The following is a 144,179-nucleotide window of genomic DNA, read 5'->3' as shown; positions in this document are numbered from 1 at the left end:
GCTTGGGATGAAGACCACGTTGACGGTAGGGGGATAGCTCTCTACGATATTTTAAACGAAAAAAACGCAATCTTACTGAACAACAAAGCCCCAACCTACATCCCCGTGGAGCTAGCTAAAAAAACCTCTACACTACATCTAGTTATCTGTTCTGTATCGCAGTTTCGAGAGACTGAGATGATGATCCTGGACTACGGCAGTAGACATCTTCCGTTGAGCATCACAATCCAAAAAGAAACATTCGCAAACCAAAAGTGGTTCGTGAATAAGCGAAAGGTGCTAGAGGGACTAAAGGCGATGAAAGCTGAGGAAATAACGAATATAAATGACCTGCAAAGAAGAGCCAAAAGGATAGTTAAAGAAGCAAAGCAAAAAGGTAAATATGAGCCAAAATGTTGGTGGACCGAGGAGATAGAAGCAGCATGGAAAGTAAAAAACATAGCAAGAGGGACATTTAACAAAATAAGTAACTTAGAAAATCTGTTACAGCTTATAAAAAGAGAATGCATCTTCCAGAAGAAGCAAAAATCAAGAAATTTAGAGAATTTGCGGAAGAAATAGATCCCAAAACAAGTAATAAATAAATATGGAAAAAGATTATTAAGGCCATTACATATATTTAAAAAAGTTTTTGTCCCTCTGGTGTTGGGTCACTGAAAGGGGGGGGGCGAAAAAAACCAAGGAGAATTTTTCAATCGAGCAAAAAAAAATGGATTTTAGGCATTTTTACTTAAAGTTTAACCGTGAAAACCTACTCTATTCTTACTTTCTATAAATACGTTGTTATTTTTCATGCAAAAATCTACGAACAAAAAGACAAAAACGAAAGAAATTTTTTTTGGCCGAGTTTCGGAAATTCCACTGTTTGAACTTCCATTCCTAGTTTGTGCTACAAGCATTAACTCAACTCGTACATTCATTTCTCAAGTTTTTCAGGTTGTAGAGCCCAGACAATTGGTTTTATAAAAAAAAATTAACTCATATCCCAGAAATTATTTTTTTGCCCCCCGATTTTTCAAGCCAATTTCCAAGGGGGAGGGGGGCGAAAATGCTTTGCAATGGCCTAACCTAACAGGAAAAAAAATCAGAGGGGTTGTGCACAAGACACGTCCGCATATGTGACGTAGGACCACGTAAGTCTCTTTTTAGCGATAGTAGGATGTATATCCATGTATGTAATAATAAATACGACTCTTCATGTTTACAAGCTGCATACGTAACGTTTATCAAAATAGTAACATTATATACGTTCAATCCTTAACCGATTTTGGAGTTATATCCATGAATTGATTGAATCTATTTTATTAATACGAAACCAAGTCAGTAACCAAACTAAACAGTAAATAAATTTTTATGATCTGTTTCTACGTTGAATAGTGTTTTTTCTCAGTTAATCGGTAGACGGTACACGAGAGTTGAAAAACTCAAAAAGTTGAAAATTTTGCGCAACTTTTCTGCGACTTACAAAAGAACACTGATAATAAAACATTTACAATGCAGACGTTTTGGAAGTCGCAGAAAATGTCGCCCGTGACTAGAAAACTTATTTTCGTCATTTGTTGGTCGTACGCAATGGCGAAAAATTCAACTTCTACCTCGTTGCCTGTGCTATTATGGTATTAATTGGGCAAGAAAATATAATAAACTTTTCAATCGTTGTGTGCCCTTAAAAGGACCGATTGTTTAATTATCATAACTCCAGCTTGCAATAAACTACCGCACTTAACGTAATGCTCTGTTCGGTAAATTAGAGTACCGATAACCGTAAACCAGGCACGGCTTGTTGCAACGGACCAGCCTCAGCCAGCTATGCGATCAACGAAGCCCAAGTGGTTCCTCAGCAGCCGATGAACACGACCGACCGGGAACTGCAAACGTGCACGAGTCGAGCGTGACTTTCGTTTGCCCTGGCAAACGACGTTGGCCGGCTTACCTCGTGTTATGTATCAGAGTAAAATAAGTTCCAAGTTTCCTAGGTTTCATCAATTACCGAAAACCATTCTTTGAAGAACGAATTTGTTCATATGAAGGTGCAAAAGATGTTACTAAAACTATTTCATTTTATTAAATCCATGGTTTTATGCATTTTGAGCTTGACCGAACACATTTACTTGAAGCTGGTATATTTGTTGGCTGTTTTGGTACCTTCCGAGACGACTAACTCAACCAGCAGCAACAAGCGAACAGAAGCGCGAGAGGTAATCGGTTAAAATTATTTGATAAGAAGCGAACAATTAAAATCAACCGAATTAAAATCAGTGAACGAAAATTCCTCAAATCTTCATGCACATTATGTATCGTCCCTCAAAGAGCATTTGCCGACGTGATATGTTGAAAATTAAGCCTCAAACCTTGTTTTCCGTCTTCTTAGGCAGCAACAAAACAGCTTGCATGTTCGGAAAGACACTTCTCTGAGCAGTGGTGACACCGGACAGCAATTTGTTCAACTCTTCGTCGTTGCGGATGGCCAGCTGCAAGTGACGATAATTCGAACGAACGAAAACCGCTGACCGACTGACGAGTGACGACGCGCACCGTAAGGCAAAGGCAAACAATGTTTCAAATACAACCTCTAAAATTATGCCACGGATGTGACCCGAAAGATGCCTGTCCGATGTGTCGCAAACTAGCTGCTTGCCGATGTGTCGCCAACGAAAACCGCTGACCGACTGACGATGCGCAGTAAAAGGCATAGCAGCCAAAACCATATCGCTCACTGGCGGATGAGTCGAAGGATTCTTCGGCTTGTTGGCGTCTCAGTTGGTGAATTTGGATATCTTCGTTGCCTTATCCGGGCAAGCAGCAACGGCTGAAGCTCAACAATTTTCGATCGGATACTCTAGGGCGTAAATTGAATACAATCATAAGGAAGCTTAACCCCATAGCTCATATCGTATATATTTCTGTCATCCGTGCTAAGGAAGCACTGACGAGGGAAGGCAAAAATATGAAAATAATTCAATAGTTTTCTATATTTTCAATATTTTCCAAATCGATTTTCCGATCAATTGGTGTAAATATCTTGGAAATCTATTGAAAATTGACTGAATTATAAGCCGAAGCGTGAAACCCCATTTCCACTTTGATGACGTCATTTCCAACGACCAACCACGAAGCGAGAATTCTGGTGAAACATTGGTTTATTATTTTCAATTTTTCAATAGTTCGACATTAAGAATCCATACTTTTCTTCATTTGGGCCAATTTTTAGAAGATTTTCTAATCTATTAGTGTAAGAATATTGAAAATTGATCGGGAAACCACTAAGCTATTAGCGTTCTAAACCTGGCCACTTTTCGACAAAGATTTTTTGGAATTACCCCCTATACCAGCTACCTTCCTGAAAGACGTAGTCCTACATCAAAATAATAGAAAGTATGTCCGAAAACACTCTTCCTTGTTCCAATTTCAGCATATCACTGAAGATATGCTTTTCATCGCTAGAATGGATATCATAATAAAAGGTCTATAAGTAAACAGGGTTTGTCTGGCATCGTCCGATAATCAACCGTTATCTAGAAGTGTCAGCAAATAACCACGTATAGGCGACAGATGACAGAGCAGTTTCAATTTTTCAAAAGTCATCCATTTCGATAGATAACGAGGTGAACGATACAGTTACCTATTCACATTTTTCCACTATGAATAAGCTACTACCGTGAAAAGAACTGCGAATATCTTTCAGTTGTTGGGAACTGAATAATCTCAATACCACTCTGTTTGACGGTATTTGTATTCGATCGGTTTTGAAATTTCAATTGCGTCCAGCGCGAGACACGCGTTGATACGAGAGAATCGTCCAAAGGGTGTCTATGCTTATTTTCGCCTACGAAATACACGAGACAATCGCGAAATAAGATATGATAACAAAACCGCTGCTCGGCGCGCCAGTCGTTGCGTTGATTTAAATCTACGAACGAGCCGCTCGCTTATGTTAGTACCTCACCGTCGCTTTGCCACTGAAGATCTCGCGCGTCGAGTTCAAGGTCATTTTCATCAGCTAGCTGCGCAATGGACGCTCTTTCCGAGGCGCTGCAACCTTACAAGGAACTGGTCGGTAATGTGGCCGGTATCGTCACCGTGTTGCAGATGTTCAGTGGATGTTTCGTGTGCAACGACATCCGGTTAAAGGGCAGCTCAGACGGATTCTCACCGATGCCATTCATCGGCGGCTGTGGGCTGTAAGTATAGCGTAACTCATACCTGACAACATGACTTGCATTCTGTGACGACACGCGCGGAACGCGCAGAACCGTTCTCTTTCTGCAGCACGCCCTGCTGATGGGTGACCCGGCCATGACGCGGGCAAACTTGGTGGGGTTTGCGATCAGCTGCGTTTATACTGCATATTTCTACCTCTACACACCGAAAGCCAGCCGAGGCGAGTTCTGGAAGCAGGTGGGAATGTCCGGTGCGATGGTTGCGTCGCTGATGGTTTATGCCCGGTGGGAAGACCCCGCTCTGGTCGAGGATCGATTCGGTTTGATCATCACCGGACTGATGTTGATGCTGATTGCGCAACCACTGTTTGGACTTGTGAGATTATTGTGTTACATTGATATAATGACCAGTTAAATGAAGGTGATCTTTTTTTTTAGCCGGAAATTATGCGTAAGAAAAGCACCGAGGGGCTACCATTCGCAATGATTCTATCCGGTACCGTAGTCGGATCGATGTGGCTTCTGTATGGAATTATATTGAACAACACATTTGTGATTGTAAGTTAAAATCACAGTTTGTTAAATGATGCAGAGTAAATTTCCTACTTTGATTACAGCTGCAAAACCTTACGGCACTTGCACTGAGTGCAGTGCAATTGGCATTGTTTGTGATTTACCCATCGAAGGACTCGAAGAAAAAGGCGCAGTGACACTTTGGTTTCCAATGGCAACCATCTTCAAATAAAACATTATTTTGTACATTAGTTAGTATTTATATTAGAATATGTTTCACATTAGTACAGGTTGTGAATAGATTTTTTGAAAAAATCTGTATTCTTTTTCACACTTCTAGTTCTGCAGTATGCTGGCAAAATTAAAATTCTTATCTTCGATATTACGGGTTAGGTTATTCGGATTTGAACTTCCAGTGTAACGAATTTAAAATTTCCGGATCCACATAGAGGAAGGATTATTATGATGCCACATAATTAGTTAGGGTAGTTGATCCAATAGTTGTGGTAGTACCAATAGTTGCGCTACTATTCATTATTAATGCATATTTTCGTCACCGTAACATTTTAGCTAAAACAATTACGTTCATCATATAAAACAGGTTCTTAGAAGTATTGGTAGTTAGACTACACCATTTAAAATTAGCATTATTTGCTAAAATGCCAATTTTCCAAAATCTAACGCAACTATATGCGCTGTTGGAGCGCATAGTTTTGGTACGATGTTTTTTCACTTAGCAACCTAGCAATGTATATGGAATAACACAATTAAAGGAACACCAAAATTAAATAAGGAAACGTTAGCGCAACTGTTGGTACAATATAATTGAATCGGAAAATTCATTTTTTCTTTACAAACCCTCTCGTACCACGAAAGCAATTGTCTTGCCTTTGTCACAAGGCACCTTGTATTTGATAAATTTATATCCCTCAAGCATTAATTGAGGCATATACCTCAATAAACAAGAAAAATGAAGTTATCTCGTGCTTAGTGGCGCAACTAATGGATCAACTACCCTACAAACAGATAGAATCACTGAAGCAGCTGCAAAATATGTTCACATTACATGGTCATAGCTTTTCGTGGAAAAATATGCGATTTTATGAAAACGCTTGAATAGCCAAATCGTTGAACAGTGCCACAACCGTTTTGTCCACCTCAGATTTTTCTTCACATGATGTTAGTATTGGTCAAAACAATTAATTTGGAGAAGGTCTTGAAATATTCTATCTTGAGTTTTTTACAAAATTCAATTTTCAAGGTTATATAGGTAGAGGTAGAAACGGACCCGATGCCCCGATTGCGTAACTATCGTACGCGAGTCATCGTGAGGATGATCCGAAACGTTTCCATCGCAGACGAATGCGGGTTTTACTCAATCAATAGAAATTCTTTGTTGTTTACCGGCAATTGATACATCCACATATTTGGTCCCTCGGGCAATAACTTTGTATGGTCCCTCATAAGGCCTCTGCAACGAAGGTTTCACTGTGTCAATACGGACGAAAACGTGTGTGCACGTTTCGAGGTCCTTGTGCACAAACACGGATGGTCTAGCATGACGAGTCGTTGTGGGGACGCGCAGTTTAGCCAGAGCACGTTGTAAGTCATGTAAAAAGTCCGTGCGGTCTACGTTAACTGGAGGAGGATCGAAAAACTCTCCCGGTATACGGAGGGCCTGACCGTATACAAGCTCTGCAGAAGAACACTTGAGATCCTCGCGATGTGCAGCCCTTAGTCCAAGCAAGACAACACATTTTTGCACATTAAAGATGCTTTTAAGGTACGGTGGAATCGTTCAACGATTCCATTGGCTTGTGGATGATACGCAGTTGTATGAATGTGGTGTGATCCCAAGATGTATGTCAACTCCCGGAATAGCCCGGACTCGAACTGACGACCTTGGTCGGAAGTGATTGTCTCGGGCGTTCCGAATCTTGCAATCCAATTAAAAGTGATAGCTCGAACGACAGTTGACGCCGTCATATCTGGAAGCGGAACAACTTCCGACCAACGTGTAAACCGGTCAACAATTGTTAGCAAGTAACGTTGGTCGTTAGATGGTGGTAAGGGCCCAACCAGATCAATATGTATGTGCCGGAATCTGGCTTTCGGAGGGTCAAACGAACCCAGGGGTGAAATTGTGTGTCGCGTTACCTTAGAAAGCTGGCAATTCGTGCACGTTTTAACGATTGATATCCTTTTTCACCGCCGGCCAGACAAATCTATCCCAGATAAGCCTTCTTGTTGTCCGGGTTCCAGGATGTGCCATACCGTGAAGCTGTTGCATTATAGTTTTACGATGTTTTTCTGGAACGAAAGGACGAAAACGGTTTGGAATAGAAACATCGCAGTAAATTGGACGGGAAGTATTTATGACTCGCTTCGGCACGATTTTTATAGATGTTGACTTCATCAGGTTTACGAGCTCTACAGTAACATTTCAGAAGCAAAAAGCTTTGAAATAAGTGTTTCTCAAGGCGTTGTCACCGAATTTCTCCTTAAAAGCGTGAAAAAATTGGTTGCTTTTGTCCTTGCAATTTCATTTTAAATGTATCGTGTTGGGTGTTGTATTAGTATTTGAAAACTGCACGAATTCATATATCACGCATAGCACACAAAGTCACTGCGTGCGACAAACATGGTAAACTTAATGTGTTTGTCCAGAACGTTTCTGAAAACTCTCGTTTTATTGTTTTTAACGAGGCTCCGAGGAGAGCAGCATCAGCAAGTGGCGCCGGCGATTGATTGATATGAAATCTGCGACACAGCTTCACGTATCACACTAGAACAGTGGCCAAATCTGCTCTCTTCATAAATCTACGCGCCGCAATGATATCTATGCGACCGTAGCTTTCATTTCCCAAGAGTCCCCACAACATTATACCGGAAAACATTCAGCTGCACAAAATGCTCGAGACGTCACGACATCACGCTCACTTAGTCAATAAGAACCTTATTCGTAAAGCGTCGCGCCGTGGCACATAGGAGTATTTGAGCCATCATATTGTTAATCATTTTTATTAGAGTAAACAACCGGTAATGGGTGCAAAATAGTATGATTAGTTCTATGAAGTAATTTTTTATGGAATTATGTTCGTATCTACCTAGTAGTACAGCACAACTTTTCTGCAATCGCTTTTACTGTAGTTGAAGAATGGAAACTTTTATAAAAATTGTGTGAGTAAAAGGAGAGAGAGGTAAGATACAAGAGGTGAGAGAGAGAGGTGTGAGAGAAGTGTGTGTAAGAGAGACAGGTGTGTGGAGAAAGAGAGAGAGAGAGTTAGAGTGAGAGAAAGAGTGAGAGAGAACGAGCGAGAGAGAAAGAGTGACAGAAAGAGTGTGTGTGTGAGAGAGAGAGAAGTGCGATCTTATCGACGCTCATCGAATGAATTGCGTAATGAAGAGACTAAAAGCATGCGCAAATTTGTTAAAAAGTAAAGGAATTTTGCGAATTTTTCTTAAAATACCTGAAATTTCATGTTCAATTAGTTTATAGAGCATTCCTCTGGTGTCTCAAAAGTACAATGACATAAAATTTTTTTTTCAAATGCTTGAAATTTCATGATAGTATAATTGATCATAAGAAAAATGCTGCGAAATTGAGTATTTTATCATTTAGTAAAAAGTTTTTATTTCATAAAATTGCAAAAAGTTGCAAAAATTTCACTCACAACCCTCTTCCTGGGATTCTAAGCTATGAAATGGCATCAAAGATTGTGATGAGAAATGGTGAGAACATAAACAAATATCACTTTAAAGAAGCAACATATTTATGGTATTTTGCTATAACAAATACTGCTCGCTTGTCATCATTATATTCATTGAAATTTAAAGTCTGTATCAACAAATAATTGTAAAATCTTTGAGTTTAAAAAGCCTTTTTACAGCTGGTCGATAGGATATATATAGCCTTAGAAATGTGAAAGACAACATCCTTACCTATATGAGCGAAAATATATGGCCCATTTTTACTCGAAGTTTGACAGCTCTATACAAGATGTAAACAAAACAAATGGTTTCTAAATTACCGTTACATTGTGTGATAGGTATCTGGAAAGACAGCGAGGTTTAATTAGAAGGGATTGAACGAGTTTTAATATTCCTCATTTTGGCCAGCTTTTTGGTCCAAATACTCCTCTGTGCGTAAGTATATAGTATGTTCGAAGTAAATTTGTTATTTTAACTTCCGCATTTTTTGGTGTATATGACATTAGGGTGACCATCATAGTAAGCGAGTGCAAAATATAAACTTTTTTATGGCTTAAGTTAGCTATGACTTAACTATGACGCACTATGATGGTCCCCGTAATGTCATATACACCAAAAAATGCGGAAGTTAAACTAACAAATTTATTCCGAACATACTATATACCTTGAAGGGGTATGAGGAATAAAAAAGACCGTAATTAATTTCACTACCGACCAGACGGGTCGGCGTGTCAAAACCGAATCACTTAATTTATTCAACTTATTTTACAAAGTTCTTTCTTACTTGCTAGAAAAGGTTCTCTGCCCTAAGGAAACTCCTCCTTTTTGAGGTAGTTCCGTCCTATTCTGCCTAGCGGCAGACCTCACGCTGTCCGTCGAGCTTCCCTCTCGCGCATACATGTTGGCCCCTTTTGGCGCGGGGACTTTATTTTGTCAACTCGAACAGTTCCGCGCTTCGTTGTTTCCCAACAAACACCGAAGCTGAATTAAAATGCTACTGATTTGGTCACAGCTGATTTAACTCTGAATACAGGTGGTAGACGCTGAATAAATTTAAGCAAAGACCTCTGTATTCTATAAGTGATTAAGCAGCCAACGAATGCGCTGTTAATCAGCTGCTTCACATAATAGTGTCACAAGCAGATTAGGCGCATCTTCAACCTCTCCACAACCCGTCAATATTCTCAATAATTGTGCTATACTAGCTGAATAAACGATTTGTCATCTTAATAAACAGCCCTCCCACGAAACATTTATGCGCTGATTAAATATTTTAGCATCCATTATTATTCAACCATAGCTGAATATGCATCGAATAAAATTTATGTAAACAATTCTACAGTACTTATTCAGCCGCAATTGGAGAACTTATACAACCTATTTCGCTTGAGGTAGAAAAACACTTGTTAAGCAATTATATCGCCCTTTATATAACCTCTGTGCGCCTTGTTTCCAGCTTTGCGTAAATTGGTTTTTTAAAAATGCGTAAAAGCCTCTTTTAAGCTACATTACAGCTTCAAAGCAGCTATTAGCAAGCCCGAAGCTTGACTTAGATGTTTAAGAGCTGAAAAAAGGTTTTTATTTCTAAAACTAAACCATAGTTCAGCCACAGGTAGAATAAATTCAGCTATAAAAGCGTTTGATTAGCCTGAAATTGTTACTTGGGTAGCTGCTTTCAAAGCTGCAATCGAGTATAATAGAGGCTTTTGCGTGTTTTGAAATAACCAATTTGCGCAATGCTGTCAATCCTATTTTTAGGACGAGAAATAGTTTTGCAATGCTCTTTCAGTCGCTTAATCAACGTCTCATCAACCTTTATGCAGCCAAAAAATAATCTATTTCAAAAATGGAACGCGTCATATTTATTTTGCTTTGGTGTCATAAGCTATATTTTAAATTTCGAATAACTTGAATTTGTATATGCAAGCTAAATAAAAATGCATGTCGTCATCTTTCGGGAACAGCAAGAGCAATTGTTGTTTACGAATTGGTTTGAGGCGATCCAAGCTACATAAAGTAAGCACGCAAAATGGTGTTTGACCAAGCGATCTTTAAGCTACTTTAAGTTTTTCCAAACCAGCTTTCCTCCAAAGCTGATAAACAAGCTTAATAGCGGATTTTTCTGCTAAACAATCCGCTTCTAAACAGCCATAAACATAGAAACGTTTTACGGTTGCTTAAAGGTGTTAAAGTGGCTTTATAAACCAGTAGACGCTTTCATTAGGCTCACACCTTTCAAACTACTTTAAAGCTGCTTAAGGGTGTTAAAGTGGCTTTACAAACTAATACTAAGCTTTCATTCGGTTCACAGCACACAAATTGTCAGATCATAGAGTTTCGCAATTCGACTGGCAGCAAAAATATATGTCAGTTATCGACATTATCGACTGCTTCAAGTGTAAAGATATTTTCACTGCCTGTTCTGCAGATGCAGATGGGGCGGATCATACGATGAGTGCCTATGGATCAGAAGATGGCGGTTCAATTCCCGAAAGATGACGACATGCAGTTTTAATTAGCTTGTATATACGAATTCAAAAACATAGCATACATAGCATAGAAAATTTAAAACATAGCATACGACGCCAAAGCAAAATAAATATGACGCGTTCTATTCTTTTTTAAAATTAAAAATAGATTATTTTTTGGATGCATAAAGGTTGATAAGACGTTGATTAAGCGACTCAAAAAGTATTGCAAAACTGTTTCACGTTCTAAAAATAGAATTGACAGAATTGCGCAAATTAGTTATTTAAAAACACGCAAAAGCCTCTATTAAGCTCCATTTCAGCTTTGAAAGCAGCTGCCCAAGTAACAATTCCAGGCTGATCAAACGTTTTTTAGCTGAATTTATTTAACCTGTGGCTGAACTATGGTTTAGTATTAGAAATAAAAACCTTTTTTCAGCTCTTAAACATCTAAGTCAAGCTTCGGGCTTGCTAATAGCTGCTTTGAAGCTGGAATGTAGTTTAATAGAGGCTTTTGCGCGTTTTTAAATAACCAATTTGCGCAAAGCTGGAAACAAGGCGCACAGAGGCGATATAACTGCTTAACAAGTGTTTTTCCGCCTCGAAAAAATAGGTTGTATAAGTTCTCCAATTTCGGCTGAATAAGTATTGTACAGTTGTTTATATAAATTTTATTCGTTAGATTTTCAGCTATGGCTGAATAATTGTGGCTGCTAAAATGTTTATTCAGCGCATAAATGTTTCTTGGGTTACCTTAGTCGGCAAAATGCAAAGGCGCATTTGTTTTGGAAACTGTTCGTTGCCGCACGTTAAGAAACTTGCGCGTTCGTTCACCTAGAATGTGGTGCAAACGCGATTTCTCCGCGATTCATTTTTTCATTTAAGTATTTTGCCCTACCGGTGCCGTCGCACGATCGAGTCACCGACCGGCGCGGGTAGTCGAATTAAATGTTAAATTTATGTTCTGAGCCGACCGAGGTTGATTCATCCGGGTTCAGCCAGATGAAAATGCGTGCATGTAATGTTACAGAAGGAAATGAGGGTCGCTTCAACCTAGGACTAACGGGTTTAGCGTAATTACTTTTGTCCACCTAGATTTAGGTTTCATCCCACGGTGCGTCGCAGAAAAATATTCTTTGACAGAAATATAAATAAATAACTGTCCTTAAAAATCTATTATTATACTTACTCTTCGTTTTTTTCTTTTTCGTCAACTCATTAACTAACACCCTTTTGCGAAAATTCACGAAATTCTGAATTCATTCGGCCTAAATCGATACGTTTATTTTGAAAAGTCCTGTGCCGGAAACCAACATTGACGGTAAAGCAAGAGTACAGGAAAATTATGGGGCTAGTACAAAGATCCTATTAACTCTGTAGCGGCACCGCCCAGTCGAGATCCGAACATATGACGACTGGCATGTTAGGCCAGCATCGTACCACGGAGCTAACTGGGCATCGACGGTCAAGTATAGAAATAATCATTCTTGGTTTTAAACACAGAGAAATTTCCGTTAGATTGAGACGATTCCAATATTTTTTCTTGTTAGGTATAAAAAATTCAGTGCTTTGTTGAATATTGTTTCCCATGCAAAGGTATTAGAAAGTCCACCAAATATTTTCATCATTTTATCGCAAGGTGAACACGAACGCGCACACGAAGTCAGCTGCTTTATGAGGGATTAACGACACAGGAAGTGCACGACGACGACGCTATCAAAAAAGCCAGTTCGCATTTTAAAATAAACACCTGACCTGATTTACGGTTCATGTATTTCCTCCATGCAATATCAAAAGTTTTACCATCATCCACGTCCGTCGAAATCGCTTGTTTGCATTTCCTCTCGGCTCGTCATGCTGCGACGGAAACTAGCGTCTGATGGTGGTTGTTCGATTAAAACTTCGTTCTCAATTCTATCAGCCGTCCACTGGTCGTCGCGTAACCGGTGCTTTGCAGGAGATTACCCTGTTATCATTGTGTTTATTCTGTTTTGGTTGCTTTTCCACTTTTGGTCGCTGGATAAATCACGAACAGAGATAGTTGAAGAGTGCATAAGCCAAGAGCAATCACTTTTTGAATCTGTCGAGCAGAAGTTTGTGTGTTATAGTTCGTTAGCAAGCAAGTGCCAAAAATTGTTTCACTACAATACTTACAATGATGAAGTAGTTTTGCAAAATAATTCCGTACAAAAGCCACAGAACGGAAGCCCCCGTACTGGCCAGAATAACCGGCAGGGGAAGTCCTTTGCAACTTTTGCATCTGACAACCTCACCCTATAACGATAGAATCACAGTCTCTCGGTTGATCACTTTACTTCAACTCATCATACCAGTCTCATCAACGGAAGTCCAATGTAGGCAAGAGTCAGTACGGTAACTAGCAATCCGAAACGATACCTAATTTTGTCAGGACTCTCCAAGCCAGCATAGAGCAGCACGGCACTCAAAACAGCAACGGTCTGCAGCACTAACTTCCAAAACGCACCTCGTTTGCTGCTTGGAGTGTACACGAAAAACCAAACCGAATAAACCACGCAGATTGCAAACGAATAGGCACTGGTGAGAATCATCGTTTTCACTCCAAGCAGTTGAGAGTATTTCAGCTGCAGTGCAGTCCTGGAGAACGGTAAACATCAGACTTCCAATCCAATTCAGTTCAATTATGTTCGTAAGATGTCACTCACAATGCACCACCAAGGACAAACTGCAACGGTGAGAAGCCTTCCGAAGTGCCTTTCAGACGAATCTGATTGCACGCGAAACATCCGCTGAGGAATTGTGCCACCGTTAGGATTCCCGCCACATTACCTATCACATCCCGGAAGGGTAGCAAACCACGTGCTAGGGACTCCATCTAGTGCGAACTGTGCAGCCGACGACGGACGGATACTCAATGTCCGGCAGAAAGCTCGTTCTCCCGAAAACGTCGCCTTGACCAGCCAGCACAGCAGCGCGGGGAGATTATAGACCGCGATTAGAGAGGCTTAGTCAGTGGCTGTGGCAGCGTGTGATGGTTTAGCGCCTTGTTAGCACCTCGTCACCAACCACGAGATCTGTGTTAGCGTTTTTTTTGTGTGAAGTTTAGTGTGACGTACTGACTCTTACTGGCTGGTTTTGCGATCACCGAAAACTATAATAAATTGCCAACAACGTAGTGACCAACATTGGACTAGCCATTGGCGGCTTACATATGTTCGAGTAGATAATCTGAGGTGAATGCTCGGTCAGTTTTGTTTGGTACAGATAAGCGGTCTATACGGGCCTAGATGAAAATCGCGCGAATCTGTTAGTGCAGTACGAAACGAAACATCGGAACGAAAATGAAATATGAAATGTAATACACAATGACAACAAAAGTTTTGTAGAAAGTCTATTTCATTTAGAATTTTGCCGTGCAAAATTTCCAATTCTTCGCTTTTTTTCTGATAAACTTTTGAAGTTTTCGCTGAATACCTCCCACCATTCTCTGGTCCCATTCGTCCATCAAGTGGTTTCGAAGATCGTTTTTGTTAGAAATCTGATGGTTTCTAACGTTTTTGTCGAAATATTACAAATGGTTTTCAATGGGATTGAGGTCTGGAGATTTTGTGGTGGAGTATCAATAAGTTTTGAGCAGTTGTAAAGTAACCATGTGCGTTTCTTAAGTGCTTTATGCTTTGGGTCGTTGTCTGGGTAAAACTTGAACCTCTGACTAAATCCCATTTTGTTGGCAGTTGGCTTCAAATTTTGCTTCAAAATATCCGAATAGACATTTTAATCCATTATGACATCGATAAAGACTAAATTGCCAATTTTTGGCAGGCATACAACCTTATACCATCACTGCACCCCCGTCATGTTTATTCGTTGCTTTCAGATTTTTTACAATTAGTTCATCGTTTGGATTAGTTCATCCATCTGAGCCAAAGATGTTAAATTTGGACTCAAATTTAATAGATGAGTTCAAATTTAATTTTGGCTCAGATGGTCGTCGTTTTGTATTGAGAACGCCAAATAGAAGTCCACCGAAAATAGAAGAATTCATGTTCCGTGAATTTACAATTGTAATTCGTGAATCGTATTCACGAAACAATTTGCAATTACCAACAAGTTAAATGATTGCCGATTGTTTTTTAAAAAATGTAACAAAAATCTGCTATTCAACATTGCGCTTGAAGGTGTTATAAGGCGAGCGGCGATCGAAATGCGGGGCACGATTTTCAATAAATCCAGTCAATTTATCTGCTTTGCTGACGACGTGGATGCTGTCGGCAGAACATTTGAGGCGGTGGAAGATCAGTACACCAGACTGAAACGCGAAGCAGAGAAGATTGGATTGCAGATAAATACGTCTAAAACGAAGTATATGATGGCGGGCGGGACCGAGCGCGACAGGGCTCGCTTGGGCAGCACCGTGGTAATCGACGGGGATGAGTTCGAGGTAGTCGACGAGTTCGTATACCTTGGCTCGCTGGCAACAGAGGACAACAATACCAGCCGTGAGATTAAAAGACGTATTATCAGCGGAAGTCGGGCCTACTACGGACTCCACAAACACTTGCGGTCGAACAATCTGAGCCCCCGTACAAAGTGCACACTGTACAAAACGCTAATTAGACCGGTTGTCCTCTACGGGCACGAAACGTGGACATTGCTAGAAGAGGACCTACGAGCACTCGGAGTTTTCGAACGGCGGGTGCTAAGAACCATCTTTGGCGGAGTGCAAGAGAACGGTGTATGGAGGCGAAGAATAAACCACGAGCTCGCGCGTCTCTACGGCGAACCAAGTATTCAGAAAGTGGTTAAAGCTGGACGGATACGTTGGGCAGGACATGTTGCTAGAATGCCGGACAACTATCCTGCAAAAATGGTTTTCGCATCAAATCCGGTAGGAACAAGACGAAGAGGGGCACAGCGAGCGAGGTGGCAAGACCAGGTGGAGCGAGATCTGGCGAGCACTGGGTGCCCGCGGAACGGGAGATCAGTTGCCATGGACCGAAGTAGATGGAGAAATTATACTGCGCAGGCCTTGTCATAAGACGTTAGGCCAATTAAGTAAGTAAGTAAGCTAAATTTGACACTATGGATTACGAATCCTTAACCTCGGTAAGTATGTCAGAGTTACTCGAAAATGGTGCAGCTAAAGAACTATTTACAATCTACGTGAGGAATGTCGAGCTACTCCCAAATGTATTGAGAAATAAATGAATGGTCTCTAAGTTACCCCGTTCTTCATACTCAAAAAACTAAACCGTGTAAAAAAAGTACTTGAGTGTAAGTGAAATATTTTGCAGAGTGGTAGACGTATGTCTGTTCTTTCTGAAAATATAACACTTGTTTATATTACAAGCGTTCAGCGTAAAATGGCGTCAAAAGAAGAGCAGGTGCGAAAAGCAATTGTGTGCGGTCGCAATGAAAATGCGGATCTCTCGTTAAGAAAACTTGCCAAAAAGCTTGGATTTCCGCCAAGCACTGTTCACAGTGTACAGTGTACTCGCTTGACAACAGCTTGGAAGAAGGGAAGTGGAATAAAAACGGATCTGAGGAACCACCACAAGGATGCGAAGGTAAAACCAATATTACGGAGGAGACCAGATCTTTCTGTACATACCATTACTAGTAAAATAAAAATGTCGCCAACATTCGTGCACACTTCTAAGCAACGACAAGGCATGAAGTCTTTCAAGGTGAGGACTGTGCCAAACCGTAGTGATAAGCAAAATGCGACGGCCAACACACGCGCTTGTAAGCAATATCGCGAATATTTAACAAAGTTTCATGCGTTATAATGGACGATGAAACGTATGTCCTAGAAGACTTTAAACAGCTTCCTGGTATGTCTTTTTACACTGCCATGAAACGGAATGGCGTTGCAGAGCATTTTAGGACAAAGAAGAAAGCCAAGTTCCCCAAAAAATAGTTAGTATGGCGGGTCATATGCAGCTGTGGTCGAGCAAGCAAAAGTTACATCACTACGGAAACGCTTAACAGGGAAATATACCGTGAAGAATGCCTGCAGAAACGATTGTTACCGTTCCTACACAGCCATGATGTACCCTCGCTGTTTTGGCCTGATTTGGCATCCTGTCACTACGCCAAAGATGTTTTGGAATGGTATGATGCTAATGGAGTCCATATTGTACCGAAGGAGGCGAATCCACCTAACTGTTCAGAGTTACGCACCATCGAGCGGTATTGGGCTTTGGTGAAGAGAGAGCTGTCCGAGCACAAACAACAAGCAACAACTATAGATGAGGGGGTGAGAAGGAAAGGGGTGTAAGTGACAAAATTGAAAAAATCGAGATAATGGTAGGAAACGATACTTTGAGCATGGTTTTATGCATGCTAGAAAATTCACGTCAAAATTTTACCGTTTGATGACTTTTTTAGAATCATGAAAAAAAACAGCAAAATAAAAGTTGGTTTTCACTTGGAAGGAAAGGGGTGTAAGTGCACTATATGAGCAATGCCAGCTCAACTAACAAAACGGTTTATCTTGAATATTTTATATTGGGATGAAATTTTGCTGATATGTTGGATGCTACGCAAGGATTCATTTTCCATAAAACATAATTATTTTCGTCTGGAGTAACTTTTCAAAAAGGCGTATTTATAAACAAAACTTTTTTTTTCAAAATATATCTTGAAAACTATTTTATTTGTTAAAAATGACGTCAACGGGGGTTGAAAGAAATTAAGCGTATTTTCGAGAAAAAATACGCTGAAAGAAAAACTTGTCCCCTCAGATTCGTCTCATCTTTATTAATGATAAGTTAAAACATGTTCTAAAATCTGGAGAAGAGCTACTAATGGGTACTCTATCGGATTTTTTGTTTGATTCTGACAATTTTTCAAAAATTTTCAAATATTACTTATTTTCGTAAAATTAAAAAAAAGATCAAATTCTTCGCATAACAAATTGAACAAGGGTCAGTCCCGGCGTAGTGGTTAGCATTCACGCCTCTCACGCCGAGGATCCGGGTTCAAATCCCAAACCCGCAGAAGTCACGAATGACATAAACTGTTAAAGTGACTATAATCTAACAAAAAAAAAAAAAAAAAAAAAATTGAACAAATTAGAGTGCTCTGAGCACACTACTACTATAGCCGAGAATAATTGAACAAATTACGTCATATAAACTTATTTCTTAGGTTCAGCCGTTCTGAAGTTAGGCCATTACAAATATTTTATGAAGATTATGATTTTAAGATATCATGCCACTGAAGGGGATGGGGGGGGGGGGGGGGGGCGAGAAACAAACAATGAGATTTTTTTAATCAGGCAAATCAGTGATTACATACAATTAGAATTCTAGGAAAATCGATGACTAACGATGTTTCCATTTCCGAAAAAAGCGATTTCTTAGATTACTAAGATCATGAGCCATGAGTAGTGTAAGATACAGCTTTCACAAGTACATTACATGTACGCTGTCGCCACGCAGTGAGACACTTATGTACTATTTTCCCTACTATTAGCAAGGCTGCTATACTAAAACCGTTTTCCCGAAGAAAGCCATATTTTTAGTTACTCATATCATGATATATAACGTATACGCATACACGCTAGTCCCACCGATGACAAAATTCTGAACTAGTTTTCATACCATCTTGAAGGTGACAATCACTTGTATAAACTTCTCGAAGACCACTACTTTCTAGGTAATCAGTAGCGTAAGTTACAGCGTATACTGTAATATTACATATACGGTAGCGCCACGTAGTGAGGCAATTCTGCACTATTTTCTATACCATCTGCAAGGCTGCTATTACTCAAACAACTTTGCCTAAGAAAGTAATACCTTAGGTTACATGAATAATAAGCTATAGCAAATAAAACGAGTTCGCAAATACACTAGCGCTGCACGTTGAGAATATTCTGAACTATTTTAATTTAATTTAATTTCCGAGATGACAGTCATTTGAACAACCTTCCCGAAGACTGCAACTTTCTTAATAGTCAGTAGCGTAGGATACAGCCTATACAAGAATATTACATCTGCACTAGCGCCACGTAGCGAGAAAATCCTGAACTACTGCTGCCTACCCGCTAACCTACCTTTCAATGCAGACGATTGTAATATGATTCCCACTTGCACCCTTTTCACTCCAAGTAGTAATTCCCTATAATAGCTTGGAATGAAAGGGGTACAAGTGCATAACTGAGAAGGAAAGGGGTGTAAGTGCAAATAACATTTTCAAAACTATCTTATAAATCCCGAAAATCAAAGTGGTTTTCCAAGATTTCAATAGAATTTAATAAAGTAAAGAAAACACAACCATAGTGCGTCATTAGTTTTCTATTATATAATCTAAAGAATTTTCTAGACGATGTTAACTTTGGATCTGATTTTCTCGAAATTTACTTTTTGTCACTTACACCCCTTTCCTTCTGACCCACTCAGATAAGTTTCGAAAATCTTGGACAAACGCAGCTAAATTGGTTGCCAGCAATTCTGCACTGACCCTCATGGCAAGGGTAAACTCCAAAGTTCGCCAATTTTTCATGCAGACCAAATAAGTAATGTTAATTTGTTTGATAATTATTAACGATACACACATAAATGATATAAAATTGTTTCATGGATTAAACTTCTAGCAAATTTGTTTTATTGCAAAATTAAGGTGTTCAGATTTTGTTGCGAACAAGCCTTAGCAACGGAAACTGATAATGTTTTGTGTTGCATTTCAGTGTGTCTGGAAGAACTCGGCAAAAAAGGAAGAGCTGAGGAATTGTGAGCTGAAATATCCAATATTTAATAAAATGGCAGTAATTAGACTGAAAGGTTACAAAAACGATGGATTTCACTCCCACATCTACCTGATAAATGCAATAGCAGCAACAAGTCCATACCCGAAAATACTCAAACGTGATTGGCTGGAAGCTTATGTAAATTCACTTAAATTGTTTGACTTTATGTAAAAATTATGTAAAAAACCACAGAATAGGCACACCTTTTTGTGAATCGATTGGTATATGTTCCAGCAAAATCCGTTCAGAATTGACTGAGCTATTTCCGTTGAAAATCGAAATCACGGGTTGCTTGCCTACACCTAGCTATCTTTGAATTGACGTTATTTTGATCAAATAAGTATACTCTTATGATTTAATATGGTTTTAAAAAATAGGTATCATATTTAACTCTCTAACGGGCAATATCTGAAAAACGGTGCGATAAAGCTAATGATTATTTTAAATAGTCTAAATAGTTTTTACTGTAATAAAGATATACTTTTGGCAAAAATCCAGATTCTCTTTAACTTTTCTTCCTACTGCACAAGAGCCACTTATTTAGATTAAATCTATGTATGAGTAATTCCAGGCGAAATTAACAGCCCAAATGTGTTTTCTCGATGAAATATTTTTGTTCTATGATTAGAAAAATCGACATCTAATTTTTTATTTCGATGTTACTGTTTGAAATCGCCAGATATCATTTTTATAGCACTGTAATCCGAAAACATCATTATTTTTAAAATACTGATTGTAAACATAGTGTGTAATGTAAAAAATACTTTCTACGGGATATGTTCACTATTCCACAAGCTTTCAAAATTGGAGGATATGAAATGAGGAAGGCAAAAATCAAACCACCTAACATAATAGCTCTTGCCATCTCAAACCCCTACCTAGTGCCTCCACGCGGCCATACCCGGTAATGCTCTCTTGAGTATCTACGCTAGGAGATGCGATACTGCGTGGTTCAAGGCTGCTTGATCTTAAAACTATTTGGACGGTAACGGCTGAGCCACACAGCCTTGTTAGCAGGTAAGCCTAATATGTTATTTTAATTATTTGTTTCGTTTTAGCTCATCAAGCACCTCGTTCTGTACAATGAAAACTTTGGCCGTAACAAGTTTAAACAATGCCACATGGATATCAGCAGGAAAAAGTAAATTCATTTTTGGATATTAGATGCACTGATGGAAACTCAAATGACACAATTATATTTCATTCGAAGGATTGCTGGTGAGATTGTTCTACTTTTTAAATAGCTTTCTAAGACCTAACCTGATAAAAAAGATTTTCTTATTCTTCTTATTCTGATTAATTCACAGCCACAATAAAGGATTCCTGGAAATAATTTTAATTATTTCTAATCAAAGAAATAATTCAAATTATTTTCTTGTCTGTATTAACATTTGCAGAATATCGGAGATATATTGCAAATCTTTAATCGGCCAGGCCAACTGTGAAGTATTGCCGCAAAGACGATTATACGAAATAAATCTTGTTTGAATAATTTATTCATACAAAGATGCATTTCAAATGCAGCAGGGGAAGAAAGAACGGGGACGTCTCGTACCAACCGTTTCTGATTAACTGTAACTTTGTTTTCGTTGGGAGTATCTTTGCTAATAAAGGTTAAATGATACTCCGGACCCTCGGGGATGAACTTTTGGCCTTTAGACCAAAAGCCCGGCAGCTATTAGCCAAGGTTATAGCGCCTAATTAATCTCACCAACTACCAAAAATATTTGTTCCAATTTCAAAAAAACGATATTGAGAGAAATTCATCAAAAATAAAATGCTTTCACTCATCTGCGTGGCAATTCAGATCCCTCTACTATTGGTGAAAAGATATTCTCTGAATCACTTCACACAATACACGTAGATCATTCGGCGTGGTACTAAACTAACCTGATAAAAAACTACAAGGTATACAGCCCTAAGGGTTGTACGAAAGGGTGACGTAGGACTGTGTCATATAATACTCATTAAATAATATGTCAAACTAGATAATCTGTCTTACACAATTATTAATAACTGCTTGATAGAAGCTCAGCCAGGTGTATCTGGGACTGGACAATAAAATCGGTGCATTTCTTGAGTCATGAGGATACAAGCAGTTCACTTCCCTAGTATTCCCTAGCAATTTAGCAGTAAATAGAGTAAATAGAGCAGAGATAGTTTGAACATTGTTTCACGATCCACTATGTAATTTAAGTATTCACCAGATTTTCACAACTAATTTAAATTGAAATTTTAGATTCAATTTTAGATTCACGAATAAACAAACATTTGTTGCCATCAATGCACTGAGTTGTAGTGTATTTTTGTAATTTCGCTACGAAATTTATTATGAACTTCTTTCTAAACAGCTCAAATAGCATGCGATAATTTTCTATAAATATGCTTACCTGTCATTTCATGTGACGGAATTATAACGGTATGCGATGGATTGATATCTGCGGGCGATGCCTCTTCGTGCGACAAACTTGCAACTTCACCTGCCGAACTAGAAGCACTCTCACGCTTTCGTTTGCGTGATAATCTAGTACGCTCTGCTCCTGTTAAGGATATCCTTGGTTCAGTTACTACACCCGCCACTTGTTCACGAATACGTTTACGGTGGTTACGTAAATATAACGCCTGCAACCATTTAGACATAGCGAATTCTTTAACAAATCACTACTGTATTTCACAAAGGTTGAAATAGCAATGAATGGCCAGCCCACAGATCATTGTAATAAATATGTTATGCGTAGTTTGATATTTGAACCAACTTCCTTCAAATAGTTTCTGGCCGTTGGTTACAAATAATAATCAAAACCATTTTGCACATTTGAGATAAATTCTGATTATGCTTCATTTAATTAGTTTGCGGCCCTTAAAAGGGCCATTGGTTACAAGTAACATCAACCTCTTCAGTGCAGTCAACAATCGGTGTTGCCACCAATAACCGGTCTTGCCGCTAAATGCCGTTGGTTTCGCCACCAATAGCTGTCGATGGTAAATGCTGACCGTCCGTCAGTGCGATTGTGCGATGAATGTGCAGACGGCGAACCAAGAGTACCATTTTATAGTCACTGGCACTGCCGCTGCTGCTTGTAAGCTAGTGAGGTGGTGGGGGAAACCAGATCAATTGCTGCTGCTGCTCGAATGATTATCCGACGCTGAATGAGCAAGCATTTTCCATGGAACGTTGAAACGTTAACCATTTAGAAAAGTGAAGAAAATTCTTTTGATTCTTCAATTACTCTAGTTCTTATAAGAACTGTTTAAGACCACAACGGCCTACTGCTGAATTTGCTGCTGCCCGTCAGTCGATTTGCTTCCATTTGCTGTTGGTTTGCGAAAATAACCGCCAAAATGCTATTGGGTGCCTCGAATTGTCATCGAAAATGACATTAGATGCCGCAAAGGTCCTTGGATTTGCCTCCAATAGCCGCCAAAAATGCTATCGTTACCTCCCGATTGCTATCGTTGTTGGCTCCGATCGCTGGTGTTTGCCGCCAAATGCCGTTGCTTTCGCCACCAACAGCTGTCGATGGTAAATGCTGACCGTCCGTCAGTGCGATTGTGCGATGAATGTGCAGACGGCGAACCAAGAGTACCATTTTATAGTCACTGGCACTGCCGCTGCTGCTTGTAAGCTAGTGAGGTGGTGGGGGAAACCAGATCAATTGCTGCTGCTGCTCGAATGATTATCCGACGCTGAATGAGCAAGCATTTTCCATGGAACGTTGAAACGTTAACCATTTAGAAAAGTGAAGAAAATTCTTTTGATTCTTCAATTACTCTAGTTCTTATAAGAACTGTTTAAGACCACAACGGCCTACTGCTGAATTTGCTGCTGCCCGTCAGTCGATTTGCTTCCATTTGCTGTTGGTTTGCGAAAATAACCGCCAAAATGCTATTGGGTGCCTCGAATTGTCATCGAAAATGACATTAGATGCCGCAAAGGTCCTTGGATTTGCCTCCAATAGCCGCCAAAAATGCTATCGTTACCTCCCGATTGCTATCGTTGTTGGCTCCGATCGCTGGTGTTTGCCGCCAAATGCCGTTGCTTTCGCCACCAATAGATGTCGATGGTAAATGCTGACCGTCCGTCAGTGCGATTGTGCGATGAATGTGCAGACGGCGAACCAAGAGTACCATTTTATAGTCACTGGCACTGCCGCTGCTGCTTGTAAGCTAGTGTAGGTGGTGGGGGAAACCATATCGGCTGCTGCTGCTTAAATGATTGTCCGACACTGATTGAGCAAGCTATCGAACAATTTCGCATGTCTGCGATGGGGATAATGCAAAATGTAATGTTAAGTGCATCGTGTGGGATTCACGTTGGCCATTGCCCTCTGATTTTGCTTGTCTTTGGGACCGGTGTTGCCGTCAATAGCCATCGATGTTGCCGATTGGATTGGAAAAGGGGTGTGGCTTACAAAGTGGTCTCAAGGTTATCATTTGGATCCAAATCCTTTGGTGTATCTAATTGTCGTCCGTGCCTGTGAAGCTAGGCGATAACAAGGGAAATGTATGGAAAAATTCGACCTTGAATCTTTACACACATTTTCACTATTTAGCGTATAAAAAATTATTATTAGTATGTTACTATAAAATTGCTGGACATTTTATCTATCCAACGACATATTAACTGTTATGTTTCGTTCAGTAGTATAGTAGCTATTAGCGTTTGAAATATTTCATTCAAACGTTACACTTCTATTTCTCGTTTTTACAAGGTGCTACCCAGTCCCAGTATAGTAAACAAAGACGTAGTCCTACGTCAAAAGATTTTTACATTTAACTCGGTTTGGGCTGCGCAATCATATCATTATCATATTGCTAGCATCATATAATTTAAACTGATCATTTTACTAGAAAATTTTTATGTGCAAACAGATTAATTTAAATTTTGTATATTCACATCATAAATAGGATACGTCAACACATTTTCTTTCAATAAAAATGAAAACAAAATGACAGCAAAGTCTGACACATCACCAATTCCACTTGGACTCGGGCACCAAATATGATTTCTAGTTGATATCAACAGCAGAATATGTAATAATTTTGACATACTTTTGTTGTCAAATCTTGTTTGGGTAGTCTATTCGACCGCAATTTGTGAAGTGCACAGTAAGCACGTCATTGTTCGCCGTCCGTCATCAGGTCCGTCATGGTAAACCAAGTCAGCTACCTCGAACTCATAGCCGGCTATCGTTAAACTACTGTCCAAGTGAGGTTGGTTAGGCTCTGTTCCGCCAGCCAGTATGCACTTTGTTTTGGACGTATTTATTTTCAACCCTCTGCGTTTTAATCTGTTTAGCCACCACCAGAGTTGTGTTCTACAGACTATACACAAGCAACCAAAAGTTCGAATTTCACTTAAGGAACGAACTTAGAATGTTCAAATTTGGTTCAAATTTAGTTCCACAGAACTTTCTTTCTGAACAACCTGTAATATTTATAAGCAATAGAATGAGTTGTTTTGGGCTGTAAACATCCATATCCAATGATTGATATTTTTTCTCTTCTGCTGGGCTTACGATTAAACGTGCCGTGTCGAGTTTTGTCGAAAGGCAGAAGAAGAAGTTAGTTCGTTCATGTGCTTTAAATACTCACAAATTTCTTCTAGGTTATAGAATAACGACATTCAGTTAGGTATATTTTTTGTGGTAACTTTTTCAAAGCTTGCATCATAATATTTAAAAAGTGGAATTCATAGATTGACGTAGATATATCGAATTGTAGCATGCACTTCGACCTGGTAATTTCGGAATATGAAATCTACAGAGTGGTCCGTAGTATCAACAAAAAAGGGAGGGACTACAGGTGTATACATCCGTAGTCCTACGCCAAGCCTACGTTCGTGTGCTGAGATATAGACTCTTCTACTTTTTTGAGTGCTTCTTCGGCTATCAGCCACGATAGCTCTCCGTTTGGCTCGGCTGCAGATAAACAAAATCATTAAACCACATAAGCTCTAAAGAACACTGCATTTGGTTTATTTATAGTAAAAGTGCAAGATACAAAATACTTCCAATATTGTAAATTTATTCCAACACATCTGCTGTGTTTTAGTGACCCAACCACCAACAGGTAACAATGGCCATGTTTCATATAATTGCGCCAGATATATTCCAAACGTCATCCAAACTTGTTTATCGTTCCTTTTTTCATCGTAAACGATGTGTGCTTTAGACAGATACGTAGATGTACAAGATATAAAATCCGGTAACGACAAATACTAGCAGGGCAGATTACACAGTATTCTCTCGTCTCACCAAATGATAACAGTTCAGTTCTGTGGCACAGTAAGTAAGTAAGTATGATAAGATAACGGAATGGTCTGCTTCGGTACGACGAAGCATTACCTTATTCCAGTCTGTTTTTCGAAAACTTATGCAAAGTTTTCTGGTCTTCTTGGTAGATTTATTAGAAACCATTCCACCCGTTTTCAATAATAGCAGTCAATAGTGGGTCTAATCATAGTCTTTTATTGTTTGAACATTCTTTTCAACTGCAGTACCTCATCTGTCCTTATTTTGTCTGTGGCCAGCCCACCGCCCCCGGATCCGAACAGCTGGTAAGCTGGAACCGCGAACGCTTATACCTACACGTTTATCACTGCGCGCGCTATCAGCCGGCCGTCTGCTCGATTGGGTGGTTGGTTGAGCGGTGGTGGAGGGTGGCATGCCAGCGAGAGCCGCCAAAGGCTCACTCGCTCACTGACTCACTCGCTCACTCATCATGGCTCGCTGGCTTGGTCGATTGGCTGCCAGCGATGTGGCTCCAACTAGTGGAAATCCGTATCCCAAACGGAAAGGACCTAACAGTGTTCGGGCTGCGGCCAAATAGACTTACGAGGAAACGTCACCGTTAGCGGAAGCACGGAAAGCTTGAAGACGTCGACCGACGACGTCATAACCATATCCAGCCGGCGGTTTTTCCTTTAGCTGCTCAGTCAGCCAGTCAGTCAGTCAGCCAGTCGGTCGTTAGTTCGTTAGCGTGTCAGTTGCACCGGTGCAGTCGTACAATCAGCTTTCGTCGTGGAACGGAAAAGCGGAAATAGTGCAAGCGAGTTCTCATAGGCTGAATATCCGGTATGAAATGAGCGAAAATATTCGTCTTTTTTTTCCTTTCCTTCCTGCGTACAATCCAATCCAGCGAACGATTGAATTACAATCGAGCGGGAAAGTGAAAACGAATGCAAGGATGGGAAAAATGGTGCGAGTGGGAAAAAGGGAAACGATTGAACGGATGAATGGACGTCGAACGGGCTGGACTTTGCTGTGCGAAGAAGAATAAGCTAGCTAGGATAGCGTATGTCTGTGGTGGCACATCCAATAACGGCAGGAAAGAGTGCAATCAAATAAGAGTGGCTAAATTCTTCATCGGCAGTGACAGTGATTGGGAAAAAACGGCACACGATAGTGTCCCGGTCGTGGTGAAATTCGATTTAATAAGTACGTGCCCAATTATCGCGCTTGCCAGTGTAATATGTTGGATGGTTGGTTGGTTGGTTGATGCTGACGGAGAACCCCAGTTGTCGTTGTTTCGGCAAAGCCGGAACCTGTTGAGGCGAAGGCATGGATACCGAGAAGCCTAGTGGGTGGGGGCTGTTAAGGGGAAATTTATATTAGCCGGCTCATCGACGGGGCTGTTGCTCTCGCCAGGAGGTCACAGAAACGAGATGGAGGAATTATTTATCCTGGCATGGTTCGATCGAGTGAGCGTGCGGAAGTTTTGCCGAACGTTGATGAAAATTTTAACTGCCGTAATTATTGGCATTTCTGGTGCTGCTGTCTATAGTTGACGTGGCAGGAATTGTTTTGACGTGGTATGAATATTCATGGCAGATTTGGTAGATAACCAGATCGCTGTTCGCTCGGAAAAAGGGAGCAATGGCAAACATATTGTTTTACCACTCACGAGAAAGTTTAGTAATTTGAATCATCGGCTCATTGAATGCGAATTGAGTTTTCGGAAAAAGTTGGTTATTTTGAAGAGTTTTTACTGTACAGTTTGCTTTAAAAAAATTAAAGCAAATCAAGGGATTAGTTTTGAAATTATAGGCAATAATCTGCTTTCAAAGCCTATCGAAAAAAAAACTAGATTACATTTAAACGTGCCACCAACATAGAATCTGGTAATCGGGAAAACTTTTCCCTGGCATGACACGCTTAGTAATTAGCAAATGAATGTGTAGGTATTGTTGCGTGCAGAGCAGGTTATGGTGTTCCACTGACATGCTGCTCAGGAAAACTTAAGCTTATAGTAACGGAGAAAACTAAAAGGAAACTTTCACCCGCATGAGCTGTTGCGAACAAACCGGTGGGATTCCGTCTGTATATTCTGCAGATGGAAGTCATGTTTAAAGGGGCACTATCCTGCTCCTGCATCGGACCTGCATTTCTGCATTTCTTGCCATTTCGAAAATGAACGTGTTTATTTTACGGTGGAAAGTCAAATACTTGAATGTGGTGATTCCTTTAACAACAAAAATTCCGACGGCTAAGAACCGGGAAACCTGAAATTATCAGGAAATTTAAATTTCTCCAATTTTTTTTTTGAAAACTCAGGAAATTTGTGTGTGTTTTACATAACATGCAACCTAAGAGAAGAGACAGGTGATAACCGTCTTGTACCAGGGCTGAGCACAGTGGATGATTTAAGTGGCCTCAGTATCTCGCTGTTCATCTGTAAAAATACGTACCTGGGCATCCGGTGGTACTAGGAAACGGAACAGGCGGGCGACTGTCTTCAGGCAATCGGATGGAGTGAATCCTACTGGTGATGACTGGCGTTCGGATGGTCTTTGACCACTTTTCTGTGGAAGTCGACAATGACCAGAAAATACTGCGCATTGAAAGAGCCAGTATAATCCACTTGCAGCCGTTGCTTGTGAGCATGACAAGTGTAACGATTTCGATGAAGCTTTAACCAGGCTTTGCGCAGGCGCCACACGATGAAATGAAATTTTCCACATCCAGCTTCACGGTAGGCTAACATTCATGGCTTCTTGTGATAGACACCATCCGTTCTTGACCAGAGCATTCTTTGAATAATGTTACGGATTACACATTTTGCAGGACGCTTTGGCAGTTAGCATGAGCGAACCTCGCACTGTAGAAAGTGCTTCCTTGCGAGCGTAGAATGGACGTCAACGTTGAAACAACTTGTCCTTGACTAAGTTTGTTGAGCGTCTGAAAATAAAGAAAACGGAAAAGTTTTCTATTAGTTCGCACTGTTTATTTAATTATTCCGACAGACCTATAGGTTTCATTAAGGTCTGTTTCGAATTTTTGGGGAGCCCATTACTGATGGGAGCTAGAAGGCGTTTGTAAGTGACCAGCATGTCAGTAAATGTTGCCTCAATCTACTGACTTCTTCAACCTGAAGAACAGACATGCCTTCTTGAAAACCTCTGGTAAAAGTATGTTATATCAAAATAAAATATTTAATATTCCTTTTTCCTAACATTATTTGACTTTTCGTATCTAGAATCTCAAATTAGAGATAGTTTGTGAATGATTCGTTGAAAATAGACCACCGCCAAATGATTTCTCGTGATTTTTACGTAAGCAAAGTCACTTTTTACTACACCCTTGAAAACAGGGACAACAAAAAGTTCCCTTTTTAACGGTCGCTTTTACCAATCGTCAATCGAGGTCCAATTAGGGCTGTCGGTATTGGGCACTTTTGGTAAAAACCGGTATTTCGGTATTGGCGTAGAAAATACCGGTAATACCGGTAAAATACCGGTATTGGCAGATTATTCGAAATCAATAGAAATATTGATGTTTTTTAGTAAATCTTTTTATTTTGAAACATTAGCATCAGTATTGTTGCTTAGCAAAATAGAATTGAAGCAGATACAATACACTTAGCGATTTAATTCCCTTACTATAGAACGAATTTTATTGCCAACACTTCCAACAATTGAAAAAACTTCCGCTTTCATTGATGTCTAGCAAACGGCTCTAAGCACATCACGAACTTTCCTTTCATTTCTTCAAATTTGTAGTAGGGAGACCCGCCTTTAATTATTTACAAAATATCTTGTATTGTTGCTTCCAGCATAATTAATGCCCCGGTCTCCTACAGCCTCTCAACAATTTTTCTCCATCCCCAAACTGGAACTCCTGCATAATGTCATCCTCTTCATCATCGTTCATAAATACCTTCTCTTCTCTGTTATCAACCCCACTATTCCAAGATAGTGGGATGCAGATTTCATCTCCTTGTGTAATCAATGTATCACTCGAAAGACTTCAAAAATATTCCAAATTCTTTCCTGGCAAATCCTTTATTGGCAAGAATGCTTAAAACGCGCAAAGATCCCCGTATTCTGATCAGAGCCCTGCATCGTCGAAACAAATAAATGAAGCTAACTTTCCCTTACATTCGCTTCATATATGAAGTGACTTGTTTCATTTGTTGAACAGAACGTTTCGAGCAAGCTTCAGCTAAAGCTACTGACTGTGTCAAATGATGACGATTGACAGTCATGCTCGATTTGTCGATGTTGAGTAGATTAATGTAGGAAATGTTACTCAAAATCAATTCAATTGCATTTAAAGTCTAGGCTGACCTTTTTCTGAATATTTGATAGAGAAATACAAATGAAACTTTAAAACCGGTCGTCATGATGAAGTGAAAATCGTTTCAATGACGCTGATTGAAGCCAGTTTTGAAACGAAGCGGCGTTGCTTCTGTTAAAACTGAAGCTTCATTACTTCATTGTTGAATAACAATTTACTATTGTTGGGTACCGCTAATTCGCTAACCGAGCAATCGCGAAACGTTAATTAGACTTCCTAATTTATACTCAGACGGTCAGACTAGCCGAATTGTTGCTGTTCCGTAATACCAAATGAAGTGCCGCTATTAATTTTGAAATTAATAAACTGTAGAGCATTTTATCCATTATTATAGGGTTTGATCTTAGTTTTATTAAGAAAGTAATAATTTGTACAGTGACAGATTACAATGCAAGTTGTTGTGATATGATCAAAAATAAACTGTGACTGTTAATTTGCAGTTTGCGATTAGTGATTAGCGAAATTTCCTCGATTATCGAGCAAATTGAATTAGTAAACGAATTAGCGAATTAGCGGTGCCCAGCACTGCAATTTACTATTGTAAGTGTTGTTTCTGGGCCCTGATCTTGTTTCCTAAATTCGTTATTTGAGAGATTCGCATAATTTGGTGGCTTTTGAATATCAAGTTGTTCCAAAATAAATTGAAACGCGACGTCTGGCTTATACAATGAAACATTTTTACAGCAAAGTTACTCTACTGTGCCTTAAGGTTCAAACACAGGCAATTATTTTTTATGATGATCATGATTACCGCTGAGTGTGTACATACGCATACGATGCACACACCAGGGGGGATCTATTGCTGTCACATTCCATACATGTGTGCGTTACCGCAGATGGTGTTTGGTCCATGACGTTTGTACTGTCATGGACCAAACGGCGTGTGATGGATTTCGAGCCAAGGGACTCGCAACTCTATTTTTGTCTGCTGCAGTTGACAGAAACTCAAACCCAAACACGCAGCGCAATTGTCGTTTGTATTATTTTGATCCCGATAATGCATTTATTTGCTTTTTAGCGTAAATAAAACAAACTAAGAAACTTTTCGAAAACTACATATACAGGCAAGAGCAGCAAATTGGTAAGAAAAAAAGTAGCAAGAGCGGCATTAAAAATTATGGTCACCTGCCTGCCCCTTTACATGTGAGTTTCACAATTCCTTACCGATAGATCCCCCCTGGCACACACCACTAAAGCACTTTTTCTTCCCGTTTTTGAATAGCCCTACCGTAATTTCTACAACTTGTTTCTGAAAAAAGAAACAGTTTATACAGCATATATACCCCACTTTTGTTGAAAAATATCTTGTATCTTCCAATAATCCTCACAATAAAAAACAGTAGTGAAAATTAAAAAGCTTGCTGTACACCGGGATTGTGTTGTTTACATATACACGAATACGTTGTACTCTTTCTACTACTACTTGAGCGGAATTATCATTAAACCAGCGATGCCAACTTTAGAGCCAATACTTTTGTGACAGTTTTTATCAAATCGCTGTTTTTTCGAATTACTCTCCATTTGAGTAATTACAATCTAATATTTTACTACTGAAAAATCATAAAATCAAAATTGATTTAAAAATCCATGCAAAACACAATCATTAAACCGTTATTTTTTTGATCCAAAATAAATGTGGATGTATAAAAGCCATAAACTTGGCTGCAATGTTGGATTGGTTTCTCCCTGAGAGAGATTCGCGCAGCCAGTACGATCTGTCAAATGCAACCAACCGTTATTGTTGGTCTAAAATGGAAAAGTATTGATAACTCATAGAAGTTTTCTGTTGGTGATTTTTGAAAAACACACATTTAAAATTGATTTAGACTTGTTTTTTCCACTGGAAATTGACTTTTTTCACGGAGAATAAAAATGTAGTTTCAACCATATTTATGGTTGTTTTACGCACAAACAAAAATTTCGTTTTGTTTCAAACTGAAATATATGATTGAAATGAAAATATTTATTGTTATATCAATCTTAACTTCAAATTTGAAAATACTTTACTTTTAATTCAAAACTGTTATTTTCTTGATTCAATCAGAATCTCGTTTTGAAACAACAATATTTTCAGGTTGTTATAAAAATATTTTATTGAGGCTTAAAGCAACAATCATTTTGTTTGAAACAAACTGGAGCTTTTTCGCTCCGTGTTGTAAAATGTGAAATACCCATGGACCAACTAGCACCAAAATATATCATTCTTAAACACACAGTTTACATGCACAATGAGGATTCCACGCACAAGTTTGATTTGTCGACTCGAAAATGAAACCAACCGCAATAGTAAGAAGAAGAACAGCCAAAGCATGAGAAAAAGAGGGCCGTCTTCGCAACTCTCTCTCAGGATTTTCTCGCAAGAGTAAGCTACACAGAAAGAAATTTCATGGTAGGGTATACTATATTAGAACGTAAAAATGAAAGGACGCATGTCATGTTGCTTATTCAAGAATCATAGTAAATCTAATAAGCTTTTTCATGGTACTTTCAATAGCAAACGTCTTCAGAAAAACGGTACGAGTTACCATCGTTCTCGTTTCAAGGTTGCGATGCTATTGTATGAGTCTGTTGAAGCATTTTTAACTGACGTTTTTGAAACTTTGACGACGCGGTATAGCGTAGGCGGAAAGCTAAGGCTAAAGGCCCAGACACAATGCATACGGATTTTACTACGTTGCGGCAATTTAATAGTTTTTCCATGGGTTTTCTGTCAAATATCCGCAACGTAGTAAAATTCGTACGCATTGTGTCTGGGCCTTAAAGCTTTACTACGAGTGCTAAATAAACGCCTCAAGTAAGCGGATCTGGGAATTGAATTGATATCCGCTAACCGGTAGAGATGATTGTAAAGAAATTATGAAATAAGGTTTACGAAAGCGATGTGAGGAAAGTTGATAAAATTTATCGGGATCGCACGTACACCGGTTAGTATGAGTGCAAGCTACCAATAGTTCAAGTGAAAAAAGCGAAGCTCTGAGCTTAACCGGACTTTCTAAGACTTGACCCTTTTTTATCGACATGCTTCACAGCCTGCTATTGATGCATAGAACAGTTACGGGGCTAGTGCAACAATACTACTGACTCTATCTATCAGCACGGCCTAGCTTTGCATGTAATATCCACGTAAATCCAACCGATTAGTTGGTTTCGAGGTATTATGCCGGTTTAACAAGCCAGTCGTCGTATTTTCGAATCTCATCTAGGCGGTGCTGCTAGATAGAGTCAGTAGAATTGTTGCACTAGCCCCGTAACTGTCTTGTACTCTACTAGCTGGCTGTAAAGTCTGTCGATAAATAAGAGTCAAGTCTTAGAAAAGACGTTTAAGCCCAAGGCTTTTCGCCTAGCTGAGATTCGAAAATACGACGAATGGCTTGTTAGGCCATCATTGTACTTCGAAACCAACTAAACGGTTGAGTTCACGTGAATGTTACATGAAAAGTGCGGCGGATGAGAATTTCTTATGGTTTCACGTAAACTGGACGTGACGATTTTTTTGAGTGTAGGGAGTATTGCTGGTCGCGCGTCGTTTTCAAACCTGAAATTTGGCTGTGCAAACCTCACATATACTATTACCAGCTTTCACAAATACAACCAAAGAGTACTGATTCTTTTGGAATCAAAAATAATAACAACAAACTTTTATGATGACCCGTGTTTGAACCTTAAACGGGTTCAAGAGCTAGAATAATTTGACCCACAATTTCACTCCCTTCATTGTTAGTAGTCGAATCTCGTCGGCATTAACACCAAGTTGTTTTTCCAAGAGTTTTATAATCTTTTATCAAATTTAGTTCTTATTCGAATAAGGAGTTAGAAAAAACAAGCAGATTAGAAAATACCGGAAATACCGGTTTTTTGCCTTTCTAAAACCGGTATTTCGGTATCCAAAAATTGACCGGTATTACCGGTTTCGGTACTACCGGTACTACCGGTTAGACAGCCCTAGGTCCAATCGATTCAGTTTAAAAAAAAGCATTGCATATAGGGTGAGTCGCGGATTACCTACGAATAATGGTCGAAACACAAATGACCGAATCACAAATAATCGAAACTCAAATGGATGTAATAACAGATGGCATAGTCGATCTAAAGGCCGATTCATAAATAGCCGAAACCCCGAAACACGAACGGCCGAATCAGAAATCCGAAACCGAAACTGAATCATCTTGGAAACGCCTTGCTACTGACACGGTAAATAGGTCTCGCATCTTATAATGAACCTAGTTCATTCATGTCTCGTGATCGGAGTTGCAGGCTTGTTGGAAAACCATGCTCAAGCACAATACGCCACGACTCATTTCGTTTAACCGAATCGTACGCCGCCTTGAAGCCTCTAGACAAATGGAGAGCCTGCAAGTTGCATTCCCGGAAATCACACTGGTAAAAATCACACTGGTATTCCCTCTCGGAAATCACACTGGTATTCGCCAACAAAGGTTTCCTGCAATGGCCTCAGTCTGAAAAACAGGATGCGGCAGAGAATTTTATATGCAAAATTGAGGAGAGCAATGTTTCGATAATTGTTGTATTTGAGTCGGTGGCCCTGATAAATAGGGCATATATGAGACCTTCCTAGGTACCTACCTACCTTCCGTAGGTAGTCCGGTTCCAGATTCCGTTGACCGTTTTAAAGAAGCTGCTCGTATCGCGTTTCCCGAAGCAATTTTCCGTCTCCGCAGAATGCGATCCCAGTGCTAGCATTTCTTACGATGGTATCTCTCTTTGATACTGATACAGATCGCATTGTGGATGTGCTTCCACTTAGGGGCGGACTGGCCCACCGGGCAACCGGGCATATGCTCGGTGGCCCCCCAATAAAAACTTCGTCGTTTCACAAAATGAGATTTTCCAAAATTTTCATTTCAGTGAAACTCTTTCTACGACTCACGAATGTTCAATTGCCGGGGCCGCATGATTCATGAAATCAATCGATTTGATGATTAAAAATTCAAATGTAATTTCTCATATATAAATTCAATTCTCTTTGCAACTTTAATTTGGACTTGTGATCCCAAACTCCGAAAAATACTTGTAAGAGTCTGCAAATTTAAAACCAAAGTTTCTAAGTTAATGATAAACAAATGTCATATAGCTTGAATGCCTACAAATAGAATTGCCCAAATTGCTCAAATGCCACGAATAGAAGATCTCAATCTGCAATCAGGTATAACAAAAAAAATTATATTAACTTTTTGGGCCCCAAACTTTATAGAATATTATATGAGCAGGTTGAATACTTGCAAATTTAGGTCAAATTACTATTTCAGTCGAACTCTTTCTACTGCTTATAAATACAGTGGTTTACCGATTTTATCTACCTATCAGAAAATTTTTGGTAGACATATTTGGAAAGTAGACAAATTTGGGGAAAAATAAATTGCTCCAAAATAATTTAAATGAACAAAAAATATTGTTATTATTAATCTTTTTTTTCAATTATGTATTATTTCAGCGTAATTGTACGTATAGGGCTCATTTTATTCATATCAACCATTAGCCATAATGCATGTCAACTCAGCAATATTATGAAAAAAGTCATATCGAAATTCAAAATTGCTCCGATTTTATTCCAATTTTGGGTACTTATTCCTTTGCAGTAAATTTTAGATCCGTATTTTTATTTGGCACTTAGGGTTCTCTTTTCTGAGTCAGTGTGGTCCCAAAAGTTGCCATTTTTTCCACCTTTCTTTCTTTAAAAATTCATAACTTTTGATCCATTGAACCGATTTAAATTATGTTAATACCAAATGGAAAGTATTTTAATGAGCTTTTCAGAAAAAATATATTAGACTGAAGCCCAAACTTTCTTTTATTATCGCAAAAACATCGAATAGATTCACTTTTTTTTATTTCCATGGTGTGTAGACCAAAGAAACTCTAAGTTTTCATAAAGCGTCGAGAATACAATGGAGACGCATGGTTTTTGTTTTTGCTTGTAATAAAAGGGGTTTTTGACAAAGAAATGTGTCTCATATAAAACGCCATGCGAGTCCATTGCATTTACGCATCTTTATTCCTTAAAAAAAAGAATATCTCAAAAACTGAAAATGTTACAGGTCTATTTTTTGATCGTATGTAAACAACTAGCTTTCCATATAATGAAAAAATAAAAAACGAACATATTAAATGTTTTAAGTGATTTTAAGATGCTCCTACAAAAAATGTTTTTGCAATCATAAAAAATTTTGAACGTCAGTTTATTGTTTTTTTCTGTAAAGCTCATTAAAATACCTTTTATTTGGTAATAAAATTATTAAAATCGGTTCAATGGATCAAAAATTATGAATTTAAAAAAAAAGATAATCTTTTGATTAGAATTTTTAAAGAAAGAAAGGTGACAGCCATAGTTTCTAGCGGAGACGGGGTGTGCCCGTTAACGTTACGGTATAGAAAAATCTCACAAAGGATCATAATGAAATGTTAAAAATATGCGTTACAGAATAAATGGAAGTTACTTTGCGTATTTGACTTCAGCATTATTATACCCATTCTGTGTATAATTACATACCAGAAATGCCATAGTAAGCTATAAAATATAAATAAGTATTCTCTGCTATGCATAAACTCATGAAATCATTCAAATTTTCATGCCTCATGTTTGAACTGACAATTTAAAAAAAAGGTAGATAAAACCGGGTCTAAATGGTAGATAAAATCGGGGGTACCTAAAATCGGGTGTAGATTAAACCAGGTGTAGATATAATCGGAATACCACTGTATTCAATTGTTAGGACCCCGTAATTTAATACATCATTTAAGTTGAACTGTTGAGGTTCAAGCTCCGAAAATACTTATATATAAGCAGCTTCAATTCTGAGAATTTAAAAGTAGAATTTGTATTTCATCCGCAGTCATTTTACTACTCATAAATATTGAACTGTCAGCTAAGTAAACTAAGTCCCATACTTAGTTTACTTCAGTGGCGACGCACAGTAGTCCAAAAGAACGAAATGTGGAACTCTTTTCCTAGTGTCTTTTGTTTTCATTTTATCATTTATGGTCTTTAGCACTTCTGTTCGTGTGAATATATCCTTAAATCTAAAACTGTCAAAAGTAAGCCATTGCCTACTGTAATGAAAACAAAAAAATAACTTTTTTGTGTTGGAAATGTGTGGAAATATAGACATAGTTTCTTTGGCAAAGTTGTAAACAATATAAAAACAAGTAACTTTGCTGAAGAAATAAAATTTCTATCTTCCTCGAGTGCTGGACTATAGGGCATATTCTTTAAAACTTCTTTAAAAATTGGTTTTTCATACTTAGCTTTTCTTAGTTGCATTTTACAAGAATACAGTGTTCTAGACAATTATCGAAGCTCTCGAAACACAGTTTTTTGCAGAAGACCGCAAATCTTTTGGACCTTGATTATTCTCACATTAACGCCACCTAGCGAGCAAATCCTGTAAAATGCCACAGGTACCTTTGAAGATCTCGTGTACGCGCACATTTTTGTAGAAGGAACTGTCGCTCTAGGTGTTAAGGATTTCGTGATATAAACGTCAGAAATCTGATAAAATCCGATTTTTCCGACTTTTCTCTACTAAAACCTCTCCTTGTAAAAGGTTGCCCACGCCAAGTCACCATTTAAAATTTTATCATTTAATCCATTAAATTACCTTTCTGAATCATCTAAAAATTCTAAAAATTGACCCCAATGTACAGACAACGTAAGTTTTTCAATAAAATTGTCGCAAAACGTAAGTTTTGGAAATTTTTTGATCTAATAACTTCTATAATAAAAGATCTCTGGTAGACACACCTAGTCGAGGAAAAAGTAGATTAATTCATTGAAAAACAAAAAAGTTACAGCTTCTCAAAGTGGCCTGGGGTCAAATTGACCCCAGTGTACAGACAAAGGGTTAAGCTTTATTTTTCCTTAACTTCACGAACCAAAAGCTTTGATAACTTTGTTAGGGAAGATCCTAGCGGTTTGCAATCTTCTACAAAAACATGTATTTCGAGTCCTTCAATAATCGTCTAGAACCATATATTCTTGTAAAATGCAACCAACACGCAATCCGAGTGTCCGAAAACCGACACAGATGAAGCCTGCAAGCCGTAGGCGAAATACGTATCTGTCGCGGATTAATAAAAATTGTAGAATTTAATACATATAGTAAAAGTTTTCTTTTACTTAATTTCAAACAAAAGTTTAAACTATTTCGCAAGCCTTGTGGCTCGGAGAACGAAAATTAAACATTCAAACATTTCCGCGTAGTTTGGAGAAAAACACCACGGCGGGTTCTAGTGTTAGCTGTAATGGGTGCTAAAGAATTTGGTGCTGCGAGAACACAGCGCTCAGTGGTAAGCGATGAAAGTGCGAGTGATGCTCTCCGCTTAACCAACTTAGTTTATCAATTTTTCGCCCACCGCTTGCGCTTCACCTTGCGAATGAACCAGCGCGGGAAAAATGATGACTCCCCAAGTAACATTTTGGTTTTTATTACACTCTTATGATAGCATCTAAGACCAAAATTAGTCATGAATACCGCCAGGGCTGTCATTCGCTCACACTATGCGCCCAATGTTCCAATATTATGCCTTGTCGCGCAGAGCGATTCGGCAACACACCTCTACAGCTAATATGCACACAGCGTACGAGCGAAAGCGGAGTGGGAGCGAACGACAGCACTCGGTGAAAATCGCCCAGTGAGTGACAAACAGCACTTGGTGCTGCCCTTTGCCACACTCCGTGCGGAATTGCGCAAAAAAATTGTTTTGTATTTACAAATTTTCTGCCCTTTTAAAAGTGAAAATACACGCTGCACTGAACAACTAATATGGTCTATATTAAGTTAGTACGGATCAGGCACTGCAACAGTAAAAATGTTTTTTTCAATCACACCACTTCAACTGACCCAGCGCAGGGTGTACAATCCAGCCGCGCAGAGTGCGGCTCTTGGTGTGATAAAGCACGCAGCAAATTTATCACTCTGCGTTTGCGACTGCCTTTTGTTGGTGCGCGTAAAACACGAAAGAGCGTGTTTAGCAAAAGAGACACTGAAGGGAATTTGTGGGCGAACACACACCGCATGGCGAGTGTTGTGTTGTTTAAGAATGTGTGTCTTTTGGTCTGCGCTGCGGTTTATGCCACCTCTGAATACCGCCATAAGAGTACATTACAGTACAGTACATTATTGCATGAGTCAGATGAAGAGCTCACGCGCGGGATGTAATTTGCTGGTCGGCAGAATAGTAGGAAGCGATTCTCGCGTGAAGATCTCGCCTAGGGAAATAGAGTAGGTGGGGAAATTTCCCCGTTTTCGTATAAGGCCCGCTGTATAGAGAAAATAAACGAGAGTTGACAAGTCCATCCAAATGGTTAGCATACGGAGAAAATGCTTCTTTCTTATTCGCGGCCGTTCCCCATGCTTTTAGTAATTAGGTCGCTCGGTAGTTTTGGGTTGCTCTTTAATAGCAAAGCAAAGCCTAGGTTCGTCAGAAGTTTTAAGGAAAGTATAGATTCGTTAATTTTATTTACTTGAAAAAAATATGAAAGTGAATCAAAATATAAATGATCTTAATTTGGAATGAATTTGGAGGAATTGGAGTATTGATGGTAAGCGGTGTGGCTCTGTTTATTACCAGAAAACCAAAGAGCGTGAATGGGGTCTGTTTCATCGATTAGATTACAATATAGTTCGACAGTATTTATTCGATAGTAGTTGGTGGAAACTGAAGTTTTGATCACCAGAAATCATAATATGTTTAATTTTTTGATCATTGGCATATTAAAAATTAATATATTAAAATATCTTAAAACTATTTGCCCCAAATGTTTCTTGAATAACATAGCTTAAACATTATATGGGCAGCCTGGAATTTTTCCTCCAATCCTGGAAAAACCTAGAAAACTCAGGAAATTCTTTTTTCGAAAACTAAGTAGACACGCTGACACCATTTGTTAGGACTGTTAGTTGGTTCAACTCCGTTTCAGAAAAAGAAGTGTAGAAGTGACGGAAATTATATTGGCTATTATCTTGCGCCCGAATCAATTTGATGTCCTAAAAGTAAACCGAAGTCTTGAAAGAAAACGTGAGCTTCGACGTGTATTTTGGAGTAATGTTTAAATTGGTTAAACAACACGCTCAACTAGAGATTGGGAGCTGTGAGTTCGACTCTCACCTTCGCTAAGTCTATATTTTTGGCCTAATATCAAGAATTTTCAGTTTGCCTGAATCTTCATTTCTCGCATTAAGCATTTATTCTTCCCCAACAGAAAAGTAAAAAGCCGACTGCTATACGTCGTTGAAAAGAAAAGAAAAAAGTAATGTTTAAAGTTAAGAACTCCTCTCAATGATCAGCACCGGTTATGCACCGTCATTCGTTGTTAAGTTTTTCAGTCAAAAATTCAGGAGCGAAATATAATACAAAAGTGATAGATACTGCTTCAGATTGACTCCAATAAACGTAACAGCTGACATAATATGATCGCAACAATTCACAACAAACGCAAACAGATGCGGATGCTACTGGCAATCCAAACAATTCGGTACAATTTCGTTGCAGCAACGCAAGCAACACCGTACGAAACCATTTTACATGAACTCAATTAAAATCTGCGAAATTGCGCTGTTCCCTCTCAGCGTCAACAAAGAGTCATAAATACACATGTGACTCGCGTTTTATCTGGACCTATCGAACTGTGTGCCGTGCCGGGTGTTGAGGTATCGAAACAAACATCAATGCACCGTTATTTTTTGCTTATTTTTTTGTTATCAGCATGCACGATTCATTTCCCAATTCTTTCGCTTCGAGCGATAAAATCGATTCGCTTCTGTGACCTCGGTAGGGCAGGCGGTTCGTGTGTGACATAGTTTGATCCATGCAAGGCAGAATTGTTCACACTTTTCACCGAATATCGGAATCATGAAACAAAACGACTGTAATATATGCGCGGGGGAGTGTGAATAGTAAATACAAGAAGTGCGAGAAGTGCGAGAAGTGAGTGAAGCTAGCAAGCAAGCAACAACAAAAAATAATTAAAACCAGCCACCCACCCCCCAGTGCTTGCTCCAGTTCCAGTTCGGGAAAAGCAAATTTCAAAGCAACACAACAGTTTATGCGCCATTTAGTCACGCATTGCGCCCCGGACCTGAGAGCGGTGGAAATTTCGTTCCGAGCAAAGGCTGCCGACGGGTTCGACAGGGAAACCGACATAAAAGGAATCACCTCATCAGCGAAATCGCGCTGAAACCACGATGTATCCCTACTACGAGACGGAGTGGAGCATTCTGCCTCCGGAGCACAATCGAAGGTAGGTACCCAATATGCTATATGCATGCATAGTGATGTTTCTTTACGACTTTGCACATTTCGCAAGAGCTGTACCCTGGTACGTGTGACTTGGGCGGGAATTATGGATGGGGGCTTTTAAATGCCAGATGAACGGGTTCACTGGAGCGTTTTATCTTGCGACCGGGGAGCTCACTCCGGGCTCACCCACCCGGGGCACAAGCAGCCAGCAGTGAGTTGTACAATGTCGGTTCGGTAGATGTGTGTGGTAATGTTAGTTCAATTGACACAGCACCAGCCCCAGCCGCAAGATAAGCAATCCGAGCGTTATCGATAGCGATAATGGCTTTATGTGTATTCTTCACCGCCGACAACGACGACGGCGACGTATGGTTTTGCCAAGGTTTAATCTGAATGTTTTGGGGTGAAACGATCTGGGGTGAGCTACTCTGAGATGTTACGTTACAGTTTACGTAGCTCATCTCAGTGGGTGCGCACTTACAGTTAGTTGGGTTTGCTCTACAAATTGGAAATGGTTTGCATACTGTTCGCTGAACCGGAAGCGAACTGAATATTAGCGTCCTTACTCGATCAAAATGATCTGGTAAAGCTGTTGTACAATCAGAGATTTAATACGCCAATTCATTGACATGCCTAGAATGAGGCACAGTGTGGCACGTACACAATAATGTTGCGGATGATGTCCTGCGTTAAATTATTTTAAACTGAAATTAAAGGAATCTAACATGAATTTTCAAAACTTATATAAAATACACTTCGTGTGCAGTTCTGCGTAAACTATTAACCTACTGTTTGTTACGTAATGCAGGATATAATTGCTGTATCCAATCCTCGCGACTCCTGATTTATGATTAATCTTGCTTTAATGGCTCGAAAATACGCTTATGGTCTGTTTATTCTACCGCACACAAGATGATAGAGCTGCCAGTGAAACTATGCTAAATAGTCACGCTAGAGCAACCGTGAAGCCTTATTTTTTTCACTTTCAAATGCAAGTTAGATTAATTAGATCTCGACTGAGTGTTCCCACATGCAATTGACATCGCTTATGCATGTGATATAACTGCTATATCTATATTTGCTCCATCATAAGCAATGGCAATAGACTTCTTCTGTAGTCCTTTTGAGTTTGTCTTCCTCAATCTACAACCAGATTCTAGCAGGGTGCTCATAGAAAGAACATTAAAGAAAATACCAAAATAACTGACTGATGCAAAAATAACGCATAAAAAACAAAAACGGCGCACAAGTGTCATATAAATGACCTAATTCTAGTACAAAAATACCATATAGGTCATTCCATGCCATAGTGACCGAGAAAAAGTTCAAACTTGTAATCGACCTTCACGGATTTGAACCAAATTTTGCCAGATTGTTCGTTTTCGGTCAGAAAGTAAAAATCCAATCGGATCCATTTTTAAGGAAAATACCCGATTTTGTCAAAACTTGTTTTTTCTTTTGCTTATATCTCCGGAAATATTAATAATAGACGGCTTAGTGGTGTAATTGGTTAAACAACACGCTCAACTAGAGGTTGGGAGCTGTGAGTTCGACTCTCACCTTCCCTAAGTCTATATTTTTGGCCTAATACCAAGAATTTTCAGTTTGCCTGGATCTACATTTCTCGCATTAAGCATTTATTCTTCCCCAACGGAAATATTAAGTTTAGAAAGACACTATGCCAAACATTTTTAAACACAATTTGAAAACTAACTTTACATTTTTTTTTCAATGAAGACAATTTTATTTCAAAAATTTCAACTTCATCATGCTCCGAAGATTTTTTTTACATGAGAATCACTCATCGCCCTGAGGTATTTTTTGCCGATCCCGAGATACAGCATTTTAAAGGAAGCAATTCTCCATTTTTAATGTAAAACTAAGAGCAAAATAACTTTTTTTAAAGCACTAATTCTCTACGCAATGTTAAAATACTTTGGCATGTCGGAAAAGCATTTATACAGTATATAACAAGGTTTTACTTAACAGTGTTGCCAACTTTTCAGTTTCCCGCATGATTAGTTACATTAATTAAGGGAATATTAGTCTCCTAGCAACAATAAACACAATAAACAAGGAAGGTAAGAGCTCATGTCTATTAGCGAGATTAAAAACAGTTTACAAGGCTATGATCAAACAACTGACGTATATTTTACGCCTTTTTGAAGTAACATTTCCTCATCTGCTATAAATCAAACGAAAAACTGAAAAGCTGGCAATACTGTTAAGAAAAACTTTGCTATATATTGTATAAATGCTTTCCCGATATGGCAAAGTAGTTTTACATTGCGTAGAGAATCACTGCTTGAAAAAAAAGTTATTTTGCTTATACATTTTGCTTTTACATAAAAAATGGAGAATTGCTTGCTTTAAAATGCTGTATCTCGGGATCGGCAAAGAACACCTCGGGGCGATGAGTGATTCTTACGTAAAAAAATCAGCAAAACACGATGAAGTTGGAATTTTTGAGATCAAATTGTCTTCATTGAGAGGAAAATAAAAATTTAGTTTTCAAATTGAGTTTAAAAACATTTAGCAGCACTGGTGCTTAAAAATAATATTTTTTTCTAGTGCCTTGGGTAATTTCCTTTAAAAATATGAAAATAGTGTCTTTCTAAACCCAATAATTTCGGAGAAATAAGCAAAAGAAAATAAGAGGTTTTGACAAAAAAGGGTATTTTCCTTAAAAAATGGAGGTGCTCCCATTAATCGAGGGAATGTCCGAACGGCACCAAATTTTCGATTTTTGCTTTCTGACCGAAAACGAACAATCTGGCGAAATTTGGTTCAAATTCCTGAAGGTCGATTACACGGGGCTCGGACACTTGGTTGGAATGACCCATATCTATACCTATAAAAATGGATTTCTGTCTGTCTGTCTGTCTGTCTGTCTGTCCGTATGTTCCCTATAGAATCGAAAACTACTAAACCGATCGGCGTGGAAATTGGGGTTTTGGGGCCGGGGATGGTTCTTATGGTGGTTAGAGACTTCTCCCCCCACTAAGAGGAGGGGTTCCCATGCAAATGAAATACAAATTTCTGCATAACTTGAGAATTAATCAAGCAAATGGAACCAAACTTGGCATGTAGGTGTTTTAGGAGACAAGAATTTTTTCTATGGTGCTTTTAGACCCCTCCCCTCTTTTGGAGGGGAATTATGACCCCTCCCCCTTTAGAAGGGGGGCTCCCATACAAATGAAACACAAATTTCCTCATAACTCGAGAACTAATCAATCAAATGGAACGATATTTGGCATGTGGGTGTTTTCAAAGACAAGAATTTTTTCTATGATGAATTGGGACCCCTTACCTTTTTAGGAGGGGGGGCTCTCATACAAATGAAATACAAATTTGCTCATAACTCCAGAAATAATCAAGCAAATAGAACCAAATTTAGCATGTGGGTGTTTTTGCAGGCAAATTTTTTTTCTATGGTGAATTGAGACCCCTTCCCTCTTTAGGAGGAGAATTATGACCCCTCTCCCATTTAACAGGGGAGGCTTCCATACAAATGAAATACAAATTTCTTCATAACTAGAGAACTAATCAAACAAATGTAACCAAGTTTGGCATGTGAAAGTTTTTGGAGGCAAGAACCCTCCTCACTTTAAGAGGCGGGGCTTCTATACAAATGAAAAACAAATCTTTTCATAACTCGAGAACTAATCAATCAAATGGAACTAAATTTGGCATGTGAAAGTTTTTGTAAGCAAGAATTTTTTCTATGATGAATTAGGACCCCTCCTCTTTTCAGGAAGGGGGCTCCCATACAAATGTAATACAAATTTCCGCATAACTTTAGAACTAATCAAGCAAATGAAACTAAACTTGGCATGTGGGTGTTTTGGGAGGCAAATTCTTTTTCTATGGTGCAGGAGTTGGCGCTCCTTTTGATAATTTTTTTTGCCTGAAAATCAAGACTGGAGCTTCTTTTGCATAGTTTCCTGAAAAAATAGCCATTGCACAGTGATATTGCGCCGAAACGTGAAGTTTTTCACATGTAGTGTCTTTAGGAACATTTCTTGGTATAACAAGCCCCTTGTGAAAGAAATCTTTGGTTGATTAATTCCTTTAAAAGTGAGATACGAAATTTATTTTCTCGTATATTCAAGATGCAGGTTTGGTACTTTCGAAAAAGTTGTAGTAAATATCAATACAAACAACTTTGTGGAAGACACCATACTTGTATCTCTTCATGGAAATTATCTATGAAGCGTTATTCTTTCCTGCTTTGGACCACAGTGCATTGTTTTGATCGCATCGTTTTTACGATGTTGTCCATTAGAGTGTCAAGAAACGGGATGAGATCAAAGAAACAGTACAAAAGTAGCGCCATAAACATGCTTAAGAATGGCAAAAATAAAAAACCAGCGCTAGTATATTTTGATGGCACAAGCGATCCAATATGCGCAAAATTTGTTTGAAATTTGTATAAATTTATATAGGAAAATACATTTATTAGCATTTTTAATCTTATACACCACTATACCTATATGCTTAAAGCAACCGATTTTCTTCGCTTTTCTGCTTTTCTTGTTCGATCGTGAATTACAGCTAGTGATGAAAATGACAAATGAAATATTTCTCAAATGTATTTCAATGCAAATTGAAAAAATGTACACACATACATAGACACATACACACACGCATACATACGTACAATGTTAAAAAAAATGTTACAATGTTACAAAAATTTGTTATAAATGCAGTAGGAAGGCCAGGTCACTCCGCTAGGTGGATTAATTCGGGTTTTTTCATATTTCTTTATGTAACTTTTAAATCACCAGCCTAATTATCATGAGAATTGAAGGTTACAGCTCCTAAAAGGTCTCCTTGCATTTGCAATCAATTTTGTTCAAATCCGTTGAGGGACCGCTAAGAAAATAAAGTCATTATTTGTATTTTTATACATAACTTTCGAATTAAAATTCCGATCATTATGAAATTAAATAGCGACCTATCAGGCAACTAAACCTTTCATTTGATACTAAGATCATCAAAATCGGTTCAGCCATCTCCGAGAAAAGTTAATATGATTGAAAAGCGTGACATACGCACATACACACACACATTCACACACAGTAAATGCTCAGTTTTCGAAACTGAGTCGAATGGTACCTGACTTTCGTCCCGCAGGACCTTCTTTTCATTTCCGGGCTTTCAAGTGATTCCTACATACCTTAAGGTATATATTTATATAGTAGAAAGGCGAAAAGATATGCGAAGAAGAATTAAAAGAAAAACTACAAGGTATACAGCCCTAAGGGTTGTACGAAAGGGTGACGTAGGACTTTATTATCAGATCATGAGATGAAAGACTATTGTAATCTACATTTCTGGCATATGCTTATAAAAATCTGTGAGTGCCATTGTTTAGGTGAATATAGGAATGAGAAGAGTGAAACATTCAGATTCAATTCTTTATTGAATACAATGGTGGCTTTGAAAATACTTGGACGGGAGTTCATAAGTACAACGCCTACAACAATAGAGACATAGAGATTTCTTATAAAAATCACTTATGTGCATCAGCAAGGTTGAAATAGTAATGAATGATCAGCCCACAGATTATTGTATAAAATATGATTACGCGTAGCGTGACATGTTTCAATAACCTTACTTTAACTCGCTTGTGGCCTTCAAAAGGGCCATTGGTTACGAATAACATTAAAGCCAAAGCACGTTCATCGCAAATATGACGTGCCACTCGAATGTCCTTCTCTTTTGACATGAATGGCAACAGGCCCGTAAGTTAGCGGCGTCGATTCACTGTCTCTTGCTCCGAGAAGGTTTTACTTTACATTGACAGCTTACCGGTTGTTACATAGCAGAAAATATGGCACATTCGCAAAAATTTCTGTTTTATTTGTATGAGAGTCATTATCCTGGTTTGAAGGGTCTCAAACCATCATAAAATAAATTCATGCCTCCAAAAACCCCCACTTGCCAAATTGGGTTCCATTTGCTTAATTAGTTCTCGAGTTTTGAGGAAATTTATTTTTCATTTGTATAGGAGCCCCCCCTCCCCCTTTACGCCTTCCGTGAAATTGCTCTCTTACCCCCTCCATAAAATTGCTGGTCATTTTATCTATCCAACGACATCTAAATTGTTCAGTTTCGTTTTCACGAAGTGCTACCCAGTCCCAGTATAGTAAACAAAGACGTAGTCCTACGTGAAAATAGAGAAAAAGAAATGGAAAGATATGGACCGGTAAAACCATAGACGGATAAAACTGCTTGATACGACCAGAGATAATTAAAATGGTTTAAAATGGTCGTTGTGAAACGGATGGCTTTATGCGGTGTGAATCAAGTACCAGATTATATGCATAAGTAGTTATACAGGTTTGAGCTATTTATTTATTAGGATTTTTGGCACTTAAAATGGTACTAAAGCTGGAAAACTCGATAGTATCATTTTGGCAAAGTCCCCAAGCAAAAAAATCCTGTTTGTCCAGAAAGACACAACAAAGCAGGTGGGGTCAAGAATAATTTACTTCACAGACTAAAGGGAAGGATAATTTTCCACATTTCCGAAAAGGTTTTTGTCTGCAATTATGTGAAGTCAAAGTTGCTCTTAGGCTTACCCTACAAGTCGAATCATCTTCAGTGCGGAAAGAATCAGACACTTGTGTTCTCTCAGAGAAAAGTCAATGATATGGGGAGATAATGCTAAGATAATCCATCTGTTTGCATCCGGTAACTCCATGTACCAGTAAATCGTGTTCTTAATGGTGTTGATTTGAAACGAATTTTGGAATTGCTAAGCATTTGAACAATACAAGTGCTGGTAGTTATACCAAACTGTTGCACCTTTTGGGTGATCAGTTAAAGGGATTACCCTTTTACCCTAAGTTTATTGCGCTCACTCACAATTTCATTGAAAAGAGTTATTTTCACGATTGCGTTTGCTTGGAATATACCAGTTGAATACAAGCTCACAACTTCACACTTTGTTATGCTTATAATAAGTCAATTCAGTCTGCATCATTCAGCAAATTTTGCAAGCAGCGGCAGTCGTTTTCATTCCCTATCGTAGCAAATAGTTTCAGGTCATCATCGTAACTAACTTGCAGCTGCGTTACTGCAGAATCGCAACAGAACAGAACAGAACAATAAGAGAAGCAAAGGCCCCAAGTTGCTTCCTTGAGGAACTCCAGAGATGTTGCTAAACAATGACGATGTACTGGGTCCTATTTTCACATGTAGTACTCTATCCCTAAGATATGAATGAAGCCAATCAATCATTTGATTTAAAAAGATATATGTTCACCATGTGGAAGTATCTATTTGATATTTCACGCAAATTTTTTAATTATTTATTTATTTATAAAATCCAAAACCGAAACAATAGAAAACGGGTGCATAATGAAGGTTACTAAGGAGAATAAGCAAACTACCACTACTATAGGAACATTTAACATTATAATAGGAACATTGCCACAACTATACAATCAATTTTATCGTTAAGAAAACAATAAGTATTTCGATTAAATTAACAATAAGTTTGGAGAAAAAACACCAAATTGTAAGGCACTATTAATAAGATTTCAACAAATATTAATTTTATTAACCGTTATGTGTGCGACAAAAAAACACCTTTAGCAGGGCGACAAGGGTACCCGGGTACCCAAAATTGATATTGTTATAACATCAACAATTTTAAACCGATTTTTATGAAATAGGTGTCATTTGATTCGTTAATTAATCTAGTTTTGAATTACTTGGCCATTTGGCCATTAAAAGACATACGGGGCCCGAAAATCCGGAATTCCGGCAGAGTGTCCGCTGTGAGGTAGAGAACTGATTGTATTGCAGGAAAATCAGTCATGCGGATATAAAAACTCTAAAAATTCATACAATGAACTATTTCATATAATGAGATGAATCAGGTTGGCCATTCCGGAGTAGGTTCCTATGGGGTTATGGGTGGCCAGTCTAGGATTGGAGGTAAAACCAGGCAATATGGGTATCAAAGTTCTTGGAATTAGTTCGGTAGGTGATATTTTTTACATTTCGATATATTTTGATTGATTATTTCGAAAATGGTTTCTACGGGGTCACAGATGATACCGCAGAATTCAAGATAATGCATTTTCAGAACAGTTTAAAACGTAGAACCATCCGTTATACATTTGGAACCAGTTCCAAAATTATTAATCAGTACTAAACTGGCCATATCGGTTCAAAACGTCTAATAGATCCGCTAAACCAATTCTAATATTGGATTAGGCACCCAACTGGCCATCTGTAACCCTACAGAAACCCAATTCTGGAATGGCCAATGCAATCTAAAGTCACCAATTTATATAATAAGATGAAAAAAGAGTCCACAATGTCAAGTTCAAAACTAATAGCTTTACTGAAGGCTGATATTCTTTCAAAACAAGCGGCTTCCCTCGTTTTACCGGACGTTGCTCCGGGATTGCCGATTCCCGGGAAGTATATGTCATTTGATAGCCAAATGCTTTATTTAATCAAAACTAGACAAATGTACGAATCAAATGCCACTGGTTTCATTCAAATCGGTTCAAGATAGCCAAAGTTATGTACATAGCAAATCATGGGTACCCGGGTATCCTTGTCGCCCTCCTACGTCCCCTCCTCAAGTGCCTCTCATGGCTAATCCCCTTTATGGATATGCACCAAAAATACCTCAATTACTTAAGATCAACGAGTTTTACGATGTCGCAAAATTTCAATGACGTATGTTTTAAACTGAATGAGTTATAACTATTTTAAAACTGAAAAGGTACCCGGGTACCCTGTTGCACACATAACGGTTAACCAAATCCAAAGCTCGACCAAATCGACTTCGAACAATTTTGATATGTATCTATAGTTAACATATTGAATCACCATGTTATCGTATATTCATATTGAAAATCGATAAATTGTGCATTGAAAGTAATTACTCTATTTATTTTCTGCTGCAGCATAACTCCACAATAAGATCATTACAAATTAGTTTTAAAGTTTTTGTTACCAGTCTTAAAGTGTTTGTTAAACAGGACGACTCGAGCCGTTTACATATCGTTTTCATTAACAAGACCATGAACTATGTTCATATGCAAAATATCATGAAATTCTGAGACCTTCCGTACAAATCTGTACGATAATTCTGAAAAATTCCCACAAGAGTAAAAACATTTTATATAAAATTCAAAGAACTCGAAAATGACATGCCAACGAGCCTAATTTCCGCTCTGCATTATACTCTCAGTGACGATTCTTCAATTTATTAGCATCATGCACGTACAAACTTTCCAAGTAACAATTCCAAGTTTTATTGCGTTCCTCTAGTGATTTTCATGATAAAACTATGAGCTCCACCAGAACTTCCTGATGACTGCTATACAATTGCCGACCAAGTGCCCCCAATCTTCAAACAGTATTTATAACCTCTTTAAGAACCAGGTGATACGCTCCAGTAGTCTTACCAAACTCTGCAGAAAGCAGCAAGAAAACCGCTTATGCTTTTCACTGCTTGACAGCTACCGCCATAATTTATTGAAGTTTTTCGCTACGAAGCTTTAAAGCATACAGCTTTGAGCGCTATATTCCAACAACTGTTTGAATTTTATTGCCGCAAATGACGGACCTCATGAAGTCGATGAACGAGATTTCTAAGAATTAACAAACTCAAGACCTATTAGGTAACATCTGTCAGCCTCGAGAATTAGACTTGAAATTCTAGAGCTGCCCATTTTGGAGGGCTTTCGGAGGCCAAAGTTAGTAGGGTAAAATCAAGCCTACAAAGTACGGAAAACAACATCATTGGCCTTTGAAAAGTTCACACATTACTTTTACCCAAATCGAGGCAGTACCTTTGCTCTCCGTCGAATGATCGGAACTCACATGAAAAGATCTTTTTTTGTGGCAGAATAACATAAATTTTCTCACAGCAGAATCCAGAGTTGTGGGCTTTTACACCACTTTATTTTTAGAAAAACATGGTAAGTTTTCCTTTTTTGGTTAAAACTACTAGAAAAAAACTGTACAGTAAACAAATACCACATCATCGAAATTCTCATAAAAATATCTTTCTTTTGACATCAAAAGACTAAGCCAAGCTCAGCAGCATATCCCCACAGTGCTGTAGTTTGCATTAAATCATAATTGGGTTTGATGATGAAGATAAATAATAGCACAGGGTTTTCGCAGTCAAATCAATCAAATTCATACTGGCAGAGGTAGATTTATCATTTTCAACCGAAAAAAAAAACAAACGCTCGAAGTCATTCACATTCACGTATCACTTTCAGAACCCATTTCAGGTTCAGAAACAGTATTTGAACTAGGTAATAAACAGATAAATCGATCCAGGCGTGCGGATCCCGGAACGATTCCAATTTTTTTTCCTTTCATTCCTATTTTCCTACGTCTAAGCCCTTTAATACCGTGTGAAAATAAGCCAACCGTACCGACATCGGATGGACGTGAAAAAATGTTCAGCTATGCGAAATCCCATCGAGAAAAGGGTCGGCCTACGCTTTGCTTGAACTAGTCGGGACAGCACGGGGTTTTCGAATTTCGATTTGGTTTGAACTTTGCATCGTAACTGCTTTTTTCCTAATTGTAAATTAGATTGTTTTCGAATACTTCAATTATGATTTTCCTACGATATATACACATTTTCATGACCAAACAAGCAATTTTTCCCATTATAAAAAGTTATTTTACTACTTGTCGACATATTTCGAACCTGCGTTCTTGCGTTTGTACATCAGAAAGTCAAACTTCAACAGAACGACTGCTTGTTACTGCTTGTTACTGCTATCAACAATTTATGAACTCTTTGTGGTCCATTTGCGGGCGTGCTAAATAATGAAAATTAAATAATTTAAAATTTATGAAAAATGTTACTTGGGGTGTTTCTTGAAACTAACATTAGAGAACAAAGTTTTTATGACAAGCAACAACCAAGGGTTGAAGGCAAAAGCAACAAATAAAGTAGGTATGTATATAAATCGATCGAAATCACCGCTTGCCGCTGGCAGTAGAACATACAGACTAGCGGACTTGCTCCACGTTTTCAATAAAACCGCAATTTTCCCGCTCAACCGATATGATTTTCATTCATCAACAAAAATAAAAATGTAGTTCTCGCTCGATTGAGTGAGTGAGTGCATGGTTTTGATACGACGACGAGATTCCTTAACGGTGTTGCACCGTGGCAAGGGAGGAATGCCCGCCGGGTGTCCATATATGTATGTGTGTACCCACCCCCATCTACGCTATTGTTTATTATCGTGAGTTCGTTTTTATCACCGTTCTGCTCACTAGAACCGTTACCGGTTACGTGCCCGTGGGGTTGGTTGGTTGGTTGGTGGCTGGTGCTTCGCTTTTGCCAGCCAAGAACGAAACGTGCCAGACCGGAAAAAGGTGCTTTGGGCGGGCGGACGACGATGCGAAGCCGGATATGGAAGCACTAAATGGCGACACTAGACGACGCAAGAAGTGAAATAAAAGCGAAAGGACATTTTGTCACTGTCGTTCGAAATGATCGTTGTTTCTTCTTCTGTTTCGATGCCTTCGGGTATGGAGGAATACTCTTTTAAACTGCGTCGAAGTTGGCTCGAAACACAGGTAAGCAAGCCGGCAGTCCGCTTTCCGCGCGTTATTCTAGTGGGACGCTCGCCGTCTTTGGGTAATCCTTACGGAAACTCGAGCACGAGGATAACAGGTGATTGTAGATTGTGCGGGCAGAGGTGGGGAACTTTTCACGTATCCCGCGGCGACGGTGGCAACTGATGATGCGGAATAAATTGCTACTTTGAAATTGATATATGCACGCACTGGCGGTAATAGAAGTCAAGTGTGGATTAGCGAAAAATGGAAGTTTATTGGAGGTTGTTTGAGATGGAGAGCAGTTTTCGAATAAATATAATTTTCGATCGAGCTAGCTTTTTGGATAATCATTTCTCGCATTGTCAAAATATTGAATAGCGATTTTAACAATTTTGCTTACAGGTATTTATCAGCCCTTGCGTGCCTAGACGTAAACAAAAGGTGCGGCACCCGACCTTTCAGAAGAAGGTTTTGACTTGGAAAATTCAAGTAATCGTAGAACGGTGAATCTACTAGAAATCTACCAGTTGAAATTTGATTAGTATTTAGATTTGGAGTTGGACTGGAAATTAGAGTTGTCATTGGGCTTTTTTTCCTCTTGTTGGGTGCTCTTACGCGAGACAGGTGCCAATCAGGAATGACTTGTTTTATGAACCTTGTTAACCTTGTTGATCGGCGACGCAAACCAGATCTCCTTAGGCTCTTATAGGCCCTTTTTAAGATACTGCAGTCTGCGTCCTATTAGTACTCCACAATTGTAGAGCAAGTGTTCCGAGGTTTCGCTCTCGGCAATACACAGGCGACAAATATCATCTTGTAGAAACCGATATTCCGAAGATGATATTTACTCTGATAATGGCCTGTCACAAGACCGGTAAGCATGCTCTCTTATTGAAACTCAGCAACTTTTAAGTAATCTTAATACTTGATAATAATCTTGAGCGATTGGACGGCCATCCAATCGGACATGACTGTTCGGCTCTGCCATTAGGCCATATGAATAAAACAGTTTACTTTGCTTTTCCCGTTTAAATCGTATGGGAACATTTGCTCTATATCTTTTATTCATACGACCTATTGTTTCAGCTCACCCTTCAGCACACAGTCAGAGATTCGGCAGAGTGAATTTGGACCCGTGCATGGAGAGTTAGAGCCACATCCTCGTCTGTCGACTCACTACGAGCCGGCGTGTTGAGGATAGACGAGGAACAGGACTGAACTTCTGCTAGCGCATCATTCAGGTCCTGTTCCTCCTCTATTCTCGTCTCCGCCCCTTCGTTTCCATGTTTTCCGGCAGAGAGAGGCTGCTAGAATCCCTTACCGATCAGTGACCGACTCAATGCAGTAAGGGCAAATTACTGTAGAGGGCACCCTGGCACTGGTATTAGGGGTTTATCCATTCATGTCTATACGTAATAGCCATGGATAACAGCTACTAAAACCATTCTTTTAATGATTTGGAAAATGGTTTAGGGGCTTTGGACCCTCTGCTCTGGTTCTCAGTAGCTTCGGGTTCGTTCGAACATGCCTCTACAGAGATCCGTCACTTGCAGGCGGAGTTTGACATTGGACTTGATATAGGTCATTTAATTGGACTTGAGTTTCGTTTAATCTAGGTTTGAAGCTATACTTCAAATTGAACTGGAAATTGGATTTGATATCAGTCTTAAACTTAAACTTAAAACTCGAATAGAAACTGCACTTGAAATTAGACATAAATTGGACTTGAGATTAGACCTGAATTACATTTGAAATAAGACTTGAAATTGGAATTCAAATTGGACTGGTAATCAGGCCTTAAATTTGACTTCTTTTACCGAGCGCACAGGGCGCTCCCAAATCCCTCCCAAGTGAGGAGCAGCATTACGATTGAAGCTCCACTTCGTCTTCGTATTATCCCCGCACTCGTCTCCGATACTACTAACGAATTCCACTAACTCTTTGCTGGCTCCCCGCAGATTAGTTCCGTTGTCCGAGAAGAAGTCGCCCGGCCAGCCTCGCTGACCGATGAATCGATGAATAGCCAACAACCACGACTGAGTGCACCGGCAACTGCCGCGTGCGGAATGCAATACAGCTGCCTCAGCTCATTCTTCACTGCTTGACGATAACCGTGTGCGCTCTTTTCATGGTATTGTTGAACATTCAGTCTAGTTATTCGGTGGTCACTTGGTAAAATCACTGGAAATCGCAATTTGATCGGCACAACAGCCTTAAAATTGAAAAAAAACTTGACGTTGGTCATTATATTAGTTCTAAATTCAAACTTTAATTTTTGTTTCAAACCGGACAGGGAAACGAAATAAGACACAAAGTTATACTTGAAATTAAGATTCAAATTTTTTTCTTTTGCAGTACCGTTTTTCTACTATTTGTTCTTTTTCTATACCGTTTTCTTGGCTTTCATTCTCACTTGTCGTCTTCTTCTTCTTTTCGTTTTTTTTTTCTCTTTTTCTATTGTATTTCTTCTTTCCTAATCGCATGTTTTCTGTTTCATTGTACAATTTTTTTCGTTTCTGGTCCTATTTTTTTCTAATATTCAACTCTGTTTTCCCTTTTGTTTTCCACTCATTTTTGTTACTTACTCTCCAGTTTTCGGTCTTTTCTATTGGTTTTTTCTTTTTATCATTTCCAGTTTTGCCTTTTTCTAATTCTTTTTATCTCCTTTCCCTAGCCTGTTTCGTTTTTGTTTGTTCCGTTCTCCCTCCTTTGAATGCCTCGTTTTTCTTTCTCATCTGATAGGTTTATTTTGTTTTAGGCTTTCTTTTTCTCTTTTGTTCTTCGGTTTTCTGTTTGCTCTTCCATTTATCGTCTTTTTCTCACCTTTCTACTTTTTTAGTCCATTTTTTTTGTCCCATTTTTCCGTTTCAAGTCTCAGCGCTCTTCTTTTATGTCTCGTTTGTCCTCTTGTTTCCATTTCCCTCGCTATTCTTGTTTTCCTTTCCGATTTCTTATGCTGTCTGTCTTTTGGTTCTTGTCTAATTTTTCCTCCTTTTCTGTCTCGTTCTTCTTTTTTCTGTCCGTATATTTTTATTTCTCGGTTTTGTTCTCCTTTTCAGGTCCGTTTTTTCTTCTCTTTTCTATTCTGTTTTTTGTTTACGTCTGTTCCTTTCTTTCTCTTATAATTATAAAGGAAAGAGTGTCCCTTTTCTGTAGCCATTTATTTGTCTTTTCCATTTTATCCCTTTTGTCTTCTCTATTTCCTCCTATTACAGGGATACCTCGATATAAGACAATTTATAATTTAAAAAAGTTGTATCGAAATTGTCTTATATCGAAACATGATTTTTTTCACAAAAAATTCGGCATTAGCAGTCACCAATTTTACTCTGTGTTGTGTGTTTATGTTTTTGAACTATTTAATATTGTTTGAGCTATTAGTTTTTTACAATTTTTAGGGTTATTTTAAAATAATGATAATCTTCATGGCGCCAATTTTGGAATGGAAAATTAGCTCTGGTAGCGTTACCAGCTATGACAAAGGGATTCGTCTTATATCGAGGTAAAAATTGTCTTATATCGAATTGTCTTATATCGAGGTTTTTTTTATAACGAGGTTGTCTTATATCGAGGTATCCCTGTATTCCTTTTCTGTCATGTACCCATCCCTGTTCTTTTCCTCTGTTTCTGTCCATTTTCCTGCTACCGTATTTTCTCTCGTTTTTGTTCCGTCTTTTTTTCTGTCCAGTTTGTCCTCATTTTCATTTTCGTTTTACTCGTTTGTTTATCGTTTGGGAAAACGATCTTTCCTCTCGTTTTTTCTTTTCTCTTCGGTTCTCCCTTTTCTTCTCTCCCGTTTTCTTGTTCTCTTTCTCGCGTATTTCCTCTTTTCTATCCCGTTTGTTCAATTTCTGTCACGTTTTCCCATGCCCTTCCGCGTTTTGTCCGTTTTCTGAAAAACAACTTTCAATTCCTCAATTATCCTCAATTGGAAATGGACAGCGCTTCGTTAAAGAACACTAAACTAAGCCAAACTACACGTATTATTCTGTCTTTACCCAAACAAGTTCCCTGAGCCCGTTCCAATTATTAAGCAACGCGTGTTGGCCGGTTGCGCGGATGACGACCGTCCCTTTGAACACATTCAGCTTCCTAATCTGTCATTTGTGACAACTCGGCAGTTGATTCAAGTAGTTCTGAGACGACTCCGCTTTGAAAGTATTGACGCAGTTCAAGTATGCATACGTAGGCCGTGGAATCGCTGTTAATTCGCGCTTGATTAACATATGGCTGCTTAGTCCCCCAAAGCCTTCCGAAACGGGTAACTCGGGAAGCTTGGGTTACGTGGTTTTCTGAAAGATTTTCGACATCTGTTGCTCGTTGCCTATTGGGTCAGCCTTAACGACAAGGTCGTCAGAGTCCACTTATGGCACTCAGTATGGCACCGAATATCACCCTTCCCTTCCCTTCTTCAATGTACCAGCATGCTCCCATAGACTCGGGAAACCATCACAAAAAATAAAATTAGTTCAACTAACCTGCTAGCGGTAATTAGATCTTGCAACTCGTAGCACTAAACATTGCATTCTATAGGTTCTATTACTTTTTTGGGAATAAATTACACTTAATACTGATATTTCTGCCCAATTAAAATTCATCTCTATATTTTCACTTTTTCGTCGTCAAGTTTTCATTAATTTTTTTCGGCCATTCCATTCGTCACGTCACTTGCGAAACTTAACTTGAGACAGAGGAAACTTTAACTTACCACCCGAACAGTTATTTGGTAAGATATTATAATGATTTTGCCCAAACTGTTCACTTGAATTGATATGAAAAACTTTACTTCGTTTCGATTGCAATTCGGAATCCACGACCGTCGTAGCTGTACGTTACCAAGGGAACGGACGTATATATGAAGTGATGCCAACGTAAGCATTTGAGCATGAAATTGACCAATTATTTTCGCTATTAAATTAAGGGTCGTATAGTGTCGATAATATACTTATAAAATTCTCTGATAATAAAATTCACCGCAAACAACATTTTATATATTAGAATTACTGTCGGATCTAGTTCAACAGCAAAAATAGAAACGCGATTCTTACGTTTCATAATTGTTCATATTCAATTCAACATATTATTAACTAATATTTTTTTTTTAAACGATGGTTCTACAATTGATGAAGGGACGGTAGGGGAAAGAAATGAAAAATGTTTGGTGAAGGTGGGGAAGAGCGGAAAGGAAGGGGGGGGGGTATTGGTAGCTATGCTTGACAAGTAGTCATTTTGACTCCTACCTTTTGTCCAATGCTGGAGGGTGCATGAGTCGAACCAAGCTGTAACAAACAGCATTGGACAAAAGGTAGGAGTCAAAATGACTACTTGTCAAGCATAGCTACCAATACCCCCCCCCCCTTCCTTTCCGCTCTTCCCCACCTTCACCAAACATTTTTCATTTCTTCACTACTAGCCCTGTTCTCCTGAAAAAAGTGCCATAGCATAAACAAAACGATAGTGGCAACAAGTACTGAAATCAGTAAAAAAGCAGCTGGACTCTGACGACCTTCACGTTAAGACATGTTGCATAATTCCTAGTAATTTGTCTTGACGGAGGACACTGAGTTTAAAAATCAGAAAACGTTACCGAATTGCCACTATTAGACCCAACTGTTCAATTCGAAGACTTTTTTCTTGAATCGTCCCATTTTTACAATGGCGTGGCATTTTTTGGCACCGGAAATATATAAACCAGCCAAATACTATTTTCGGTAAAGTCAACAATGTCTCAAATAAATAACAGCATTCCCAATTATTACCGATTTTGTAAGCGTTAATCCATTAATTAACAACATGAAAGAGCTATTGCATTTTGATGTCATTATCTTATTTAGAGGCTAGTTTTCAATTGAAATTTACAAACCTCAAATGTAAAACGAAAATCAACACTATAGAAGTACTTAATCGTCTGTTGATGATGAGTAGTTTCCAACCAATAGAATAGAAAATAAGCTGCAAAGAGATGGGTTACAGACGTTTTGAAGCGATTATCGTCACATCCTCAGCACACAGCTTATTAAGTCGTCATGTAGGGACCTAAAACGTAGGTAAATGGAAGCTACCTACTTACGTTCAGCGCTTTTCACGACGATTGAAGCCAAAAGACCGTTGCGGTGAAGATTTTCCTATTCGCAAAGGATGTAGCTTAAAAGGTACCTGCCATTCACTTATAGTGAATAAAAAACACAGAACCTCGCAGGAGCTGATTCCAGTAAAACATCATCGCTCTTGTAGAATTCTGCGCGAAAACCATACTATGTAGGTACATTTTTTGCTGCTTCTATCCATATTTGCCGTGCACTTCCATTCAAACCATGTATGCGGTGAATGCAAACGAACTGGGACGACATTTTCCGGTTGCAATAGGAACGAACGAACGAGCGAACGAAAAAAAAACATAGATTCACTTAAGCCTACTATGACCTACTACTGTCGCTTTTTACAGTCCACTTGCGGGGAAAAAAAACCTTTCCCTGCTACCAGATCTAGGTATGACAGTTTGCCCGATTCATACCGAGCAAGCAAACTGATGTTTAATAAAATAATAAAAACCTTTTGGAGCCCTTTTCTATGTATGTCACAACAAAGCTTGCATCTCTTTGAAGCAATGGTCGATACTATTGGTTGTGCTGACCAATAAAATGAAAAAATAATGAAAAACCAAATTTTCTCCGCCCAGGAACCATACTACAGACAGATGGGTCTGCTAGATAAATATCATATGTGGGGACCTGAAATATAGGGCACGAAATTTGATTCAGTCATTCATAACAATCAAGATGAAATTAAGGGCAATTATGTAGATATAAAACCGACACAAGAGACTCATAAAAAATTACCAGCACTTTCCGGTAGGAAAAATCGACACAAGCTTATTGTTTGAAAAGGTAAAATTAAAAAAAAGCAAGCAAAAGAAAATTGTTCCCATTTCACTGTATAATAGAACATCATCTACAGTTTGCAAAAATAATGCCTTCACACGAGCACGTTTCTCTTCGCCGACCGTGATAATGGCAATCTCGACTCCCGATCCTGGCCAGTCCCGAATCCGAATCCGAGCGATAAAATTTGATCTTCTCTACCCGTACACGCCGGAAATCAACCGGGTTATTTCGGTGCTTCCCCTTTCGGCTTTGTCGTTACGGTATCGGGACAAGACAAATAGGCTCAACGTTTCTTTTTTTTCTCCAAGTGTTGGTTTACATTAAATATTCACGCCCGCATTTGATAGAGAAGCGCTTTTCCTTCCTGGGCTGCTGTTGGGGTAGCAAATGGAAACTACATTCCTATTTGCCTTCTGTCGACCATGACCACCCGACGACCGCCAGGCAAGGAAGAGTGCTCCGCAATAATCCACCTAGTATTGTATCGATCTTTTAACGGCAATTAAACGTAATTGTTAGAAGGCATTACGTTTATAAATAGATTGTGAGTTGTTATGAACTTATGGAAGTGAAAAGTCATATCGAGACCTCCCTATTTGTGATTGGCCATTGACTTTTACATCAATCAATCATATGTGGTCCACGATTAATAGTTGAGGTTGGCCAAAGAACCATTGCTGGATTAGTAGTGTAATTCCGTTCACCGTCGCAATGTTCCTGACTATGATTCAAAATTCGTCTGCGAGGCCTAGAAGTTGACTAAACTTACTTACTTACTTATGTGTCCATGTCCGCCGGTCCGGCAGAACAAAGAGATGAAATCAGAGATCTCCACTGCTGACGGTTACCCGCCATGGCTTTTACCTGTCGCCAGGACAGGTTCTCGTCTACAGCCCGGATGTCGTTGGCTAAGCTCCGTCTCCATGAGCCTCTGGGTCTGCCTCTTCTACGCTGACTAAACCCTTGGTAAAAATCATACCTCTCGTATCGATGCCGGTTCGTCGGAATACCCCCACAAGAGCGATGCCGTCATCTAGTCACAACCCTCACCGCGGCTCGATTCGGGGAGAACGTCCACAAAACAAAAACACAAAACACATCACTCGAATGTCACGAATGTAGCTCTAACCACTGATCAACCGCGTCAGTTTGTCCGGAAAAGCGTGTTCGTGCATTGTCTGCCATTGAGCTGGTTTCAATCGATCGTATCGTATGCTACTTTGAAGTCAATAATGGTGTGCCGGGTGGGTACGTTGTACTTCCGTCATTTCTGGCAGAACTGTCGGATGATAAAGATTCGGTCCGCGGTGGTGCGAGGATTATCTAATATAGAGAGTCGTGTACTGATAGTTTAATTGTTAAAACACTTGAACGCAAACCGAGAGAGTGTGGCTTAGAGTCCCACTTAGTAGTTGAACTACGCAATACATTTTTGGCTCCATATCATCCAGTCTACCATTCTTCCACACCAAACGCTTCTCCACCATTAACAAAGAATGATTTACGTTGGACCGTGATAGACTCAAAGACAAGTAAAGCAGAAAAACCAGATAATGTTTGTGTTAACCAAGACAGCAGCTCTCGGAGAGTCACGCTTGTCATCATAGAGTAACTTACATGTTCTTGTTTGAACACCTTGTATTCTTGCTTTGTAGATCTATCAGGTCTCTTGAATCAGGGCCAGGTCCACACCGTCTTTGATAAACCTCCCGGAAAGTACACCCGATGCCGCTTCCGCATGATGGAGGTCTATCTGCAGAACCCTAGTGCACTGCATTTTTGTGAATTTTCCGCTCACTGGCATTTGGGAGCTTTAGGCCTCATGGAGGCCGCAGTTTTCTTACTACCAGTACCCAAACTTACTATTTTGGTTCCACTCGGCCCTTACACCGCCAGACTGTCAAGATCCATGGGCATAGGAGACTCATCTCGATGAGTTTTGAGACTCAGTGCCAGCGGACTTCGATAGTACTGACCTCAGAAATTTCTGCCTCGATTGGCCGGTTTGTGATTTGACGTTGCCTCGAATTTACTCTCCTCAGCTGAGTTTCGCCAAAACCAAAAGTTTATGAAAAAATTTCTACTTGCTAGCTGACGCATAGAAACTTCGTCTATTATGAGTGACCACCCAGCTAGCATTTTCATATGTATAAAAAAGGTAAAAATCAGCATTACGTACAGATATAAATGCTAAATGAATCGTATTTCATGCGCAAAATTGGCATATCCGTACTATTTTGGAGGCGATATACGTGATTACGAATAATTTTGAGCGTTACGACTATATAAGTATTTATATACGATAATATCCGATTAAGCGCGAGTCGCTCCGTACTACTCTACGATTTTGTGCTGAAAATCGTATGTATGTCAGTCATTATCATTATATACGACAGAAAATCAACTTGATCCCACTTTATCCAGCATGAGCTACGATTTTGAGTTTGTTAGGAGATATTTACGATAGTTTTCGTACATTGATATACGAGTTGGTGCTAGCTGGGCAATCCGCATGTATTTCATTCGGATTCGTTCGCTACAGAATTTGTCGGTAACGAGATTCTCATTTTAACTCTCTATTAGTCTTCTGAGTATCTCGTCATCGAATGACGCGCAAATGAAAACATGAAGAATTTCTGGATGCGGAATATTCTTTGCGGGAGGATCTCAACTCTAATCTGACCTAGAGCCTCCCTGTAGGAGACACCAATAGTGGAGCCCATGGAAAGCTTGGGGGCTTCACCGGTAGACTCTCTACTCTAGTTCCTCCCCTACGAACGGAATGGGTGGTTTGCTTTCGCACGTCCTGCCCCACTCGCTCTCGCGGGCACAGATTCCTGTTCTGTTTTTTGGGGATCGGCTTTTCTCCACTGCTAGGCAACTCCAATCCAATCGTACTCTATTACCTGACACAAAATCAGATTGAGTCAATACTTGCTCCCGTGCTTCCTTCGCTGTTTAGTTTTTCTTTTTTGTGCTTTAGTCAGGTTACATCTCCATGGAATGTCACTCTCAGCTGGACCTTCCACTTTAGGTCCAGATATAATTGTGACATTTCCATCATTTTCATCGTCTGTCGACTCACAACGAGTCGGCGTGTTGAGAATAGACGAGGAACAGGACTAAAGCTCTGCTAGTGCACCATTCAGGTCCTATTCCTCTCCTACACTCATTTCCTCCTTCTTCATGTCTTTGTTTTCCGGCAGAGATTTACAGATTATGGAGCATATTCACACCAACAAAGACACTAAAACAACTTTTCGTATGGCTTGACAACTGCCGGTCTGCCGCGTTTACAAACAGTTCTGGTGTACCGCTGGGTAGCAATGTGTGGTCACTGCTATTTTATATCTAGTTAAACGAGGCAGCGTTATTGTAACGTATTGTAGCTCTGTATTGCAATGAATGTAGTCTTACTATCTTATAGTTAGACGAATTGAAGACTGTAGAATGTTACAGGAGCTTTTGGACTTGTTTAATGACTGACCATGCTGGCATTCGTCGGGTCAGTAATGCCCCGTTTCCTACCGCTGTCATCATTCCGTTTGGTAGCCTGATGCTTCTTGAACGTCTAATTACTTGGGATATGGTTGAGTGTTCGATTCTGTGCTGTTTACTGCTCCGTTGATGAGAAGCATTTGGCTTGTCGAAGAAAGTACTCAAAGTGTTTTGCGTACTTTCACTTGTTCCAAAGATATCACCGTAATCTCTAAATCTATTTTGGTAAAACCCTATCGATATAAACAACATACTTTCAACTATTTTTAGTCAAAATTTCTGTTATGTTTACTCACGCGGTAAAAAGTGACTAACTAATCAGCGTGTCCAGTTTTTGACGCAGGATTACGTCTTACGGCAAGTTTTGAGATGGGGTGTCATTCCAAAAAATCGAAAAATGCGAGCGTCACGAAAAATGATAGGTTTTGAGCACACTAATAGCTCAGCGGTTTTCGGATCGATTTTCAACATTCTTACACCAATCGATCGGAAAATCTTCTAAGAATTGACCCAAATAAAGAAAAGTATGGATTCTTGATGTTGAACTATTGAAAAATTGAAAATAATGAACCTATGCTTTACCACAATTCTCGCTTCGTGATTGGTTGTTGGAAATGACGTCATCAAATTAGAAACGCGTTTTCACGCTTCGGCTTATAATTCAGTCAATTTTCAATAGATTTTCAAGATATTTACACCAATTGATCGGAAAATCGATTTGGAAAATATTATAAATACAAACAACTATTGATTTTCAATGCGTCATTGGAAAATTGAATTATTTTTAAATTTTTGCCTTCCCTCGCCTAGCACGGATGACAGAAATATATACGATAAGAGCTATGGGTTAAGCTTCCTTATGTTTGTATTTAATTTACGCCCTATAGAATCCGATCGAAAATTGTTGAGCAGATGCTGAGCGTGTCTTAGAGCTGGAGCACTAGTTTCGCTGCCGTGAAGAAATATCTGGCTGCTGAAGTTCCGGAATTGGCAGGAAATATGCTGCTCGCGACAACGAAACTATCAGAATTATCGTCACTTGCAGCTGGCCATCCGCAACAACGAAGAGTTGAACAAATTGCTGTCCGGTGTCACCACTGCTCAGAGAAGTGTCTTTCCGAACATCCAAGCTGTTTTGTTGCTGCCCAAGAAGAAGGAAAAGAAGGCTTAAATTTCCAACATATCACGTCCATAAAATGTTCTTTTAAGGACGAAACATAATGTTCATGAACATTTGAGGAATTTTCGCTCACTGATTTTAATTCTATTTAATTCGATTGATTCTAATTGTTCGCTTCTTTTCAAATAAGTTTAACCGATCACCTCTCGCGCTTCTGTTCGCTTGTTGCTGCAAGTTGAGTTGGCCGTCTCGGAAGGTACCAAAGCAGCTAACAAATATACCAGCTCCAAGTAAATGTGTTCGGTCAAGCGTCAAAATGCGTAAAACCATGGGTTCATTAAAATAAAATAGTTTTAGTAACATCTTTTGCATCTTCATATAAGAATTTGTTCGTTCTTCAAAGAACGGTTTTTGGTAATTGATGAAACCTAGGAAACTGGGAACTTAGGGCTTTTCACTCGGTTTTCTTTAGCAACACAAATTTATCCATCACCAATGCTACTGTAATAATACGTAACGTAATTTTTCTTTGGCAGCAAAAGGCGTACGGCTCACTGGTAACTTTGCTCTTTTGTTCAGACTGAAATTGAAATGCTCCATTTTATTTAACGTAGATGATAGAATGAAGGACCATGAAAAATAGGTGTGGCCGATTCTTGTCGCTTGCTCTGGTGCATAACACGAGGTAAGCCGGCGAACAGCATTATTCAAACGCTAGCTGAGCTACTGCCAACATCGTTTGCCAGGGCAAACGAAAGTCACGCTCGACTCGTGCACGTTTGCAGTTCCCGGTCGGTCGTGTTCGTCGGAGCTGGCGTGTGTTGGAGCTGGAGCACTCATTTCGCTGCCGTGACCGTCTACCGATTACCAAAGGAAAAGCACTATTCAACGTAGAAGCAGATCATAAAAATTTATTTACTGTTTGGATTAGTGTGACTTGGTTTCGTTTTAATAAAATAGATTCATTCAATTCATGTATATAACTCCAAAATCGGTTGAGGATTGAATGTATACAATGTTACTACTTTGATAAACGTTACGTATGTAGTTTGTATACATGAAGAATCGTATTATTACATACATGGATACATCCTACTATCGCTACAAAGAGACTTGCGTAGTTCTACGTCACCTATGAGGCCGTGTCTTGTGCACAACCCCTGTAATTTTTACTTTCAGGACGACGACACTATGCAGGCCCTTACGACTTGCAAGGTACTGCGTGTGACGTTGTTCGTCCGTAAGCGTGTTAGTCCAAGGTCAAAGACTAAAACACGAGTTTGGTCAATTTTATAGGAACAGAGCCATTCTCGGAAGACCCGCGCTGAGAAACGCGGACTAACACGCTTACGTCGTAAGGGCCTGCATAGTGTCGTCGTCCTGAAAGTAAAAACAAGTTAGATCAAAATTTCTCGGTCGGTGGTTTCTACAGTTGACAGAGGAAGAGGCACAATCTGTGTGTCTAAAAATAACCCAAAAACCAGATAGGTCGCTGCATTAATAAGGGGGGTTGCGCAGTCTTCTTTTGTCCAGCGCCTCTATGGTTCAAAGGTACACGGGTACCGGCGAGCCACACGCCCTGGCAGGTGTTGTGGGTTCAAATCCGGTTATAATCTCTGATTATAGCTTGGTTCGACCCATGGCCCTTCCAGCATTGGACAAAAGATAGGAATCACAACGACAACTTATTAAGCGTAGCTACCTATTATCCCCTCCCCCTTCCTATCCACTCTTTCCCCTCCTTTCCCAAAAAAAATTACTTTCCCCTACCGTCCCTCCATCAATTATAAAAACCATCGTTTCAAAAAAATATTAATATTAATGCCTGACCGCATTTCAAGGTCAAAAACTAAAACACGAGTTTGGTCAAGAAAATACTATGCTTATTATACACAACCGTGTTCGTTAGAATGTCCTCTATCCGGTGAGGTATGACATTGAATTATAGGACTCCTTGTAAGAAATCAGCGGGCGCTGGAAAAAAAGTGATCATAGCACAATTAGAAATCAATACGAGCGAAGCAACTTATTACAAGCGTTATCCCACCACGTCGTTATCGGATCGATTGTGCGTCCACCTTCAAAATACATGCAAGCTGCTCGCACCAGAACACGCGGAGCTTCTCAAACGTGCCGCACCCGAGCACGAAAGTGTAAGAATGTCTCCTGCACTTTAGACAGCCTGTAGCTCATTCTTCGTACGTCTCCGCACATTATAGGGCATATAGTCTCCGGCTCCGTCTCTCTTTCTCTTTGCCAAATCGAAGACAATCTCGTTCACTTGCGAGTAGCACTGGCTTCTTTGGGCACCGCACCGAGTAATTCGACGATCCCTGGCCACGTGAAGGAACTTGAAGTAATGCTTGACAAAAAACTCGCTATGAGGTCCCACATTTCTGCCATAATTGATAAGTTCAATCATAGTTTTGGCTGAAGTTTTTAGAGCGTCCTAGTAGAATACGAAAGATAGTTTTGGGTTCATACTTAAGATCGCTGTTGAATTCGATGATCCACTTTGCTTCAAAGCTCTCTATTGTTCTATTGTACGGTCGACGCTGCAGTTAGCAAACATCATTTGAAACTTACACGAGCAAATTTGGGTCGCTAGAGACTAGGAACGAATTGTTTGTTATGTCATCTTCCTTAGAAGGATCAGCAATATTTGACGCCGTACGAAGGCCGCTGTCGTCTGTTGAGTTTAAACACGCTAAGTCGACGCAGACAGGTTTTAACAGGCGAATATGATAAGAACGCACTACGCACCGGAAACCCTGGCGCAATACGAACTCTACGCACCGTAGATGCTTCTACTATCTAGAATGATGCTACAGGAAGACTCCCATCGTTTTCACGATCATACTGAGTAAGTTGGGTAAGCACCCAATGTGAAGGTAAAGTACTCAATTAAGCGACTAATAATATTGGACTTGGTGCTGTTTCCTGCTTCAATGCAGCTATTTATGGATCTGTGTTATCCTAGCTATTTTCCACTAACGTGCCGTGGCACACTTCTTATCGTAAAGAATGTTGCTCATAGTTTAAGATTGTTCCGTGTTGTACATTTTTATTTATTTCATCAATTAAAATTCGTATTGTGCGTTTCCATAATGTGGACCACATAAATAAAATTGTTAAATGTAATTGCAGACAAAGCAAGAACCAAAGTGCTCTGCTGTTCAATCGTACAGTATTTCTTTTTATTTCTGCAAATCCTTTACATTTGTTTACATTTATTTCGCCCCCTATTTGAAACCGTTAAATTAAACACTCCTTCTGTTCCGGTCATTATCGTTCAACCGTCGGTACAAGAAAAATAAAACCAGGTGGCGTGTGCCACTTTATATTCTTCCACCAGTGCAAGACACACTCCACGTTCTTCACCCACCCGTTGCGCTGCACTGCTGACAGGGGGTATGCCCGAAGGCTCGAAGGCTTAAAATGTCCTTCAATTTCTTGAGCGAGCGACTGTTCGCTCGTACGAGCACAGCGCCAACGTATTTATCCGTGACACCTTGTTTCTCGGGCGTTCGTTGAGGCGTTCCTGCAAGTGGACAAGTTACCGACGCTATATATTTTGGCACTGAAATTTGAACATCCATTCGGTGCCGACGCCAGCCAGTGGACGTGGACGGAGAAGGGTTTAATTTTAATTCTCCGGTCCGCGCGCTGTTGAGCGGGACGAAACTGATGGGTTGCAGGTGAAATATTGATTGCAATTTTAACGAGACCCCGCCGAGGTTCATTTTTGACTCGTACGTTTTTCATGCGAGCACCTTTAGCACCTTTACAACAGAATCTCTGCTCTAAGTGACAATTTGCTGTTTTTGCAGTTTCCATCATCCGTGCGGTAATTACATAGTAAAAAGTGTAAAACTAATTATTTCTTAAACACGATTAAACCTGCTGAGCTGAGATACTCTGCTTTTTGGTGCCTTTTGATGTCGTAAGCCACCGCAAAGTTACATTTTCCATTTTTCCGGCCATCATCAAAAGCAATTCTCTTCTTCGGTTTTCGGTAATCACCTAGCAGCAATTAAAATGCAATTTAGCACAGTTTGTCAAGATTTTCGCTCAATTTTCGTGAAATCACTTAACTGGAGGTGGAAGAGCGCCAAGCTTCTTTCGAACGTCTTTTACGCCAACTTGCACAATATCGTAAATTTATAAGAGTGTCATGAACCCGTCGGTATCATTAAACGCTCCATTTCACTTCAAAATTGTTCCACTATACAGTCCTTTTGGTAGAACCCTCCTAGAACACCATGCGTCCCCATCACATACACTGGATGGAAACAGTCCATTAAAACCGACCCTTCGCATTTCCCGGAAATTCATCAATACGCCAATAATAACATATTCATGCCCCACTTGATCTGGAGCTGGCTTTTCAGTCATTGCCCCAACCCGGCACCGCCGCCGTGATGGATGGACGCCCTTCCCTACTGTTGCAACAGAAATAGAGCGAGAGCTAGAGAGTGAGAGCAGTAACCAACCTTGGCACGACGAACGGGACCAACAACGCCAGCGCCGGATGACATGTGACAGAATAGAAGCTTTTCCCCGTTAGGCTATTTGTTTTTCTTTCCGCCGCACCGCAACGCCAATCCACCACCCAACCCGCCCTGACAGCAGCGGCCCGATGGATTCCACATAAAACTCCCATAATCGTTATTACTTGTGTCCTTCCACCAACCGTCATCGAAATGACATTGCCCTCACTTTTCCCTCCGTCCTGCCACTGCCACCCGTATCATTGTCAGCCACATCAGCCGTCTCGACCACCGCCGGAGCAATTTTATCGATTTATCAACTTTCTGACACTGACAAAACCCCGGCCGCCGGTGCCGTTTGATTCAATCACACTCAAACTAATGCCTCCGAATCCGAATGTAGGGTACCGTGAGTGTGGCCATAAATACAACCTGGCAGTGAATTGTGTTTTTTTTTTCTTTTCTGGTTTGTAACAGGTGCACTCCATTGGCCAACACCGCTCTTTTCTGAGTAATCGTTTCCTCCTTGTTTGAGTGTTCCGACCTAGATTTCACATGCTAATTGGTCGCCTGCTGGCAGCGTGGGTTTCTATTTCTAGGATAATGAACTTCATCTGTGCTCCACGCCGGCAGTGAATTTAAGGGGCGGTGTAAAATTATGACATATGTTACACATAGGTATGTTTCCGGAATGAGGCGTTGTAAATTCGACCGGCAGTGGGGAATTAGGGTATAAGTACCTTATCCATTGCGACTTGGATATAAATATTTTCGGTGAAAGTGAGACCATCCACGTAAAAGCAACTTAACAAGTCATTCGAGTCGAAATGAAACTAGCCCGTAGTCGTGAGTTGTGTAGAATTTCACTGTAACCCAGCACTGCTGAATCCTAGTCATTTATTAGAAAGGTTACTGCTCGTCTAGAGTTCACCATTCATCATCGCATTTAACAGAAAGCCTCTGCTCGTAAACCACGGCCATCCACGGCAAGGCCGGTTTACAATTTCTCCGCCCGGCCGCCCGGCTATTGTCTCAAATGATTCATTAGAAGGCGGACATACATGTGTTGTTGTTGCTGTTGCTGTGCCAAAACTGGAAACATACTTCCCTCAGGGTCGGAGGTTATTTCTCCAAGACGGTCGTCATACGTACGTGCACAGAATATTGGCATTGAACTTTGAGGGTAAAATGAAACCACAACCGTGTGAACCGTGCTGCTGCTGCTGCTGCTGAGACACTGACTGGCGACGACAGCAAACCGGAATGAATCCGGAAGGGCTGGAAACTGAAGAGCAACAAGCCGTAAGCACCGTAAGCAAAACGGATATCCAACTAAAGCGCATTCCGTTCCGCTCCGGTATGCCGCTCAAGTGCTACTTGTGGCGGCTGCTGTGCGAATTTATGTTTATGGTTGGTTTCTATTCTGCGAGCGGGCAGAAGTGAGTTTTTTTCGGAGAAAATGCTGACCGCAATCACAGAAAATATGTGTTGAAACAGAAGCAGTTCCGTGAATTGTTTCGTTCAATTAAAGACTATTTTTGTACTTAAAATTTTTGGAACGATAGACTTTCCAATTGCAATAGACGAAAATAATGAAGGATTGTTGTAAGGATTTCTAACAAACCAAATCTTAACGAATCGGCCAACGTTTTTTGGACTGATCAAAGCTACAAACTTACCTTCTGAGGATCAGCTGCGAAGTCTGTCGATAAAGAAGAGCCAAAGCTTAAAGAAGTTAATATCTAAGGCTTTGCTTTTCTATCAATGGGGGCCTGTAGCTCGTGATTGATACACCTCCGCTACTCTTCGCTTTTTGCGGAGGAAAAAGTAGGCTCGACTTCTAGCTTGAATGCGTCTTTGAATCTTCTATAACTATACGAACTCATTAGCCGCTTCCAGTTCATCGCCGTCAATAGCCACATGGGAGTCACATATCCTTCGGAGGTGAAAGTTGTTTTCTTTGTAGCCTCTTTCTACCATATATTTATTTGGTTTTCGACGCATGTTTTTTTTTTAGCTCAACGCTCCTAGACTCCGCTTTTAGTGTGACGTATGTTGGCTCCGCCGCGGCAAGGTTCCTGGCTATTACATCAAAGTCATCTTCAAGGCCTAGGAGTTGGCTACCTTTGGTGAAAAGCGTGCCTCTCATTTAGATGCATGCTCATCGAATCGCCCCCTCAAGAGCGAAGTTGAATAACATGGAGGATAAATCATCACCTTATCTCACCCCTCGCCGCGTCTCGGGACTCGAGAGAAAGCTCCACTGCTAGACAGTTCTAACCAGCAGATTTGTTGGTCTTCAGAAATGCGATTTCTCGTTCAACTTCTTGGAGGTCAGAGACTGGGACATTACTACCTTTCACTCCTCCTTTCCTAGGTTAACTTCCGTTCCGCCTTCTTCCGCAATTATATCATTGAGGTGTTCTTCGAAAAAGTGCTTCCTCCTGTCGACCACATCGCATTCGTTTGTGAATAAATTCCCTCCTTCGTCTCTACACATGTCAGGTCTCTCGGTGTGTAGCTCTTACGAAAAAGGTTCCCTTTCTCGTAAAACTTGCGCATGTCAATGGCTAAGAATAATTGCTCTAATTCTTCACGATCTCTGTCCTCCCTTTGGCGCTTTTTACTACTCAGCATCGTGGCCAACTAATTCTTTGTTCGCTCAAATATTTTCTCAAGCAGTTTTTTTCTCTCCACCCACCACTTGTTGACATTCCCCATCAAACGAACCATTTTGTATACCCTGAAACCTAGTGGCTCTCCGATGATCGAGCGTATTCTGCCGTAACCATCTTCGAGGTTTGAAGTAACCAGCTCGGCAGAAGGCAATGTCTCCCCCGGTATTCGCGCCTAGTTCTCGGCAGATTGCGGATGATATAGCTGCCTAATGTTCAGCCGAGGAGGACGGCTTTGACGGATTACCTACGAATGGCCGAAACACAAATGGCCGAATCACGAATGGCCGAAACACAAATGGCCGAAATAACGAATGGTATAATATATCAAATGGCCGAATCACGAATGGCCGAATCACAAAAGGCCGAAACACGAATGGCCGAATGTCATATTCGACCGAAAATATTCATAGCCTTCAACCTGCGCAAACGTTGGGTACATGCTGTCCTTACTCGCTGCCGGTCGTTCGGACTTAACTAAGGGATAATCCCTAATAGACAGTAAACCTAGGAAAATGCATGCACCTAAATAGTAATGGTTTCTGCGGGGGGGCTGCCCCCCCGCAGTGGCCGGCGCTTCCGACGGCGGGTCACCGGCGCAGACTCGCGGCCTACGGCCGTCTCGCCCTGAATCATTTAGGAAACATTTGCTACTAACACGGTAAATACGTCTCGCACCTTATAATGAAGATGTATCTATAATCAAGAAATATGAGGTAACAACCAGTATAAAAATTATCTTTCGTAGATATATGCTTATATTATAATTGTAATCGTATTCTTACTGTCATGGATTTTCATAAAGAAGTAATTGCAGTAAACTACAAGTTTATTACCCTATTACTAAAGCGGTAGAAACATTTCATTCAATATCCCGCCGTGTCCATCTTTGTTGACAGCACATAGCAAAGCCAACAGTTGTGTCCATTGTTGTTGAATACGGTTTGCTTTCCGCACGGTAGTTGGTAGTTGTCCTGTGGAAAATGAGTGCATCCGGCGATTCATCTGATGTTGCTGGTTTCAACAACGAAGAAAGTGCACCTGTCGTTAAAATTGTGTTGTCGCGGAGAGGAAAACCGATGCTTTCCATTGATAGGATACTATACAATAAAAACAAGTAGAAGCGGAATGCTTCTTATGCTTTTTTCATTTCACACAATATATAATAAAACAATTAAATATACGCGGACTAAAACAACATTACTCGACCAACACAGACATATTCATGGGGGTAAAACGGCAGGTTTGTTGATAAAGTACTTTTATTTGATGTTTTTAAAATGTAATAAAAATTCTAGACTTTGTCTTTTCTGCCCCACAATCGGATACAGGAGGCGTACGACGCGATGGAAGGAACGATGCCTGAAGAATTGGAGAATTTCCTTACATATTTTCGGAATACTTACATAAGTGGGAGGAACCGGAACAACAGGCCATTGTTTCACTCCACTCTGTGGTCAAATTTTTAGCTTGTCATTGACAAGCTATTGCGGACCACAAACAGCTTGGGAGCTTGGTACCAACGATGGACAACCATTGTTGTTTCCCATCACCTGTCAATGACCAGGATCATCACAGAGCTGCGGGTGGAGCAAAAGGCGATAGAGGGGAACATCCTTAGAATTCTTAAGGGGGATGTTCCGAATTCGCGCCGAGAAATAGACGAAAAAATCTACTCGAAATGTGTTAATGTTCACAAAATGAGCAGCAAAAATTTTGTTGACGCAGTTGCGCTTTTATTAAGCGCTAAACAAAGGCGTTCGTAAAGCATATTTTGTTTGTTTAATAGTAGTAGTTTGTTTTTTGTTTGATTAAAGTTATTTGTTAACTACTTGCCAATTCATGGTTTTTTATTGAGTAGTTATTTAGGCATTCCGAAAAATTTCGGCCTATCGTGATTCGGCCATTCGTGATTCGGCCTTTCGTGATTCGGCCATTCGTGATTCGGCCTTCTGTGAGTGTTATTGAAATTCGGCCATTTGGATTTCGGCCATTCGTGATTCGGCCATTTGTGTTTCGGCCATTCGGTACCAGCCCGCTTTGACATGTCTGGTATACGGTTGACAGTCTTGAGCGCACATATGCTACTACCAGGTGATAGTCAGAACCATACCGTCACGGGATTGTGGCGCCCTTGGAAGAGACCCAATTTAGTACTCCCCTGTTTCTTGAATCCGTGTTCTTTCCGATAAAATTTTAAACCACCAACCAGATCCGATCTGGCACATTTTTCAGCAAATGTTGTAACAAATTTTAGAACAGATTTGGACTATATTCTGGACTAGATTTTGGATCACAGTTTTTATTATATTTTGAGTCAGATTGTGGAACCGAACGTTCTGCTGTTTCGATTTCGGTAAAATTTTACCAAACCGATTAAGTGTGTACCTCCACGCGGGGATTACTTTCTGAAATGAACTAGAATATCACATGTGACATATCTAAGTACTCGAAATTGCAAAACTAGTTCATTTGTCTTCATATAAAGAGTCCATGAACACATTGATCACACCCGGACATGTTCTGGAAGCGTTTCGGACACACAGGAAAGCGAGTAATTTCTGAGTTGAAGCAAAATCCATCATGCGGTCCCTCTATAAACTCAAAATAACAAATTATAAATAAAAAGAGCAATGGTTAGGAAGAACGTTTCAGTCGAAACAGTCCCGTAAAATTTCAGATAGTTCAGTAACAGGCATTTTAAACAGTTTTAAACAGTTACCTAAATTAAACGAGCACGTGAATTATCAAAACAACAATGACACAAACAAAAACACTGTGCAACTGCAACTGGATCAAGGCATGCTGTGACTGTTGCGTTTATACTTGCTTATTCAAGCACAAGTTCTGGAACAAATTTTAAGTCACTTGTGAACAAATCTATACCTATAAAGAAGGATTTCTGTCTGTCTGTCTGTCTGTCTGTCTGTCTGTCTGTCTGTCTGTCTGTCTGTCCGTATGTTCCTTATAGAATCGAAAACTACTGAACCAATCGGCATGAAAATATGCATGTAGAGGTTTTTTGGGGCCAGGAAAGGTTTTAGTGATGGTTAGAAACCCCTCCCCCCACTAAGAGGGGGGGCTCCCATACAAATGAAACACAAATTTCTGCATAACTCGACAACTAATCAAGCAAATAGCACAAAATTTGGCATGTGGGTGTCTTCGGTGACATAAAGTTATTCTATGGTAAATTGAGACCCCTCCCCTCTTTATAAGGGGAATTATAACTCCTCTCCTCTTTAAAAGGGGGGGCTTCCATACAAATTTCCTCATAACTCGAGAACTAATCAAGCAAATGGAACCAAATTTGGCATGTGAAGGTTTTCGAGGGCAAGAATATTTTCTATAGTAAATTAGGACCCCTCCCCATTTTAAGAGGGGGGGCTCCTGTACCAAAGAAACACAATTTTCCTCATAACTCGAGAAGTAATTAAGCAAATGGAACCAAATTTGGCACGTGGGTGTTTTTGGAGACAAATTTTTTTTCGATGATGAATTGGGACCCCTCCCCACTTTAGGAAGGGGGGCTCCTATACAAATGAAATGCAAATTTCTTCATAACTCGAGAATTACTCAAGCAAATGGAACCATATTTGGCATGTGAAAGTTTTCTAGGGCATGAATATTTTATATGGTGAATTGGGACCCCTCCCAACTTTAAGAGGGGGGGCTCCTATACAAACGAAATACAAATTTCCTCATAACTCAAGAACTAATCAAGCAAATGGAACCAAATTTGGCACGTGGGTGTTTTTGGAGACAAAAACTTTTTCTATGATGAACTGGGACCCCTCCTCACGTTAGGAGGGGGGATCCTATACATATGAAATACAAATTTCCTCATAACTGAAGAACTAATCAAGCAAATGGAACAAAATTTGGCATGTGAAAGTTTTCGAGGGCAAGAATATTTTCTATGGTGAATAAGGACCCCTCCCCACTTTAAAAGGGGGGGCTCCTATACAAACGAAATACAAATTATCTCATAACTCGAGAACTAATCAAGCAAATAAAACAAAATTTGGCACCTGGGTGTTTTGGGAGACAAAATTTTTTTCTATGATGAATTGGGACCCCTCCTCACTTTAGGAAGGGGGGCTCCTATACAAATAAAATGCAAATTTCCTCATAACTCGAGAATTAATCAAGCAAATGGAACCATATTTGGCATGTGAAAGTTTTCTAGGGCATGAATATTTTCTATGGTGTATTAGAACCCCTCCCCACTATAAGAGGGGGGGCTCCTATACAAACGAAATACAAATTTCCTCATAACTCGAGAACTTTTCAAGCAACTGGAACCAAATTTGACACGTGGGTGTTTTTGGAGACAAATTTTTTTTCTATGATGAATTGGGACCCCTCCCCACTTTAGGAGGGGGGGCTCCTATACAAATGAAAAACAAATTTCCTCATAACTCGAGAACTAATCAAGCAAATGGAACCAAATTTGACATGTAAGTGGTTTTGGACGCAAGATTTTTTTCTATGGTGAATTGAGACCCCTTTCTTCTTTAAAAAGCGAGTTATGGCCCATCTCCCCTTTAAGAGGGTGGGCTGCCATACTAATGAAATGCAAATTTCCTCTTATCTCGAGAACTAATCAAGCAAATGGAACCAAATTTGGCATGTGGGAGATTTTGGAGTCTTGAATTTATTTTACGATAGTTAGAGACCTCTCACCCCTGTGGTAGGGGGATATGGACTCTCATACAAATAAAACAAAAATTTTTGCGAAACTCAAAAACTAATCGAACTCGAGAAATTCGAGACTCTTCCATAAAACATTAGTCAATACAAGACCACAAAAACTATCTATAGTAACACTAGATCATTCAGGACGAGACGGTCGCGAGTGTTGCCGGTGACCCGCCGTCGGAAGTGCCACCCACTGGGGGGGCTTGCAAAACTCGAGATTGTGACAAAGATCATCCGAGATTCATGATTTATGTACAACACAGGTTAATTTGTGGCAATACGAAGTTTGTCGGGTCAGCTAGTTGCATATAAAAGTATTCTGTTACATACACGTGATATTATGAAGGTTTTGACGATTTGGTTCTAAAATCGATACAATATTAAAGAAACATTGTATGGTTTTTAAAAGATGCATGTAGCATGTGCATTTTTCGAACAGGTCTAGGGTTCTGCTGTTGCTAGATACCTAAAATTTTTGCTTGATGCAGTTTGCAAACTCTCCCGATAGAAGCAAGGTTGCAAGCGTGCTTATCAGATGATTAACCGATTGGTAAAATATTTTCCGATCGATCGGTGCAAAACAATGAAAATCGACCAGGAAAACGTACGCTCAAAACCTGACCACTCTTCGTATTTAGATTTTTTGGAATGAAACCCTACCTTCCCGTAAGACGCAGTCCTGCGTCAAAAATCAGAGCATTAACTATAACATACAAAAGGTTATATACAAACCCTTCAAAAACAACCATAGTTGAATTTAATTTCAGACGAGTATAAACCGCATCGAGCACGAAGCTGTTCATTGTTTGTGCTCAAGTACTTTGGAGTAGTTTTTGAATCCGAAACTGAGTTTGAAATGTACACACTGATATGCTATTAGCCCCAACCGAGTACTCTCTGGGTGTGTAGCTAAACAATCGAGAGCAAACCATCAGAGTCAAAGCCTAGCACGATTTATTAATTGTGTTTGACAGTAATCCGATTAAAATAGCATGTAGCCCATGAGTCGGATGGATGGATGGCTCTGCAGGAGCTTTGTTTACCTCTTCATCTGATAGTTCAAATTAATTTTACCGGTGTTGATGTATTCTAAAAATTTTAATTTTGAAATTCATTCTTCGATCGTATGGGGAAAAGAGACGGACAGAGAGATGCCCAACTATGTCTCCAGGTTTTGTTAGGTTCTTTACGGACAACACGTACAGCTAACTTGTCCTGTAATAAATGTTTTCGAACCAATAAAACATTGGCATGCAGTGCCAATTTTTGTCTGCATACGAGTCTCTACACGGGGACGTTCGTATGTGTATCAGGTTTGAAACCTATCCTATACATACGTGTAGCTTCGAACGGACAACATGAACGTGAGTGAACTTCCTCACTGGAGCGGAAAGCATTAAAGCACCGATAGCCTGAGTACGCAAGAATCATTCAGCAAATTTTATTGGCCCAGAAGCGTTCCGCAAAGTGTCATTAAGGGGCTTTTGATGGCGGAAGTCAGCGGTTGGAAAAGCACATGATCATAAAACACAGATTAGGAATTTTGTTTGGTAAAATCGTAATCGTAATCCGCAAACAGCAATCCGGCAGTGAACTTCGGGCGAAGTGCAGTAAGTACCGAACGTCCGAACCTAGCCCGGCAACATAGATGAGATGCGATTGAACAACAGTGAGATTTATTTTTGCTGTGGGATTTCTTAAACGCCGAAACAGAAGCACGACTTTAGATACATTAAAGTTGATTTTAGTGAAGTTTATTTACTCGAACTTCATAATACAAGAGAAAATAAGGTGGAACAATTTCTATGAAAAAATAGTCGAAAAGGAATTATACACTGTCATTGTTTCGTATAGCTGCCCATACATTTCAAGTTTACTTCTCTACATCTGGATAGAAACAGTCGAAACGCGAAGAAGAAAAATTGACATGAAAAAAGGAAAACGGAAGAAAAATGTCACAAAATGAAAACGGAACACAAAAAAGAGGAAAAGAAGAAAACAAGAAAAGGAAAAGAGATGGAAAATTTGGCAAAAGCGAAGAGGCTGGATAGAAATAGATAAAGAACGGAAAAGAAAAATCATAACCTAAATGAAACCGAAACGAGAAACAAAACATGATTAAACTGGAAACAAAAGGAGAAAACCGGGACAAAATGTGACAAAAGACGGAATAGAAAAGCAAGATAATGGAGAAATAAGAACAGAAAGAAGAGATAAAACGGAAGATGAAAGGAATAAAATGGAAAAGAAAAACACAACGTGACAGGAAAGGAAACAGAAGATTCAAAGCAGGACATAAGGAGTTAAACAGTGAAAAATGACAACTGGGAACGAATAAAAGAAAATACGTGTAAACGCGATCGAAAAAAGAGGGAAACCGAGACAATAAAATGACTAAGGAACAGAAAACAAGAAAAACCAATGGTAAAAAAATGAGACAAAAAAAGAAGAAAAGAAAAACAGCAAAAACAGGCTAACGAAAAGGCGCAAAATGGAAAGAATATCAAAATCGAGTAATAAAGATGAATAGAAACAAGACAAAAAATAATGAAAAATGCAAAAGGAAACGAAAAAAAACGGAGCAATGAACAATGGGAGAGAAAATGAAACATAACAAGAGCAAAAGAATAAAACGAAGAAAACGGGCAAAAAACGGAGAAAGATGAGACAAAAAACGAGAAAATTGGACTAAAAAGAAGAAAAGAAAAATAGTGCAAATGGTAAAACGGAAGAGAAAGAAAAAAGCCAGAAACAAAATTAAAGTGACAGAAACAACGGAAAAATGGGGAAATAAGAAAAAGGAAAAACGGAACAGATGAAGTCGAAAAACGATAACAAAAGGACACAAAAAGAGTTAAAAATAGACGAAAATTGGAAACAAATAAAAGAAAACGGCGAAACATGGAATGAAAATAAAAAAAGGGGTGAAAATATCAGAAAACCCCAGACAAAAGATAGGAAAATATGGAAAAGAATTAAAGAAAAACGGAACAATTAAACACGAGAGTAAGGAAGGACGAGAAAAAAAATAAAAACGAGAGAGAGAGAGAGAGAGAGAGAGAGAGAGAGAGAGAGAGAGAGAGAGAGAGAGAGAGTGAAAGAATAAAAAATGTTAAACAAAAGAAATTCTTGACAAAATGGGAGCGAAAACGAAACAAAAAATAAGAAAAAAGGCAACGAGAAAAAAAGCGCAAAAACGGGCAAAACACGAAGAGACTGGGCAAAAAAATGTAGAACGGAAAGGAAAGGAGGGATAAAATATAAAGAAAACAGTACAGAAAAGAAGAAGAAATAAGACAAAACAGGGATAGAAAAGGGGGAAAAGAAAACGATTGTTAGATCTCTGTTTTGTAAGTAAGCTAAATTCGAGAGATTGGGAATTTCTGGTAGCCTACACTGCTGGCTGCGTTCGTACCTGACTGGACGGAATATGTCTGTTAAGATAGAAGATTATGTTTTGCCTTCGTTTCCAGGTAAGTCCGGAGTTCCATAAGGCAGTCATTATGGCTCGCTTCTTTTCCTGGCATACATGAATGACGCAAACTTGATCCTGGATTGTTACAAAAAATCTTACGCTGACGACCTGAAACCTTATTACGTCAACAACAAACCAAGTGATGCCCTCTCTCTTCAACAACAACTAGCAGCATTTGCAGCCTGCTGTAAAGCAAATCGTATGGTTTTGAACGCTTCCAAATGCTGTGTTATTTCCTTTGGATGCAAATGCTTTACGACTACATTCTCGATGGTACATCTTTAAAACGTGAGAACACCGTAAAAGATCTTGGTGTACTTCTTGATTCCTTACTGACATTCAAAGATCACTAAGTGTCAAAGATCTAAGATCATTAATATGTTGTCTCCAAGATCTCGTCGCAGTTGGGAATCATCTTTCGATTCGGCAAATATTGCTAGGATATTTACTGCCTCAAAGCCTTATACGGTGCGTTAGTGCGTTCAACGCTCGAATATTCGTCGGTCGTTTGGGCGCCGTTCTATCAAAATGGCATCATCAAAGTCGATGCCGTCTAACGCAAATTTGTACGTTATGCACTACGACACGAATTACAAAAAACGAAACGGAACAAGAAAAAAAAAAAGAGGAAAAAGAGAAGAAAAAAGACGATAACAGGAAAAGAAAATAACAAAATTCGACTGGAAAAAATGTGGAAAAACCAGACTGAAAATAAGAAAAAAATTGGCTAGAAAACAAAGAAAAACGAAACAATGAAACTGTAAGCACGGGACAGAAGAAAAAAAATGAAACTGAGTGAAATCGGTAGGAAAGTAAGAGCAAAAACTAACAAAACTGTACAGAAAAGGGAGAATAAAACAGAACAAAAAAAAACAACAATACATTACAATTTCAAATAAAAACTTCAAGTTCTGTTTTAAGTCCGATTGCATGTCTAATTCCAAGTAAAATTTCCAGTCCCAATTGTTCTAAATTTCAAATTAAATTTTAAACTCAACTTCCACTTCAATGTAAAGTAAAATTTCAAGTGTAATTTAATGTCCAATGTCAAGACTGATTTCAAGTCCCATATCAATTCTAATTCCAATCCAACTTTAAATCCAATTACACCCGTAATTTCGTAGTTTTCAACCTTATCAGTCGGCATTTTTGTGATAAGAAATTATTGATTTGCCATCCTACGATTCCTTCGTTCTTCCAGGCCAAAACATTCTTCTGAAAGGTCGGGTGCCAGACCTTTTGTTTATGTCTGAGCACGTTATTTTTGTGGCCCACAGAATAGACCAGCTTCGTACTTCGAAGTCTTCACTATTCGTCTGTCAATAAACCAGATTTAGGAAAGTTTAATTCAGCTTTTATGTAAGTTGTTTGTATGGTTACAAACTTTAAATTGTTCAACTCGGAGGAGCCAATCTTTTGACATTAATAGCATCGCTTTGATATGACTTAAAAAGTTTCTACTTTATTCCACTAAACAAGTGAATCGTTTACCCGCCCTGTGCACACAAAATTTCACTAAAAACTATCACTTTTCAACCGCCAAAACTGAACCAGGAAAGCACTAAACTCAACTGCCAAATGACGCCATGCAACAAAAGCTTTTGCATCTTTAACGGGGCTAAAATTGCGACGCGTCGAAAGAGCAAATTTGACTACTCCCAAAGGTGCTGATGCACAGCAAGAGTGTTTCTCGGTTACCATTAATATTTGAATTCTCAATTCACCCTAGTTTTACGCCAAACCAGACAAAAAAGCGCTTGCAACTCCATTATAGCTAGCTGCATGATGGAGACGCTTGGTAGCCAAGTCAGATCAAAGAGAAATACGTAGCACATTCATTGTTCGTGTTTAGTTGAATAGAGCAGCTTTATGTGATGCACACGAAAGAAGCAAAACTAACCAGGATGCAATGTTACGCAGTCAAAAGAGATGTAGGTTCTTTTTTTTGTAAAACGAGCCTAATTCTCTTCACCGGGCGCGCAATCTGCGCGTATATAATCAAGAAAAGCTTTCGACACGCTGTTTGCACATACGAGGCGGCGCTCGAATCCGGGCGGAAAATTTCAAGTAACGCACATAAACCGCCAAGTCTTGGTTAGGCGGAAAAATAAAAGTAAATGCCACGCTGCCGGCTGGCACCGAAATGAGAACAGAGTCGAAAGAACACTTGAACGCGGTTTTCATTGCTGTGAAAACATTAAGCGTAACTAACACCATCTGGAACGATTCAACGCGCAGAAACCCGAAGGGTCACAGACAAACAGATGGGGTGCGCCCCATCTAGCAGCGGGGAGAAGGAAAGCGCAAAAGCGCTGACAACTTTGTCCCAATCATGCTAAAACAAAGCCAACTTACTTATGCCGATAACTGCTCGCAACCAAACCACAATCGACATCGACAACGAGCCACGAGATGGTTATCTGCATTTATTTATGTTCACAGCACAGGATCAAATCTTCAATTTCCACTCGAGTGCAAGTCCAATTGTTCCAGGCGACAGCTTTCCCACCCATTCGTTCGGTCCCGTCGCCGTCGCACTCGACTGCAGCCAGCCCATTGCTGGCCATTCAAAAGACGCTGCCTCTGCCTGCCTGCCTGCCAACCGACGTCCGCCTTCGATTCGAAACTACAACTTGAACCTACTCGCTCCTACCGTCGACGAAACAGCTCGCAGCGGAAGCCGCTTTTCCGGACCCAATTCAAAAGTCGACGTTGTATATTATGTGTAGGAAGGGCGGGCAACTTCCGGATTTTTCGACACGGAGGACGCGAGAGGAAACTATAGTAACCTCAGTAAGCACATTGTATTGTGGCTGCTCCTGTGCATTGCACAGCACAGAGCGAAGAAAAGCGCCGCGCGACGCCGCAAGAAAGGAACCCCAAGTAAAAAACGAGCCAAGAGAGTCAACATTTTTGCTCAGGCACGTTTTCGTCAACTTTTCCACCCTGCGTCTAATGAAAGCGCTTTCAGCATATGGACTGGGTGGACTTACTGCTGCCGGATTTTGCTGCTCAGGAACGGAAAGGAAAATGTTTGCACGAAACGAAAGCATTGTTAGGCAGCAACCAACGTGGAATGAATGAAACTTATATTTAAAAGAACAATAAAAGCTTTGTCACGTCGGAACGTTGAGCCGGGCTTTTTAATTTGCGAACATATGCACTGGGAAAGGAGTAAAAGAAGGAAGAAAAAAAAAACTTTTCTGATGAGGGACTATTCTGTGACAACAAAATCGGCTTTCAAAAATATCTGCACTAATTTCACACTTGTTAGGCACTTAAGTCTTGGAAGTTGACGGAAAAACGGCACTGCCCCAGGTTTGTTATCAGTTAGCTTCCCACGCTGTTGAAATACACCGCCTGTGCGGTGAAGAACAAACTGATCTTTATGAAGCAAACATTTTACTTTGTTTCAGGAAAGACATTGAAATATACAAAAGCATCATCACCACCACCACAGCAGCTTACACAGCTTCGCACTCCCATTTGTGGCTGGATGGGCCAAACAAGCTCAGATCATGCTAATGACCGGACTGTTTACTGGAAAGCCAGAAGTGTAATGAAAGTTTATTACTCGGAAACTAAGTAGAATAAAGTTTTAGCGGTTTTTGCACAAAGTTCAAAACCAGTGTGTAATCGTGCTTGTTCCTTCGAACATCGAACATTGCCCAGTCGATTATTCTACACTTTCTTCTCTGTAAAATTTAATGTTTTTAATGTTTTTTTTGTCACACACATAACGGTTAAAGTCAGTTTTGCTTTCAGTCAATGTACTGTAAACATCGAAAAGTTTCATCGGACAAGATCAAATCTCTGCTTGTAATCTTTGCAAACCTTCCAGTTCATAGAATTCACTTAGCTGCACCATTAAACACCATCAATCTTAACATCGAATGTACCTGCTAAATAGGCAAAACAATTTATGTAATTGACTGAAAGCTGAAAACACTGAACCGGAATAATTTTGTAAAATTAATCTTCAGCATCCAGCCGGCAACTTTCTGTGTATGTCTCGAGCAGAGAAAAAAAACAGACAACAGACGAGCCAGTAACGCAAACTTTTGCTTCCAATTAATTTGTTCGGATCGACAGCTCTGGCGCGGGCGGGCCGTATGCACTGGCCGGACTAACTTTCAAGCAAGTATCTATCTACCTACTCCAACTGACTGACTGTATGTATGTGTGTGTGTGCATGTAGTCAAGCTAAAGAAAACGTCCGCCGAGAGAAAGATAGACCCAAATGAACCTAGTTGGAAATACCATCAAAACTTTCATTGCTTTTTTTGTTGTATCCACTTACATATTTGCTCGAATCTCTTACCGGTACGGTTTTACCGGTACGGAAATTCAACAGATACTTTTTTTTCGTTGCTGCGACCTACCTTCGTTCAACTTCGTCATCATCCCATCCCGGTCGTCCTGTTGAACAGCGAGGAAGAATTCGATATCAGAAGTGGTTGTAGCGCACATTTTTTTTTGTTCGTCAAGGATCCGCAATATTGTTTCGCTATTTCACCCTTCACCTACGCTCTTTATCTCTGTCCATCCACGCTCATTATTGTCAGCCATCGTTGTTGAGTTGACTGCTCCCGACTAATGGGATTTTTGTTATCTGAAATGGAAGAAGACACATTCCGAGGTTGCTCACATTCGAGTTTCGTGCCTGAACTTGAGCGACCGGGACAAAAACTGACAAAAAAAACCGACCCAAAAAATTGACAAATAGAAACTGACTAGTAGTGTATGACTTTGTTGAATTTCTTACTTTGGTAAAATCTGTAAGTAGAGCAAGTAGAGTTTATAATGACAGTCGGATTCGAACATACATTGGTGGATACTACAAGTCGGAGACGAAATACGTATCAGTTAAAAATTAATAAATAAAAGGTGAAATAAAAAGGAAAAGCATAATTTGGTATAAGTCCCAAGTAGCAAACCAATGGTAAATAGATTTTATTCATTTTTATAGCAGTTTTCTTAGAGTATTACTGAGTCTAACAAGTCTTATTTGATTAACAGTTCTGAAGTATGATTGAAGAAGTCTTGAAGAAACAGCCATGAATTTGAATTATCAATAAGTGTGGTTCACCTTACAAGTGATTTTAAAGGATTTCTTAATTTCTTAATTTAAAAACAAGGTTTTACAGCTTCCTGACCATAGATTTGAAAAAGTTTTATGACATTCTTCCACAAGATGAATGGACCGTATATTCTTAAAAAAGAAATTATACTCTTAAGAACTCTCTACCATGAACAACTAATCTATCAAAATGGATGGCAAAATCCGGAGAAATTTGGAAAAAGTGGATCTTTTAAACGAAAATTGAGTAAAATCCGTCCAATATTTTGAAACACTCTGATCAGCCAATGAGGTCACTAAACAGGCTTCATTTTGCTCATCTTATGCATACAGAGGCAGAGCAATCTGCTTCTCACAACGATCAAGTGCTTTCGTTTTCCTCTTCTTCGGAACGATGCCTGAATACTGTTTTCTCTTACGACCACTCATCTTGCGCCGAAGGAGCACAACGACAAGCAGAGCTAATATTTTCTTCGCACACTACGATACTTTTCAAGACCATTCAAGGGCCAATTTTCCTCGCGAATCGCTGATAGCAGAAAACACCCACCGCCATAGCCAAGCTGAGATGTATCAAACACTGGATTATGTGCCGATTTGATCGTTCCTCAGCCGCTGAAGAACTTCTAGACGATTCGTTGTCCATTTCCGCAAGATGAATCCTCCTTTGGTTAAAAGTTTAGACAACTTTTCTCAGAGCTGTGTTCGCTCCTCCGATCGTCCATGTAGGAATTTTTGCGTAGGGCAGGGGCACCTAAGGGGTATGCAGAAATTTCGTTGTTTGCGAGCAGTTGAAAGGCTCGTGTAGCCAAAAAAGGTAATGGAGCTAAACCGTAAGTCACAGTTAGAAGCGTGCAAGTCTGAATAGAGACGTCCTTTGATAACCGGAAGAGAATGAAGAGCAAAGCTAGGTCATCCGTAGGATGTAGCGCCTGCCTGTACATTTCTGGCCTGATTTTTGAATAGGCCGTAACTATTAATATTTTTTGAAAGATAGGAGTCACAACGACAACTTGTTTACTGCCTTTTTGTCTTTCTTCCGTCATCTTGCTGTAGTGTATCCGTCATCTTTTCGCCGAACTCTTTTAAAAAATGTATTTGTTGTTTTTTGTCATGTTTCTATTTTGTCGTGTTTCTTTGTCGCTGGCTTAGCATCTTTTCGTTGTCTTTGCATAGTATTTTCATGTTAATTCCGACGTCTTTCGTTGTATTTTCGCAAACTTTTCAATGTATTTTCACTAACCTTTCATCACTTTTTCGTCATCGCACTTTCTTTGTCTTTATGTCGGCTCTTCGTACTTTAGACATCTTTTCTTCTTCTTTTTGTTGTGTTTTCTAAAGGCTTACATATTCAACAGTTTGTAACTATCACTTACAAGAAGCAAAGTTAATTAATGCAAATAAGACAAGGATTTTAGCTACTAGGTTTAACTAGGATCAACCTTATTTGCTTGACAGTAGTGAACTTCTAGCTTGAGCTTAATTCTAGCTGGGCCCCTTTATTCCTGATCCCGGTGGGATCTTCAAGAAACCAACTTTCGTTTAACAGTCGTTCGGCATCTTTGCGACATGGCCGAAAAAAAAACAAAGAGATTTTTTTAATCGAGCAAAAAAAATTGATTTTAGGCATTTTAACTCAATGTTTAAACGTGAAAACCAAATCTATTCTTGTTTTTAATATATACGTTATTATTTTCCATGCAAAAAACTGCGAAAAATAGACAAAAATGAAAGAAAAATATTTCAGCCAATTTTCGGAATTTCCGTTGTTCGAATTTCCATTTCTGTTTCGTGCTAGAAGCATTAACTCAACTCGTACACTCATCTTTCGTGTTTTTCTGGCTGAAGAACTCACAGACAATTGGTTTTACCTTCAGAAGCTGCCTACAATTGTTCTTCTAAACAGTTCACAAGCTGTCTGGAACTGCTTTGAAATTGCTCAGCAGCTGCAGTAACTCTTGTAAATTTACCCTTCAAATGACCAAAAACTGTAAAATTCTTTAAAACCATTTTGAAACTGCACAGTAATCATACTTGTACTTCTCTGAGAATTCTCTAAAACCACCTTAAAACCAAAAATTGGTTACCTAAAATTTTTAGAAGAAAATAAAATTGAGGAAATTGTACAGCCAAGGTAATGCTTTTAAAATTTAGGTAACTTAGGTAAAATTTGGCTTTTAAAACTGAAGTAGAGTGTTTACCTATGTTTTGATTTGCTTTATTGTTTGTATTATTTACCTACTCGCCAATGCTTACCTGCTACACCTATATAGTTAGCGAAATTCTGCACGACGAAGTTAGTTTACACACGACAGCAGTCATAAGTGGAATTATTGTGAACTAGTGAAATTATTGAAATTATTAAAGACAACTATGGGTGATTTACGTACTGATGTGAATGCTCTGCAGAAGCTCCACGTCCGAGTGCCGGAATCACTTCTGCAGGCGATCGAAGCTAATAGGCTCAAATTTGGATCTGCATTCAAACCGAAGATTCGGTTCAATCCCAACGGTCAGGCCTGCATCTTCATCCCGTCCGGGACTGGTGAAGACCAAAATTTTACCATTTCCGTTACGGACGAAGTGGTGAATGACCCATCGGTTAATGTTTCCCAGCTGCATCGACACCTGGTTCCGTGTAGTTCAAGCAAGGAGAACGACTCGACCTTCGGTGGCAAAAGACCATGCGACACTAACGACGAAGGCGTTATGCCCAGATGCAAGAAGCCACGGATTAGCCACTATCAGAAGAAGAACCGTTCTAATGGGACACCGAACCAATGTTGGTGATCCGCGAGAAAACTGCGAGTGGCATTCAACTTTTTCTCGGTATATGAAACGACATCGACTATCAGTGTATTGCTATATTCATCGTACGATGCTGCTCCGTGTGTGAGCACAATCGGCAATCCTGTGAGTTAGTTCTCTCTGTATTGTATCCTGAACGTGTACGCGCCATGGGGAATGCGATTCACTCTCCCGTGATTCGCTCTGTGTGTAAATATCACGGAAAAGGATCGCCAGGCGATAATTTTCGCAGATGAGAAAGGATTGCGATCATTGGATGATTATCGTTCTTTTTTTTGATTGGTAAAAAATGTAAGATTTTTCGGTTATGGATATTTTTGTTGCAATTGTGTTGGCGAATGGAGGATATGGTGATGTCTGATATTGTTTTAATATAAATACAAGGCAGCAACTTGCTGTTTAATAAAATGTTTACAAAAAATATTATGTCTGAATTAAAGAAATGTTGCAGCAAGTTTTGCAATTTAAGAACGAGGCAGCGCGTGGAAAGCAAAGATTTGAATGGCACTGCACGTTTATAAAACCGTTTTGCGTACTCAGTTGTGTTGATACACTGTTATTCTGGTTATCCATATCACCACCTCTGTGAATTTCGGGCTATTATACAGTGGGATTTCACATTTGGCATTTTAGTAACAAAATAATCCGTTTTTGGCAACATAAAATATTTCACTTCAAAAAATATGCTTAAATAACAGTCAGTTTCCGCATACAAGCCTTAAATGACGAAAAAATGAATGTTACGAACAGTATTATTTTTATTGCCGTAGGACTACGTCTTACCGCAGTTTGCCAAAAACTTACTTGCACCGGACTCTTGGCGGACTTGCAATGTTGATTAATAATATTTAGTCAATTTCTAACGCATCTACAGTCAATATTTTCATATCCAAAAAGGGTCTCGATTTGGCACGGTTTCGATTTTGGCAACATAAAGAACCTGCATTTGTTGCCAAATTCGATTAGCAAAACGCGTGAATTCGCGTAAAAACCACGTAAACCTTGTAATTTTCAAACCTAGGTACGTATAAAAAAGACGTTTTGAGCGTCCACGTAAATTCCGAAAATCACGTAAACCGCGTAAATTCCGAAATTCGTTTAAAAAACCGGATTTAATCCACCTGCTGATGAAAGGAACCTTTGCTATACCATCTTACATGTTATTTGATACAGAACTCGAAACATCTTGGGAACATAATTCAACTGTTAGTTGACGCTTTACAATTTATTCCATATAACTTGGGCTGACATTTAAATATAAAGAATGACAAAACCATTTATTTGGTAGTAAAATCATTAATATCGATTTGGTTGTCCAAAAGTTATTTGAAAATAAGTTTGGCAAAACAATGATTTTTGGGAGAGGGCTTTAGAAAAAGCCAACCTAAACGCCAAACGAAAAAATACAAATCTAAAATTGTTTTAAAAACGAAAAAGTTTACTAAATTTGAACATAATCAAAGCACTTTTGAATTTTGATAAATCCTTTTTACAATAAATTGCTGAGTAAGTATAGGTAAGTTGTGTTTAGTTACGTCCTTTTAAAGTTTTAAAGGGCAGATTGCTCATATAAAGTAAATAAAAATCATCAATTACACTTCCGCAATGAACATAAATCGCAGCCTGTATTGTAATTGTTTTGCAAAATACAGCTGGATTTCGAATTTGGCAACAAATGCGTGTCGCCTATGTTGCCAAAATCGAAACCGTGCCAAAATCGAGACCCTTTTTAAGATGAAAAAATTTAATGGAAGTGCGTTAGAAATTGACTAAAGGTTATTAATCAACGATTGCAACCTTTTTATGTTTATAAAATCCGCCAAGAGCTATCCGTGTGGTGCATGTCAGTTTTTGGCGACCTGCGGTTAAACGTAGTCCTACGGCAATAAAAATAATATTGTTCGAAATCGCAAACTTTTTTTCATGGACACACTTAGGGCAATAATTTTTCGTCATTTAAAGTATGTATGCAGAAATTGATTGATATTAAAGCATATTTTTGGAAGTAAAATATTTTATGTTGCCAGAAATGGATACTTTTGTTGCCAAAATCGAACCATGCCAAATTTGAAATCCCACTGTATGCCCATTGGCGAGAAATTTTGAGCCGGGTTAAGTTGCCGTCGAGGGAATGACTATTTTACGACCTGAACCGAATCACATCATCCGTGATCTCAAATCACACTAGAAATATTCAAAATTCAATTGTCATCTCTTCTTCTTTTGCATCCGCCAACGCGGTTCGATACAAATCCACCTGCAAAGGCAAATCACACGTTAAGATAGCAATTTCAAATCTAGTAAAATAATTTAAAATGAAGTCTATTATGTTAAAAGACGTAGTCCTACGTCAAAATTACCAAGCTCATTTTTATGTAATAACGGTCATCTTAGTTTTTACACAGCTGTGCTAGTGGTACACGGCTTCTATTTGCCAATATCAATTCAAAATTATGTGTAGGTACCCGCCGCTCGTGGATTGTTTCCTGTGTTTGCTGCATGCGATAAAATTTTATTCCGATCGCTGTACTGCATTATCGCCAAGTGATTCGATCGGAAGTTCAAGACTCATCACTCACTCGTATCGGGAAACGATAATTATCGCCGATCCGTTCACTCGGAGAGAATCATATATGACACACGCAAGCAGCGATACACACACAAAGCTTTATCGGCGATAGAGGTTCACGTGTTGTTTTTTCGCCTCATTCTTTTGCGTCTTTGGTTCTCTTTTCGCAAGAAGATACAAGCGTGCCGTGATCTGCATGTATTGAATCGGCAAATGAACGGGGAGTGAGTGAGTTTTGATCCGATTCGAACCAACCTTGCACCGAACGTACAGCAGAAAGCAGCACCAGAGGGCATGCCTAGTTCCAAGACAACACGGAACCCGAAAAATACCGATTCTAAAAGGAATCCACAGAAGAAATTTAATGACAGGCCGGTAGAAGTGAATAATTTAAAGGAAGATTTTGCCGTAAAGTATACTGTAATATCCTCGGTAGAACAACGGCGACAATATAAAAAGGAATTTGACGATGAATTTAAAGAATATCTTCGGGTACAAGAAAGCATTAACAAAATCAAGAAGAAGTTCACACAGCTAGAGGAAGATCTGCGACGAGAGAGCCACTTAGGACAGGTTAAGCAAATACAGCAAAAAATTCTTAGAGAGTATCGAAATGTAGGGTTTACAGCAAAAGCGGAAAGACTTACCTACCTACACAAAAAGCTAGGCTTCATAAAACAATTAGTAAAAGACTATGACGCGATTTTGATGTGATTTAGTTTTAGTTTAGTTAGTATTTATATTTTTACGATTTATATTTTTACTGTATCTAAAGTAAATATAATTGCACGAAACTTAATAGTGTTTGTCAACGTTTATTTTAGCAAGAAATCCGAAATTGAAAGTCCAAGCTTCGAATCTGTTGTTTCAGACAAATGAAAAAATGAAAATGATGAAAAAATCTTTTTCATCTGTACTTTTGCTTCAAAATATCTGTACCAAGATCGGTACCGTTCAAAATGTTTGTTGTATGGATAAATCTGGTTTGTTAGCATTAAAAAATGCACAAGTTTCAAATTATTTATTTGTTTGGTGATATTTGTACATATCTATGCTAAACTTATTACCACCCCCTCCCCCCCCCCCGCCCTTCCTTTCCACTCTTTCTCCTCCTTTCCCAAAAATTTTCATTACTTTCCCGTACCGTCCCTCCATCAATTGTAAAAACCATCGTTTCAAAAAATATTAATATTAATGCCTGACCGTATTTCAAGGTCAAAGACTAAAACACGAGTTTGGTCAATAGGCTATAACTGCAAATGAAAGATTGTCTTTGTATCGCCTCTCTTACGTCTATCACGACGCTGCTAAAACACTTGGCACCATCTCTCATTGTGCACTGTGCAATGAGCATCGACTCATTGTGCAAAAAGTACACCTTTTTTTTTCAACGCAATGAGCAGAATTGCTTTCAGAAATGAGCTATAAATCCACACAATGAGAAACAGACTAAACATAAAGAGAAAAACTGACGCGCAGAAAAACTTCTTATTGCGCTCTTTAAATGAAACACTTTCGGTTTCGCTCTCGGCCCCCTCGGTAGCTACAGCAGTAAGCGTGAAAACGAAACAACCGGTGCGCGTACAAAAACTATAGACTCAGAGGCGTCAAGGCAATCAAACGTCATTAAATGTTGAATCTTAGCAGAGAATTACCTTTGTTTATAATGGGACTTTCCGGTAGGTGCGTCAAGAAGCAAGCGCATGGGAATTCCAATGTTGTCATATCTAAATAACATTTTTCGCACTGTTGCCGTTGTGACATGCCTAACCATATGCAGTTGCGTTCACGGGCAGCCAAACTCAACTGAATACAGGCCGGACTCGATTATCCGGGGATTCGATTATCCGGGTTTTTAGACTCGATTATCCGGGTGAAAAAAAAATTATTTTTTTTCAATGATTTATTTTAAACCTTAATGTTATAGTTTTCATGCTACATGATGATTCCAACTTAATAAGTATTGATACACCTCCCTAAAGCTACAAAATTCCTTTCTTATATTCCTTTTATCGGCGAACAAAACAAAAATAAATCCTGCGATGATGGAATCAATTTTTTTACTTAAAAATCATCATCATCATCACCATTACCATCATCATCATCATTGTAATCATCAATAAAAAAAATTTCAAAAAAGGAATTTTATGACTTTAGGGGAGATTGATCAATAATAAAAAACGTTTATAATACCTAAATATTGAAAAACATAACATACAAAAAATAATATGGTACCAAAAAAAAACATCAGTGGAAAAAATCGTAAGAAAGGAATTTTCTGACTTTTGGGAAGATAGATCAATCTATACCTATAAAGAAGGATTTCTGTCTGTCTGTCTGTCTGTCTGTCTGTCTGTCTGTCTGTCTGTCTGTCTGTCTGTCTGTCTGTCTGTCTGTCTGTCTGTCTGTCTGTCTGTCTGTCTGTCTGTCTGTCTGTCTGTCTGTCTGTCTGTCTGTCTGTCTGTCTGTCTGTCTGTCTGTCTGTCTGTCTGTCTGTCTGTCTGTCTGTCTGTCTGTCTGTCTGTCTGTCTGTCTGTCTGTCTGTCTGTCTGTCTGTCTGTCTGTCTGTCTGTCTGTCTGTCTGTCTGTCTGTCTGTCTGTCTGTCTGTCTGTCTGTCTGTCTGTCTGTCTGTCTGTCTGTCTGTCTGTCTGTCTGTCTGTCTGTCTGTCTGTCTGTCTGTCTGTCTGTCTGTCTGTCTGTCTGTCTGTCTGTCTGTCTGTCTGTCTGTCTGTCTGTCTGTCTGTCTGTCTGTCTGTCTGTCTGTCTGTCTGTCTGTCTGTCTGTCTGTCTGTCTGTCTGTCTGTCTGTCTGTCTGTCTGTCTGTCTGTCTGTCTGTCTGTCTGTCTGTCTGTCTGTCTGTCTGTCTGTCTGTCTGTCTGTCTGTCTGTCTGTCTGTCTGTCTGTCTGTCTGTCTGTCTGTCTGTCTGTCTGTCTGTCTGTCTGTCTGTCTGTCTGTCTGTCTGTCTGTCTGTCTGTCTGTCTGTCTGTCTGTCTGTCTGTCTGTCTGTCTGTCTGTCTGTCTGTCTGTCTGTCTGTCTGTCTGTCTGTCTGTCTGTCTGTCTGTCTGTCTGTCTGTCTGTCTGTCTGTCTGTCTGTCTGTCTGTCTGTCTGTCTGTCTGTCTGTCTGTCTGTCTGTCTGTCTGTCTGTCTGTCTGTCTGTCTGTCTGTCTGTCTGTCTGTCTGTCTGTCTGTCTGTCTGTCTGTCTGTCTGTCTGTCTGTCTGTCTGTCTGTCTGTCTGTCTGTCTGTCTGTCTGTCTGTCTGTCTGTCTGTCTGTCTGTCTGTCTGTCTGTCTGTCTGTCTGTCTGTCTGTCTGTCTGTCTGTCTGTCTGTCTGTCTGTCTGTCTGTCTGTCTGTCTGTCTGTCTGTCTGTCTGTCTGTCTGTCTGTCTGTCTGTCTGTCTGTCTGTCTGTCTGTCTGTCTGTCTGTCTGTCTGTCTGTCTGTCTGTCTGTCTGTCTGTCTGTCTGTCTGTCTGTCTGTCTGTCTGTCTGTCTGTCTGTCTGTCTGTCTGTCTGTCTGTCTGTCTGTCTGTCTGTCTGTCTGTCTGTCTGTCTGTCTGTCTGTCTGTCTGTCTGTCTGTCTGTCTGTCTGTCTGTCTGTCTGTCTGTCTGTCTGTCTGTCTGTCTGTCTGTCTGTCTGTCTGTCTGTCTGTCTGTCTGTCTGTCTGTCTGTCTGTCTGTCTGTCTGTCTGTCTGTCTGTCTGTCTGTCTGTCTGTCTGTCTGTCTGTCTGTCTGTCTGTCTGTCTGTCTGTCTGTCTGTCTGTCTGTCTGTCTGTCTGTCTGTCTGTCTGTCTGTCTGTCTGTCTGTCTGTCTGTCTGTCTGTCTGTCTGTCTGTCTGTCTGTCTGTCTGTCTGTCTGTCTGTCTGTCTGTCTGTCTGTCTGTCTGTCTGTCTGTCTGTCTGTCTGTCTGTCTGTCTGTCTGTCTGTCTGTCTGTCTGTCTGTCTGTCTGTCTGTCTGTCTGTCTGTCTGTCTGTCTGTCTGTCTGTCTGTCTGTCTGTCTGTCTGTCTGTCTGTCTGTCTGTCTGTCTGTCTGTCTGTCTGTCTGTCTGTCTGTCTGTCTGTCTGTCTGTCTGTCTGTCTGTCTGTCTGTCTGTCTGTCTGTCTGTCTGTCTGTCTGTCTGTCTGTCTGTCTGTCTGTCTGTCTGTCTGTCTGTCTGTCTGTCTGTCTGTCTGTCTGTCTGTCTGTCTGTCTGTCTGTCTGTCTGTCTGTCTGTCTGTCTGTCTGTCTGTCTGTCTGTCTGTCTGTCTGTCTGTCTGTCTGTCTGTCTGTCTGTCTGTCTGTCTGTCTGTCTGTCTGTCTGTCTGTCTGTCTGTCTGTCTGTCTGTCTGTCTGTCTGTCTGTCTGTCTGTCTGTCTGTCTGTCTGTCTGTCTGTCTGTCTGTCTGTCTGTCTGTCTGTCTGTCTGTCTGTCTGTCTGTCTGTCTGTCTGTCTGTCTGTCTGTCTGTCTGTCTGTCTGTCTGTCTGTCTGTCTGTCTGTCTGTCTGTCTGTCTGTCTGTCTGTCTGTCTGTCTGTCTGTCTGTCTGTCTGTCTGTCTGTCTGTCTGTCTGTCTGTCTGTCTGTCTGTCTGTCTGTCTGTCTGTCTGTCTGTCTGTCTGTCTGTCTGTCTGTCTGTCTGTCTGTCTGTCTGTCTGTCTGTCTGTCTGTCTGTCTGTCTGTCTGTCTGTCTGTCTGTCTGTCTGTCTGTCTGTCTGTCTGTCTGTCTGTCTGTCTGTCTGTCTGTCTGTCTGTGTGTCTGTCCCATGTTCCTTATAGAATCGAAAACTACTGAACCAATCGGCGTGAAAATTTGCATGTAGAGGTTTTTGGGGCCAGGAAAGGTTTTAGTGATGGTTAGAGACCCCTCCCCCCACTAAGAGGGGGGGCTCCCATACAAATGAAACACAAATTTCTGCAAAACTCGAGAACTAATCAAGTAAATAGAACCAAATTTGGCATGTGGGTGTTTTCGGTAACAAGAATTTATTCTAGGGTAATTTGAGACCCCTCCCCTATTTATAAGGGGAATTATAACTCCTCTCGCCTTTAAGAGGGGGGGCTTCCATACAAATTTCCTCATAACTCGAGAACTAATCAAGCAAATGGAACCAAATTTGGCATGTGTGTGTTTTTGGAGACCAAAATTTTTTCTATGATCAATTGGGACCCCTCCCCACTTTAGGAGGGGGGGGCTCCTATACAAGCGAAATACAAATTTCCTCATAACTCGAGAACTAATCAAGCAAATGGAACCAAATTTGGCATGTGAAGGTTTTCGAAGGCAAGAATATTTTTTATGATGAATTAGGACCCCTCCCCACTTTAAGAGGGGGGCTCCTGTACAAATGAAATACAAATTTCCTCATAACTCGAGAACTAATCAAGCAAATGGAACCAAATTTGGCATGTGAAGGTTTTCGAAGGCAAGAATATTTTCTATGATGAATTGGGACCCCTCCCCACTTTAGGAGGGGGGGCTCATATACAAGCGAAATACAAATTTCCTCATAACTCGAGAACTAATCAAGCAAATGGAACCAAATTTGGCATGTGAAGGTTTTCGAAGGCAAGAATATTTTTTATGATGAATTAGGACCCCTCCCCACTTTAAGAGGGGGGCTCCTGTACAAATGAAATACAAATTTCCTCATAACTCGAGAACTAATCAAGCAAATGGAACCAAATTTGGCATGTGAAGGTTTTCGAAGGCAAGAATATTTTCTATGATGAATTAGGACCCCTCCCCACTTTAGGAGGGGGGGCTCATATACAAGCGAAATACAAATTTCCTCATAACTCGAGAACTAATCAAGCAAATGCAACCAAATTTGGCATGTGTGTGTTTTTGGAGACCAAAATTTTTTCTATGATAAATTGGGACCCCTCCCCACTTTAGGAGGGGGGGCTCCTATACAAGCGAAATACAAATTTCCTCATAACTCGAGAACTAATCAAGCAAATGGAACCAAATTTGGCATGTGAAGGTTTTCGAAGGCAAGAATATTTTCTATGATGAATTAGGACCCCTCCCCACTTTAGGAGGGGGGGCTCATATACAAGCGAAATACAAATTTCCTCATAACTCGAGAACTAATCAAGCAAATGGAACCAAATTTGGCATGTGAAGGTTTTCGAAGGCAAGAATATTTTTTATGATGAATTAGGACCCCTTCCCCTTTTAAGAGGGGAGCTCCCATACAAATGAAATTCAAATTTCCTTATAACTTGAGAACTAATCAAGCAAATGGAACCAAATTTGGCATGTGGGAGATTTTGGAGTCTTAAATTTATTTTATGATAGTTAGAGACCTCTCACCCCTGTGGTAGGGGGATATGGACTCTCATACAAATAAAACAGAAATTTTTGCGAAACTCAAAAACTAATCGAACTCGAGAAATTCGAGACTCTTCCATAAAACATTAGTCAATACAAGACCACAAAAACTATCTATAGTAACACTAGATCATTCAGGACGAGACGGTCGCGAGTGTTGCCGGTGACCCGCCGTCGGAAGCGCCGCCCACTGGGGGGCTTGCAAAACTCGAGATTGTGACAAAGATTATCCGAGATTCATGATTTATGTACAACACAGGTTAATTTGTGGCAATACGAAGTTTGTCGGGTCAGCTAGTAATAAATAAAACATTTCTGATACCTAAAAGTCAAAAAACTTGACTTTCCTAAAAAATTTGTACCAAAAATGATGATTCGATTATCCGGGTGATTCGATTATCCGGGCTGAAAATAAAAATTGTCACCCGGATAATCGAGTCCGGGCTGTATACTAAATGTAAGAATCATGATTCAACTGCATTAATGGATTAATATTTTTCTGATAGCAATGACCGCTATTTACAATCGTCGTTTTTTTTCAACTACCCATGTTGAAACTACCCGTAGGTGACATACGTCAGCGCATCGCATCAACGTATTCTGTTGCTCCTCAATAAGTAGCACAGTGTGCGGTTGCTCATACAACTGCGTTCAGCAAGAAAGAGAAAAGTTAAAATGAAACGGAGCAGAATAAATCGCGTTGAAGACTGAGCACAGTTTGAATTTTTCTCTTCTCTTTTTTTCTTCTGATGAGGAGGAATCATCCCTGCATCGTACTACCGGAGGATTCCATTTGGGTACTCCTACCGGTTTGCGAGAAGTTGGTTCCTGTGTTTCCAGTCCTCTTATGAGGGAGGGGGGATTGAATACGATATGGGGACACCGTACCACTGATGGTCAGGATCAGGATAAGAGTAGGTGTGTTTACCCTATTCGTTCCTTCAATAGAATGCGTCGTACATGGATAACACCTTGTGGTTTGAGTTCCTCTAGTAAAAAATCCGTCGACATGTTGATTGCTTCGTAGCAGCACATTTCACCGAGTTTTTCGTTGGATGCAGCATCATTTCCACCTCCGTGCCATCAAATAATTTCTCATAGCTAGCAAGTTTATAACTTTCTCCTCATTTCGTACTTTGATGACGTATTCCGTTCCATTGTCCACCGAGTAATAATCTGCATTCTCCAATGAACGACCCATGACGAAGACATTGTCTGAGAATTTTCCATTCCTGAGTACCATCAACAACACTACCAGTTGTACCATGGCTACGATGGATAGGATCCAGTGTTATGTGAAAATCTCGGGTGGATTGTCGGACCCAGTCGAATCTCGTAGGGGACTTCAACAAGGAGAGGGTCTTTCCTGCCTGCTGTTCAACATTCCGCTTGAAGGTGTTATAAGACGAGCGGCGAGTGCTAAGAACCATCTTTGGCGGCGTGCAAGAGAACTGTGTATGGAGACGAAGAATGAACCACGAGCTCGCGCGTCTCTACGGCGAACCAAGTATTCAGAAAGTGGTTAAAACTGGACGGATTCGTTGGACAGGACATGTTACTAGAATGCCGGACAACTATCCTACAAAAATGGTTTTCGCATCGAGTCCGGTAGAAACAAGACGAAGAGGGGCACAACGAGCGAGGTGGAAACACCAGGTGGAGCGAGGTCTGGCGAGCACTGGGTGCCCGCGGAACTGGAGACCAGTTGCCATAGACCGAAACAGATGGAGAAATTATACTGCGCAGGCCTTGTCGAGACGTTAGGTCAATTAAGTAAGCAAGTAAGTGATGAAAATTATGCCCCTTGTTTCGATGCCCGCTCGTCCCTGAGGTGCGCACGAAACACGTCGCTCGATCCAATATAGCTCTGATCAGTCGCATCAGTTTATCCGGAAAACCGTGTTCGTGCATTATCTGCCTTAGCTTGCATCGATAGACTGTATCGTATGCTGCTTTGAAATAAATAAAAATGTGAGGAGTGGGCATGTTGCACTCCCGACATTTCTGGAAGATCTGTCTATCGCTACATGTACTATCGGTGACCGGAACCGTTGCTAGCATTTCGCGAGCATGTTTATAAAGATCTGCCGGTAGGAGGTTTTTAGCAACCCGAGTTTTCGTTTGACTAGAACATTACTTTCCTCCATGGATACTCCTAGGTTAACTTCCGTTCCTCCTTCTTCTGAAACTTCGCCGTTGAGGTGTTCATCGAAGAACTGCTTCGCCCTGTCGGCCACGTCGCGCTCATTTATAATTAGATTCCCTGTCTCGTCCCTACACATGTCAGATTTCGGTGTGTAGCCCTTACGAGTTTAGTTCACCTTCTCGTAAAACTGCAAACTGAAAAGTTTTGCGTTTGAGAGTTTTCCGCTAGAACATTCGTATTACTCTTTACTTCGTTCTGATTCAAACTTTCCTAACCTCGAACACTTAGAATAAAATGCTCGCTAGTATCGCTAATACGATAAAACTAGCTGAGTGCCCGATCTTACTCGGGGAGCCTGTGTCTCACAGCCACTTGTACATCGGTTATTGTAACCGAAATCCCAAGGAGCAAAACGGCAGCACTTAAAAGAGCAGGTGTCGAATAAGAGTTATGTGGTAGCATCCGGTGCTGAATAAGCGAATTTGCTGAAGTACGTGTTGTTTAAACGTCATATCCCACATTTTTCCTAGCTTCTAATCAACATCTACATGTTGTTATGTAAGTGTGAAATGAGAGTCGAATAGGCATTGTGCAAACGTATCAGCAGCACAGCTAAGAGCAGGTGTGGAATACCGGTCGCTTAAAAGCTACCGTATCAGCTAAGAGCAATTGTGGAGTAAAAGTGGAATAAGAGGGGAATCAGCATTGCGCAAACGTATCAGCAGTATTACAGAAAGCACGTGTGGAATAGTAGTGGAATAAGGATGGAATAAACGTGGCGCAAACGTATCAACAGCATTGCTGACAGCAGGTGCAGAATAAAGGTGGAATAAATGTTGCGCAAACGAATCAGCAGCATTGCTGAGAGCAAGTGTGGAATAGCGATGGAATAAGGGTCGAATGAAAGTTGCGCAAATGTATCTGCCGCATTGTTGAGAGCAAGTGTGAAATATGTGTCGATTAATCGTCGTACAAACGTATCAGTAGCACCACCAAGAGCAGGTGTGGAATAAAAAGTGCTTGATGGCAGCCAATAACACAATAACTTGAATGACACTTTATACTTTACACTTTATAATTTATATAAATAAATTTGTATTAGGTAAACTTTATTTCTTTTTTTTTACAGATTAAGAATAGAAAAAATTTCCATAACCACTTTTATCTGAGACAAATCTTTGCTGGTCGTGGCAATCCTTTTATTTGTTGTTGTCTGGACGATATGTATCTTCTCCCTCGGCGTGTCGTTATCCCTCGTCCAAGGCAACCAGCTCTACTTGACGCTTTGCTCAGCGGGATGAATTGCGTCGGGCTAAAGCTGCCAGAATTGTTATGGTCGGGTGGCATAATGGCAATACCACCACTGCTGGTAGCGCCGTAATCGCGTGACCAGCTCCCGCTGCCGGTGCGCGAAAACCTCACTTCTTCTCGTGCCATCCACTGCTGCTTTTTGTTTTTTGGATGAAAAAAACTAAATCCGACCCGTTGACAAATATACCTGCACAGACAGCGAGCGACTTAAAGTAGCGATAAGCTCAGGAAGCAGTACTATCTGCGTAAACTAATGATGGGGTGACAAAAGTACTATTCCTCTGCTGTACTAGCACGAACCACTTCTGCTGTTAACTAATCACTGCTGCTGCTAACTAATCACATCACTGCTAACTAACTGAACAATTGCACACAATGTTCGCAGCTAGACGAAAGTTCTGGATTTCCAGTTTCCAGTTAATTTCACTCAGTAGCAGTAGCTCACCGTCGTCAATATTCAAGAGAAAAAAAACCTTTGCGTTGTGAGTGTGTTAAGGCCCAAACAGAATGCTGCGTCAACGCATCCGTCAGCGTCAATTTGACAATAAACCCATGGGAAAACTGTCAGAATGACGCCGACGGACGCGTTGACGCAGTATTCTGTTTGGGCCTTTATGTTGCTGTCATTGCTGGTGGTACAAGCGAAATACTTTAGCACAAATAGTTTATTAAATGTTTAACATGTGCAGAATAAATACTTCTAAAGCAATCTTGTACAGCAGATGCCAAACATGATTTAAGAAACTACTCTTCAGCGCTTAAATGTATTTTAGCCCATTTTTGTTCCACGCTTGACAAATTTAAACAGGTAAATCCACATCGGCTAAACACTCGGCGCCTGTCATATGTCAGATTATCTCAGATGTGTTCGTCGATGGCTTCCGACCGTCAGTATGTAAGTTCGAATCCGGATGAATAAAAAAAGTATAATGGCAGACTTGATAAATTTTGAGTCAACCAACGATTTCCTACTAAGTCTCTCATTAAATTATAAAAATACGAATACAAAAATGAACATAAAAATAACGAAACCCACAAAATAAAATAAAAATACTTCCTGCATATTTTATTCTTTTTGCTTGTCTAAATGTTGAACTGCTGTGGAATAAACGTAACTTCAGTATCATTAGCAGCAGTTTAATAAACATCTCTATGCGTACTGAATAAACGTTTTACTATACGTTGCATAACAGTCATACAAACGCATCTTCCACGCCCATATTCAGCACTGTGCTGTTTAAATTCCCCAAAACCAACTGTATAAGCATTGAACAGAGGTGTTTAGATATACTTTAAAAGCAGCTATACAGCATGTGCTGAATAAAAGCTGTCGGTGAAACGTTTAATAAGCAAAAATTGTTCCTTGGGATGCTTATAATGCAAAAATACAACGCTTGTTTCTCTTTCGGACGTTCCTCCCCATTTGTCAGCTCCCCCTCTTTTGTCTACCCGGTCACCTGCACACCTGTTTTCTTAACGGAAGTCCCTATAAAACCCTATATAGAAAAAAAAAAACAAAGCCATTTTTCCTATTTGCACCTTCAGCTTTTAACAATGGCCACCCCACCCATAGGAAATGAATAGTTTTGTTATTGTACTTTTCTAAACACAGCTTTTTATTTATTTATTAGTTTAGTATTACATGCTATCCCAATAAAAAAAAGTAGAAGGTGCAACAGTGTTTCTTCCATGGATACAACAAACCTGTCATTCCTTTCATCTCACTTCAAGACAAAACTTGTTTGTAAACAATGTTTTTGGTGTCACAACCAGGAGCAAGTATGCACAAATTATTGGCTGAGCCCACTCTGCAGCATGCCATATAAAGTTTACCATGGGAAAACATGGTGTTCTCAGATGAACTCCAAGCTGTTTGAATGATTGCCCTTGTGACTCAAACAAAGTCAGCCAACAACAATTAGCACTAATGATCGAACACTTTTTATACAGGTCACTTTGATTCGGTGCATAATTACACTTGACAAATTTACAGCTGCGAGCATTGCAGTTTAGTTCGTATTCTGATTTTTTTCTTTTGTACGGATACATTGTTACAATCATATGGGCGTTACTCTCCCCTTCTCGTCAGCAACCTCCGGTCATCAGCTCCTGCTCACTTATGGGAGAACCGTCTAAACATTTCGGTCTCCCTGTTGTCAACTCCTTCAGTGCTGATTCTCTTATGTCAAGGAACATCCCAGATAACACAAGATCGTAATAGAAAGTGCACATTAAGTCGTATGCATGTCAATTTTACATTGGAATTGCATAATGATTAGAGTATGTCAAGACGAAGTGTACAATAAGTTGTTTTGCGGTCGTGCGTGTCGTCATATACAACTTATTGCTGTGAATTGTAAAGCAGTATAGATGACTGTAACATTTAGTTATATCTTAATCGTATATTGAGCATTATTAAGTTGCGTGTTCCAAAAATTGTTGTATAGAATGCAAGATAGAATTATCAAAATTTTTGCACGTATATTGCCTCCACTTTGGTACTTATATGTTCTTATGTGGTGTGAAATAAAACTTTTTCGTGCGGATATACTTTCGTATCGCTCAGTTGCAACCGAAATATACAAACCAAATTGTTTACTGGGATGTCTGCCAAGTTTGATGAAGAACGGTTAAGGCATTTCAAAGTTATGGCCTCCCTCTATTAGGGACCCTCCCCCACCTATTACGGAACCTCCCCCCCCCCTTTTTGTTGACTCCCCAGTGCTGATTCTCTTATGTCAAGGAACATGTCTGCCAAGTTTGATGAAAAACGGTCAAAGCGTTCCGGAGTTAAGTGCTCCCCCCTGTTGTGAACTCCCCTCCCCCCCTCTTTTGTCAATCCCCCAGTGCTGATTCTCTTATATCAAGGAACATGTGTGCCAAGCTTAGCGGAAATCGGTTGTTACAATTCTTTTTTTGTACCCAGAAGAAATTCTAAATACAATATATCACAATAGCCTTTGTTCTTACCGGCTTGGGTCGTCTTGGTTGGTCTCCTGGAAAAAAACTACAAAATGGTGGACTTTCAACCCACGCCATCACCGATGGTCACCGAGCCGAATTCTTATGACAAGCAAATTTTATAAATAGACAAAGGAGGCACTATTTTGAAAGAATGTACAGCTTGACGAATTACAGACCATACATATATTTTTTTCTTAAAAAAAGGGTTAGTATTGTTTTCTTTTCACTTTACTTGCGCATTTTCGACGAAATCTCTGTTCTGGCACACCGTGTGCCAGGATGGTTGATGCTCAGCTTCGTTGGTCGACTTGCGGCAGGCGGTGCTCCGGGGTTGAATGGCGATGGTCAGAAGTACGCAGCGGCGTCCCGCTTTAGCAGAAAGGGAGCCCACAAAATGGATGGCAGCTCCGGCTACCAGATTTAACAGTTGGGTTTAACGTGGCCTAATAACGAACGGCGACACTTAATCGAAACACGGCCTTAAGACGAACGGCCGGATAGACGCCCGGAGGCACTGCGCACACCACTCTTCGGCTCTACATTTCAACGACAGGATTGTTGCACTACTGGCAAAATGGTATTTTTACTTTTGCCAACACTTATCTTCCTATTGGGTAGAATAACGGCCAACTACTGGCTACGCGCACTAGTCACCTCCGGGTCTCGTCTGTATTCAAATTCGATTTTTAATGATGATCTCTCGCGCTCGCTTAAGCGAGGCCTTTTATTCATCAACTGTCCGCTTTCCATCTTAGACCCTCCCTGCATCGCTCCGCCTCCCCTTGTTGTCCAAGCATTTATGTTTCTTATTTTCTAACAATTTTTATCGTTTTTTATGTTGGTGTCCCGATCAAACTTGAACTTAATAATAATTTTAACATTAACAGTTTGTGTGGCTTTACCAGGTAGCGCAGGGAGTCTATCAAATCACGTCTTACCTCGTTGGAAGCCAGTGGGAAAAGAGGCCGAATCTATGAAGGAATTGCCTAGCATACTTTGATCTGTATAGTTAGCAGCGCATGCTGTGATCCGCGGTTTGTCGTGTCGGAGTTACTGTTAACCGATAACCGCGCGTATACAGTATGCACCCCTTTGTTGGCGCATATATGTTCGTAGGTATTCTCCACCTGCCACACACAGTTGCATGCAAATTATTTGTTATTCTACTTTCCTAACCCTAAATTTAAATTCTAAATAATATCAAGCAAAACTAAACTGACCAAAAAATATAACATGCAACAAATAAATAACAAAAAAAAGGAAAATAATTTTAATAAATAACAAGGAAAACAATTTTTAATAAATAATATTCGAGGATACCAACTTGGGCTATTAAACATAAAATAAACGTCTCTCAAACAGGCAAGCACAGAGAACTGACATTTATTTTACATTCAGACAATTACTTACTATATTTACAAAAAAATAACAATATAAATTACGGTAATTATCAAGCTGGCTCAGTGACCAAAGGGTTTTATTGTGACCGTGGCAAAATATGGTCACACGGTCAAGGCGTTCTGGAGTTATGGTGGAACATACAAACAAACATACAAACATACTCACGCTCACTTTTATATCTATAGATATTATGCTTATTGTATACCGCCGGATAGTATAAACACGGTGGTATAAAATAAACATTATATTTTATCATATTAGCGATACTAGCGAGCATTTTATTCTAAGTGTTCAAAGTTTGAAACTGTTTTAAGTTTGAATCAGAACTCCTATCATTCTCGTGTATTCGTGTTTTTCGACCAATGAACTTTAGTTTGTCATCAATAATCATTCCAAGGTATTTAATCTCCCGAACGCGTTCAATTGTCTCATCATCAATCTCGATTGAGACATTTTCATCTAATCGATTTCGCGAAATAACCATACATTTGGTTCTAGTTATATTCAATTTTAGTTGCTTATGCTTCAACCATCTACTCAGATAACGTAAATCTTCGTTCAAATGTAATACAGCTTCATCTAAATCTTTGGCTGCAATGAACAACACGGTGTCATCTGCAAAAAGATTGATGTCGCAAAAACGTAAAACCCTTCACATGTCATTAATGTACATAATAAACAAAAGGGGGCCTAACACACTACCCTAGGGTACACCAAGATTGTTACACCAAGAATCATTAAAAGCGGGCAGTTGTGTTCTGCTAGACAAATAGCTTCCAAACCATTTGAATGCAATATTCGTAATTCCAAAGTGCTTGATTGTTCTCAACAATAAGGGCCGATCGATATTGTCTCAAAAACGCGTTTCAGATCCCAGAAAACAGCAACTATGATGTCTTTGCGCTCTAAGTAGTCTTTCCACTTTGCCAACACCAAGTTCAATGCGGTTTCACAAGAATGACCTTCTCCATAGCCCGATTGTTCCGGTATCAACAAGGAATTACTACTTAAATATTCCAGCAGCTGGCCTTTAACAGCAAGTTCTAGGATTTTTTCTAAAGTGTGCAACATGTTGATGAGACGAAACTCTTCGGCTTTAATCGTTCCAGCAACCTTTAGAATCGGAATAATCAACGATTCATTCCACACTTGAGGAACATGCCCAGTTTGCAACGTTTCATTAATCACCTCCAATACGGCGTGGCCAATGACATTAAAGCAATCTTGAATAACTCTTGCATTTACGTTATCTACTCCAGTTAATTTTCCTAATGAAAAGCAAATATTTAATAGTATAACAAAAGTAAGACGGAAATAAACAGTTAAAATTTAAACTGACCAACAATTGTGTGTGACCCAAGGTCGTGGGAGGACTGCACAACTCAGAAATGAACATCTAATTCGCAAACCAAACTTCCCGAGCATAAAATTACATCATTACTGGGAGAAAAATCAACATGCATAAATTTTGTAGCACCCAAAATAGCAATTGTTTGTTTTCGGTAAAAGTTTCAAGCCTGCTATACATACAGATTTGCTGATTAAAAGGGACGCTTTCATGGGAAATTCTGACACGTACGCAAAGCGTTGCCGCTTGAAGGGCCATAATTAAATTTAGAGCCCGCTTTTCATTCATCATACCGCTTCTGAGGCGAACCAGTCTGCCACTCAATAACACGATAAGCCTGCCGATCTTAGCTTTAACCGAATTTAAGAGCCCACAAGAGCTACCCGCCATCAGTCGGTCGGTAATGAAATCTCATCCAAAAACAGATAAATTCTGCCCGTCAGCAGCTACCAATCACCGCCAGGAGCCGCTGGGCAAATTCGAAGGAACAAGAAAGAGGCTGGAAACTCCCAGCACGTAAAACCAACTCGGAGCCATTAATCATCATCTAATTGATAAGCAAAGTCTGACCCGTGTCGTTTAATTATACGCATGATTCAATCTGCCAAAGAATGCAAACAAAGTTATGCCCATGTGTACCTACACCTTCCCATCCCAGCCATCTTGCGTCGAACTTTCATCGAACTGGCTGGGGATGCTGCTGGCTATGGGGCACAACTCTGTTGTCATTTTCGATAACATTGACGATTGGTTGACACGAGCGAGCGGTGCCGAGGGGCGTGGGATTTGTTTGGGCGGAAAACCGATCGGACTAGTTCACGACCGCTGCTGGCGGCTGACCCACAAACAGTCGACGGGCGACCAACCAAAACCAAATGTCTGGCAGCGGTTCAACAACGTTAGGATGGCTCAACCGCGGGGAGGTGTTGTTACTTTCGGTAAACCTCAAATACTTTTGGGAGTTTAATCAATAATCAAAAACCTAATTTATTTGGCATGTTTTTCAATAAAGTTTCCCCGGTGCGATTGGAAATTATCTTTCACGAAGCACTCTACCACTCATTGAAAGGCCGTCAGCGCGTCGCTACACCGTCGTCGGTACCGAACGACGGCTGAAACTTCATGATTGATGTTGTATACCGATGGAGATTAAATGATGGTTTTGAATTTTCTGCAAATCTGATCCGATCAGTGTTGGCTTGACTTCATGAAAACCGTAAACATGACAGTCGGTTGGATCGGTAATGATAATTATGGCGAAATTGGAAAACCCTGTTTATTTGCATAACGTTGATTGGAAAAATGGATTAGTAGCGTGCTGTTCTATCCTCGACGTTGGAATCTGTAGACCTAAGTCCAAAAACAAACATTAAATTGGTCGTAATCCATTATCTCACTGTTTCATAATAAATTAAAATTAAACTATGTACACGGTTTAAATAAATCTTGACAAATGAAGTGAATAAATAATTCAATACAGACCATTTTGTATTCGACACGGAAAGTTAACAAAAAATTTAGCACCGTCATTTTCAAACAAAGCACGGAATAATTTATGCCAAAGCCTACCTATTTGGACGAATAATTAATTGTTTTCATTATAATACTACATGAGGCACATTCGACAGCAACGCAAACCCCGCATAAAACAGGCCTAGCGAGTCCCCCCATGTATTCGGCAAATTAACCTCGCTTAACGCATCCTGCTACTGATCCCAAAAGAAAATCAAATCAGCTCTGAATAGACACTCGAAAACATCCCCCCTTCCTCCCCCTGTGCCATCCGGATCCTACCGTGCCAGGGAGAAAACTTATTTATCATTCGCATTACACCAGTAGTGTAGTGATAATCCCGGCCGATGGATGGTGAACCGCGCCGAGCCGTGTGCCGGTGGGCTTTCGACCTTCTCCGAACTGCCACTCTCCGGCTGTCACCGGAATCCACCCACCGGGCCGATCCTCCGGCTTCCAGCACAATTTCTGAATGGTTTTCCCCTAACCTTCCTTCTTCTGTTTCATCACAAACGCCCCTACACTTATTGATGATTCGGAAAAAATGGGATGGGCCCTTCTTGGCAGAAGTCTAGCGGCGCAAATCCCTCTGTTTGCCAGACACTTTCGAGAAACAGTTCGAAAATGAAAACGCGCAAAGCGCTTCGCTACGAATCCATTATTCATTCAAAAGGCGACCGACCATGCGTCCGTCAGAAATTGTCCGATTGTGACCGATTTTGCGTTCCCCGAGCCCGAGCGGGCCGAACATTGGCATTGGTGGTTATTCTTTTCCTTGAAATAATGGCCGGTTTTCCACAGCAAGTTTACACTAGCCCATTCGCGAGTCAAGTCGTCCGGTGCACTTCAGGAAAAAATACCAATGAAAATGAAAAAAAAGTCGAGATTTCCATTTATGCCTCGTAGGATGAATGGTTTTAATGGGTCATTCATAGCCTCTCAGTAGAACGAAAAAGTTGAACGGAAATATGTATTTGCATCAAAGGTTAACCCTTCGTAAATTATTCAATATTGCGAGGGTCGTAATTCAAACGGCTTAATGGGCTGTATTTTATTTTTCCAATAAAGTGTGCGGCATAATGCACGGATATGTTAAATGTGAGGTTATGTAATTTCGAAAATACAATTTTAGTTGCGCTCATAAAACTTTAAACAGCACTCTCACTGGAGCACGTGCACCATCTTCTCTATGAAAATTACGTTAAATGTCAAAAGTGATTCCTCAAGGAATTACGAATATTTTAATTTTTTATTCCGGTATTTTTGCGATAAATAAACTGACTGCGTAACAATCCAGTCTCAAATCCAATTTTAAGTTGCATTTCAAGTTTAATTTCGATTACAATTTTAAGTTCAATTTGTAGTCAATTTCAAGTCGTCAATTTCGAAATTTCGCGAAATCTTGAACGGAATTCTAGATATTATATTCGCGTTCTCTCTACAGCCACCAAAGCTTTATAACATCAGTTGAACATAAAATAATATCAACATCAAAATAGTTACTAAAAAGCGACCAAACAGATGAAAACTACGATCAAAAATGGAACAATCGAGAAAAGAAATTTAGTCAAAAACTGGCTCTTTGGGAATTTGATACGAAAGAAAAAATTCGTGACCCGCTGGCTTATTTTAGGATTAATTCAAGGTGTTTCTAGAAAATCAATATAATAAAATCTAAAAAAAATTAATTTCTCTTGAATTTTTCTTACAAAAAGATTTTGGATTAATTTTTGACCAATTGTTTGCTAAGATCTTTATGTTTTATCAGCTCGATTTTGTCAACTAAAATCCTGCAAAATCAACCGCAATTTTAATTGTTTTTGCGATTTTTCTTATTTGGACAGGCGTCCCAAGAAACATTTATCCGCTGAATAAACATTTTAGCAGCCACAATTATTCAGCCATAGCTGAATATCCAACGAATAAAATTTATGTAAACAACTGTACAATACTTATTCAGCTGAAATTGGAGAACTTATACAACCTATTTTATTCGACTCGGAAAACCCCTTGTTAAGCAGTTATATCGCCTTTGTGCGCCTTGTTTCCAGCTTTGCGCAAATTTGTTATTTAAAAACGCGCAAAAGCCTCTATTAAGCTACATTACAGCTTCAAAGCAGCTATTAACAAGCCCGAAGCTTGACTTAGATGTTTAAGAGCTGAAAAAAGGTTTTTATTTCTAATACTAAACCATAGTTCAGCCACAGGTTAAATAAATTCAGCTACTGCTAATACTACTAATACTGCTTTCAAAGCTGTAATGGAGCTTAAGAGAGGCTTTTGTGTGTTTTTAAATAACCAATTTGCGCAATTCTGTCAATTCTATTTTTAGAACGAGAAACAGTTTTGCAATGCTTTTTCAGTCGCTTAATCAACGTCTTATCAACCTTTATGCAGCCAACAAATAATCTATTTTTAAATTTAAAAAAGAATAGAACGCGTCATATTTATTTTGCTTTGGCGTCGTATGCTATGTTTTAAATTTTGAATAACTTGAATTCGTATATGCAAGCTAATTAAAATTGCATGTCGTCATCTTTCGGGAATTGAACCGCCATCTTCTGATCCATAAGCACTCATGGTACGATCCGCCCCGTCTGCATCTGCAGAACAGACAGTGAAAATATCTTTACACTTGAAGCAGTCGATAACTGACAAATATTTTTGCTGCCAGTCGAATTGCGAAACTCTATGATCTGACAGGATGTGTGCTGTGAACCGAATGAAAGCTTGGTATTAGTTTGTAAAGCCACTTTAACACCCTTTAGCAGCTTTAAAGCAGTTTGAAAGCTGTGAGCCTAATGAAAGCGTCTACTGGTTTATAAAGCCACTTTAACACTTTTAAGCAACCGTAAAACGGCTCTATGTTTACGGCTGTTTAGAATCGGATTGTTAAGCAGAAAAATCCGCTATTAAGCTTGTTTATCGCCTTTGGAGGAAAGCTGGGTTGGAAAAACTTAAAGTAGCTTAAACTTCGCTTGGTCAAACACCATTTGAGTGCTTACTTTATGCAGCTTGGATCGCCTTAAACCAACTCGCAAACAGCAATTGCTCATGCTGTTCCCGAAAGATGACGACATGCATTTTTAATTAGCTTGCAAATACGAATTCAAGTTATTCGAGATTTAAAATATAGCTGCTTATGACGCCAAAGCAAAATAAATATGACGCGTTCCATTTTTGAAATTTAAAAATAGATTACTTTGGCTGCCTAAAGGTTGATGAGACGTTGATTAAGCGACTGAAAGAGCATTGCAAAAGTATTTCTCGTTCTTAAAATAGAATTGACAGAATTGCGCAAATTGGTTATTTAAAAAACACAAAAGCCTTTATTAAGCTCCATTGCAGCTTTGAAAGCAGCTATCCAAGTAACAATTTCAGGCTGATCAAACGATTTTATAGCTGTCAAACTGTCATAGCTGTCATTATCAAACGATTTTTTATCTACCTGTGGCTGAACTATGGTTTAGTTTTAGAAATAAAAATTTTTTCAGCTCTTAAATATGTAAATTTGGGGATTTTATCAAGCTTCGGGCTTGCTAATAGCTGCTTTCGAAGCTGCAATGGAGCTTAATAGAGGCTTTTGCGCGTTTTAAATAACCAATTTACGCAAAGCTGCAAACAAGGCGCACAGAGGTTATATAAAGGGCGATATAATTGCTTAACAAGTGTTTTTTCTACCTCAAGCGAAATAGGTTGTATAAATTCTCCAATTTCGGCTGAATAAGTATAGTAGAATTGTTTACATAAATTTTATTCGATTCAGCTATGGCTGAATAATAATGGATGCTAAAATACTTAAACAGCGCATAAATGTTTCGTGGGAGGGCTGTTCATTAAGATGACAAATCGATTATTCAGCTAGTATAGCACAATTATTGAGAATATTGACGGGTTGTGGCGAGGTTGAAGATGCGCCTAATCTGCTTGTGACACTATTATGTGAAGCAGCTGATTTACAGCGCATTCGTTGGTTGCTTAATCACTTATACAATACAGAGGTCTTTGTTTAAATTTATTCAGCGTCTACCACCTGTATTCAGAGTTAAATCAGCTGTGATCAAATCAGTAGCATTTTAATTCAGCTTCGGTGTTTGTTGGGGTTGCGCGTATTCTATGTATTTTGGATATTTACGGCAATGTGAAACCCCTGAACCGTTTTGATATCAAAAATGATTTTCGTTTTACCTTTGTTATACTATAACAAAGGTTTAAAAATTGGTCGAAAAACACGAAATTGATCCGAGGCCCGGAGGGCCAAGTCACATATACCAATCGATAGGGTTCGACGATTTGAGCAATGTCTGTGTGTGTGTGTGTGTATGTATGTAATGATTTTTTCTATCGCCTGTTTCTCAGAGATGGCTGAACCGAATCGTTCGCTATTACTTTTGTTTGAAAGGTATTATTGTCTAGTAGATCACTATTGAGTTGCTTCATGACACGATGTTTCGTTTAAAAGTTATAAACAAAAATGTGAAAAATACGTGACACGGGTTTCTCTAGAACTACATGACCGATTTCAACGATCTTAGTATCAAATGAAAGCCCTTATTAAAGCTAAATTATTCAGAAATTTTTAATTGAAAACAAACAAGTAGTTTAAAAGTTATGATTAAAAAACCTGTTTTGACAAGGTAATAATTATCGCCTGTTTCTTAGAGATGGCCGAACCGATTTATGCGCTATTACTCTCATTTGAAAGATAATATATGCTAATAGATCACTATTGAATGGTTTTTTGATTGGACGTTTAATTTGAAAGTTATGAGCAACCGTATACACCACACCAAAATTAACAACAATTTATAATGATTTTAACCAAGATAATTTACCTAATTTCAATTATTTTAATATCAAACGAGAGGTTTTGACACTACGAATATATATGCAAAATTTCATAGGAATTGGTTGTACCGGTCAAAAGATATTAACCCTCGAACACTCGCGCCAACTTTTGTAACACAGTTACTCGCGCGCTCAATAACCCCAAACCAAAGAAAACGTGCGCACTAGAGGTTTGACTGGGAAAACTTGGTTTTAGGTTTATCGAACCTTTAGAATAGTTTCTTGAAATTAAAAGCTCTATCGTCTGGTGGAATCTAAATTTTGACTAATCCCCCTAAAAGTGAAATAAAAAAATTATATTTCTTCAGTGTCAATATAACACATTGATGTGCTCTGCAAAGTTATAGAGCATATTATTACAAGAAATTTTGCTAGAGATAGCAACCTTCCATCTCTACAGCTAAGATAGAAAAATCTTATTTATTGTATATGAATTTGTAAACTCGGTTTTTATATTTTTGCTCTTTTTGTAATTGTTGTATGACTTTTTCTTGTATTACAAAATTGTACAAATGATAAAAATACACAACTTTGCTGAATATAGTATACCTCTATGTTTGCTTGTTTAGGAACTGTAGAACTTTGATTATAAAAAATACCTTAATTTTGACTACGAATTACTCGACTACCAGCAGACGGATACATTTTAAACATTTTACATTGGCTAGTTTTGCTGCATACAGACACCATTTTTCCATATGAAGAAACGAGAGAAAATTCTACTTGGGGTCAATTGCGGTACACCTCGCATGCTGATTGTTTCGTTTCTGTGATGGCGGTTTAGGCTGATCTATTTTTCAAACAATTTAAATTATTAATGCATTGAATAATTATGACATTTTGCTCAGAATAAGTTTATTGAAAAATATTCGTTAGTTAAACAACGATTTGTAACTTTATAACAATATGGCGTTGAAAAACCTACACGTGTTGTACAAAATACAACAGCGTGAGTAACCGAAGGTTAATAAAAATTGATTAAAATTATTCAAGAAAACTCTATTGATGTGAATCAAATAGAATGGCATTTCAGGAAATTATGCATAGTTCAAAAACCTATAAACTAGACCTTTACTAGGCAATGTATATGTTAAAGAATAAGATTTCCTCTTACAACTTACTTTTATTTGCACTTACTCAAATTAATAACAACTTACTTATCCTTACTCAGCAATTACATGAAAAAAGGATCTATCAAAATTTAAAAGTGTTCCTATTTTGTTCAAAATTTGTAAACTTATTCAATTTTCAAAAATTTTATGTAAACCAACGCATTACGCAACGTTAACCAATAGATGAATTATGTTCCGAAAACGTGTCGATTTCTATCTCAAATACCAAGTAAGACCGTATAACAAAGATTCGCTTCACCACTAGGTGGATTAAATCGGGTTTTTTATTCTGTAAAGAAATTTATTTGGCATAATTTTTGACTACGTTATAGTATTGCATAAAACAATACTTCAGCTTCAAAAATCGAGTTAAGTTACCATGTACAGCTGCCTATAACGGCGAAACGCGGGGCCTGGAAGAAAAATTGGATTCGAATCCGGTTATAATTGGCTCCCATTATAGCTTATTACAATCCACGGATCTCCCAATCTGTTCAAAATAACGCACTACGAACCTATAGGTAAGTGTTACTTCAATGTCCCTTCCTTGAACTAATTTTCACTTTTTCCCTCGTCACTTCTTGCCTCGCTCTGGAAATACTGGTTGAAAAAGTCAGAAAATCAAAAGATGATCAAATTTTGTTTCAAACAAAAAATATATGCTGTCTTTAGCAAAAACATATGTAAGTCTGGAAATTAAAAGAAAACTTATCCAATTAAATTCTACTAGGTATGTATATTTTATTCCTGACAGAATACGTATTTCGCCTACGCCTCGTATTTAGAACTTCGAAAACAGACACTGAAGAAGCCTGCAAGTCGTAGGCGAAATACGTATCTGTCAAGAATAAAATGTACATAGTAGATAGTAAATTGGATAAGTTTTCTTTTTACTTAATTTCCAGGTTTTGTATTCTACTAAGACGCTCCAAAAACTTCAGTCATACGTAAGTCTTCAATCTTTCAAAAACTTTAAAAAGATTCGGAATTAAATAATCCGTTCAAAAGCTATGACCAAAAATCAGGGGGGTTGTGCACAAGACACGACCGCATAATTGACGTAGGACGGAGTTATTTCTATGAATTGATTGAATCTAATATCTTAAAACAAATCGAAGTCACACTAAACTAAACCAAACAGTAAATAAATTTTCATGATCTGTTTCTACGTTGAACAGTGCTTATTCTCTGGTAATCGGTAGACGGTACGCGCGAGTTTTCAAAAAGCTGAAAATTTTACGTAAAACTTTTCTGCTGCTTACAAAACAAGAACACTGATAATAAAGCATTTATAAGAAAATACAGCCCGTGATCATAAAACTTATTTTCGTCATTTGTTGGTCGTCCGCAACGGCGAAAAATTCAACTTTTCCCTCGTTACTTGATATTATGGTATTAACTGGGCAAGAAAATATAATAAACTCTTCAATCGTTGTGTGGCCCTTAAAAGGACCGATTGTTTGTTTATCATAACTCCAGATGGCAATAAACTTGCACTAACGCACTTAACGCAATTTTGACGTAGGGCTACGTCTTACGGCAAGGTTTGAGATGTCATTCCCAAAAATCGAAAAGTGCGAGCGTCACGAAAAATGAAAGATTTTGAGCCCTAATAGCGGTTTCTCGATCGACTTTAAACATTTTTACGCCAATCGATCGGAAAATCTTCTACGCATCCACACCAGTAATGAAACCTATTGATTCCACAGTACGTATTATTGAAAAACTGAAAATAATGAAGCATAGTCCAACTGGAAATCCTCGCCTCGTGATTGGTTGAAAAATTATTTACGATGATCTAAACCTGTGCCAAATTGATATCTGTGCTTGGGAAGTAAGCCAAAACAAGTAACAAAGTTTCTTCGTCTCAACAAGATTTCATAAGGGGAAACCGAAAACGGCTCAAAGATGACTGGATAAATGGCTACCGTTCGATGCATGTATTGTTTTGTGCCTTAAAAATGCATCTGTATTGGCAGAGCACGTAATCAGTGCTTCCAGTGCTGTTATAATTTCCTAAAATTTGTCATTCCATTTATCGACCCGCTCTATATCAACAAACGCTCAGCAAAACAGAATTGCTAATAGAAAATAAATTCAACGGATCATATAAATCATCACGTGTTCATAAAACGTATAACCTGGAATTAGTTAATAGATATTTGATTGCGCACACATTTGATTGCGCGAGTTCAATGCAAACGAAATTAGCCATCCTATTGATCCTATGCATTTTTCAGTTGCTGCTGCAAATCTTAGATGAATCGGAATGTTTTGATAAAGAAAATAAACCATATGTCGAGATGTTCGTAGTCGGTGCGGTTGGCTGCGAATCAGCTGTGTTTATGTTTGCAAGCTCTATCATTTGACATATATTACCAATACTAATGCAACATTCGAATAAACGTTTAGGTTTGTAACGAACATATGAGATGTACAGTACAGTGTTTGTCGCTCTAACACAATAACGTTAGTCACTTTCGGTGTCGCCTTAACACCGCGATTAAACCTAGACCAGTTTGATGTTCTTGCTTGGGAAATGCGCCAGAAAGAGTGACAAAGCCAACAAATTTCTTTCGAACGCGATTAAACCAAGTCCAATTTGATGTCTGTATTAGGGAAGTGTGGCAGAAAAAATGACTAAAGTCCATTGCCTCAACAGATTGCAAATTCTTTACAGCGAGACGCTTAAACCTAGGCGAATCTGATATCTGTGTTGGAAAAGTGCGTTGCAGCTGTAGTGTTCGGTTATAATTTAATTCTGTATGGTTGCGCAAATTTGCGTTGCATTGGAAGTGTACTGAAAAGATGTGCTGTTGATAAAATGGGATTGAATTGGTAAAATCCCTTCAACGTGGTGGAACGATTGGTAATAAAAACAATCTTTAATCTCTGTATGGTAGCAGGAAAGCAATAGTTTGTGTTCTTGATTTTTTTAAATTGTTTCCAAATGCACATAGAAATAACTCTGGAATATATTGAGGATCGGACGCATACAATGTTACATATAACGCATACAAATGTTACATATAACGCATGTAGCAAGTATATATGCTGCATATAGTATGTATGCATGAAGAATCGAATGATTATATGCATGCGTACATGCTACTGTCACTACAAAGAAACGTATACGTAGTCCTGCGTCACCTACATATGCGGTCGTGTCTTGGACACAACCCCACTGATTTTTTTTCTTCGGTAAATTGCAGTACCGATTACCGAAAACTAGGCACAGCTTGTTGCAACGAACCAGCCGGAAAGCCTCAGCAGCTAAAGCAAAGCAAAGCCTAGGTGCTACATTCTGTTATCGAAACTTGACCTTCTGTTTTTATACGACAGACTTCGCAGCCAGCTGTTAGAGTGCAGGACAATTGCAGGACCAGTTGCTACGATTCTATTGACTCTAACAGCCTCTCCCAGTCGAGGTTCGAATATACGACGACTGGCTAATTAGGCCAGCGTCATACCTCGAAGCCAACCGGGAGGCCGTAGCAGCTATGCGATCTATAATATCGACGAAGCCGTTCGTGTATGGTCATGAGTCACGATGAAATACCCGTCCAGGTGGCCAGCTGCAAGTGACGTGGGATAATTCTGGTACTTTTGTTGTCGCGAGCGGCATTTCCTGCCAACTCAATCATTTCCGCAGCTAATTATTCCATCACGGCAGCCAGCTCCTTTCCTCAGCAGCCGGTGAAGCGACAAGCATTGGTCTCGCTTATTTTTCGTGGTACATCATTCCATCATCTACGTTGAATAAAATGGAGCATTTCAATATCAGTCTGCACAAAAGAGCAAAGTAATCAGTGAGCCGTTCACCTTGAAAAACTACGCAACGTATTACTGCAGCATTGGTGATGGATGACTTTGTGTTGCTAAAGAAAACCGTGTTAAAAGCCCTACACACTTAAAAAAAAGTACCGAGTTCGGAAAATTACCGTAAATTTTACCGAACTTTTAGCAGCAAAACGTTCGGTAAAAATTTTTATGATGCAAAACTTTACCTACACACTTAAATTTTTTTTACCGAACTCTAAGCAGCCGAACGTTCGGTAAAATTCGATGGCGCCAATCGACGTTTACGGATCATTAGTAATGTTTGGCATCATAAAAAATTTTTACCGAACGTTCTGCTGCTCAGAGTTCGGTAAAATTTACGATAATTTACCGAACTCGGTACTTTTTACCTTTGTTATACTATAACAAAGGTTTAAAAATTGGTCGAAAAACACGAAATTGATCCGAGGCCCGGAGGGCCAAGTCACATATACCAATCGATAGGGTTCGTCGATTTGAGCAATGTCTGTGTGCGTGTGTGTGTGTGTGTGTATGTATGTAATGATTTTTTCTATCGCCTGTTTCTCAGAGATGGCTGAACCGAATCGTTCGCTATTACTTTTGTTTGAAAGGTATTATTGTCTAGTAGATCACTATTGAGTTGTTTCGTGATACGACGTTTCGTTTAAAAGTTATAAGCAAAAATGTGAAAAATACGTGACACGGGTTTCTCCGGAACTACATGACCGATTTCAACGATCTTAGTATCAAATGAAAGCCCTTATTAAAGCTAAATTGTTCAGGATTTTTTTATTGAAAACAAACAAGTAGTTTAAAAGTTAGCCTTAAAAAACCTGTTTTGACAAGGTAATAATTATCGCCTGTTTCTTAGAGATGGCCAAACCGATTTATGCGCTATTACTCTCATTTGAAAGATAATATATCCTAATAGATCACTATTGAATGGTTTTTTGATTGGACGTTTAATTTGAAAGTTATGAGCAACCGTATACACCACACCAAAATTAACAATAATTTAGAATGATTTTAACGAAGAAAATTTACCTAATTTCAATTATTTTAATATCAAACGAGAGGTTTTCACACTACGAATATATATGCAAAATTTCATAAGAATTGGTTTTACCGGTCAAAAGATATTAGCCCTCGAACACTCGCGCCAACTTTTGTAATACAGTTACTCGCGCGCAAAATAGTCCAAAACCAAAGAAAACGTGTGCAAGGGAGCTTTGACTGGGAAAACTTGGTTTTAAGTTTATTAAACCATTGTAAGAGTTTCTTGAAATTGAAAGCTCTATCGTCTGGTAGAATTTAAATTTTGATTAATCCCCCTAAAAGTGAAATAAAAAATTTATTTTTCTTCAGTGTCAATATAACACATTGATGTGTTCTGCAAAGTTATAGAACATATTATTACAAGAAATTTTGTTGAAGACTGTAACCTTCTATCTCTGCAGCGAAGATAGAAAAATCTTATTTATTGTATATGAATTTGTAAAATCAGTTTTTCTATTTTTGCTCTTTTTGTAATTGTTGTATAACTTTTATATGTACTACAAAATTGTACAAATAATAAAAATACACAACTTTGCTGAAAATAGTATACCTGTATGTTTGCTTGTTTAGGAACTGTAGAACTTTGATTATAAAGAATGCCCCAATTTTGACTCCGAATTACTCGACTACCAGCAGACGGATACATTTTAAACATTTTACATTTGCTGATAGTTTTGCTGCATACATTTTCCCAACAGTTTAAATTATTAATGCATTGAATAATTATGACATTTTGCGCACAATAAGTTTGTTGAAGAATATACGTTAGTTAAACAACGTTTTGTAACTTTATAACAATATGGCGTTGGAAAACCTACACGTGTTGTATCAAATACAACAGCGTGAGTAACCGAAGGTTATTAAAAATTGATGAAAATTATACAAGAAAACTCTACTGATGTGATTCAAATAGAATAGCCACAGAGAACAGACATCCAAGCAAAAGGTCCCCACTTGGATAAAACTTATGTCAAATTAGTTGGGAAACTATAGTGATGATGTCGCTGAAGGCGCATAAAATTCTACACTAAACTCACAACAGCTAGCTTCTGGCGCTAGCATATCGCTTAAAGTCCATATAAACTAGCGCTAGAGGAGCCAAAGGTTGTCAGTGTGCAAATCAAAAGAATCATTTAGTTGGGAAACTATAGTGGTGGTGACGCTAGCATATTAGGTGATTTTAATTTGAAATTTTATCCAACAATTCCCAAAAAATTTGTTCGTGAATGGATGTCTGTTCTCTGTGGAATAGCATTACAGGAAACTATGCATAGTTCAAAAACCTATAAACTAGACCTTTACTAAACAATGTATATGTTAAAGAATAAGATTTCCTCTTACAACTTACTTTTATTTGCACTTACTCAGATTAATAACAACAGATTAATAATAACTTACTTATCCTTACTCAGCAATTTCATGAAAAAAGGATCTATCAAAATTTAAAAGTGTTCTTATTTTAATCAAATTTTGTAAACTCATTCAATGTTCAAAAATTTTATGTAAACCAACGCACTGCGTAACGATAACCAATAGATGAATTATGTTCCGAAGCCGTGTCGATTTCTATCTCAAATAGCAAGTAAGACCGTATAACAAAGGTTCCTTTCATCACTAGGTGGATTAAATCGGGTTTTTTTAAGTGTGTATGATTCGTAAACGTCGATTGGCACCATCGAATTTTACCGAACGTTCGGCTGCTCAGAGTTCGGTAAAAAAAATTAAGTGTGTAAGTTCCAAGTTTCCTAAGTTTCGTCAATTACCGAAAACCGTTCTTTTAAGAATGTCCGTTCTTATAGATACAAAAGATGTTAGTAAAACTATTTCATTTTATTAAATCCATAGTTTTAGGCATTTTGACGCTTGAACGAACACATTTACTTGGAGCTGGTATATTTGTTGACTGCTTTGGTACCTTCCGAGACGGCCAACTCAACCGGCAGCAACAAGCGAACAGAAGCGCGAGAGGTGATCGGTTAAAATTATTTGAAATTATTTGTAGAAGCGAACAATTAGAATCAATCGAATTAAATTGAATATCAATGAGCGAAAATCCCTAAATCTTCATGAACATATGTTTCGTCCTTAAAAGAACGTTTTTAAACGTGATATGTTGAAAATTGAAGCCTTCTTTCCCGTCTTCTTGGACAGTAATTCGGAAAGACACTTTTCTGAGCAGTGGTGACACCAGACAGCAATTTGTTGAGCTGCAAGTGACGATAATTCTGGTCGTTTTGTTGTCGCGAGCAGCTTATTCACTGCCAACTCCAGAACTTCAGCAGCCAGATATTCCATCACGGCAGCGAAACGAGTGCTCCAGCTCCAACACACGCTCAGCATGCTTTCCTTTCCTCACCAGTCGACCGGGAACTGCAGACGTGCGCGACTCGAGCGTGACTTTCGCTTTCCCTTGGGGCTTTCTCCTTTGCTGCATCCAGACATGCCAGTAAGATGTTGGCAGTAGTTCAGCTAGCGTTTGAGTAATGCTCTTCGCCGGCCGTTCACCTTTTGCTGCCAGCATGAGCATGATGACTGTAGCATTGATGATGGATAGATTTGCGTTGCTAAAGAAAACCGAGTGAAAAGCCCTAAGTTCCAAGTTTCCTAAGTTTCATCAATTACCGAAAATCGTTCTTTTAAGAACGAACAAATTCTTATATGAAGATGCAAAAGGTGTCATTGAAACTGCTAATACTAATACTGCTTATATGAAGATTTAAAAGATTGTTTCTCTCCGCTGATCACAATAAAGTTTGTTGGGCCAGCAACAATTATTAAAACAAAACATTTAATTTGGTTTTAATTCATTTTCCTGTGCAATTGTTGCGGTCAATAGTGTTTAATTTGGTGTTAAGTTGGTTTTAATTGCTATCACTTGTTCACGGCAGACAAGTTTTCAATCTGACGACTATTGAAATTAAAATTGCTGCGGCACCGCTCGTGTTGCCGTTGGTGGTACATCACAATAAGAAATTATCAAGTCAATTAGCAATCAACGAGAAAGGGTACGATTCCATTTATTTCTCTTGTAACTTTGTTATAGTAGAATTAAATGGAATTATCCATCAGCTTTCTCGTTGATTCCTAAATTGTATCAAAACTTATTCGCAAATAATTGGAAATTATTCCAACCAATCACGAAGCGAGAATTTATACCTCGATGAAAAGTTGAACAAACTGCTGTCTAACTACCGAGTTAGAGTTACTTTCAAATTTTCAATTGAAAATCAATAGTTTTCTATATTTTCGATATAGCTATCGAAATCGTAAATAGCTTGGAAATCTATTAGGAATTGACTGAATTATAAGCCGAAGCGTGAAAACAAAAATAGGACATACGGGATAGAAAAAGATGAAAGACTGGCATGAAAAAAGAGAACCGAGAAGAAATCGTAACACCATGGAATGGAGCACGGGACGTAAAAAGAGGAAAAACGGAAAAGTAGAAAACGGGAGAAAAAATGATAAACGAGGCGAAAAAGAGGAGATTGGACAGAAAAAGAGAACGAAAAAAAAATGACTGAAAGGAAAAAAACATTCAAGAAAATAAGCATAAGCATAAGCATAGGATACCGCCCATGTGCTGCTACTCCGTTATTGACCAGGACAGATGAAAATTGCAAAATGATAGCTGGAAAAAGCATACTTGGAACAGCATACTATTCCTCATTGTACAATCTTATCAGGTCTCTGCATGCTGATCAATACCGACGCCGGCCACGTCCGAATACGGGTCCTGGTGGGATGGAAAGGAATGTTAGTCCAATACTTGTTGCTACTAAAGACCAGGGAATCCTCTGCATCTTCAAAAGTATTTCGGGAAAGGAATTGTTGTTAGTAGATGGGGGGAGCTAGATGGATAATATAAGTATGTAATCACCAGTTATATGAGACTAACATGGATATTCAAAAAATTTCTTGTAAAGCCAGTAATTACGAAAATTAACATAACTTTAAAAAATTTCTTTTTAATAAATTTAATATAATGCCATTGGTGCTCATATACAACCATAATTTAATTAATATCGAAAAATACTACGCACATGCGAGATTTACGGCTCGAAAATTACGTGACAACTTGAACTATCAAAAGTAACTGAAAATAAAAATCAGGCATAAACGAGGCAATATAGTCCCTAAGTTGATAAGCATTTCCTCTTACCAACGCTAATATGTAGAGATATAGCACCCTACGCGCTTAACCCGCAATAATTCGAAAATCGTAAAAAAGTGTATAAAGAGGCTTGAGATGTAAGTATGAGACTAACCTAGATATTCGAAAATTTTCTTGTAAAGCCAGTACCACGAAAATGAAGATCACATATTTTTGTAAATTTAGTATAATGGTAACGGTACTACACAATCAAACATAATTTGATAATTTATATCTAAAAATATTATGCACATGTGAGATTTAAAGTGACTCGAAAACCTCGTGACAAATTTGAATTTATTATACCTGAAAACAAAAATCAGGCATAATGAAACAAGCCAATATAGCCCCTAAGTTGATAAGCATTTCCTCCAACAACGCTAATATGCAGAGATATAGCGCCCTACACGCTTAGAAAAAACGTTCAAGAAAATGAGGACAAACTGAACGAAAAATGAAAATAAACAGAAAAAAAATTAACTAACTAACTAACGGGATGAAAAAGGACGAAAAGAAAAGAAGAAAATATGAGAGCAGGAAAATTGAGAAACCAGATCAGAAAAAGAGGAAAATGGAGAGAGGAAAATTAAAACCGAAGATTAGCGAAATAGCACAGAAAACAAAACGTGGCAGAAGAGAAACAAAAGCCGAATATAATAAGAGGCAGACAGAACGGAACCAACGAAAGCAAACAAAAAAAAAGAAAAGGAATTAGCGGAACACGAAAGAGGAATCTGGGGCTGATAATGAGAAAAAACGGAAGAAGAAAGACGTAAAACGGAACAAAAAAGTGAAAAACAACAGCAAAATTCTGACTGAGAAGGACAGAAAAAAGATAAACGGAAGAAAGGGAGAGAAAACGAGACAAATAGCGGGAAGACTGGAGAGGAAAAGACAACGTGACAGAAAGGTGGGAAAATGGGAAAGAAAAAGAGGTGAAACGAGACTAGCAAGGGAAAACGAAAAAGGAAAGTCGTAAGGAAAAGGAAGAATAACGGCGATGAAAACAGAAACCCGATAGAGGAGACGAGTGAATTGGGAAAACGAGGTCAAATGGGATAGAAAAGGAGAAAGATGGAACAAAATGGGATTGGGAAATGTGAATGTAAGGAGAAAGTGGGCCAGAAAAAGAAGTAGGGAAAAACAGGGAAACAAATCAAGGAACTAGAGAAATAAAACGAAAAATGGGAGATGAAGAAGGAAAAACCGAAAACACAGCGAAAAAAGTGGACCAAAAACAGAAAAAACGTGACAGAAAAAAAACAGGCCTGGAAAAATAGGAAAACCAGAACAGACGAAGACGAAAAATGAGAAAGAGAAGTAAACTGGAAACGAAAAAAGGAAAAAGATAAGAGAAAACAAATGTTGTTTTTTCGACAGGACAGTCAATCGGCAAAGCAAAACGACACTTTTTTCTTTTCTATGGCCGACGTTTCGATGTATTATCTAGTGGTCCAATTTTAAATCCATTCACCAGTTTAATTTGAAATAAAACTTCAAGCCGAAAATAGTCTAAATTCAAGTCCAATTTAAGGCCTGCCTGATTGAGCCTAATTACGTATCCAATTTGAACTCTAATTTCTAGTTCAATTCCAAGCCTAATTTCGAGCCTGATTTCAACTTTGATTGTAAATCCATTTGCATCCGTAAGTATGGAGTATTTATCTGCTAAACAACAATAGATTCGCCTACCTCTATTCATTCGGTTTTCCAAGTCAAAAAAAGATTATTTTGAATCCCCACCTTTTGTTAATGTCTGGGCATTATCATTATTATCAACAGAATTGCAGCGAAGACAGGAAAATCGTTCTTATGACACGTTGTAGATTGCAAAATTGCAGGGTTTTTTTAAAATAATTCTATTTCTATAATTAAAATGAAATGGTAATGGCGATAAAATTGGACGTAAATTTACAGTAAAATTTTAGCAGATAAATTAAATTGGATTTTCCATTTTAATAGTCTATAATGGCACAAACTATCACCAAATGAAAGAGATTCCCGCTTGTTCGGACACAGAAGCGTGCTATTCATTATCGCCGTCCGTCGTCGGCAGCTTTTATCCTAAAGAGATAAAAGAAAAACACACTAACTAGCCACTCAGTATAGTCGGAGGCGATTATGGGAAAGTGGGATCCGCGCGAGAACTCCACCCACCTGTTGTTATTATGTATTTTTCCGCGCTTTGTAAATTATACTGCCAGCAGCAGACGGTGTGAGACACAAAAAAAAAAGTTAGATGGGAAAGTGGATCCCCGCGGATTAGGGTCGAATATCCGAATGGAAATCGTTGTAATAATAATTATTGGAGCAGACAAAAACGGTTGATGACCGTCGTCGGTTCTCGGTTGGTATTTCTGCTGAGAAGCTCCCCGACCAGTGTGCATAGGTTAGGGGGAACCTTCGGGTAGCGCATTAAAAGCTTAGAGGATTGCGGAAAATAAAAAAAAATATGGTAAACACTCGTTGGAGCACACCGAAGCTAAAGCTAAAAGATAAACTGTTAAGCTTATAAGTGATTGACGATGGCGAATAAAAGCATAAAAATGCAATCGAGAGACAAGGCTCACTTCACGGAATTTCCCTGTGACTGTTATGCAACTAATTTCCGAGTTAGCTTGAATTATGTATTATGTATTGATCCGTTCAACAGCAATGTGGTGGGTTTTACTTTACGATTAGCACTTGAAACGAACCGGAGTTTGTGGTTACATTATGCAACATCAGTTTCCAGTAAATTGAAACATTCTTTTTTTCGTTCTTCTATTCTCTTCCAGATACAGTCCAGGTCTAACAATCAACAATATCAAACAAGTGATCAACGAAACAATCGAAACCAATATTCGTGAGTAACTTTACCTAATTTTCTGGTGAATGAAACGTTTTAAACTATGCCTTAAACTAATCAACAGTAAGAAAGCCTTCGCCGACGCGACTACGGGAACTGATTCGTCAAATACGGGCCGCAAGAACTGCCGCCGAGGAGCGGTCCGTTGTCAACACAGAATGTGCCTACATCCGCAGTACCTTCCGGGAGACGGATTGCATTTGGAAGTGAGTGAAAGCCCGAAACGGTCACGGTTACGTACGGATGCTGCTAATATTCTTCTTTTCCTTTCACCTGTCAGATGTCGCAACATGGCCAAACTGCTGTACATACACATGCTGGGCTATCCGGCTCACTTCGGACAGATGGAGGCGCTGAAGCTGGCAGCGAGTCCCAAGTACACCGACAAACGGATCGGATACCTTGGTGCAATGCTGCTGCTGGACGAACGGCAAGATGTGCATGTTTTGCTAACAAACTGCTTGAAAAAGTATGTGAAGCATTTTCTCCCCCTAATTTTCTCTCTCACCTCTAGTCTTTCTCTGTCAACTTCCAGCGACCTCAACAGTCCAACACAATTCATCGTGGGCACCGCCCTGTGTACGCTTGCGGCCATTGCCTCGCCGGAAATGGCTCGCGATCTGACGCACGAAATCGAGCGTTTAATCGCCTCCTCGAACACCTTTCTTCGCAAGAAAGCAATCCTCTGTGCCTTTCGAATGATACGCCGAGTGCCTGAACTGATGGAGGAATATTTGCCCCGCTGTGCGCAATTTCTGAACGACAAAAACCACGGCATCCTCATATCGACGGTCACACTGATAACGGAAATGTGCGACCAGAGTCCGTATGCGCTGGCGTTCTTCAAAGCCTCCATTCCGGTGCTGGTCCGACTGCTGAAAACCTTGACCGTGAGCGGTTATTCGCCCGAGCACGTGGTCAACGGAGTTAGCGATCCGTTTCTGCAGGTTAAACTACTACGCCTACTGAGAATCCTCGGTCACGGCGATCCGGACCAGACGGAGATCATGAGCGACGCACTGGCGCAGGTCGCGACCAACACGGAGACGAACAAAAACGCCGGCAATGCAATCCTCTACGAAACGGTGCTGACAATTATGAACGTAGAGTAAGTATTGTTACGCACTCTGTCATTGAACCGCCGAAACTTTAAACTCTTCCCAACAGATCGGAGAACAGTTTGCGCGTGCTGGCGGTCAACATTCTCGGTCGGTTTCTGCTTAACAGCGACAAAAACATTCGCTTCGTCGGTCTGCTGACGCTGGTCAAAACGGTGCAACGGGACATGACGGCCATCCAGCGGCACCGCATCACCATCCTCGAGTGCCTTACCGATTCGGACAGTTCGATTCAGCGCTGCGCCATGGAACTGTCGTTCACGCTCGTCAACTCCCAGAACATCGAGATGATCGTACGGGAACTGCTCAAGTACCTGGAAACTGCCGAAGCGGAAATGAAGAGCGTCTGCAGCAGCAAAATAGTGTCGGCCGCCGAGCTGTACTCGCCCTCGATCCACTGGCATCTGGATGTGCTACTAAAAATCCTCACAATAGTAGGAAGTCGTCAACGTTTGCTCGTTTGCTAAATTTTACCGTTTTTTTTGTCTGTAATTTTGGCAGGCCGGAAACAGTATCAGGGATGACGTGATTGCCTCCACCATCCAGCTCATATCGAATAGTCCCAAAGAGGAGCAAAACTTCATCGCCGGTAAAATGTTAGAGTCGATAACCAACATGAACCTGCTGGAAAATCGCCAACCACTGGTCCAGGTGGCCGTCTGGACACTGGGAGAGTACGGAGAAGCAGGCGATTTCGATGGTATCTACTAGTCTAGGCCGGTCACTCGTAGTACCGTAGTGCTTAATGAATGTTTTATTCCAGAGAATGAGCTTATCGACCACTACCGGCAACTACTGTGGGCACCGCACTTGTCCATCACCACCAAGCAGTACATTCTGGTGTCTTTGGCCAAGCTCAGCGTACGGATGGAACACTGCACGACGTATGTATCGTAACGTAATGAAAATCCAACAGGGAAACGGGTTCCAAATTGCACCTGTGCCATGATTGCACAGTTAAACGTTATCTGTACCTTGGCGTGTATGTGCACGCTTAGTTTTATCAGCGAGCAAACAACACCCTACCGCTACCTGCTTCCTGTCGGTCTGCCCACCAAAAGTAGCCAACCGAACTCGTATGGAGGGCATGGAAAATATATTTTGTTGTTTCTGTCGGCCGCCGACGTGAACGGTGTTTTCGAAATAATTTCCTTATCTTGTGTCACACGTTGATACTGCGCCGTTGTCACTATGTGGGTACCATGCAGGGAATCACTTTCGCTTGTTTGCACGGTTACATTCCGGTCGCCTCTGGACGCTTGAATATTAAAAAAAAAGAACTTCGCGGCTAGGGGATTGATAACAGTTTAGCGTGGTTAGATTAGTGTTCGTTTTTCGCCTAAACATAATAAATTTTTTCGTGACGCTCCAGAGACTAAAGTAGATCGGCGCCCTTCTTTCGTAGACTATGGCTAAACAATCGTCAGTTATCGTCATCACTTGTAGCAACTTACAGCAAACTGATGTAATTTGCAGTATCAAAAGCATGAGTCTAACCAGAGATTCATAGCCACGATACATTTTTATTTTCGTTTTTATTTATCCATACCTAGGTACTACTTATCATGTGACGGATTTTGTGCCATCTCCTCTATGACACTAGCAGCACCCTTTTGGAATTCAATGAAACTTGGTGTGTAAAGAACCCATTGCATACTTAGTTTTTCCGAAATTGGTCCAGGTTTTTGCCGTATGAAGAATATGCGTCTCGACACACGCAAGTCGGCTTCAACCAGGTCGAGCCATCGTGCACGTTGAGCCCCTCTATTCATGGTGCCGGTGGGGTGTAGAGAACGGATTTCACTGCACAATCGTCCGGCATCCTTGCGACGTGGCCGGCCCACCGTAGTCTCCCAACTTTCAGCAGGTGTACGATGGGAAACTCTCTAAGCAGTGTCTGTTGCTCATGATTCATATGCCTCCGCCACTCTCCGCTTTCGGTTTGTACTCCGCTAAAAATGGTCCGCCGTACCTTTCGTTCAAATACGGCTAGTGCACCTATGTCCGCCGTAAGTAAAGTTACTGTCTCAAGTCCGTAGAGGACTACCGGTCTGATTAGCGTTTTGTACATCGTCAGCTTTGTGCGGCGGCTCATGCTCTCAGAACGAAGCATCTTACGGAAGGAAAAGTAGGCTCGATTTCCCGCTTGAATGCGTCGTTGAATATCGTTACTCATATTATTGTCGGCGGTGACCAGAAATCCCAATTAGTGATCAACGTCGGACCGGGTAATGTCCGGAAGTCCGGAGGTCCGAAGTCCGATCGGAACGAAATTTTTGAGTCCGATTTTCTATCGGACCGGAACCGGAACGAAGCGTTCCGGACCCGGACCGGACCGGGTATTCCGTTGAAAAGTCCGGAGCACTTTTGATCGTAAAACTGACCGCAGTGGAAACGATAACTAGGACTTGCTTTATATGTTTAAAATTAATTTCTTTTTTGTATACTTTTCAGTATTGAGCAAAGGCAATAATTTCGCTAGCAATAAACTAGTTTCTGTTTAAGGTTCCAAAACAAGTTCAATCAATCAATTTATTTTTGAAAAATTAGCAAGTATCTATGGGCCTTTAAACCGAACGCTTCTCAGCATCGGCTCGTGCCGTTTGATCCCTCAAAATTTAATTTCAAAGAACTCGTTTTAAAAGTTAAAAGAAAACTCCACTCAAAATTTTCCGATTTTTTCGAACATCGCTTATTTCGAAAGTTTGTAGCTTTAAAACCAAGCATTGTAGAATAATTTTTTTATGAAAATGCTATAAAATTTTCTCAGCAATCCAGGAAAAATATTAGTTGGAACAAGTTTTCCACATGATTTTCTATGACGGTGCAAAATTTTAAGTTCTATGTTCTTTTATGTTTTATGTTATATCTATGTATCCTCTATGTTCTAAGACATAGGAAATTTTAAAATACAGTGGACTCTCGGAAAAGCCAATCGATTGGGGAATGAGTCGATTACTTTACCGAAATATCACTTTTTCTGAGTAGTCCCAAGAGTCATTGAAAATGATAAGCACAAAAGCGGATACAGGACACACAAGTATCTGGAAGTTGTAACGTAAAGATATATGTAGCAAGATCTTCATGAAAAAATATTTAGTTCCTCTCAGTAAATTTAAAATAGTCGGTTGTTCTAGTTTACTTTTGATTTTTCGTAGTACACAACGTTTTGATAATGAGCGATTCCACGGAGTTTCGCAAAACGATTTTAATTTGTCATTTTTGATTTAGCTGAAACTGCATAGATATTCTCCATTAAAAAAAGATGTCATTTTACCGTGTCAATGATTTTTTTAAGATCTCGACAGCTTTATCAAAAGGGCCTAACCAACAATGGTACTAGTTAAATTAAATATTTTATACTGGAAAAATGGTTGGTTTAATCGAAATGGTGTCTTCAGTAAAGTTGTAGATAATAAAATTGCCCTTCTAAAAAAATATGTACACTGTAAAAAAAATTTTTTTTTGTTGACGCAAAAGTTGACGAAAAAGCAGAAAATAAAATTAAGAAGTTAAATATTTAAAAAACTTTATTTTTTAAAAATTTTATTTTTTGTTGTATTAAAGGTAGTTATATCTACTACTGTTTCTAAAAGTTTCATAATGGGCAAATTAAAAGCGATCAAGTTACAATATTTTGAAAATTTAAATTTTTTTTTATTTTCACCAAAAATAATTTTTTACAGTGTATAACTTTTTATAAAGATGCGCATTGTAATCTATACCTATAAAAATGGATTGAAAAAATGGAAATGAAAATTTTCATGTAGAGCTTTTTGCGGCCAGGGAAGGTTTTTATGATGGTTAGAGACCGCTCTCCCCACTAATAGGGGGGGGGGCCTCCCATACAAATGAAATACAACCCAGGTAACCAATCAGCATTATTATAAGCAGTAAATCAATCGTTTATTAGCATCCCTGGCGTTTTATACTGCAGGTTGCTGTTTATCAGCCTTTTGACTGCATAACTGTTGTAAATTGGCATCCACAATTCTATTTAAATTCTTCTTGTCGGTAACTAGGTGCAAATAAGCATTGCCAGCACTATATGAGAGCTAGCAGTAAAGTAGTCGCATATTTTGCCAAAATAGCATTTAAGTAGCATTTAAGGCAACTTTCATTTAAATTGCATTGGAAATGCTTATTGGTTACCTGGGAAGTTTGCTCATAACTCCAGAACTAATCAAGTAAATGGAAGCAAATTTAGCATGTGGGTGTTTTTGCAGGCAAATATTTTTCCTATAGTGAATTGGGACCCCTCCCCTTTAGGAGGGGAATTATGACCCCTCTCCCCTTTAAGAGGGGGGGGGGGGCTTTATAAAAATTAAATACAAATTTCCTCATAAAGCGGGGTACGCTGCTGAAAAGTAATGGGTAAAAAGACAGGACAAGAAATGCTCAAGAAATCGATTTCTTTTACGGTTTCTTAAGCAGTACACACCTCAAAAGAAATATTATTTCACGTCCAGATGGCGCAGGTTTACACGCAAGTGAATTAAAACGTCACTTTTCCGAACGGAATAATATCCGGTACAATTATTACCACAAGAAAAAATGACAGGTGGTTGCTTGGCATTGGAGTTGTCAAAATTTCTTCGGTAAATAGCAAGATTTTTTCTTGAGCAGTTTTCTTTTCAGCAGCGTAGCCCGCTTAACTCGAGAACTAATCAAGCAAATGGAACCAAATTAGGCATGTGGGTGTTTTGGAGGCATGAATTTTTTTCATAATGAATTAGGACCCCTTACCTTTTTAGGAGGGGGGCTCCCATACAAATGAAATACAAGTTTCCTCATAGTTCCAGAACTAATCAAGTAAATGGAACTAAATTTAGCTTACTTACTTACTTATGTGTCCATGTCCGCCGGTCCGGCAGAACAAAGGGATGAAATCAGAGATCTCCACTGCTGACGGTTACCCGCCATGGCTTTTACCTGTCGCCAGGACAGGTTCTCGTCTACAGCCCGGATGTCGTTGGCTAAGCTCCGTCGCCATGAGCCTCTGGGTCTGCCTCTTGTACGCTGTCCTTGTGGATTCCAGTCGAGTGCTGCTCTGCAAACCTCGTTCGCTCCTTTCCTCAAGGTGTGTCCGATCCACTTCCACCTACGCTCACGAATTTCTGTGGCTATCGGCCGTTGATGACACCGACGATGGAGTTCCTCATTGGATATCCAATTATCAGGCCACCAGGCACGAATAATATATCGCAGGCACCGGTTAATGAATACCTGCAGTTTTTGCGTTGTCTCCGCTGAGACGCACCACGTTTCGCAGGCATACAGCAGTACGGATTTAACGTTTGAATTAAAGATTCGGGTTTTCGTACGTAGAGTGATCTGGTTTGAGCGCCAAATGTTTCGCAGACCTGCAAAGGCACCCCTGGCCTTCCTGATCCGTGTGGCTATATCAGTCTTGGTACCACCATCGGGCGTTGTTTGGCTACCAAGATATTGAAAGACGGCTACCTGCTCAACTTGTTGTCCCGCTACTGTAAAGTTGGTTGAATTGTCAGTGTTCACTACCATAGACTTAGTTTTCGCTACATTGACTGTGAGACCTGCTGCCTGGGAGCTCTCGGAGAGGTCGTCTAACTTGCTCTGCATATCGTTTCGGCGTTGTGCGAGCAAGACAATGTCGTCGGCTAGGTCGAGGTCATTTAGCTGCTCCATCGTTAGAGGATTCCAAGGCAATCCTCGATTTGGTCTACTGTCAATTGCTCCAACTAATATCTCATCCATAACGATGAGAAACAGAAGCGGTGATAAAATGCAGCCCTGTCTCACGCCAGCAGTAACCCTTATGGGGTCGGACAAGACGCCATCGTGCAAAACCTTGCACGAGAACGCCTCGTACTGAGCCTCGATGAGATGGATTAGCTTATCTGGAACTCCTCTACGCCTAAGTGCGCCCCAGATGTTTTCGTGATTGAGTCGGTCGAACGCCTTTTCGAAGTCAACGAACACCAGCAGAAGAGAGTCCTGGAATTCGTTGATCTGCTCCAATATAATGCGGAGCGTTGTGATATGGTCTACACATGATCGGCCAGCACAGAATCCAGCTTGCTGCCGCCGGAGAGTAGCGTCGATCTTCTCCTGAATCCGGTTGAGGATTACCTTACAGAGTACTTTGAGAGTAATACAGAGCAACGTGATGCCACGCCAGTTACCGCATTCCGTTAGGTCTCCTTTCTTAGGGACTTTGACCAATATGCCCTGCATCCAGTCCACCGGAAAAGTTGCGGTTTCCCAAATATTGCTGAAAAGCTGATGCATCATCTGTGCTGACAAAGATGGGTCAGCTTTGAGCATTTCGGCTGAAATACGATCTATCCCTGGCGCTCTATTGGATTTCATACTCTTGATGGCTGCTACAATTTCATCCAGCGATGGCGCCTCCGAGTTCACGCGATTTATTCGACGAACTGTAGGCGTCGTACGCTGCTGGTTTTGTTGGTCTCTGACATTTGAAACTCGGAAGAGTTGTTCAAAATGTTCAGTCCATCGCTTAAGCTGTTCTGTACGGTCAGTCAATAGCTGACCAGCTCTGTCCTTTAGCGGCATCTTTGTATTCATCCTGGCACCACTAAGGCGGCGAGAAATATCGTACAACAAACGGATATCACCATTGGCGGCGGCGGTTTCTCCTTGTTCGGCTAGGGAGTTAGTCCAGGCTCTCTTGTCCCGCCTACAAGCACGTTTAACAGCCCTCTCCAGTTCGGCGTATCGTTGACGGGCAGCTGTCTTAGCCGATCTGGTCCGCGCTCGCTCAATGCCGGCTTTCGCCTCTCTCCGCTCGTCGATCTTCCTCCAAGTTTCATCCGAAATCCACTCCCTCCGCCCACTGCGCGCTTTGCCGAGGGTTTCATCACTGGTCGTGATGAAGGCGTTCTTGATGCCGGTCCATTGCTCTTCGACGGTTCCACCAGATGGCAACTCCGAGGCTCGAGATTCAAGTTGTTCAACAAAGGCCCTTTTCACCTCAGGATTCTCCAATCGGCGGACGTCGTAGCGGCACCCAACTTTCTCCTCCCGTCGTTGGACACGTGCGACGCGCAGACGTATCTCAGCGATAACAAGATGATGGTCGGATGCAATGTCAGCGCTGCGTTTGTTGCGTACATCGAGAAGGCTCCTTCTCCATTTCCGGCTGATGCAGATGTGGTCGATTTGGTTTTCTGTTCGGCCGTCGCGGGAAACCCACGTGACTTTATGTACTGGTCTATGGGGGAAGAGCGATCCACCAATGACCATGTCGTTATTACCACAGAATTCTGTAAACAGCTCCCCGTTTTCGCTCATCTCTCCTAGGCCATGGCGTCCCATGACGCGTTCAAGGTCCGCGTTGTTTGAGCCAATCTTCGCGTTGAAGTCGCCCATGTGAATTTGGATGTCCCCCTTCGGGATTTTCTCAACCACGCTGTTCAGCTGGCTGTAAAAGCTCTCTTTCTCCTGCAGGTCGGCAGCATCTGTTGGCGCATAGCACTGGATTGCCGTAAGGTTCCTAACCCGTGTTCTAAGTCTGGCAACGATTATTCGCTCATTTATTGGTTCCCACTTCATCAGGGCCGCATGTGCCCCTGGGCTCAGTAGGAATCCAACTCCTCTTTCTCGAGTAGCATTTTCACCTCGTATGCCAGAGTAGAGCAAGACTTGCCCGGATGATGTCCTGTGTTCGCCAGTACCCGGCCAGCGGACCTCGCTCAGCCCCAGGATTTCAAGCTTCAGGCGGCTAGCTTCCCTTGCAAGTTGAGCCAGCTTGCCCTGCTGGGCAAGGGTCAGTATATTCCATGTTCCGATTCGTGTCCGTGTTTTCATGCTAAAGGTCGTTGCCAATAATCCGGAGAGATTTCTTCTTTCATTTTCATTAACTTTTTGTGTGTTCTGGTACAGTAGGCTGTTAACCTAAGGTCCTTATCCCGCTGATGGGGCTGCCATCTTAATGTGGGCGGGAGCCACTGTGCCCCCTTTCCTGTTAGCATACGACAAGCGAAGTTGCGTACCCCAGCCGGCACCTAATAGGAGTTAATGAACAGAGGTTATGGAATGCACATGTTCACCCTTTGCCAGCCTAAATTTAGCATGTGGGTGTTTTTATAGGCATTTTTTTCTATGGTGAATTGAGACCCCTTTCCTCTTTAGGAGGGGAATTATATCCCCTCCCCCTTCAATAGTGGGGGGGAGAGCTCCTATACAAATGAAATACAAATATCATCATAACTAGAGAATTAATCAAGCAAATGGAACCAAATTTGGCATGTGGGAGGTTTTGGAGGCAGGAATTTTGTTTTACGATGGTTTGAGACCCTTCACGCCTGAGGTAGGGGAATAAGGACTCTCATACAAATAAAACAGAACTTTTTTGCGTAACTCAAAAACTAATCAAACTCGAGAAATTTTAGACTCTTTCATAAAACATTAGTCAATAACAAGACCACCAAAAACTATCAACAGTAACATTAGATGATTCAGGGCGAGGCGAACACAGGCCGCGAGTGTTACCGGCGAAATGGTACATCCCGCGTAAGGTTTTTCGTGAAATGATATTCTGCGAAACTTTATATTCCGCATTATGTTCAACCGAGAATTGGTGTTCCGCAAAATGGTATTCGGCGAACTGGTTTGTAATGATTCCGAATGTTTATTTTATCAGGCTAAGCAATGGGGCGGTTGTTTTCTACTTCACTGTGAGAAAAATTTGTATATTAAAACACCCGTGAACTCCCCAGAAACTTGCAAAACTCGAGATTGTGACAACCCAGATAACACAAGATCGTAATAGAAAGTACACATTAAGTCGTATGCATGTCAATTTTACATTGGAATTGCATAATGATTAGAGTGTGTCAAGCCGAAGTGTACAATAAGTTGTTTTGCGGTCGTGCGTATCGTCATATACAACTTATGGCTGTGAATTGTAAAGCAGTATAGACAATTGAAACATTTAGTTATATCTTAATCGTATATTGAGGATTATTAAGTTGCGTGTTCCAAAAATTGTTGTATAGAATGCTAGATAGAATTATCAAAATTTTTGCACGTATATTGCCTCCACTTTGGTGCTTATATGTTCTTATGTGGTGTGAAATATAACTTTTTCGTGCGGATATGATTTCGTATCTCTCAGTTGCAACCGAAATATACAAACCAAATTGTTTACTGGGAAAGGTCATCCGAGATTCACGATTTATGTACAACACAGTTTAATTTGTGGCAATACGATGTTTGTCGGGTCAGCTAGTACTGTATAGCGTTGCTGAAGATGTCGTATCCATTCCATAAGCCGTTTTAGTAATAAATCATGAAAAAGGCGGTGTGTGGTGTTGTACGCCCACCGCGATTTCTCGTTTGTCCATTAACCAATAAAGTTGATTTTTAGTAGCTAGTCATCTTATATTAGTTACTAATAATACGCAAAAATTCAAAGTTATTGGTTAATGGACAACTGAGAAATCGCGGTTGGCGTACAAAACTACCCACCGTACGTCGGGAAACTGCTACTTTTTTGTAACTGCTAGTTTGTATAACGCTGGATTATACAATTGACAAAGGGAACGGTAGAACAAAGTAGTGAAAGAGTCGATAGGATCTAACAGATTGAGATCAGTCGTGAAGGGGAAAGAGCGGAAGATGAGGGTAAGGGAGGATCATATGAAGCAAGGCTTAGGAAGTTGTGTACCGCAATCTTTTATCCAAGCTGGCGGATTCCATGGATCAAACCAAGTTGTAATCGGAGCATTATAGCAGTATTCAAATTTACTCCTCTTCGCAAGGCTTGTCGCTTGATTGACTTCACGGCTTTCTTGAATCCTGCGATGGCTGGGTGGAATATTTCGATGTTAACCGCCAACGTTTCTATTGATACCTCTGGTAATATCTCAGTAAGTGTCGGTAAGCTTCCGGCAACACTTTGTTGGACGACGTTTGAAGAGATATAAACCACCGCTTAAAATTATCTGTGGACACGTCGCCGACACGATTAGCAAATACGCGATGCGTCATTCAGTGATCATGTTTCGGAATATCCAATCGCTATCAATTCCTGCAGAATATGGTTCGCAACATTTCGCAGATCTTTCGTGCACTTAGCATCCTCAAAAGCCCGAAGGCATCGGATAGTATGGGTTCTACCACTCAGTGCCATTATTGTTGAACTCTAATCACTCTAATTTTCGCTATGATCTGATTGCCTTTTTACACAAACAGCTAAATCTCTCTGACTTTTGTTTGCGAACAGATAGTATTCAGAGATGCTCGGAACATTCTGCCTGACAGATAGCTTCTGATGATCTTTAGGACGAGGAAGTGGCCAAAGCAATTATCAATTTAAAACAGTCCTATCGCCCCGGACCTGACGGCATTCCTGCTGTTGTGCTGAAGAAATGTTTTTAAACATTAGTCACCGCTTGCCTGTATTTTCAACCTTCCTTTACGATGCCAACAGTTTCCTAGCAGCTGGAAAGAGTCGTTTATGTTTCCGGTGTTCAAGAAGGGTGATAGACGCAATGTGGAACAGTACCGCGGTATTTCATGTTTGTCCCCCTGCTTGAAAGTTTTTGAAGCTATTATGTATAACAATTTGATGTTCAACATAAAAAGCTATATCTCTACGGCACAACATGGCTTCTTTCCTGGAAGGTCCGTAACTACCAATTTATTGGAATTCACTTCATTTTGCTTGCGTGGTATGGACCGGAGTTCCCAGATAGATGCTATCAACACTGACCTGAAGGCTGCATTCGATCGTGTTGATCATGGTATACTATGTGCTAAATGCGATAAACTTGGAGCTTCTGTTGCAATTGTATCGTGGTTGGAATCTTATCTACGAAATCGTAAAATTGCTGTAAAGTTGGGTGCGTCCCAATCTGGCTGGTTCAGTAACAGTTCTGGAGTCCCTCAAGGCAGTATACTGGAACCCTTACTTTTTTCGTTGTTCATTAACGATGTAACCAAGCTACTACCACCTGGCACACGATTATTGTACGCAAATGACAATAAGATTTTTCAGCTTATCAATACTAACTATGATTGCTATAGACTTTAAGCGTTGATCGACTTATTCGCAGATTGGTGCTCCAGCAATTATATGACGCTTAGTACAGTCTGATGATGTTTCTTACAACAGTGAAGTTTTTTTTTTCGGCAGCTCGAGCCTCTCAATATCACTCCCTGCACTAACTATGGCACGGTTTTCCTCATCTATCCCACACTGTACGCAAAACACATCACTAGATATGGCTGCAGCAAAAGTGCCCAATACTTCTCGCACTGTGGTATAGATCGTATCGTAGATGTGCCTTCAAAGCTCACCGGCTACTCTTCAAACGATGCATCGATCAAGTCATCAACTTTTCGTGAGTATTCTGGAGCTGCTCGCTTCGCAAGATGTTTAGCTATTTCGCCCCATTGTCCGACGGGATAGCGATCCGCATCCAACGTTCGATCCATTGTGCTACGTCTGAGATGTCTGCGAAGTACCTATCGTCAAACCCCATGCAAACAATTTGGTTTGTATATCTCGGTTGCAACTGAGAAATGCGAAATTATATCCGCATCGTCTGGAATCTGGAATCGTTCAAACGAACGGGAGTCCACTGTATATTAAACTCAGGTAATTATCGGTTGCGGTAGAGTAAAGGCTTCTCCAGACCAGCAGCGTTGGTTGAAACAACTTTTCCCGACCAACATGTGCACATTTATGCCCATAATTGTCCTCGGAATTGAATACTTTGAGCAGAAGACCTGTTCCAGGACACGGGCTTGAACTTGGATCTGGACCTGGACCAGGTTCTGGACTCCAACTTGTTTGGACTCAGATTTGGCTTTGAACTTAGAGTCCGTCTTGGATACAGGACCTGGCCTTGGAACTGGACCTAGAATCCGACTTGGATACCGGATCTGAACCTGCACTTGACCCTCGTTTTAAACTTGAGCCTGAGCCTGGACATGGACCTCGATCTAGACTAGGACTTCGACTTTGCTTTGGTTTTGGACTCCGACTTGGATATTGGACCTGGTCTTGAACCTGGAACTAGGCCTGGACCTACACTTGGCTCTGGACCTAGATCTGGATTTGGACTACGACTTAGACACCGGACCTGGACCTGTAGATGAAATGTAGATGGTAGATAAAATTGGGCCTGGCTCAGGACATGAATATAGACCAGGTCTTCGTTCTGGACCTGAACCTAGGCCTGAACCTGGACTAGTACGCCGATTTTGCCTTGGGTTTGGACAGCGACTTAAACACTAGATCTGGACTAGTTTGGAATTTGACCAGGTTCTGGACTTAGTCATGGCTCTCATACTGGACCTGGTCCTGGATCTAGACCTAAACTAGGACTTCGACTTGGGCTTCACCAAAGACTGAACCTGGCTCTGGATTTGGCCTTAGATTTGGACATCAGTTAGACTCCGACTTGGACTCCGATGTGGACACTGGACCTGGACTTGAATCTGGACCTGACTCTGGAGTTGGGCCTAGCTCGGGACTGGCCCTCATGCTGGACCTGACCCTGGATCTAGCCCTAGCCTAGGACTCCGACTTGGCCTTGAACTTGGAGTCCGATTTAAACACTGGACCTGAACCTGAACCTGGACCTAGACCTGACTTTGGACACGGTTCTGAATCTGCATTTGGAGATAGATCTGTACCTGGAAATGGACCTGGAGCTAGACCTGGACCTGAGCTTGGACTTTAATTTTAATTTTTTTAAATTTAATTGTTATTATCTTCAACTTAGAGTTGTATAGATCATTTGATTTTGTCTAACAGCTGTATCCCACGCTTATAAACAAAATTTACTAATATCGAAATGGTACCAATGGTACACGTCACCAGCATCGTTGAAGACACGGCAGCATCTGACCCAAGGTTCATTGCCCCTGTAGTTTGTACGATGAGAAGGCTGCAACAGAAGGAAATGATTCCGGAGCTGCATTCGGGGGACACGGATGTTTACCTGGTTTAAAAGAGAGCTGCAATCAACATCTCCATTTAGTAGTCCGAAAATAAAAAGTCTTTGCAATAATTTCCTTCTCGCGGCTGACGAATGCAGGTCGATCAGTTTCAGCGTTCCACATAGGCTGGTAGATTTGTAGGATCGTCCCAGGGCAAAAAAGTTAGTATCGCCTTGGAGAGCGCTCCCGTCAAGTGCGGTCTTAATTTCACGGAATAGCTTTAAGTCGTCTGCGAACATAAGTTTAGAACAGCTCTAACGGCTGCACAGTACGTTAACAAAAAGTACAAAAATCAATGGTGCTAGATGACTCCCTTGTGACGTACCAGTTAGCAGCTCGAAACAAGCCGAATTAATACCATTGATGCTGACAAAAGCAGAGCGTTGATATGGTATGATTCGACCCACTGTGTCACGCGGGTTGGCAACCCCATACACTTCATTTTTTCTGCTGCCAGCGTGTATGGAACATTGTCGAATGCCTTGCTGAAGTCGATGTAAATCGCATCAACCTGAGTTGGACTTGAACCTGGTTCTGAACTCCAATTTGCGCTCCGACTAGGTTAGACTCAAACGTGGCCTGAAACTTGAACTCCGTTTTGGACACTGGACCTGGCCTTGAAACTGGACTGGAACTCTTGACCTAGATCTGGACTAGGATTTGGAGTCCGACTTGAACTCCAGCGTGGACTCCGACGTGCTACTGGAGTTGTACCTAGTTCTGGCTCTCGTGTTGTACCTGGTACTGGACCCAGACCTAGCCTAGGACTCCAACCTGATTCTAGTTTCATAAAAACTGACACGCAATTTCATATTTTTATTCACAGGAACATTCAAAATATTATCAACGCGTTTCGAGCGCACCTCAACATAGACCTGCAGCAGCGCGCCATCGAGTTTAGTCAATTATTTACCAACTTCAATCATCTGCGGCCAGCTCTGCTAGAAAAAATGCCGCTCCTGAAGATATCGGACATGTCCAGTTCCGAGTATAATGCAGATTTTACCACCAGACAAACGATAGCTATCCAAGCAAATGAAACTGTTCCAATGAAGGAACCCTCGGTATGAAGCCACACTTTTTTACCGATTTTTCGAATAACATAACAAAACATGAACCTGTATCTACCTTTTAGAATCAAGACATCCTACTGGACCTGTTGGGTGATTCATTTGGCAGCAGTTCGTCGGCGACGGCTACGACCACGCCAAGTCCCTTGCAACTGTCGACGCCCAGCAGTGCCGCAGCAGCCAACGCCGACATTCTGGATCTGCTTGGTTTGAGCGCTGTCGAGAATACCGTTTCCGCCTCGACAATCACGACAGTAGCAACCATTCATAGTCCGGTGGAATATTCTGCCACTACGATACCGGTATATAGCAGGGAAAACATCGATATCAAGTTCATCGTTCGGAAGGAGTACGATCAGGCGGTCGTAACCGTGAAAACGACCAACAATTCGCTGAACATGCTGGAAAAATACATGTTTCAGGTTTGGATTTTTGTTTTCTAATTTAAAACAACTCAAATCTTATAGACTATCATCGACAGGTGGCCGTCCCAAAGGCATTCTCGATCCAAATGATGGAACCATCCAGCATGGTAATGCTTCCAGGAGAATCCGTCGTGCAGGACATAATCGTGGTACGCACTGCACCCGGAACGAACAGCCCGCTGCGGATGAAGGTTCGCTTTTCCTACGAAATCGGAAACTATTCGATGATGGAACAAGCGGACGTTAGCGACTTTCCACCCGATCTGTTCGGCTGAATGTGCAAACCTAGTACATACAGGAAAAATGTACGATTGCTCAACATCAAACATACCAATAAAGAAAAAAGAAGGGCACAAAGCAAGAAATCTATCATACGTGATGCTACAATAAAAGCAGCCATGTGATTACGGATAATTTTAGAACCAATGGACCTATTTAGCTCAAAACAATCTATCAAATATGTTTCATCTTGTTTCCTTTTCAATGTATTATAGCAGTTTCCAAAAACATTTTATCATTGTAATGAAAGTTTTAACTTGTTACACCAATGTAGTTAATAAATACCAGTTTTAATCGATTCTTCGATATTCTATTAAAAAAATAAATGACAAATAAAGCATCGTACTCACTATGATGACCATTCCGAAGGGCACAAGCGCCTCAATCCGTCGGATTTTGAATAACGATTAGCAAAAAGTCCTTATCGGGAGCAACCATAATCTCGTGCTTCTTGGAGCGCACCCTCAGGAAGGTCAAATCGTTCGACGGATCCAGATCGCGTACCACACTGCGAGCCTTGTCCGATAGTTGACTCATCAGACCTGCGTACTGCACGGTGGTCGTGTTGTCCAGGGTGCTCTTAACCGGAATGCCTACGGGTTAACGTTAGCGTAACAATTTTATTGATCTAAATATTGAATAAAGAACGTTCCATACCTTCATTGTTAACCACAATCGTCCCTACGACGCCCTTGTGCGATTGAATTCGTTTCAATGTTTCCTCTACTTCTTGTGACTGCAAAACAAACAGAGAAAAACGAATGAGATCATCAATATGCGGTTCCACCTATAATCCGAGTTGCACGGCTATACACTTACCATGTTATTTCGTATGTCAGCTAGAAAAACAACCGAGAAATAGACGAATATTTAGTGAAAATTCCAAACAGTTGTGCAGAAAACAGGAAAATTGTTTTCTGAAAAGTTTTTTTCTTGTAACTGAGATGACGTTGTTTTGACAACCGCTATGTTTGTCTTGTCTGTCGAGTGGCGTTATTAGCATTACTTTGGATGACGAGTACGGGATACGTTACTAAGCGTTACACGTTATCCGATTGCTGGAATATGGGAAACATCAAGGGAAACATGCAGTGTGTTGAATTAGTAGAATCAATATATTCTATATATAAGTACCTCGATCTATACGTACTGAATAAATGTTTTACTACAGTGGACCCTCGTTCGTTTGAACGATTCCTCATGCAAACTAACGGGGTTCGTTTTTAATTCGAACAACTAGCAACCCTAAATATGCTAAAACTTATATGAACTGGCCGCCCTGCTCTTTGTTGTTGTTTTGGTAGTTTGATTTAGTCTCGTTTAATTGGTAATTGCAAGCAGCGAATATGTTATTCTCCGATCAGATTTCTATCGTAATCGTTGGGAAACGAAATATTAAACTGATTAAACTAGGATTAAACACGCTAGATCAGTACAAATAAATCGTGTTTATGTGCATTGTCTGCGAAGGCAAATGTCGACCAACATTCGGAAGGTGCGGATAAGCCAACTGTCAAACAAAACAAGGGAGGGTTATTTTTTGCTGGAGCAGCATAGGAAAATGAACTGTCACTCGTTCTGTTTGACAGTTGGCTTATCCGTCCTTTTCAAATGTTAGTCGACAAATGATGCCATGTTGAGAATGACATTCGAACCATTTTTAATTTGCACATCGGGCAAACCAGCGGGGTCATACAGTCATACAAAAGATGCGTTTGATAACTAATGCCTAGTATCGACCTGAAAAGAAATGGGCAAAAAGATAGGCCAAGAAATGCTAAAGAAAAGATTTTCCGTTTGCGATTTCTTTACCAGTATGCACCTTACAAGAAATATTGTTTCACTTTCAGATGGCGCAGTACAGGCAAGTAAATTGAAATGTCACTTTTCCGTACGGAATAATATCCGGCGCAATTATTACCACAAGAAAAAATGACAGATAATTGCTTGCCTTGCAGTTGTCAAAATTTCTTCCGTAATTAGCAAGATTTTTTTTGAGCTATTTCCTTTTCAGCTGGATACTAGGCTTAAACGTTATCGCACTAAACGTTCAATAAGCAAAAATGGTTCCGTGGGTAATGCTTGTCGCAAATCCTAATAATCATAAGCTAAACTATCATCTTTCACAATAGATCAAAATAATGGTCGCAGTGGTCAAATCTTCCGACAAAAAAATCATCTTTCACCTTTGTACAGCGACTGAATAACAATATATTATACTTCTTCTTCTTCAGCAGCATAGAGCCGGGGTGGCTCGTGCTGTTTCAAGCACTCGTCTCCATTCAACTCGGTCTTGGGCCACTCGTCGCCAATTTCCTAGTCGTCTCAGAAGTCGCAAATCGCTTTCGACCTGGTCGAGCCATCGTGCACGTTGGGCCCCCCTGTTCCTGGTGCCGGTGGGGTTGTTGAAGAGGACCGTTTTCGTCGCACTGTCGTCCGGCATCCTTACGACGTGTTCGGCCCACCGTAGCCTGCTAACTTTCGCTAGATGTACGATGGGAGTCTCCCCAAGCAGTGCCTGTAGCTCGTGATTCATACGCCTCCGCCACTCTCCGCTTTCAGTTTGTACTCCGCTAAATATCGTCCGCAGAACTTTTCGCTCGAACACGGTAAGGGCGCGAGTGTCCTCCGTGAGCAGCGTCACGGCTTCAAGTCCATAAAGAACTACCGGTCTAATAATGGTTTTGTACATTGTTAGCCTCGACCGGCGGCGTACGCCTCCTGATCGTAGCGTTTTACCGCTTGGATGCGCCGCTGGATCTCCTTACTAGTGTTGTTGTTCGCGGTCACCAGCGATCCGAAATATACGAACTCCTCTACCTCGTCGCCGTCAACGGTTACCGTCCGTGGGAGGCGCGCGTTTGTTTCCTTTGAGCCTCTTCTTTCCATGTATTTGGTCTTCGACGCATTTATTTTGAGCCCAATTTTCCTAGGCTCCGCTTTCAGTCTGGCGTAGATTGCCTCCGACGTCGCAAAGTTCCTGGCTATGACATCAAAGTCTCCTGCAAAGCCTAGAAGTTGGCAACCCTTGCTAAAAATCGTGCCTCTCGTTTCGATGCCCGCTCGTCGAATCACCCCCTCAAGAGCGATGTTGAATAGCATGCAGGATAAACCGCCAACTTGTCTCAACCCTCGCCGCGTCTCGTAGGGACTAGAGAGTGTCCCAGAGATGCGTACGAAACACATCACTCGATCCAATGTAGCTCTGATCAGTCGCGTCAGTTTGTC

At 39.9% G+C, this 144,179-nt stretch overlaps 4 protein-coding genes across 4 annotated transcripts; 2 read left to right on the top strand and 2 right to left on the bottom strand.

The window, feature by feature from the left end:
- Positions 1-3,966: 3,966 nt before the first annotated feature.
- On the top strand, positions 3,967-4,911 carry LOC128743623 (sugar transporter SWEET1-like). Its single transcript, XM_053840235.1, has 4 exons — positions 3,967-4,181; positions 4,251-4,536; positions 4,599-4,718; positions 4,778-4,911. The coding sequence occupies exons 1-4, from the start codon at positions 4,012-4,014 to the stop codon at positions 4,868-4,870; spliced, it is 669 nt and encodes a 222-aa protein (XP_053696210.1). The 5' UTR covers positions 3,967-4,011; the 3' UTR covers positions 4,871-4,911.
- Positions 4,912-12,833: 7,922 nt separating this feature from the next.
- On the bottom strand, positions 12,834-13,706 carry LOC128744268 (sugar transporter SWEET1-like). Its single transcript, XM_053841124.1, has 4 exons — positions 13,537-13,706; positions 13,183-13,468; positions 13,007-13,126; positions 12,834-12,932 (listed from the first exon to the last, which is right to left on the bottom strand). The coding sequence occupies exons 1-4, from the start codon at positions 13,704-13,706 to the stop codon at positions 12,834-12,836; spliced, it is 675 nt and encodes a 224-aa protein (XP_053697099.1).
- A 27,655-nt stretch (positions 13,707-41,361) lies between these two features.
- LOC128744265 (AP-1 complex subunit gamma-1-like) lies at positions 41,362-140,947 on the top strand. The gene is made up of 11 exons (XM_053841122.1): positions 41,362-41,417; positions 125,032-125,099; positions 125,167-125,308; positions 125,383-125,571; positions 125,638-126,210; positions 126,270-126,654; positions 126,722-126,920; positions 126,984-127,104; positions 140,004-140,241; positions 140,313-140,669; positions 140,729-140,947. The coding sequence occupies exons 1-11, from the start codon at positions 41,362-41,364 to the stop codon at positions 140,945-140,947; spliced, it is 2,547 nt and encodes an 848-aa protein (XP_053697097.1).
- Positions 140,948-141,138: 191 nt separating this feature from the next.
- Positions 141,139-141,904, bottom strand: LOC128742704 (dynein light chain roadblock-type 2). Its single transcript, XM_053839144.1, has 3 exons — positions 141,771-141,904; positions 141,609-141,687; positions 141,139-141,544 (listed from the first exon to the last, which is right to left on the bottom strand). Exons 1-3 carry the CDS (start codon positions 141,771-141,773, stop codon positions 141,333-141,335), a joined length of 294 nt encoding a protein of 97 aa, XP_053695119.1. The 5' UTR covers positions 141,774-141,904; the 3' UTR covers positions 141,139-141,332.
- Between the last annotated feature and the right edge of the window lie 2,275 nt (positions 141,905-144,179).

This window comes from Sabethes cyaneus, chromosome 3, assembly GCF_943734655.1.
Source record: "Sabethes cyaneus chromosome 3, idSabCyanKW18_F2, whole genome shotgun sequence".
Taxonomy (NCBI): domain Eukaryota; kingdom Metazoa; phylum Arthropoda; class Insecta; order Diptera; family Culicidae; genus Sabethes; species Sabethes cyaneus.
Note: the sequence above shows the minus strand (reverse complement) of the source record. Positions and strands in the feature narration are given on the sequence as shown.

Excerpts from the sequence above, each read along its gene's own strand:
- LOC128743623 (XM_053840235.1), top strand. The coding sequence starts at position 4,012 with ATGGACGCTCTTTCCGAGGCGCTGCAACCTTACAAGGAACTGGTCGGT. Across the intron at positions 4,182-4,250 it reads TTCATCGGCGGCTGTGGGCT|AACCGTTCTCTTTCTGCAGC; the intron begins GTAAGTATAGCG and ends CGGAACGCGCAG. Across the intron at positions 4,719-4,777 it reads TGAACAACACATTTGTGATT|CTGCAAAACCTTACGGCACT; the intron begins GTAAGTTAAAAT and ends CTTTGATTACAG.
- LOC128744268 (XM_053841124.1), bottom strand. The coding sequence starts at position 13,706 with ATGGAGTCCCTAGCACGTGGTTTGCTACCCTTCCGGGATGTGATAGGT. Across the intron at positions 13,469-13,536 it reads TTTGTCCTTGGTGGTGCATT|GACTGCACTGCAGCTGAAAT; the intron begins GTGAGTGACATC and ends ACCGTTCTCCAG. Across the intron at positions 13,127-13,182 it reads GACTTCCGTTGATGAGACTG|GGTGAGGTTGTCAGATGCAA; the intron begins GTATGATGAGTT and ends CTATCGTTATAG.
- LOC128744265 (XM_053841122.1), top strand. The coding sequence starts at position 41,362 with ATGTATCCCTACTACGAGACGGAGTGGAGCATTCTGCCTCCGGAGCAC. Across the intron at positions 125,572-125,637 it reads CTAACAAACTGCTTGAAAAA|CGACCTCAACAGTCCAACAC; the intron begins GTATGTGAAGCA and ends GTCAACTTCCAG. Across the intron at positions 140,670-140,728 it reads TGGAAAAATACATGTTTCAG|GTGGCCGTCCCAAAGGCATT; the intron begins GTTTGGATTTTT and ends TATCATCGACAG.
- LOC128742704 (XM_053839144.1), bottom strand. Across the intron at positions 141,545-141,608 it reads GATTGTGGTTAACAATGAAG|GCATTCCGGTTAAGAGCACC; the intron begins GTATGGAACGTT and ends GTTAACCCGTAG.